This window comes from Equus asinus, chromosome 15 (assembly GCF_041296235.1).
Source record: "Equus asinus isolate D_3611 breed Donkey chromosome 15, EquAss-T2T_v2, whole genome shotgun sequence".
NCBI lineage: Eukaryota > Metazoa > Chordata > Mammalia > Perissodactyla > Equidae > Equus > Equus asinus.
The window spans coordinates 21,369,944-21,514,122 of record NC_091804.1 but is presented as its reverse complement, the minus strand read 5'-3'; the positions used below and the strand labels follow the sequence as shown (position 1 = coordinate 21,514,122).

The following is a 144,179-nucleotide window of genomic DNA, read 5'->3' as shown; positions in this document are numbered from 1 at the left end:
GCAGGTGCCTGCATGGACTGATGTCACAAAGGCATCTTAGACACCACTGGGGATGGAGAGGGTGGGGGAGGGGGGATGACACTGATTTGATTGAGGAGATCCTGAATTGACCAAGATTAAGTCCATGGAAAGGGTGCTTAAAATAGAACTTATGTTAAATTATGGAAAAAATTTAAAATGTAATGTTTTTTTCACACCTGGGATGGTGGCTTTAGAGTTGCGGTTTTAAAATCTTGATCATGACACCTATTTCTCCAAAATACAGCTTCCCCATGTGTAAACTAGGGTTGAGGAGGATGGGTTGGACTAGGTGGTATCAAGAGCTTTTCCAGCTCAGATTGATCATGATGCTAAAGTCTTGGAGTCTCCGATGTTTCACTGCCCACCTGTGAAAGTTTTCCCCATAAGACACTCTCTTTGCAGTCCTTTCCCCAGTCTCCAGTCTCCTGAAAATCTCCAGGATAGCTCAAGGTGACAGGGACAAGGGGGATGTTCCCAGCTCCCGCAGAGATCATATGAAAATGCAAGAGAATAATATATGTACAATCATGCCATCAGGGCAAATGGAAACATTTTGGCTTTCTGCTTCTCCTTCCAGTCCATGCTTACATAAGTACCACTTCTGTACCAGATCCTGGAGACCGCATTGTATCCAAGGGCTTTTGAGAGGCGAGAAGGATGGAAAAGGAACAATGGCTATTTTAGTTCTGATTGGCTGCCCTGGCAACCGGCTTTACAGACTCAGTGAGTCTAAAATATCTTTGCAGCTCTGACCCCTCTCCTGAACTCCAGATGTGTATGTCCATCTACCTACTCAACATCTGCACTTAGATGACCAAGAAACATTCTATTTAACGTTTTTGAAACTGAGACCTTAGTTCCCACCAGAAAACCTATTCTTCCACCTGTTTTCCGCATCTCATCCATTGCTCAGCCTAGCCAGTAGCCAGGAAGCCATACCCAATTCCACCCCATTCATTACTTTCACATTCAGTCCCCAAACACGTCCCCTCATTTCAACCCATAAATACACCTCCCCATTAGTCATTTTCTCTCCCTCTCCACTGGTACCATCATAGCTCAAGGCACCTTCATGACCCCTGGTTTGCTGCAGTAGCGTAGCTTCACATCTGAATTTTCTGATTACTTGCTTTCCTCTAATCTACTTACCCCACAGGAATCATGATGATTTCAAAGAATGTAAATCAGATCTTTTCATTTACGCTGTGGATTAAAACTCTCCAATGTCTTTCCATTTTTCTCTAAATAACATCCCAACTCCCTCCTTGGCTGATAGCCCTGTCTGATTTGTCTCCTCTCCATCTCTTCACCTTTGTTCCATGTCCCATCACTCTCAAATTCCATCCCCACTGGCCCTCTTCCTCTTCCTTGAACATCCCAAACCCCTTCATACCTTAGGGTTTGGGCCAGTAGGTTCCCTGTGACAAGAGTGTGTTTCCCCAGGCTCTTGTGACTTTCAGATATGAGCTCAAATATTCTGTTTTCAGAAATGCTTTCTCTACTATTCTTTCTAGATAGCAGCCACTTAATTCCTAATGCTTGTGGAGATCTCTGTCATTACAATCTACATTATTTTCTGCACCTTTTTATTTTCTTCAGGATACTCATCACGTTCTCTTTCTTTCTTCCTATCTCTCTCCCTCCCGCTCTGTCTCCATCGTTTCTTTTCTGTTTGTATTCATCAGACTGTAAACTCCACAATGGTAGGGACTGTTTATACCAATGTTCAAAATATTTTCTCTGTGTCTAACATAGTGCCTGTTACATAGTTTAAAGCTCAGTAATATTTGTGGAATAAATAAAGACAAAACCTCCTCTTCAATGAGCAATTATTTGTGTGGAAGCTCTGAACTGGGCTTGCTTGGGACATGAGCTATTACCTTAAAGGGGTGAGGAATCTTCATGTCCAAGCTGGGACTCTGCTGTTTGATTCATCATTTTTTTTTCTGGTTTCAAGGTATGGGACACCTGGGACATTCCCTATCACTTTCTTGAGGTATAATTTAGGGAATGAATAACTATCTAAAGTTTTTGAGGAAAATTAAATAAAAATTATTCTCACGTGTGTTTAGTGTATGGATTTGGAGACTCCAGAGGGAGACTTGTGAGGAGGAAGTTGGAACGATCTAGGTAAGTGCCAGTGAGGGTTGGAGAAACCATGAAGATAAATGGGAGGGAACAGAATTCGTGGGACTTGGAGACCAAGGGCATCTAGGACTCAAAATGTGAGGTGTTGAGGTTGTACAAGTGCTGACGCTGTCCTTGTAAACCCTAATAAAGAATCTTTTTAAATTTTGCTTCCTGAAGACTTTGCTTGCCTCATTCTTGTCCTGGTCCTGCTTCCAGGACAGAGGTGAGGGAGAAGGAGGCCAGCACATCCCCAAGGCTCCCCGTATTGGAGGCCAAGTTTGGAGATGTTAAGGCTGAAGCTGCTCTGCTTTGAATAGAAAATGTTGAAGAGGAGATTCATGTCTGAGGGGTGATGGAGGTGGGCTCAGTGCCTCCATCTCTGTGACTACAGAGGTTCAAGGCCACAGTGAATCAAATACAGTAAGATGCCTATTTCCCTGGGCTTATCTGTCCTGTTATAGAGACCCTTTCTCCAGAACTAGGACTACACTGCTTCCCCCACATCTTCACCAGGGCCATGCTGGGGCTCAGGACCAATCCTAAATCTACTCCAGGACCACCTGGCGAACCTGGAAGTATAAGCGTTCGTTCCTTCTCCCCACCCGGAGACATGGAGTGGGCTTGAGTGCAGAACAGCAGGCCTGAGAGGTCAGGAAGCTGTAGGATGAGGATGCGTCAGGATCTCCCCATCTGGCCCTAGAACCATAGACAGCGAGGCTCCTTGGAAAACACTGAGCAGAGTTGGGTTTGAACCCGGGTTTCTTTTTCCACTCCTTGTTATTTGAGTAACACTGAGAAAATTGGGGAAGAGTGTCCACCTTGTGGGATTGATATGAGGATGAAATAAGATAAAGCGTGTGAAGTTCCAGACCCATGGTGCACCTATTAACCGTGTTTTCCTCTTTATGTAGAATTGCCAATTGTCATAATTAGAAGGAAACTTGGGGCTTTCTAGGTAACACCCTTCCATTTATTCTTTTCCTTTGGATCTTAAGTACATAGAACTGTACATATCATAAATCTTGTTTCATAAAACACTCATCATTGATACTTGCATGATCCTCTTTTATTAATCCACTTAGCTACTCATCCATCCGTTTATCCAACTATCCATCCATCCATTCTTGCTGTCTCCTTTTTTCTCTCCCTTTCTTTCTCCATTTCTCCCTTCCAATATTCCATCCATCTCTCTATCTACCTCCTTACATACCTATTTATCAATGTTATATTGTCGTTCTGTCTATTTTTTTCTTTATAGTGATATAAACATTCATGAAGCCTCCACCCAGTATGGAAGCTAGAATCTTGATATTAACTTCCGTCTACCTAGATGTACCCACCCTTTTCATCCCTCTCCCTCCCCAACCTAAGACAACTACTATTTTAAATCTTGGGTTCATTGTTCCTTTTTTGAAGAAAATATGGCTGTATCGTATTTATGTGTATTCCCAAAGGTCACTTGTTAGATGTTTTTAGCTTTATAAAAGAATATCACGCTGCATGAAATCTTTTGGGGCTTACTCAGCCCTAATATTTTTTTGCCCAGATTTATCCATATTATTGTGTGTAGCTGTAGTTCATTCATTTTTACTGCTGTACAACATTCCATACTGTGATTGTACTCAATTATTTGCCCATTGTCCTCTAAATGGATATTTGGGCTGCTCTCAGGTTTTCCTAATTTTAAGCCATGCTACCATGTATGTACTTGTGCGTATCTCCTGTGCACGTGTGCGAGAGTTTCTCTTGGGTGTAACCCAAGAGTGGAAGTGCCTGGTTATGGGGCATGTGAATGTTCAACTTACAACTTTCCGGACTGTTTTCTGAAGCAGCTGTGCCACTTTACACACCCATCAGCAAGGTAAGAGAGAGCCGGGTGCTTCTTCACTTTTGCTGTTTGAATAGGGACAAAATGGCATCTCAGTGTGGTTTGGCTTTGGCTTTTCATGACTGGTGATGAGATTGGATACCTCTTCACATGTTTATTGGCCACAAGTGTTTCCTTTAACCCCATTGGAACGACGGGGCCATAAACTTTATGTGGCAGATCTTGGGTGCCTACAGTGTGCTTTCCTTGAGGAGCCAGGCAGGGGCTTTCAGAACAGCAAGTGTGTGTCTCCCCCTGGGCAGGAGCCTGTCCTGCCTCTGCTGGTTTCTTGCTCAGTGTCATGGACTTCATGCCCCGAATCTTGAGAGAAACTTCTTTCCTGCATAGGATGTGAGAGCCCACCTCTCACTACTGACCTTCCTGGTCCAAGGCTGTCACCTGCTCTGGGGGCTGCAGGAGACAGGGAGGGGAAGCCAGTGATGGACAGGTCTCAGAAGGCTGATGAAGCAGGAGAAGCTGGCATAGCAGTACTGGCGTCATAGCAAATATCCCTCCTGGGTCAGTCCTCCTGAAAAGGCTGGGAGGGAGCTCTGGGTCCTATGTTGCTGAGGAGGGGATTGCAGTGCCTTAACCTGCAGAGGAATCAGGGAGCTGGGTGAACTCTTGTTCTTCTCAGACCTCTGCTCAGAGGCCACCTCAAGAGTGCTCCCTTCATACTGGCTCCAATCTGTCTCCCTCCTTAAATGCCCCCCCCCCCCACCTGCACCAGGGAGCCTGCATGTTTGTTTATCCTCATACTGGAGCTGTGAGAGGCAGAGGGGAAGGTTGAAGATTTGGGGCTGCAACTCTCAGGAACCCTCTGGATTCAACATGCGTTCAGGTGGAGATGAAATTGGAGTGCCTTAAGCCTTCTCCTCACAATGCCCCCTACTCGCCTGGAGTCCCACCTCTGGGAGTCCAACTCCTACCTGGGGTCCCCCTTACCTGGAAAGGAGGCTCCTCCTGAGGACATAGATGATGGAAAGTGCAGTCAGGGCAAACAACTTCCAGCCAAGCAGGAGGAGGGTCCCAAAGAGGGAGCTGCATTCTCTAGCACCTGTGACTGAAGATATCAGGATGAGCTTGCTTCCTGCTTCCATTGATCAACCCCCAGGCAGGCTCAGCCCCACCCCAGATTCAGGTACCAAGACTGTACCTTGGTCTTGGAGAGAGTCACCTCACCTTTCAGAACCTCATTTTCCTAACCTTTAAAAGGGGAATTATAACATGTACTTTATAATATTTTTGTATCAAATGGGAGCACCCAAGGAAAGTATCTAATAGATGCTCAGTAACTGAATATGAACGGCTTTGGGGAGGATGGGTGGGAATTGGGGAAAGATGTTTCATATTATCTTAGTTATTCACAGCAATATCTGACAGAATGGGTGCATGTTCAGGATGCAGCTGTGTGATGAGAGCAGCACTCACTGTTATTGGTACCTAAGGCATCACTCTCTGAAGAGGTTGCTATAATTGTCGTCCCATTTTCTAGATGAAGAAACTGAGTTTCAGAAAGGTGAAGTGACTTTCCCAAGGTCACACATGAGGAACACACAGAGCCAGCATTTGAACCCGGCCTGTCTCTCTGCAGGTCCAAACCTTGAACTGCTTGGTTTTTCCAGCCCTACTCACCCAAACTTGCTTGAATTTCTCTAAATTCTCTAAGCTGCACGCTGGCCTGGACCAGTGTCTGAGCCTCAAGTTCCACTTGGCAGGTGAACAGGCTTTGGTCTTCTGAGGCATTCAGCAGGATATGACAGTCTTGGCTGAGTGTGCCATCTGGGTTCTTGGTGGGGGCGAAGGACTCACAGGTTCTGGAGCATCTGTTCCTCGGCAGCCAGGTGATTTGTATGCCATCGGGGTAAAACCTTTGCACGTGGCAGATGAGGATGACCGCCTGGAGACTTGGGACATGGTGTGTCGATATGTTCACTGTGGGTACAACTGAAATAATAGCCCTTCCTTTGTTACTTTCTTCCTTCACACGAAAGATGCTCAAGGAGCATCTCACATTTCTAGGCATTACACTCGTTTCTTGGGATACAGCAGTGAACAAAACAGACACAGGCCCTGCGTCATGGAGCTCCTGCTCTGGGGGGAATAACGTTGAGGAAAAAAGCAGTTGCACAACCCCATAAGGGGTCTGAGAGCCTACACAGGGGCACCTGACCTGGTCTGGAGGTGGGGCAGGTTAGGGGGAGTGTCTGGAAAAAGTGAACTTTGAGCAGAAATATGAAGGATGAAGAGGAATTAACTACATGTGGCAGATTGTATTTTCCAAAAATGGCCACAGCGAGCCCCGCAATGTCTTCCAGACCTTGCCACTCCCTAGCAGAGGCGACACTCTGTGACTTCTGAGGCTGGGTCAGATATGTTGATGTGGCTTCCACCTCGGATTCTTGGGACACTCACCTTTGGAACCAGCCACCAAGCTACGAGGAAGCCCAACCTAGCCCACATGGAAAGATGATAAGGAGAGACCCATGTCAAGAAGAACTGACGTCCCAAACTGAGAGCCAGCACCGATGGCCAGACGTGTTAGTGAAGGAGCCTTCAGATGATTCCAGCCTGTGAATCATCCAGCTGAGGTCCCAGAGTCATGGAGCAGAAGGAAGCCATCCCCGCTAGGCCCTATCCAAATTCCTGACCTATAGAATATGTGGTTATGATAATTTTGGAGATTTGGAGTAAGCTTAGAATATTGGAATAAGTTTGGGGATAATTTGTTATGCAGTCCTGGTAACTGGAGCTTTAGGCAAAGGGGCTGGGGGAGTGTCAGTGGCCAGAGGGCACTGGAAAAGGTGGACTGTGGGGAAGTGCATCTCAGGCAGAGGGAAGGGCCTGGGCAGAGGCCCTGAGGTGAAGCCTAGGATGTTCCAAGGGCAGAAAGATGACCAAAGTGAGTGAGGGGAAGCGTGGGCGAGATGAAGCCACACTCATAGCCAGTTTGAAGTCTGTCTGCACTTACTGGTGCTCACATACCCCTGGGGGGACACAAGGACATCCTAAGGAGACATACCTTGATGGTTTAATACAACTAATTTCCAGATGCCGAACCCTCATATGACTCTTTCCTGAAGTTGATCTGCTTGAGAATGAACACTGAGGTTGGTTCCTTCTCCTGCTTGCTGTTACTCAAGTCTCCTTCTCCCATGTTACAAAAGAAAGGCCTTCCTGCACAGATCCCGAATCTAGCTGTGGTACATTGTCCTTGGTGTAAAGACTTTGGGACACAAAATAAAAGGGCAGTTCAAAATACCACTTGCCAGAAAGCCAGCTTTAATCAAAGCATCATAAGCTTCCCCATCTATCTCACTGAATTCCTGTCAACATTTTAATGATTATTTTAATAATGATTTATCAAAATTTATCATATATTTAGATTTTTTGATCCATTGTGTAATTCAATCCAAAAGAATCTTTTTTAACACTTAGATCCTTATGGTTATAAGAAAAAACTTTAAGAAATTCACTTTGTATATTTTTTTGTGCTAGTTACCTGTGTTCTCATAGCCCTCTATGATTGGATGATGTTGTGGTCGATAAAAGACTTTCAAATATAAAATATGCTACACTGGGATAAAGTTCTCCCTGGAGTTAGAATGCAAATACAAATTTAGGATGAAAATGGAATGATATAAAATTTCTGATTTATAAAGAAGAGCTAGTTTACATGCGTTGAAATGAATTATGGTGGAAATCAAATCTGTATGGTGATATTTTTCCATTGAGTATTTTCAGAATGACGTAACATTTGTAATACCCCAGGAGTTATGTGCTCTGCAACTATTTAAGCATACGATGAACAATTTAGATGATAACTTTAAAATATATGATGAGCCACATAGTTCTTCACAATTTTTTAAGGGGTAAATGAACAAAAATGGGTGAAGATCACTGTTGAACATTCTGGTAAGGATTTTGTTTCTTTCTTGTAAGAGCAGTGGTGAAACACTGAAAGGTTTTAAACAAAGGAGGGACACAACCTGACTTCCTTGATAAAATGCCCTCGGCTGCTATGGGGTTGGGGGATGGACTGTGGAGGGTCATGGTGGATATGAGTGTGGGGCTGTTGGATACAGGTAAGAGGTGATGTTGGCTTGACCTTGGGTATTAACCTGGGTAGTGGTAGTAGATAGCAAGTAGATAGTAGGTTGAGAGGAGATTTTGGAAGGAAATCTGATAGAACTTGGAGATGAATTGGCTAAGAACTGGTATCTGGCTTGGCTGACTGGGTTGATGGAGAGTCTCTTCATTGACATGGGGAAACAGGAGGAGCCAAGGGTTTAGAGAAAGTGGAGAGAGCAGCACAATGCCCATCTCTGGGCTGATCATGACTGAACCACCCCTCTTGGGGAAGGGGACCCTGCCCTTCTCTGGGATCTCTGCCTGGGGAGTTCTTACAGGAGGGAGGTCAGAGATGGTCTTCTGAAGAGGTGTGTTACTGGATTCGAATTAAAGCTCACTAGTAAAGAGCCATATGACCTTGGACAAGTCCCTTCTCTTGTCTAGGCCTTGATTCGTCATCTGCATGAAGCAGGGACACACAGTCTCTTTGGGATGTTCGAGGTGGAGGCTAGAACTCCATTTCCAGGCTGCAGCTCTCACGTGGTGTCTTTAGGTTAAGCAAAGCCAAACTCCTACTTTGGACTGGAGGAATTTGGTTAAGAAGGAGTTAAAGTCTTCTTTACAATCATACCACATACTGTCTGCAATGAGGAGGGGGTGTTGTGTTATGATATTATTAATGGGTGCTCTTTGGTTGTCTCTGCTGGAGCTGGAGAGAAGGAGAGTTGGGTCTCTGGACCCCTGGAAGGAATTCATCATCTGCAGGAGATAAGTGGGACTCTGCCATGCTGAGGTTATTGAGGGGAGGTGCTGTGGCTAAGAGTACAGACCCCTTAGGAAATTCCTTGTGAAGGCCTGGGCAGATGGACTTACCCAGGAGTGAGGTTCATTCCCTTTGCCTGTTGTTTCATATTTCTGCAAAGTCTTATTCAACACAACAGTAAAGGGCTTTGGCTTTATGGGGTCAGAGTAAGAAGGGTGGAGGCTTAGTCTTGTCTGCATTGTTCCCTCCCCTGATGCCAAGGTGGGTTTAAGAAGCTTGTTTCAAAGGCAGTGACTGACAGCAAAGCAGTGGTGGTGTGGTGGTTTGGACAATCGTGTTAAGAGTCCATATGAAGAGTCCAAGTGGCAGAAACGTCCTTGCTGTGACCTGGAAGCCCTGTATGATCTGGTCCCTACTCGTTTCTCTCTAGCCTCTTCCCTTCCATGCACCTTCTTCACACTAACCCACTTGAGCTTTATCCCTGAGCTTCAAACATGACTTGCTCTCCACCACTCCCCATCCTCTGCCTGCAACATTCTACTTTTCTCTTGGCTGACTCCTTTTTGTCTTTCATGTCTTGGCTCAAACATCACTTCTTCAAAGAGGCATTTCCTGAGTTAATTAGATTTCTCCTGTTTTTATCTATTGATTCAGTACTCTGTTCTTTGCCCTCTCAACAAATGTTAGAAGTCATAACCATATAGTTGTTTGCATCTTGGTTGATGGGGTTTACAGGACTGTGGACTTAGTGAGGCAGAACCATGTGTATTCTGTTTATCATGGATTCCTCAACACCTAGAATAAAGCTGCCAGACAGCAGATGCTCAAGAAAGACTTGTTGAATGAATGATTTAACTTCCACTTCTCAAATACGCTAGAGGGAGGGGAGCTCTGAAAAAGAAGGACCTGATCAAGGCATTGTGTGAGCAGAGGATGGTCATATAAGATGGAGAACCTCATACCACCTCATGTAGGGCTTATTGAAGAGTGAAGAGTGAATAGGGAGACGCAGGGGAAGTGCTTCAAGCAGGGACATGGGGTGGTCACCTAGGGTTGGCCTTCTGGGTGGGTGGGAGATCCTTACCTTGGAGGAATTTGGAGATGTTCACATGGCTACTGAGGGGGCTCTGCAATTCACTATGAGCCACTTGACAGGTGACCTGGGAGTGGAGTGAGGAGAAGGCAAGAGTCACCAGGGTGGTGCTGACGATGGTGTAAGAGAAAGCGTCTCCGGGTGGGAAGATGTCAGTCTGAAGGGCTGGAAGCTCCACTCCATTTTCAAACCATTTCAGATATATGTTTTTGGGAAAGAAGCCAGTTGACGTGCAGGTTAGATTCACTTCTTGGCCTGGGCTGGCCCTGTTGGAAGGGCCAGAGACCTCGGGAAGAGAGGGCTTAGCTTTGATCAAGGCAAGGAGGAGAGAAGAGAGAAACGAAGACGGTAAGTTACTCTCTAGTACAATTCCTGCCCTTATCATTCAGCCAGCTGGACTTACCCCAATCTCTCATGTCTTCTTTCTTTTCTTCATAACTTTTTAATGACTCTTCTTATCATAACAGCTTGCCAACTGGCCTCACTGACTTTGCTTCTCAACCTTCCCGCCCACACTCAGAAACCAGACCATGGTGATCGTGCTGAAATGAAGATCTGACCTTGTCATTCTCCTCCCCTTCCTTCCCAAAATACATTGTATAAAAGTCATATAAGGTATATAATGAAGAACATCAGACTTCTATCTTCCTCTCCTTGCAAAAATGACAGATCAACCACTTTTAACTATTTTGCCTGATTCTTGGGACATTTCTCTCTGTGTTTCTAAATAACTTGCTTATACCGGTGTTTCTCTGTTTTTCAGTTTTATGTGTTACTGATAGAACTACTACTAGGGAAGATGATTTTTAGCTCTCTTCCATCTCCCTCCACCTGCCAATCACACTTCCCTCTTCAGAGCCTCCTATCACAGACACAGCAAAATCTTTTATTTTGTCAGAATTCAACATTTATATTATTATGACCAAAGGACCATCGTTCATAACTGGGCCATGCAATACATCATGATTACATTTCCTTTCTGTTAACAGCTTTTTGTTTTCTCAGGAGAATTTTTAGTGGTCTCATGTTTATATTTCTTCTAATGGAAAATTAGTATATAACATTATATAAGTTTCATGCATACATCATTATAATTTGATGTTCGTATACTCTACAAATTGATCACCACCATAAGTATAGTTACCATCCATCACCATACAATTCAGCCCCTTCACTCATTCCATCCACCCTCCAACCTCCTTTCCCTCTCGTATCAACTAATCTGTTCTTTGTATCTATGAGTTTGTTTTGTTTTGTTTGCTCATTTGTTTTGTTTTTTAGATTCTACATATACGTGAAATCATATAGTATTTTTCTTTCTCCCTCTGACTTATTTTGCTTAGCATAATACCCTCAGGATCCATCCATGTTGTCACAAATGGCAAGATTTCATTCTTTTTTCATGGCTGAGTAGTATTCCATTGTGTGTGTGTGTGTGTGTGTGTGTGTGTGTATACACCACATCTTCTTTATCCATGCATTCATCAATGGGCACTTGGGTTGTTTCCAAGTCTTGGTATTATAAATAATGCTGCAATGAGCATAGGGGTGCATATATCTTTTCAAATTAATGTTTTCATATTCTTTGTAAATTTTGGATATTAACCCCTTATCAGATATCTGATTTGGAAATATCTTCTCCCATTCAGTAGGTTGACTTTTCTCTTTGTTGATGATTTCTTTCGCTGTGCAGGAGCTTTTTAGCTTGAAGTAGACCCATTTGTTTATTTTTGCTTTTGTTTCCCTTTCCTTTAGAGTCAGATCCAAAAGGTATTGCTAAAATATCTCTCCCTGATGTCCAGGAGCTTATCACCTATTTTTCTTCTAGGAATTTTATGGTTTCAGGACTTACATTCAAGTCTTTAACCCATTTTGAGTTAATTTTTGTGTATGATATAAGCTAGTGATCTAGTTTTATTCTTTTGCGTGTTGCCGCCCAGTTTTCACAGCACCACTTATTGAAGAGACTGTCCTTTCCCCTTGTATGTTTTTGGCTCCTTTATAGTAAATTAATTGTCCATATATATGTATATGAGAGCTTATTTCAGGGCTCTTTTTCCTATTCCATTGATTTATGTGTCTGTTTTTATGCCAATACCATATTGTTTTGATTGCTATAGCTTTGTAGTTTAGTTTGAAATCAGGGAGTAGATACCTCCAGCTTTGTCTTCTTTGTCAAGATTGCTTTGGCTATGTGGGATCTTTTGTGGTTCCATACATATTTTAGAATTATTTGTTCTAGTTCTGTGAAAAATGCCATTGATATTTTGATGTGGATTGCACTGAATCTGTAGATTGCTTTGTTAAATAGGCATTTTAACATTATTAATTCTTCCAGTCCATGAACACGGAGTATCTTTCCATTTATTTGTGTTTTCTTCTATTTCTTTCATCAGTGTCTTACAGTTTTTGATGTACAGGTATTTCACCTCCTTTGTTAAATTTGTTCCTAGGTATTTAATTCTTTTTGATGCAATTGTAAATGAAACTGTTTTCTTAATTTCTTTTTATGATGGCTTATTAGTATATAGAAAGGCCACAGATTTCTGTATTTTGATTTTGTATCCTACAACTTTACTGAATTCATCTGTTAGTTCTAACAGTTTTTTGGTGGAGTGTTTAGGGTTTTCTATATATAGTACATGTCATCTGCAAATAGTGACAGTGTTATGCCTTCCTTTTTGATTTGGATGCCTTTTATTACTTTTTCTTGCCTGATTGCTCTGGCAGGACTTCCAATACTATGTTGAATACAAGTGGCGAGAGGGGGCATCCTTGTCTTGTTCCTGATCTTAAAGGAAGAGATTTCAGCTTTTCACTGTGATGTATGATCTTGGCTGTGGGTTTATCATATATGGCCTTTATTATTTTGAGTTATGTTCCCTTTATACCCACACTGTTGAGAGTTTTTATCATAAGTGGGTGTTGTTATTTTCAAATGCTTTTACTGCATCTATTGTGATGATCATATGATTTTTATCCTTCATTTTGTTAATGTGGTGTATCATGTTACATGATTTGTGGGTGTTGAACCATGCTTGCATCCCTGGAATAAATCCCACTTGGTCATGGGGTATGATACTTTTAATGTATTGTTGAATTCTGTTTGCTAATATTTTGTTGAGGATTTTTGCGTCTATGTTCATCATGAATATTAGCACATAATTGTATTTTTTATGGTATCCTTGTCCTGTTTTGGTATCAGGGTAATGCTGGCTTCTTAAAATGAATTTTGAAATGTTTTCTCTTCTTCAATTTTTGGAAGAGTTTGAGAAGGATAGGTATTGCAGCTTCTTTGAATGTTTAGTAGAATTCACCAGTGAAGTCGTCTGGTCCTGCTCTTTTGTTTGTTGGGAAGTTTTTTTTTGTTACTAATTCAATCACCTTACTAGCAATCGGTATATTCAGATTTTCTATTTCTTCATGATTCAGTCTCGGAAGATAGTATATTTCTAGAAATGTATCCATTTATTCTAGATTGTCCAACTTTTGGCATATAATTGTTCATAATAGTGTCTTATGATATTTTGTATTTCCTTGTATTTCCTTGTATCAGGTGGAACTTCTCTTTCATTTCTGATTTTATTCATTTGAGCCCTCTTTCTTTTTTTCTTGGTGAGTCTAGACAAAGATTTGTCAATTTAGTTTATCTTTTCAAAGAACCAACTCTTAGTTTCATTGGTCTTTTCTGTTGTTTTTTCAGTCACTATTTCATTTATTTCCACTCTGATCTTTATTATTTCCTTACTTCTACTAACTTTTGGTTTTGTTTTTCCTTTTCTAGTTCTTTTGGGTGTATGGTCTTGTTTTTTCCATTTGCTTGGTTTCCTAGGAATCTATGATAAATTCATCCCTAAACTTTCTGCCAGATATGTATAACTCCTCCCAGTATGTATGAAACTGCTAAGTATTGTAGTGGACTTCAGTTTAGGGTATCTGTGTACCTGGGACTGCATAAAGACTTCTTGGGAAGGTATACAGGCTTGGAATAAAATAGAAAACCTTTTATTCTGGTAATTTGTAAATGCATAAAAATAGAAAGTACTCATCATGGGACTTTAACAGTCATCAACAAATGGCCAATCTTGTTTCATCTATACTTCTCCTACCATCACTGGTTTATTCTAAAGTAAATACAGACACTCTATCATTTCATTCACAACTACCTCCACATGTATACCTAAGAGTTAAGAATTTTTAAAAACATAATCCAAATGCCATTTTCACACTTAAAAATTTAATAATAATTAATAATAATTCCTAATTGCTTATTATTATATGTATTGCCTGTAGTTGGATCTGGAGGATCTAGTTGATTAAACCAGGTTCATAATTTTGGCAAGACTACTTCATAGGCGGTGCTGACAACTTTTTATTGCATTATATTAAGAGATGTAATATCTGGCCGTCTCTCTTTTTATGGTGTTCAGATTGATTAATGGCTTTGGGTGCTGTGAGGTTGATCCACCTGTTATAAAGTTCCCCATTCAACATTTAGCCCAATGTCTTTAACAACTATAGATAATTATTGTCTAGCTCCATCCTTTCATTGGGGGTTTCACAGTGGTGATAGCCTAATATTACTATTCCTCTGTCTTCATTAGTTGCAATTATTCTTTCCCTCATCAACTATTTTTGGTTACTCTGACATACAGTTCATTGGGGAAAGGCAGGAAAATGCCTTTGTTTACCATCTTTTGAGTTTCAGAACAATGTGTTGGTGCCTTAGCACCTCCAAAGTTGACCAATGAAGTTTCTTCTATTTTTGTATTATTATGAAATCATGGATTTTAACATATTTGGTGAATTTCAATCTATTGTAATCTTTATCCTTTTTAATGCTCAAATTTAACCATCTTGGTGGGATTCTCCTATATGTTACTTCCTGAGTCTTTTTGAAATGACTTTGGTAGACATTGGTAACTTACTTGCTTTCTGGTACAACAAAATATTCCAGACTCATTTTTCACATTTCTTCTTCAAGATCTGAAACCAGTCATTTCCCTAAGGAGCCCTGATTCTTTTTAGAGACCTGCTACTTGGAGACCAGACTCTGTGTACGAGTAGTGCTCATTACTATTGGGTTGTTATTGCTTCCAGGTCTTTTTGGTGAACAGGGTATGAAGTAAGGATTTTTTAGTAGAAAGACAATTAAATGGGTTAATACTGGTAGTTCTAATTCAAATTTAATGCAGCTGTTTAACCTAACTTCTTTGATTCTGTTCTGTTATGTCTCTTATACTGAAAATTCCAGTTCCCAAGGACATCAACACAATCACTTATTTGCTTTGTATTACAATATACATATAATACTTATAACCACCAAGAGCAATATTATTTCCAAACAGTATAAATATTGAACAGAGTTTGAGATTTCTTTGTGTTTATTGTTGTCCTTAGTTTTGTTTCACTGGAGATACAGATGCACATTATTATGTGTAGCATACAATCTCCAAGGTCCACCCCAATTCCTTGCCTTTCACAACTCCAGTGCACTCAGGTCTACTTGCAAATGTCACTATTTGCATGTTTTTACTTGAAAACTTTTTTGGAAGTTTGTTTTTATGGAAGATTGCCTGTGCACATGGCACATTAGAAGTACTGGGCATCTAAGACCCTCTGGGAGCAGCTCTCAATCAGTGAGTGAGAAGGAGTTGGTATATAATTGCCCCAAATTCCTTTTCTCTCGAGAGGAATAAATCGGAGACTGATGTTCTGTATCTGTATCATCCCCAGCATTTCCCAACTGCATTACGCTCCAGTCGCTCACGGTGGTGGTGGGCATGAGGACACCCTTTAGTGACTGTCTGACTTCACCACTTTCCTATTGTTGGTCCTTCACTCAAATACTTGTCTTGGGGTCTGCTACTTGGTGAATCCAAGGTAAAATTCTATGTTTTAAAGTCTCTTGAAATGATTTGTCTTTGTCTGATGAAGCCGTCAATTTATAGGTAGCTAAATGAGTTTCATTGTTGATTTAATAACTTAGATATTTAGGAGTACTTTTTTCATTTTGAATTTTGTTTATTAAGTATTTAAAATGTTCATATGTTTAAAAAGTCAAAACCTAAATCAAGGACAGTCAGAAAATCTCTGTTTCATTCCTATCCCATGTATCCTTTTCCTTTCCTCCCCATAGGTAAATTTTTAAAATTAGATTTTGGTTTATTCTTTTTAAAAAAAAAATATCAACCAATATGTATCTGCTTGTCATTCCTATTCTCCTTAAATAACAGGTGCTGTGCTCCACACACCATTCTACATGTTGCTCTCTTGTTTGATGGTATCCATGGGTCCCTCTAAAGCCGTGTGCTAAGTTCTTCCTTTAAAGCTTTCTTTTAAAGTTGCAAAGTGCCCCATTATGTGGCTGTGCCACAATTTATTTAGCAGCTCATCTTTTGTTCTTAAAAATAGTGTTGTAATGAAAAGCCTAAGCATAAGTCATTCTGCACTTATGTTAGTACATCTTTGGGATAAATTTCTACAGGTGGGATTGTTGGGTATTGGGTAACGTGTAATTTTAACATGTGGTATGCGTAATGTGTTATTTTTTTAGTATGCATATGTAATATGCAATTTTGCTAGATATTGCCAAATTCACCACCTTATGAATTATATGAATTTGCATTTCTGCCCACAAAATAGGAAGTATCTGTTTCCCCATAGCATCCCCAAAACAATATGCTGTTAAACTTTTGGATTTTTGCCAATGCAGATAGGTGAGAAATGGTGTCTCAGTGTAGTTTTAATATATATTTCTTTTTATACAAAGGTGGTTGAACACATTTTTATACGTTTGAGACACTCGTATTTCATTTGCTATGAATTGTCTTTTTCCATTTATTGCCCATAATTCTATAAAGTTGTTTGTCTTTTTCTTTTAAAAATTTAGAAGCTCTCTCTATATTAGGGGTGATTCTTTGTCTACATGTTATTTTGCAAAATATTATACACACACCTCCATACACAAGTTTCTTTTTGACAATATGGTCAAATTTATCATTTTTTTCTCTTTTTGTTTCTGCATTTTGAATTATAGTTGGGGATGTTGTACCCGCTTCCAAATTATAAAAAAAGTCACACACAGTTTCTTCTAATACTTGCACAGTGTCACTCTTTACATTTAAATCTCTGATCCATGTGGAATTTACTTTTGTGTATGGTGAGAGGAACTATATACAGTTCTGGATTTTTTACTCTTTTCCATTGGTCTGCCTTCTAATGCTCCAGCTCATCTGGCACCCTTGTTGAAGAGACTCCCTTTATCCACTAAATTATCTTTATGCTTTTTAAAAAAAATTCGATTCACCACTGTATGGGTTTGTTTCTGGAATCTCTGTTCTGTTCCATCGATCTACTTGTCTGCCTTGATGCCAATACTACACTGTATGGTTATTGCAGCTTTGTAATAATTCCATGTCCATGAGGGATATTGCTCTGCAGTTTTCTTCACCTGCTTTGATATCACAGTAATGGTGGCCTAACAGATTGATTGAGGAGTTTCACTTCTTCAGTTTTCTGGAAGAATTTCTGAGGAATTGTTAGTATGTCTTCCTTATATGTTTGGTAGAATTGCCCAGTGAAGTCATCTGGGCCTGGACTACCATTTGTGGTAGGCTTTTTAAACTCAAATTCCATTTCTCTAATAAATGTGGAGATAATCAGGCCATTTATTTCCTCTTGAGTGAGCTTTGGTAGTCTGCGTCTTCAAAGAGTTTGTCTACTTCATCTAGGTTGTGGAGTTTATTGGTGTAAAGCTTTTCATGAAGTTCCCTGATAATCTTTTTAATATCAGTGGAGTCTGCAGTGATGTCACCTCTTTCCTTCTGATATTGGTAGTTTGTGTCCTCTCTCTCTTTTTTTCCTAATTGACTGTGTGGCTAGGAGTTTATCGATTTTATTGATTTTCTCAAAGAAACAGCTTTGATTTCGTTGATTTTTCTCTGTAGTTTTCCATTTCTTATTTCTGATTTCTGCTTTGTTATTTCCTTTCTTCTACTTGCCTAGGGTTTCACTCATTCTTCTTTTTCTAATTTTTAAGATGACTGAGTCAAACTTTTCTTCTGTTCTAATGAAGGCATTTAGTGCTATAAATTCCTGCTGAGTGCTGTCTTGGCTGCATCCCACACATTTTGTATGTTGTGCTTTCATGTTCATTCAGTTTAAAATACTCACTAATTTTCCTTTTATTTCTTCTTTTATAACACGTTATTCAGAAGTGTGTCATTTCATTTCCAAGTGTTTTGGGATTTTCCATAAATCTTTTTGTTATTAATCTAATTACAGTGGTCAGAGAACACAGGTTGTATGACTTGACATTTTAAACTTACTGAGACTTAATTTATGTCCCATAACACTGTGCATCTTGGTAAATGTTCCCTTTGCACTTGGGAAGTACGTATATTCTGCTGTTTGGGGTGGAGTGTTCTAGAAATGTCAGCTCAAATATGTTTATAGTGCTGATCAAGTCTTCGAGATCCTTTTTGATTTTCTGTCTGCTTGTTTTGCCAGTTATTGAAAGAGGAGTGTTGAAATCTCAGACTACAATTTTAGATGTGTCTGTTTATCCTTGCATTTCTATGAGTTTTTCTGTCATGTGTTTTGAAGCTCTTTTATTAGGTGCATAAATATTTAGGACCGTTATATATTTTTTCAGTGCTTTAAAAGTGTTTCTCCACTGTCTTCCGTCTTGCATCATTTTTGATGAGAAATCTGCTGTCATATTTATCTTAGTTCCTTTGTAGCTAATATTTCGTCTTTCCTCTGGCTGTTTTTATGATCTTTTCTTTATTACTGATTTTATACAATTTGATTATCATGCATCTTGGTGTAGTTTTCTTCATATTTCTTGTGCTGGGGGTTCATTGAGCTTTTTGGATCCGTGGTTCGTAGTTCATAGTTTGGTTCATAGTTTTCATCACACCTGGAAATGTACAACCGTTAGTTCTTCAAATAGTCTTTCTGTCCTCTTCTTCCTTTGGAGCCTGCAATACATACTTATTAGGTCACTCGCAGTTTCCCCACTGCTCATTGATGCTCTGTTTACCTTTTCTCAGTCTTTTATCTCTCTGTGTGTAATTTTGGATAGTTTCTGTTGCTGTGTCTTTAAGTTCACTAGCTTCTTTTCTTCAATTTCTTATCTGCCGTAGATCCCATCCAGTCTATTTTTATCATAGATGTGTCAGTTTCACCTCTAAAAGTTCAATATGGACGTTTAAAAAATATTTTCCCTGCCTCTACTTCACATACTCTATCTTTCCTGTAGCCTCTTGAACATACAGGGTGTACTTATAATAGCTTAAATGTCCTTGTGCTTTAACTCTATCATCTGTCTTTTCTAGTTGGGTTTCAGATGATTGATTTTTCTCATTATAAATTGTATTTTTCTGCTTCTTACATGCTTGGTCATTTTTTATTGCATGCCAGATGTTGTGAATTTCATTTTGTTGGGTGTTGGATATTTTGTTTTTCTATAAATATGCTTGAGCTCATTTTGGGACATGGCTAAATTACCTGGAAACAGTTTGCTGTCTTCATATGTTGTATTTAAGCTTTGTGAGGCAGGACCACAGCATCATTTGGTCTAGGGCTAATTCTTTCAAGTCTACTGATGCAGAAGCCTCTGCGTACTTTCCCTGATGTTCCATGAATTATGAAGCTTTTCACTCAGCTTGGTGGGATAAGGCTGCATTCTTGGCCTTCGGTACACTCCAGGGATTTTTTTTTCCCTGAGGCCATGTACCTACTCTCATGTATATGTATGTCCTCATGTACATACACTCTTCAGTACTCAACTGAATACTCAAGATCTTTGGAGTTCTCTCCGTGTGAAGCTCTGTCCTCTTTATTTCTCTACTCAGAAGATTTTAGCCACCTTGCCCTCCTTGGACATCCAGCTCCTTCTTATCAACTCAGGGAGATCTCCAGGCTCCGCCTCAGTTCTCTCTTCCTGCATGGAGGCCTGGAATCTTTCTCAGAGAGTAAGCTAGAGGCAATCTTGGGTCTCACCTCACTTGTTTCTCATCTCTCAGAGATCGCTGTCATTTGTTGCCTGATATCCAATGTCTTGTCAAACATTGTTCCATATAGTTTGCCCAGACTTTTAGTGCACATTAAATCCAATCCTTATCACTGTTTTGGTAGAAATTGTCCTAAGTGTTTAATTTCATTTAAATTTTCTATTGTCTATGTGGTCATCCTTTCCCTTATATCTTTTAACTAGTTTTTATTTGTATATATGAAAGTTATTGATTTCTGTTTGCTGATTTTATAACATGCTACATACTAAATTATCTTATTGTTTGTAAAGCTTAATGTTGATTCTATTAAGTTTTGCAGATACCATATCATCTACAAAGAGAAATAGTTTTCCCATTTCCTTTATAATTCTTATGCTTTGCATTGCTTTCTCCTTTCTAATAGCATTGGCTAATACTTAAATGCAATGTTAAATAGTGTTAGAAATGGTGGGCATGAGTTTGAAGACTATTTAATATTCTAGCAATTCTATCTTTTTGAGATGTCCCTGTGAAAGTGCTCAGTCCTCCCATTTTGGAATGGCCCAGTGACTATTCCTATGCCTCTTGCATGGCTGTTATCTTGGGGTCTCCAATTCCCTATTTCTGGTTCCAAGTCTTACTTTTTCTTTGTTAACCCCTATTTTGGTAAAGCAAAAAGTGTGCATGAAAGGTAGTTCTTAGTGATCTTGCAAACTTGGCAAACAGGGTATAGAATTTTAGATTGGAAATAATTTTCCCTAAGAATTTTGAAGGCACTACTCCTTGTCTTCTAGCATCCAATGTCGTCCTTAGAGATCTCATGCTGATTACATTCAAATGGTTCATGTACAACTTGCCTTTTATTTTCAGTTCTTGAAAATCATATGACCTTCTCTTTGTCCCCAAAGGCTGCCTATCATTCTCTTTGTTTCTCCATTGCCCTGACATGCTAAAATTTTACAGATTCAGAAATTATGTTGATGTATGTTTCTATGATTCTGTTAGAGTAAGTTATCATGCTCATCTTTTACAGAAAAAACATTACAATAATTACTTCATCAATACAAACAGGCCTGAGCTAACTGCTCTGCTTCCCAGGCTTCCCTTTGTGGATGCTCTTTAGAGTCTTGGAGGCTTTGTCTTCAGTATTACTCTATCAGCCAGGACCACATCCAAGAATACACAGGACTAGTAGAAATAAGGACAAAATTTAGGAAATGTAAGGATTACATATTGCACATTAAAAGTGTGATTTTTATAATTTTCTGCCTCAATAATTCTATCATTCTTTGTTTCTTTGAATCTATGGTTCCAAGTTTTTTAAATTATGTTTTTAAGTCAGATTGTTTCTGATACCTGAATGCTAACAATATTCACTAATATAATAATTGTAATGTTACAGGCACTCTTCTAAATGTTTTACATTTGTAAATTTATTTAGATTTTAATTCTCACAACAAATGTACTAGGTGAGTAATATTATTATCCCTATCTTACAGATAAGGAAACTGAGGCAAGAGAGTTTTAGAATCTCACACAGGTCACATAACTTGCAAATGGCAGAGTTTGAAGTTGAACCCAGGCCATTTGGCCCTGGAGTCTGTGCGTTCATCTGCTCTGCTGTCCAGCCCATTTTGTGGCCTTTGAAAATTGTGAAGTTCGAAAGGGTTAGGATTCTATTTATATATGGCCCTGGGCTTACATTTCTCTCTGCTCCTTCACTATGATTTCTTGCTATCCTTGTCTTCTGTACTCAGTCTTTTTTTGTTGTTGGGAAAGATTTGCCCTGAGCTAATGCCTGTTCCCAATCTTCCTTTTTTTCCACCCCACCAAAAACGTATATTCTAGTTGTAAGTCCTTCTAGTTCTTTCATGTGAGCTGCTGCCACAGCATGGCTACTGACAGATGAGTGGTGTGGTTCCATACTCAGGAACCAATCCTGGGCCACTGAAGTGGAACATGCTGAACTTTAACCACTTGGCCATCAGAACTGGGTCTTCTATCATCAGTCTTGACACACGTGCTAATGATAGGGGAGCCTTGTGCTGAGGACGTTGGCCTTGTGATTTGTCTTAGAACAGTGGGCTGGATATTCAGGGATCTGGACTTACCACGCACAAATATCCTGGTGCCACCAACAAACAACCTGGTGCCTTGTCCAGACTTAACCTCCGCATCAGGGCTCCCTTTCCGGAACTTCACACAGTAGTAGATATCAGCGTCTGCTAGGGTGATGTTACTGATGTGGATGGAAAAGTCCATGTTGTTTCTCTCTGTGTTGTCTGAAACATTTGTGACTCGGGGGAAGTGGCCTCCTTTGAAACTGTAGATTAACTCCCGGCCTGGCCCTGTGCCCCTGAACCACTGGACGGGCCCCACGAGGTGCAGGGAGGTCAGTGTGCAGCGCAGAGTGGCCGTCTCTCCAGCTGCCACCAATAGTGACTTCTCAGGCTGAATCACCTGCAGCTGCTCACCTGCTGCTCCTGGAAAGAAATACAGGTCAGCTCCAAGTCCCCTGCCTGGCCCAGGGGACTTCTCTTCTGGTTTTGTTGTCAGACTGAAACTGAAAACCTTTGAAAAACATCTAGGACTGTGCCTGAATGACCTTCTTCCCTCTCAGTCCAATGGGAGGTTCCTGGCCTGGGCACCAGGCTGACATGGGCTCGGGCCCAGCTCCAGCGCTGAGAAGCCTGGTGATTCTGGGAAGGCCACTCCCACTCCCCTCCTCTGCTTTCAGTTTCCTCTTCTGTCAAGTGTGGGGGTCATTGCATTTTTCCATGACTGCTGTGAGTTTTAAATGAGGACACGGGCATTGTAGGGGCACAGAGGGAGTGCTGTAATGGCCAGAATCAGCGAGACCATTTTTATATGTTTGTATTTGCATTTACTAAACCCTGGAAGGATATAACAGCCAGACTTTCCATAGAAGCTTCTGTGTAACACAAATCACTCTAAACACTTAAATATATTAATAACTCTATTAAATTTCATGACAACCCTATTTGAAAGCATTGCTATTTATCCCCATTTTAAAGACAAGAAAATGGAGGCACAGAGAAGTTTAGCAACTTGTCCAAAGTCAAACAGGCCATAAGTGACGAAACTTGGATGTCAACCCTGGCAGGTTTGTTTCTAGAAATATCTGTGGTTTTATCCACTTTACTAGATGTCCTCTCAACCGAAATGTTAATACCACTGGGAGGAGGAGGGTGCCTCGCCTCTCTGTCCAGGTCTGCGGTCAGTTCTGGGGAGAAGGGAGAGGACAGGCAGGAGAAACTGCCACATCAAGAATATAATCCTAGGATTCTGAGATTCTGGATACTTAATAGTCTAAACAGAACCAGTTATTTTTTTTTTTTCACTAGTTCCGTATTGCCTATATAGGACTTGTGACTTATCTATCTATCCATCTCCATCTTTACTAAGGCAGCCCTGCCTCCCAGGTCTGTGTCTTCAGCAGGACAGAGGAGTCAGATGCTGCACCTCCATCTCCTCCCTCAGGACGGCCCCCAGTCCTGCAGATCAGGCCCCAGGGGGTCATGGAGCCTCACAGGGTGTCAGGGGTGTGGAAGGCGAGGAGGGGCTGGGAATCCCCTGTCAGTGAGAAATATCTTGGTAGGATAAATGCTGTCTGGACCTGGGTCGGAGAGGAAAGGACCCTCCAAGTAATTAGAATTTGGGGCAGATTTGTTTGAGAGGTCGTTCTTGTAAAAGAAACCATTCAGAGAAAAGTCTTGAGGGGGAGGGGGCAGCAAAGAAAGAGGCCCTGGAACAGAGATCCATCCACCCACTGCCAATGGGGAAACAGCACCGCTGCGGAAGTCAGGTGAGCCTCCCTGCACAGTGGTGCCCGAGGGCGTGGTGCTTACCTGTGAGTCCCAGCAGCAGAGGCAGCAGCAGGGATGGCAGAGGCAGGCAGGGCGGGGAGGCAGGGACGGGCATCGTGATGACCACTGGAGCCTGCTCTGTCTGAATGTTGTTCTGGAGAAACCCAGGATTCTGTGCTCTGGGATGAGAGGGGAAGCCTTAACCCCTTGATATAAGAGGAAGTGTCTATAATGGGGGAAAAGTGCTGTTGTGGGCTTTTGACAGTTCCTGCTTCTAGATTGTGAAATAGAAATCAGACACAAGCTAAGAAGTTACTGATATAAGGGTCCCAGGATGCTTGGAGAGGCCCTGGCAGACCCTCTTACTGCCTAGGCTCTGTCCCCTGGCCCCACTCCATCTCAGAGGTGCTGGGGGCCCTTCCTCACCCCAGAGCCCCAGGAGCATAGTTTGCTGTACTGGAGGGTATGTTCAGTCTTCTGTAACAGTCCAAAAACTGGGCTCTGATGAAGTGTGCTCCTGTTCAGGGGGAGAACCCCTGGGAGTGGGGCCGCAAGTGAATGGGGTCCTTTTCTCCCCACTCCCAAGATGTCAGTGGTAAATGAGCTGTGTCTTATGAGCACCTCTGACTTTGAGAGCACACTTGTGGGGGAAGTGGCTTAAGGTGAGCAAGGGGTTACGTCTTTGGAGGGGGAGGATGGCTTCTGTTTTAGAAAATGGAGGAGGCCTGTAGAGGGGAGGGGCCTTAGCACACTCATCTTACAGGGACAGCAGCCCACCCAGAATCACAGCCAGGAGGAGGGGTGGGGCCTCTTCTGTGTGCCCCAGTCTGGGTCCAGCTCAGAGCAGAGGGGAGTGGATGAGCAGGAGAAACTCCCATATCAGGAACGCGCCTCCTTTTTTCTTCTGAGCAGTGATAGCCAGCACACAAGATTGTATCCAGAGCCTCTCAGCCATGAGCCCTTTCCTTCCGTGAGATCCATGCCAGATACTGCCTTCTGTGACTCAGTTTCCCTGCTGCTCCCAACCCTAGCCTCCTTCCCAGCTGCTGACTGCATTGGTAATGAGAAGGGGCAGAACCAAAGAGGAAGTGAGAGACAAGATTACATTGTTCTGTCACATGACAAGCTCCTTCTTCCTTTGAGTTTCCACGTGGGGCCCTTGAGGAGGAACTGGCTGGTGCTCCCTTTAGCATCCATCATCCCAACCCGCTCTTTCTTTTCAATGGTGACAGATTGTATTTTCCAGAGCTGACTGCAGAAATATCCCCTTGTGCTCTTTGACACTCCTCCCATGGAGAAGTAGGTAAATGTTCCCTCTTCCCTGAATATAGGCAGGCTTGTGACTACAACAGATGATAGGATGACTTCTGAGGCTAGACCGTAAAAATTCCCTGTACTTCCTCTTTGCTCTCTTGGGATGCTCATTTCCATAATCTTGCCATCATGCTATGAGGAAGCCCAAACCAGCACACACACAGAGACCTCATGGCAAGGACACAAGGAAGAGTTCTAGCTGAAAGCCTGGCTAAGGAGCCAGCTAATAGCATCAATTGTTAGACATATAAATGAAGAAGCTTCTAGATGATTCCAGTGCATAGAAGTTGTCCCCCAAACTGAGTCTTCCCAACAGAGACCCCAGACAACAAACAGCAGAGACAAGCCATTCTTGTGACCTGTCTAAATTTCTGACTCACAGCATCACTGATCATAATGAAATGGTTGTTTATTGCCCCTGAGTTTTGGAGTGCTTTGTTATGTAGCAATAGTAACCAGAACACCACCCTTGATGACTTTGTTCCCAATCCTCGCTTATTAGTATCTTTCTCCTTCTCTGGGCTTGGTTCTCCTTGCTGGCGGGGACCACTGAACATAACCTTAAGAGACAGGCTTTGGGGCCCAGAGGACCTCGGTTGGAAGTCTGGACCCACCTGATACGTGCATGACAGTGGGCAAGTCATCTACTTGTCTAATCCTACAGTCTACTTAGCGTCTACAAACTTTTCTTATCACTCACCTCTGCCATCAGGGTCTTGGTCCTGTGTCCCTATTTCGGTGTCTGACAGCCACATCCACCCAGGTAGTCAAACCAGGAAACCTTGGTGTCATTTTTGACAACTCCCTCACTGCCCCCATCCTTTCATGTCAATACATCTTAATCCTCCTGTGTCTCTCTCTCCTCTATCATCTCTGGCTTGGACAGTCTATCAATTTGCCTTGCTCAATCTCTCCTTATTTCAGTCTCTCCTCCTGCTGTAGCCAGGGTGGTACTTTGAACAGAGAGATCTGATTATGTCACTCCAAGTGGCTCTTCACTACTTTTAAGTTGAAACATTCTTCTCATGTGCCTGACTGATCTGGCCCAAATGCTTTGCCAGCCTCAGCTAGGTAGCCCTTTCACTCACATTTGGGCTCAGCTACAGTGGCTACAGTTACTAAGAGAGCTATTGTGGTAGGCAGCCTTTAAGATGGTCTCCAATGACCGCCACCTTCTGGTCATCACACCATTCTATAATTCCCTCCCCAGGTCTGGTGACTTATTTCTAACGAATAGAAGAGCAGAAATGATGGAAGGCCACCTCTGAGACTAGGTTATAAAGAGATAACCTTTGTCTTCTTGTCCTACTATCTTCCTCACTCTCTCTCTCTTGTTCCTTGAGAAAACCCAGTGCCATGTTGTGAGCTGCCCTAAGGTCACATGGAAGGTAAATGATGTCTTCAGCTAGTATCCAGCAAGGACCTGAGGCCTGACAACAGCCATGGGAGTGAGCTGGGAAGTGAATTCTTTTCTAGTTGAGCCCTTGGATGACTGCGTTCCTGGCTGACTCCTTGACTGCAGCCTTGTGAGAGACCCTAAGCCAAAGCCACCCCACTGAGTGGTGCCTAGATTCCTGACCCACAGATACTGTGAGATAATAACTGTTCGTTGCTTTAAACCACTAAGTTTTGGGGTTATTTGTTATGCAGCATAGATGCTAAGACAGATTTGTCAATATCCTGCTACTATGATTGTGAATTTCTTTATTCTTTCATTCCTGTCATTTTGCCTATTTTGAGGCGATCTTATTACATAGATGTGCATGCAGGGTGGTTACAACTTCCTGGTGAGTTGAACCTTTTATCATTATGAAATGTCACATTTTACAGTAATTTTTTCTCTAAAATCTATGTTGCCTGGTGTGAATATAACAACATGAGCTTTCTTTTGGTTTGTGGGACATACTTTTCTCTGTTATTTTCTGGTCAGTCTTCCTGTGTTGCTATATTATCACATTTCTTGCAAGTAGTTGGATTGTGCATGGCTGGATTGTGTTTTCATTTTATCTAGTCTGACAATCTTCATCATTTAATTAGAACATTCTTCCCACTTACATTTAATATAAATACAAAGATATTTAGGCTTAAATCTGTTATATTTGCATTTGGTTTCTATTTTCACAGTCTATTCTTTGTCCCTCTTTTTCTCCTTTCTTGCCATATAGTTATTTTTAAATTACTTCATTTCTTTCTCTCTCTATTGGCTTATAGTTATACATTTATTTAGTGATTACCTAGTGATCACAAAAGGCACTTTAACTTATCAAAGAATAATTTAAATTAGCATCTATCTCTTCCTAGATAGGACAAGGAGCAAAGGGTACTTTGGCTTCCTCAATTATGTCCTATTATTGTTGTATACTTAAGTTCTATAAACATTTTAATTTCTACAAATGATATGTTATAATATTATTATAGTCACTTTTATAGTAATTATTTATATTTACTCAATATTTACTCTTTTAGTTGTTCTTAATTCCTTTTCACATTTCTCTATTTATGCTTCGGGTTATTTTTCTCTTGTTTGAAGAAGTTTCTTGAGTATTTCTTTTATTGAAAGTCATCAAACCTAAATTATCTGTTTTTTTTCCTGAATGAAAATATTGTAATGTCATCTTTATTTCTGAAAGCTACTTATGTTGTTTATAGAATCATAGGGCATAGTTGTCTCCTTTCTGCACTTGAAAAATATCATTTCATTGTCTTCTGGCTTCCATTTTTCTGTTGAAGAGTCAACCATCAGCGTTTGTTATTGTTATTTTTTAAGTAATGTGTTTATCCTTTAACAGCTTTAAGATTTTCTGTTTGTCTTTGGTTTCCAGAGTTTTGTTCAGTTTTGGACAATTTGACCATTACTTTTGAGATTATTGCTTCTGCTTTCTTCTTTTTCTGCTACTTTTTGAGGAATGAGTTCCATTTTGTTACACTTTTATTTTGTCCTAAATATCTTACACTTTTTTCCTCTAGTATCTATCCTTTTCTCTTTCTGTGCTTCAGTTTAGTATCTTCTGATCTCTCACTCAGTTCATTAATTCTCTCTTTAGCTGTTTCCGATCTGCTTTTAAACATATTGATTAAGTTCTTAATTTTTGTTATTGCTCTTTTTCATCCTAAAAGGCCTTTATCAGATATGTTTGGGGAAGGGGGGAGGGGGGAGGGCAAAAGGGGTGATTAGGGTCACATGTGAGGGGATGCACTATAATTAGTGTTCGGGTGGTGAACATGATGTGACGTATCCAGAATTTGAAATATGATGTACATCCAAAAAAATAAAAATTAAAAAAAAACCAACAAAAAAACCCAACAAATATTTCCTCCTAATCTGTGGCTTGTCGTCTCAGTCTCTTGACATTTTGTTTCACAGGGCAGAACATTTAAAATTTTAAATGTTAAAATTTTAAATCTTTAAGTGTAAAATTTTAAAATTTTAATGAAGTCCAGTTTATCAATTATTTTTTCACAGATCGTCCCTTTGAGATTGTATCTAAAAAGGCATCATCATACCCAAGGACATCTAGGTTTTCTCCTATGTGTTATCTTCTAGGAGTTTTATAGTTTTGTGTTTTACATTTAAGTTTATAATCCATTTTTAATTAATTTTGTGAGGGTCTGTGTATAGATTCATTTTTTTTTGAATGTGCATGTGTTCCAGCACTATTTGTTGAAGAGATTCTCTTTGCTCCATTGTGTTGCCTTTGCTCCCTTGTCAAAGATCAGTTGACTATACTCATGGGGGTCTATTTCTGAGCTCTCTATTCTGCTCCATTGATCTATTTGTTTACTGTTTTGCCAATACTACACTGTATTGATTATTGTGCTTTATAAAAAGGCTTGAAGTTAGATAGTATCAGTCCTCCAACTTTGTTTTTTGTCAGTTACGCCAACCACAGGATACTAATACATAGCTCAGTATCTTTAAAAAAAAGTATGTATTTTTAAATTTGTTATATAGAAATGGCATTGAATTCTCTCACAATATTCCTACTCTAAACAACTTTCATAAACTCCCACACTTCCACTCTAACTAGAATGTCATTAGGAAGGAGGCAAAGCCAAAAACCCAAAGGATTCTGGGAATAGGTGAGGTGGGTCTAGTGTTCATGGCCTGTGTAACTTTAGGCAAGTCCAATCTCTGGTTCTCAACTTCCTCATGCTAAGTGAAGGGATTGGAATTTGTAGTGGATATATATTGTTTTCAGTCTGCTTAGCATTTGTTTCCTTGGGTTGGTGGGTTCCTTACCACAGCACCTCCTCTGTAGCAACAATGATTAAATGACATGTTGGGAAAATGACACAGGGAAGGCTAATTTGAATAGTTCCCTGGAACTCATCTATGGAGGCTTGGAAGAAGAAGCTCTCTTTCCGTCCTGGTTGCAAAGCTGGGGGAATGAATGCTAACATTTTCTTCATTTATCTTCCCCATAAAATGGAGAAGATCCATGTGCATCAGGTGAGAATGAAACCAGGCAGAGATGAAAAAAGATGAGAGAATTTTAGAGAATAAGAATCTTGGAGTCACTGAGCCCTAAGTCCAGAGCTTTAGTCCTTGATTCCTAAAGCTCTGCCTAGGGTGCTGTGAGGAAGCTAGAATTCTCCTCAGCTACAGGAACACTCAACTCCTATTTTTGGCTTAAATTAATGTGTTGAGTTCTTATCCCTTGTAAGAAAAGGTTCTTCACTAACATAGAGCCTACTGGACAGAGCCCAGAATAACCTCACCTCTTTGTCCTACTGTCTGTACTCCTGAATCTCCTTGAGTCTTAGTTTCCCCATCTGTACAATGAGGACAAACATTCCTGTACTCACTTTGCTATGTGAGTAAATACAATAATGTAGGAAAAGTGTGTAGGATATAGTAGATGCTCAATAAACAGTGTTAGAGTATCATGAATTTAATCATTTCCTAGGTTGGTATTGCTCAGAGTTCAGAGGTCATTACAAGTAGCAAAACTAAGAAAAATTAATGCTTTGGGAGCAAAAAAAATTTGCAATTGTGTTTCAACACTTTTTGAATGTGGGATCTTTATCACCTGGCATCTCTTAAGACAGTGCTGACATTACACAAACTGGCTTAACAAAAAATGTTTTCTCTCTCTTAATTGGGAGTCTGGAGGTGGAGTTGAAACCAGGACAATATGGCCATGCCGTGTCGTCAACCCACATTCTCTACATCTCTGCTTTCATCTAGAGCAGATTTTTCAACTGATTCCTTTCATGATGAGATGATGTCTGTCTGGGGCATATGAGCAACACAATTGCTTGTTCCATCCAATAGGAAAGAGGATCGATCAGTTTCCAAGATTTCTCTGCAGGGTTGTCCTTTTCTCTTCTAGAACCAAATTGGCTTAAGCCAGTCCCATATTTGAGTCAACTAATTGTAAGGGACATGAAGTTATCTTAATTATTTTAGTCTAGCTGTTGGGAGTAGGTTGAATGTTAAGAAATTGATAAAAATATTCTTCATCACTCCATTAACTTTTCTGAGTCTGTTTCCCTTCCTGTAAAATACTCAACTGACAAGCTGCTGAGAGAACTAAACGAGATCAAATATACATAGTAGTCTCAATAATATTCGGCATATTGCAATTATTCAATGAATGGAGAACATTATTACTGAGATGATATCACACACCAAGGGGTAGAGGAGACATCCTCACCAATAACAGGCACCTGAGTGTCCCAAGCGGACTACTACTCCCTATCAGATTTCCCTTGAGCTTCACGCAGAAGTAGGTGCTGGCATCTGCAAGAGAGATCTCATTGATATAGATAGAAAAGTCTGTGTTGTCAGATTTGGTGTTGTTTCCAATTTCTTTTATTCTGGGAGAAAGACCTCCTTCGAAATTGTAGATTAATTCCTGGTTTGGCCCAGTCCCCTTGAACCGCAAGACAGGTCCATTTGGGAGTGAATCTGGTACACTGCAACTCAAGGTGATTGTCTCCCCAGTTGATGCAGTCTGTGACATCTTATTGCACCTGGAATATGTCATCTATGGTTCCAGGAAAGAAACTCAAAATCAATTCCCATTTCCCATGCTCTGGCCTAGGCAGGACTGAGGAACATGGATCTAGATCATGCTCGAGCCTCATTCATTAGTTCTTTTAATGACATATATGAGCAGCCACACACAGAGTTTTGAGAGGCCTCTGCAAGTGGAGGCAGCTCTTACTCTGAGTGCTCTCAGAGGGGAGTCAGTCCAGAGGATGCTTCGCCTCCCTAGTTACATTTCTCAGCCTCTAACTAAGGAAAGAGGAGGATATGGAGTGAGAGGGCTGGAATTATGAATGGGCATTGTTCATAGAGAGAGACTAGTTCTTCCTCCATCTAACTGCCAAAAATCACTGAACACATTTGGAGATGTATTGAGTGACTACTACATCAAAACTCTCTGCCCATCGCACACCCCCAGGGAGTTTGGGATTGGCCTTCATCTCTCCTCTGAAGCTACTGAATTTGTGGAAAAATTAGTGCTGAGAGATGTGGAGAAAGGGGAAATCAGGATATGGGAAACCTAAAGAATCAGGTGTGCATATGGGACTACTATGTCCATGAAGGTAGAGTATGGTTCCTCTGCTTATCTCCTCAAGAGGGAAGAGAGGGACAGTTTATTCTCTAAATAAAAAGAGAGTAGAACTTCAAGGAACTGATCCATTTTGGAAGGTCCACCACTTGTCCCCAACCCCCACTACCACCAACATCATTACCCCAAACTGTGTCAGGTCCTGGTAATAATCTCTCCTTTCAGGTTGGCAAATCATCAGAATCACACATGGTTTAAGATGCAGATTAGGAAGACAATGGAACTCTTGGCTGATGAGGCCAGGAGAGAATGGCAGGTAAGCCACCTACGCTCACATTTTTCAGTTTGAGAGAAATGTGTAAATTTTCCACAGCCACTTGGACACAGTAGAATGTGGCTGGACTTGAGGAAAACGTTACTGAGATAGACCAGTTTTTCTGGCAGAACAGAGGGACTCCCTAATCTCACTGTGTTTTGTGAAATTAATTCAGGGAGGGGTAAGGAGGAGGAGACACTGCTTGTCCTCAGAGAATAAGAGACAGCAGAGCTGGGAGTAGAACTCTCAGGGCAGACCAGGGGAAGCTCAAGTTTCAGGAGAGTGACTCATCCCCGCCAAGAGGGCTTTTCCAAACAAGACTTGGGAGTTAGGGACTCACAGGGCCCCTCCTTCTGGTCTCACCATTTCCCAGAAGAGAATCCTGGCCATCATGGGAGAGCAGACACACTCATTGACTTCCTGTGTGGTGAACGAGGTTCCTGGCTGGATTGTGGAGACCTCTCAGATACCTGCCACCAGGATGTGGCCACATTCTAGTTGGAAACGGGTGAGTGGAATCATGCAGACTAGTAGAGATTCTGCCTGCCTGAGGATCCCTTTGTTTTGGATCTGGAGATATTGGGCATTTGGGCGGAAGACTTCATCCATGTTGAGGTTCCATCCTGAATCCAGAAGCTAAGACGTGGCTGTGAGCATCTGTGATTGATGTCCAGGGTCAGGAATCTCGAGCAATCTTCACACCTTCCATCGGACTCTAACCTCTCAGAGTGTAGGAATTTTAGTGCCTTGATGTTCAAGAACACTGACTTTGGAACTAGATGCAATCTAGGTTCAAGTCCTGAATCTATTTCCTTGTATCTGAGTAGCCTTGAGCCCATGATGCAGACCTATATATCCTTTGACCTTGAAATCTTCATTTGTCTACCTCAAATATTCAAAGCTCAGTTCGTAATCTGCACTCAGACATTCTCTTCTCCCACCCCACCCTGTTCAGTATGTGGCACGTCATCTACCCATTAGGTAAAACCAAGAAGGGACCCATGTTCTACACCCTCACTTGTCCGTTTGTATCTATTTCCTACCAGATCCTGTTAGTTTTACCTCTGAAATATATCTTGAATCTGTTTCTCCATCTCCATCATCATCTGTTGCCTGAATGAAAACAACTACCTCTTAACTAGGCTACCCCCATCTTCTTTTGCCTCCCCCCCCGACAATCTCTTTCTCCTACTTCAGCCAGAGGGGTCTTTTACAACACAGATCTGATTACACCCCTCTCGTGCATAAACACTTGTGTGGATTCTCATTGCTCTTGGTATAGTAAGACTACATGGCATATGAAATAAGGTGGCGTAAACAATTCCTCCTTCCATCACTGTGTGACCCCTAGAGTCGAAGGGGTACCCAATTTGTCTGGTACTCAACACAGCCTACTTGTCCCAGGTTTGGTTCCCTGGGAAACAGACTCTGAGATGAGGATTAACAAATAGACTGTTTTTCAGGGATTACATTTAGGATCAATATCTGTGGAAGGGAGGAGAAGGAAGCTGGATTGTATAGAAGGAGAAGCTGACCTGCAATGAACTCCCAGTGAAGACCTCAGCTGGCCTCCCATTGAGCTCTGGTGCTAGGATGCTCCTTAAGAGTTGACCTGAGCTGGAGAGGGCTGGGCCTTTAGGTCACTATGTTGATGAGTCATTGGATGTGGCATGTTACCAGGCATGACCTTGGGCAAGGTGGCTCTTCTCAGCTGAGGCAATTCCAAATTAACTCTCCCAGAGTTAGGTCTTTATGTGACCTCACCATAACCAGGTAACCCAAAGTTCTCTGACCTCATTTAGTCTGACCTGGGCTTTACTAACTGGAGAAGTTCAAGATGAATATCATGGGAGATTGAGAAGCAGCTTCCTTGGGATCTCTGAGTGCCTGGCTCTGGGGTGAGTGCTGGCAGAGGACAGAGAAAGGAAGAGAAGGAACCTCAGACCTGTGAAGTGAGATAAAACTTGCATGTATTAACACAGAATTCTCCCTGCCACACATTTCCTTGTGTTGTTCCCCTGGAGGGAACAAGAAGCAGAGATCCAGCTGAGGACAAGATTTTGAATTTTTAAAATAGATTTATTCTTTTTAATAATTTTAGATTTACAGAAAAATTGGGAAGATAATACAGAGAGTTCCTATACACTGCTGCACGTAGTTTCTCTTGTTATTAACATCTCGTATTAGCATGGTACATTTGTTACAATCGATGAACTGATATTGGTACATTATTATAAACCAAAGTCCATAGTTTATTTAGATTTTGTCTTAGCTGGCGCTGCTGTAACAAAACACCATAGACTGGATGGCTATAAACAACAGAAATTTATTTCTCACAGTTTTGGAGGCTGGAAGTTGAGATCAGAGTTCCAGCAAGGATGGGTGAGGCCCCTCTTCCAGAAAACAGGTTTTTCATTGTATCCTCACATAGTGGTAGGGTTTAGGAATCTCTGTGGGGTCTCTTTTATAGGAGCACTAATCCTCTTCATGAGGGTGGAGCCCTCATAATGTAATCACCTTCCAAAGGTCCCATCTTCTAACACCATCACGTTGGGCATTAGGATTATAATATGTCAGTTTCATGGGGAAAAGAACATTCATACCACAGAGTAATCAAATACTTAATTGATTTTCTTGCTCAAATTGTTCCAGCTTTGGCCTTTGGGAGCTGTTTCAGTTGGTTTGTGCACTCGTTTGACATACTCCAATCAATGGGTGGTTTTTTTTTTTTGGTGGCGGGTTCTTTTTTTTTTTTTTTGGCACTTATTTGTTTTTTGGATGTGTTGAATTTTTGATGGGATTTTTCAAACGCAAAGAGGTGAGACTAGTCTTTAACAAAAGGGCTTTAAAAGACAAGTGTCAGGTGATTGAATGAAGAAACATTTTATTTTGACACCCAACATTTAGTAGAAACTAATGTTCTCAATGAAGTATTCATTCATTTATTTTTTCAAAAATGTGATGATAACACTATGTGGCAGTCACCGTTGTGGCAACTGAGGATACAAGTAGTCCCTTCTCTGTTAGAACTGACATCCTATTTGAAGAAGAGACATGCACACAAGCAGATCTCACTTTGCATGGTGCTGATATGCATGAATTTCAGCTACTACAGTTTAGTTAAATAGCATCAGTACCCCACACATGGTTCAAATTCCAGTTACCACAGTAAATTTACCATGAGCAGTTGCACAAGTAGAAACTTCCCTGCTAGTTGTTCTCCAGTCCACAAATCACTATGTAACGAACAGGTGCTCATCATGGTCAGTGACACATCACATGACTTCTTTCAAAGTCTGTAGTAATTGGTCACTGTGATTCTGTAACTCAGTTAATGTACAGACAGCAAAGCACGTAGTTGTGTGTCTCCCAGTGATGAACCCAATGAGATTCTGCATAAATCAATTATTGCCAAAGAGAATGGGAAACAGAGATGAAAATGCAGTGGAGGAATGAAAAGTTATAATACTGGAAGTGAAATTCAAATAAAATGTACATGGAGTTATAGAAGAAACGGCTGCCTGTGGGGATGTTGACACTGATGCTGTTAGAAAGATTCCAAATGTGCAGCCAAAGGAACTCAGTGAAGGCACACTTACCACATAAATGAGGAAAGTGATGGTGAGGAAAAGGGTGAAAATGTCCCAGAGGCAGTAACACCAGCGAATACTTCAAATTAAAGGAAGTTTTGTAAAGATTTCAGGACATTGAAAGCACAAGGGACAAAATGTTGGAAGCTGATGCAAACTTAGAAAGGAGTGTGATGATTCACCAAGGCGCAGAAAAGATGCTCGCTCTATATCATAAATTACACAACACGAAGAAGGCAAACACTGTTCAAACTGCTCTGGATAAGTTTTTACAAAGAAATAAAACACTTTAATTCTCAACGTTTCTCATGTTTCAAATGACAGTATATAAATAAATACTAGTTTTTCTATTTTTTCATTTCCCTCTACATTTAAAACTGACAGTAAGAGAATTTCTAATGTTTTGGAAAAACCGTTAAAGGTCACAGCACAATCATTATTAATCCCACCGTTTATGGAGATCACTTCTCATGGTTTCAGTTTGCGTGGTCATTTTTATGGTCCTGCACTACCGTGCAAAGTCTACTGCGTATCTTTAGTATGTCAGATGGTAATAAGTGCTAAGGAAACAAATTAACCAGGTTAGGAGGAATTGGAATCCCAGGTGAGAGAGAGGAATTGATATTTCACATACGGTGGCTTATAGAAAGTTTATAGAGTGACATTTGAGCAGAGACTTGAAAGAAGGGAATGAGTGAACCATGCAGACATATTGGGAGAAGCAGCAGAGGAGTGACATGATTTGATTTATATTTCAAATATATTTATATTTCAAGTGATTCTTGGGACTTGGCCATGAACTACACACTCATGGCCATGTTTCTCACCTTCTGGGGAGATGTCTTGAGTCAGTCCCCAGAGCTAGTTCCCATGGCTCTTGTTCAGGACCGTATTTGAATACCCAGCACTGGTTGAAACAAAAGCCAGTTAGAGACATAGCGATGGTGCAGGAAGAGATGATGGTGGCTGGGACCAGGGAGTAGTGGTAGGTGAGAAGTGTGCAGATTATGGATATAACCCAGTGGTGTGCAGGGGAAGGCTTGGACAGCCTCATGCAAGCCGATTGTTACATTTTCAGGAATTTTGCAAGCTGATTGTTAAACTGTTGGTAGCTTGAAATACCACGGAAATTGGCAAGCACTACAAATCAGTTTTTTAAAAAATTTCTTTCGGAGAATCAATTTTTAAACATTTGCCATCTCACCACTGGACATAAGCATGTTGAAGGCAGAATTGAATATTGGGTAGAAGAGAAAGAGAAATCAAAGATGACTCCAAGGCTTTTAGACTGACAGCATGTGTACGATGAGCAACAGGGTTGGGGAGGATGCAAGATGATAGAAGAATCACTGTTTTCATCACAGAGAGAGGAGGGAAATGTTCTTTCTGGGTTTGAGGAGTAGGACATTTAGGCAAAGGGGAAGGAGAATAATTTTTTTTTTTAAAACTAGGATGAGGGTTCCTTTGACCTCAGGAGGCGATAGAAAACCTCAACAAGGCTGGGGAGTTGGGGCCACACAGGAATCCAGAAGACAGAAGAACTCTTGAGAGCATGGCCATGAGTGTGTATTTCACGGCCAAGTCCCAAGATGATGGATGAGAGCCATCCTGATATGTGTAGATTTGACTTGTTTCTCACCTTCTGGGGAGATGTCTTGAGTCAGTCCCCAGAGCTAGTTCCCATGGCTCCTGTTCAGGACCGTATTTGAAGACCCAGCTCTGGGGACATCAAGGACTGAGAGAAGGAACAGCAGGAGTGTGTGAACAGGCAGGTCTTTGCGGATGGGGGGCATTAGGAGCAGAGTCGTGAAAACTTCCTGTAGGCTCCTTCTCTTAAGCTAGACCCCTCAGGGAAGGAAGGAGGCAACAGAGACTGAGGGTGGTATGTAGCAGGAGAGGAAAGAAGGAGCTGTGGGAAACATGTCCATATTTCATTATCTGCTCATCATTACAGAAGTCTTCCCTGAGTGCCTCCTATGTCTCTGGTGCTGTTCTCCTGCTGGGAAACTTGTAGTGAGAAGACAGGCAGCCACTGAGAAGGACTCTGCCACCTCAGCCTTCCTCCCCACACCCTGGTCCCCCTTCCCCATCCCTTCTACTATGTCACTCAGAGGGTCAGAGTGGGAAAAACTGTCAGAGCTGCAGATCTGAGACTTCTCAACACTAACGTAAAGTGTGGATTCCTCTTGCCTCTTGGAGCCCCAGCATTAGAATAATCTAGAGATGGTCTCCAAGGGAACCATCCCATTAGCTGCTCCTCATTCAGCCCGCTTCTGCCCACTTCCTGCATAGAACCCCCAGAACTCTTTGGATGCCCTCTAAAAACCCGTTTCCAGCCCGCCTCCTGCAGGACTCCACACGGTTCCTGGCATTGAGAACCTCTTAGAGGATCCACGATACTCCTGAGGGTATTGAGAGAGATGTATGACCTTCTCCTTACTCCACATGGGTCCTGACCCTGTGTGACCTGTGGGCTGGCCCCTCTTGCTGATTTGCCCTTTCTGGGACAGACCTTATCCTGCTGTCCCGGCCCCGCACTTACAGTCAGGCCCTCCACTTCCTGTGGACATAGATGGCAAACACGCCGATGGCCAGCAGCACCTTTGGGCCTAGGAAGAGGACAACCAGAAGTGGAGAAGACAGCTCTTGGCCTAGAAATCAAGGAACATGAGGAGCCATTAGAGGGGCCACACAAGAGTTGTTCCTAGGGCTACACTGAGTCCATCTGAGGCTACCTGGGCCATCAACATTCTGAAGATTTTGAACCTGCGTCCTGCCCTGCACTCAGGCTTGAGGCAGAAATCAGGGTTCAGAGGTTCCTCATTCTCACTCACCCCCTTCTCAGGCTGCCAGGGCTGTCCTCCTGAGGGAAGTGTGGAGAGAATGTGTCCTCAGTGACTCATAAGTGTGGCACCTGGTTTACTTACTTGATCCTCCCACCTCTACGGAGCAGGTACCATTATCCTCATTCTGATGAGGAAACTGAGGCTCAGAGAGTCACAAGATTAGTGAGAGTCAAACCTAGGGAAATCCATCATTGTTGTCCTGTAGAATGACCCAGAGACCTCGCCTTTTGGACCAAGACAAGTCCAGCGTCTCAGGGTCATAGGAATGAATGTCCACACAGCATGCAAGTGGAGAGAGGACAGGTTTCACGGTGGGTGAGAGAGTTGCAAGGCTGCCTCCTTTCAGACTGGGGTGAGGCTGGATGACCCCATGTTCTCAGGAGCCGAGGGAGCCCTCAGGGTGGGCTGATCTCCTGAGACCAGGCAGGAGAACACTCTGGTGAGTCTAGGAAGAGATCTCATGCTTGGGAGGGGCTTCAGACACCGTCCGGCCCACCAGGACCCCAGTGCCCATGTCAGCTGAAATCCTTCTGTTTGACCTGGAAAGTAGTCATCTGAGGAAGCACTGTTTGGGTTCTTTGCATTTTTACAATAATCAGTTTTTGCTTTTAAAATTAAATAAATAAAGGTATTAAAATAATTTTTTGTAAGTAAAATAATCCTTAAGGACGGAGAGGACACCTCACCCTTTTGTATTCCTGGGGGTGTTGCAGGATGACAGTTCTCACTGAGCACCTCTTTGAGACTTTCTCTCAGATGAAGGCAGCGGTGTTGCCCAAGTTTTCACCTCCTTTTGGAGGGCAGCTTGCATCCAAGGGCTGGCTGAACTGGAGTCAACAGGCTCAGCCCGCTCCCCTCCATTGAGGGCAGCTCAGAAAGACCCCCTGGCTGTACAGCTCTGTGAGAGGGGTCGAGTCTTTGTTGTGCCTGCTCTCTGGTCAACAGCTCCCTTTCCCAGTCCCGCTCCTTCACACAGACGTGTTGATCCGGGCAGCACGCCACAGTAAGCTGCCGCATTCTCATCTCCATTTCAGAGTCTGCTTCCCAGTGTAACCGACCTATGAGAGTTCGTTTGGAAGTGGTCTGGAAAGCAAACTCTAAATGCAAATATGGAACTGGATCACTGGACTGGCTGACCAAGAGGACCCCAGCACTGGTGGGAAGTGGAGCAGAGGTAGGCCTGGCCTCCCCTCATGGTGCAAGTGTTCAGACTTCACCAGTGGTGAACTGGGAGGGTGTAACCAGAGGAAGGGAATACCTTGGCATCAGGCATTTGAAATTGAGCTGAAAAATTGTAATTATAAGCACTATGGAATTGGATGGCTGTTGCTGGGGCATCAACCCTTCGGAGAAAGATAATGAAAAGTAAGAGCGATTAATCACAAGTTGAAGGTCAAGTCTGAGGGCCAGAGGACTACCTGGCAGCACTGCAGAGTCTTATCTCCTAGACCCAGAGGGCGGAAGAAGTGAGGATGGGCCCAGGGCACAATTACATTAGCAGAGCTGCAGAGGAGGTTGAATTCTCAGCTTCAGTGGCCTGCTCTGCCAGAATTGGGCCCTGATGGGGAAGGATGGACCCTGAGATGTGGGACAGTGTCATATGGGACAAAGCACTCAGGAATCTTCAGTGACTTCTGGGTGCTGAGAACAATGGCAGCAGCACAACTCCTTATCTCCAAAAACGGCCTCTCAAACCACAAGAAAACACAAAGAGGGGAAAGTAAATTCTACTCAAAGTGGCTCTCAGTATTAGTTGAAGAGAAAAATGCTAAGACTTCAAAATAACTGAGTCAATAAAAAAATCACCGAACCATAGTGCAGAATCTGTCACTAGGCTGCCATCCCAGCCTCACCCAGCCGCCAGGAAAAGTGACAGGGCAGCTAGCAAAGGAGCCTGAGAGTTATTTGGAAATCCCACCACCAATAGTAAATCCACCATAAATTTGAAAATGTTGGAAAAGTGTCCTGCACATGAGAACATGGACCATAGGAAGGAGTTTCAAATTGTGTCCAGTTGAAAAGGGTTGTCACAGAATCCTCAGAATCTGTGAATCTGCTACTTACATGGTAAAAGGCACTGGCCTTGGTGATTAACTTAAAGATCTCGAGATGGGGACACCATCTTGGGTTATCTGAGTGGAGCCAGTGTGATCACAAAGATCCTTATAAGTGAAAGAGGGGGGCAGGAGAGTCGGAGAAGGAGATGTGAAAACAGAATCAGAGGTCAGAATGAGGGGGGCCCTTACTGAGGAATGGGGGCAGCCTCTAGGAGCTGGAAAAGGCAAGGACAGGGAGTCTCCCCTGGAGCCTCCAGGAGGAGCACAGCCCTGGCCCATTGTAGACTCCTGACCTCTAGAACTGTAAGGTCATAAATTTGTGCTCTTTAAAGCCACTAAAACTGTGGTGATTTGTTACAGCAGGAATAGGAACCTAATACAAGGAGGCTGGGACATTTTAAAGGACAGATGTGACTAAAGGGACAGGCTCATTTTAAAGTGCGTAACTTCTGGGGCAAAAAGGCTAAAAATAAGGAAGAAGTAGTGTTTGGCAATTTCACGGTGAAGAGAAAAAGGAAATCAAGGGGAGGGTTATGTAAGGTCTAAAAAGACAAAGAGAACCAAAAAACTCAGAGGTCTCAGAACCTTTCTCCCACTGTCAAAACCAACCAACACAAACTCCATTAACATACCTGGATTGTGCTGTACTGAGAGAAGAGAGGAACGTTCAACTAGAAATATGGTAAAACATCCCAATACCATAAAAACAAACATAAAGATGTGCATCCTCATGCTAAAACCGTTGCACCCAATACTGCAGTGGCTGGAACCATCAGATGCCCAGGGCAGGCTGGGCATCCCGCCGCAGCAAGATCTCAAATGCATCTTGCACTTTGCTCCTGCCTGCCAACCAGGACAACCCAAAAACCATGCTCGGCCTCATTACGTTAGTGAGCGTTTTCGGTCAGGCACACTGAGAGCACCCAGAAGTAACAGCCATGTTCCGAGCCCCACAGGAGATAGAGATTAAGGAGCAAAACCAGGCTGGTTCAGACAGGACGGCATAGACCCAACTCTCTTTGCTCTCTCTGTTCAGTACAACTCTGACCCTTAGAAACAACATGAGGTACAAGCACAGGAGGACTCTGGAAGGGGGATGAAGAAGCAGACTGGCTGGCGCCTGAGGACTGGAGGGAGAACCCAGCAGCTGGGGGTCTAGATTCCACTCTCCCAACTGCCCAGCACAGGAGGAGACCAGACAAAGGAGAAGTGTAACGTCAGCCATCTCAGTTCCCGCCTCAAGAAATGAGAAAAGGAGGAGCAAAGTAAACACAGAAGAAGGAAGGACACAGTAAAGAAAAGAGGAGAAAAATCAATGAAATTGAAAACAGAGAAGCAATAGAGAAAATCTCTGAGGCAAAAAACAGGTTCTTTGAAAAGATCAATAACATTGAAAACTTGTAGCAAGATTGATGACGAAGAAAGGAGAAATGACACATTCCAGTATCAGGAATGAAAGAGGGGACATCACCGCAGACCCTGCAGACATCACAAAGATAATATGGGGAGATTGTGAACAACCCTACAGGCAGATTTGACAACCATAGAAAATGGACCAAATTCCTCAAAAAGCACAGCCTACCACAATTCACTCAATATGAAATGTATAATTTGAATAGACCTAAACTATTGAGAGAATTGAATTGGTAATTTAAAAATTCATGAAAAAAAACTCTCAAGACCCTGATGGTTTCACAGGAATATTCTACCAAGCACTTATAGATGAATTAATACAAATTTTGGTTCAAATAGACAGCTATAAAAGATATTTCGGAAAATGTGAGCATATACTGCATTTTAGATGATATTGTTAATTTTATTAAGTGTGTGATGGTATTGGTTTTGTAGAAAAGCCAACGTCGTTAATCACATGACCACACAGTAGTGGACTCCACTTGCATCTGGATGTGCACACATGACAAGTTATTAGTGGACACAATTGTGTAACTTCTGTATGTCTCCTTTTTTGAGGGGAATTAGACAATTTCCTATCTTTATTATTCCAGCAGGCAGGGTCATGGACATTCGGTATCCCAGGGCTGACCCAACAGATCAGGACACCACCATCAGGCATGTGGGAAGGGACATGGCCCTTTGAAGGGTTTTCTGGAGTAAAGACTCCTGGAAACCTGACTCGATTCTCTTCTGATGTTACCTGAGAGAGAAATAAGACATATTTTGTTCATAGAAACGAGGACTCTGTAGGTCCTTGGACAATGCCCAGCTGAGGGGTAAGGTGTCTCTGATTAGCACATATTTCCTGTACAGGCTGGTGGTCCCTGTCCTCGGGGACTCAGATTTACCTGACTAGTGTAGCCCAATCACCTGGTCTAATGGCAAGATGTCTTCAACAACATCCCCCCTCACCCATTGCTCCCTGAGTATCTTCTGTAAAACTCCAAACTCACAGGTGGTTGAAGCAGGAAAGGAGATCACAGATGAACTGGAATTTGCGCGTAGTAAATGTGCAGTGAGAGGTTCTTATTATTGTTGGTGCATTGTCAGAAATCAGGGAACAAAGGAGGCCTGAGCTGTGGCCACTCAGGGTTGACTAGGTGCCTGGTCCAGACTCAAACCCCACACCTCAGGGGTCCCCTTCCAGAATTCCACAGAGTACTAGGTGCAGGCATCTGCTGGGGTGACATTACTGATGTGAATGGAAAAGTCCAGGGTAGAATAGGGACTAGGCAGAGGTTAGAATGAGCAAGGGGGAAGGAGGTCGGCTGATGTGGATGGTGACGTAATCATGGCCAGGTGAAGAAAGCAGGAGGCAGGATGCTCTGAACAAGATGATTTCCATCCTTCCCTTCTTTCTTTAATGTGTATTTAGGTCAAAAGATCTATAAAGATATGTCTGAAACTCTTACCAGTGGTGACTCTTGGAGTGTGGGATTTGGCAGAGGGGAGATCACTTCCAAGTTCTACTTTATATTTATAGTCTTCTAGATTATTCTGTAACAAGTTTAACTGCTCCTTTTTTTTTTTTTTTTTTAAGGAAGATTAGCCCTGAACTAACTGCTGCCAATCCTCCTCTTTTTGCTGAGGAAGACTGGCCCTGAGCTAACATCCGTGCCCATCTTCCTCTACTTTTTTATATGTGGGACACCTACCACAGCATGGCGTGCCAAGTGGTGCCATGTCCACACCTGGGATCCAAACCGGTGAACCCCAGGCTGCCGAAGCGGAACATGTGAACTTAACCACTGCGCCACCGGGCCGGCCCCATAACTGCTACTTTTAGCATTTAAAAAAAGGATAAAATTTAAAAAGAGCCACATGAGTTGGAGTGGAGGGCTCACCAGGGGTTCCACCTGTGTCCTGCTCCTTCTGGTGGGCACAAGCCTCCAAGGTATGGTGTTTGGTGACCACTGGCTGCCCGTCATGCTCCACCTGGCAGGTGAGCAGCGCATCCTCCCTGTGGGCAGATGAGTTCACCACGAGCCAGCTCGTCCAGTTAAAGGTCCCATCCTTGTTCTCTATGAGGATTGAGGCTGTTTCTGTTTGAGTCACATTTCCGTTCTCCAACCAGGTCAGCTTTAGGTGCCGGGGGTAGAACTTGTGCTCCTGGGAGGTGATGTTCACCAGGTTCCCTGCCAGGGGATGTTGGGAAACCTCCAAGGTAGGTGGAACTGAAACAGCACAGGGCAGAAGCTCTGACCTTATGGAACAGACAGGTCACAGAGGAGGGCTCCATAACTGACCTGCCACTACAGATGGGAATCACCCGGGACAGTGCCAGGCATGCAGCAGGGGCTCAAACAGCGAAGGTACTCTCTGCATATGAATGAATCACTAAGCACAGTGCCAGGCACACAGTAGGTGCTCAGGGACTGGTAGCTCCTATTAGGGTCACAATGAGTGAAATCAACCAGCACAGCCTCTGGCACCCAGTGGGAAGATAATAACTGTAGTGAAATAAACGAAATCACCAAGCACAGAGGGGCTGGGCTTAGAGTAGGTGCTCAGTAATTGGAGCGGCTACTGGTAAGCAGATGACACTACCTAGCACAGAGCTTGGCATGTGATGGGTGTTCACCTCACAGCTACCACTGAAACTGGAGTGAGTGACCAGCACATCCAGGAGCCTGGTGTTTGGGAAGGACTGTCAGGAATTGGGTTCCAGGAAATTCAAGGCCTGGAGGAAACAGCAGGGGGAGAAGCTGGCTTGGGAGCTTGGGTGCAGGTGCGGGCTTGGGCTGGGAGTGAGAGGCGTCTACCTCGGATGGTCTCAGACAAGTTGGCCGTCCCACGAAGAGGAGGGACCCCCTTCAGGGTGACGTGGGCCACCTCGCAGATGACCTGGGAGCGAACATCCCCCGGGGCCAGCAGCACCTGGGCTGTGCTGGAGACGCTGTAGGACACACTGTCTCCCTCTGGGTCCACGTTGGTCTGGGAGGCTGAGAGCTCATTGCCATTTGTGAACCATTTCAGGGTGATGTTTCTGGGGGAGAAGCCGTGGGACTCACAGGTGAAGCTCACTGTCTGCTTGGGCGGGGCCCTCGCCATGGGGCCCGATATCACGGGGGCAGAGGGTTTGGCTACAAAAGGAGCATTTATGAACAATAAACATGACTGTGACTATATCACTGATCATAAGCATGTGACACTAAGAGCCTTCACATACATTATTTTTTAATCCTTCTATTAGTGCTGGGAGGGCGGGTCATCACTCTCATCCTACAGAGGAGGACAACAGGCTCCAGAGGTGAACTCTGAGTAGGGGGCAGGGTTCTGGGGAGACTCTGTTGCTACCACATCTAGGAAGGAAATTAGGTAAAAATCCAACAAATTAGAATACACACACCCACTGACCTAGCAGTGCCACTTCCAGTGGGCATCTCCCACTTGAGTAGAGTGGTGAGTGCTGGTTCTTTTTTTTGGGGGGGGGGGGGCGGTGGGGAAGATTAGCCCTGAGCTAACTACTGCCAGTCCTCCTCTTTTTGCTGAGGAAGCCTGGCCCTGAGCTAACATCCGTGCCCATTTTCCTCTACTTTATATGTGGGACGCCTACCACAGCATGGCGTGCCAAGCAGTGCCATGTCCGTACCAGGGATCCAAACTGGCGAACCCCGGGCCGCCGAGAAGTGGAACGTGCGCACTTAACTGCTGCGCCACTGGGCTGGCCCCACTGCAGTGCTGTTTTAATATCTCAAGGTTGGGAACAACTTTGCATCCATCAATAGATGACTGTAAAATGAGGGATTCTGTCTCCATACGATGGAGTGTTAGGCAGCTGTGGAAACAATGGCAGCTCTCAGGGTTGATATGGAATGCTTGATTGGGGATGATGTGCTTGAAAATTGGGAGAAGTTCCCAGTCACCTTGGGCCTTAGGGGCTGAATGTGATGGGCATTCTGAACCTTTGGGAAACTGATGAAAAGGAAATACGCTGGCTCCCTGTTCAATGGTTTGGTTTAACAAGTTTTCATTCAGTGCTTCCTATGGGCCAAGCTCTTCCATGGAAAGAGTGTCCAATGCCAGGGCAAGGAGTCTTCCCAGAATGAGATCAGGTTCCGGAACAATCCCCTCACTCACTGGCCATGTGACTGAGGGCCAGTCCCCCAACACCTCTTGGCCTCAGTCTCCCCATCTGTACACAGTGGCTTGGACTAGGTGGGTTTAAATGTCCATTGTGAAGTTTTAGGATTCAGGATTCTGGGCCTCTGGCAGGAAACCCCGAATGAGCAATGTTGTTGCCTCAATGGAGAAGCCCTAAATCACCCACATAGGGAGCTTCTTCCCTGGGTGAGGGACATTCTGAGATCGCCCAGCTCTGCCCAGAGCCTTCAGTGACTATGTGAGTTGGTTCCTGAATCACACGAGGGTTTTCTGGACAGACACAGAGCAAACACCCAACCTCTGTGCATCTCCTCAGAGTAAACAGTGATTCTGTGCCTTAAGAGGGTTTTCCTCTCAATGTGATGTTTCTGAAGGTGAAGTGTTGAAACACACGTTCTCCTCTCCTTGCCCTGCATGGATTACTTTTCTCACAGGAAGGCAAGAGAACGTGAGCTTCCTGGGAGAAGAGCCTTGGCCTACTGTGTACACTGCTGCTTCCCCAGAACCCAGAGCACAGCCTGGCACATAGTAGGTGCTTAGTAACTGCTGAGTAAAGGAAGCCTCCTTCATATTGAGGGGCACTCTCTGGAGGCAGGGGCAAGGTTTGGCCTTGTGACTCTGTGAGTCACTCAGACTTTCAGTTCGCTCATCCCTGGAACCAAAATGATGGACTGGATTGGAAAAGGCAAGGGCTGTGGATCCAGGCAGACGGGGGTTCAGACTTTTCCCTCCCTTTACCAACTGTGGGGCCTTAAGCAACTAGGACGACTTCTCCAGGCCTCAGCTTCCCTGATCTGTGGAAGGGGGTGACATCAGATCATGAATAAGCACCCACGGCTACATCTGATTCTTGTTGTTACTCAAAGAATGGAAGGCGTTATTATTGATTTGTTGTCACACACGAGGGGACAAAGGAGGCCCACTCTGTACTCACCACTCACGGTGAGCTGGGTGCCTGGTCCAGGCTTAAACTCCACGTCAGGGCTCCCTTTCTGGAACTTCACACAGTAGTAAGACACCAGTGTCTGCTGGGGTGATACTACTGATGCGGTTGGAAAAATCCACGTTGTTTCTCTTTGTGTTGTCTGAAACATGTGTTACCCGGGAGAAGTGTCCTCCTTTGAAACGGCAGATTAACTCTCTGCCTGTCCCTGTCCCTCTGAACCACTCGACGGGCCCCACGGGGATCAAGGAGGTCAGGGTGCAACGCAGAGTGGCCGTCTCTCCAGCTGCGATAGACACTGACTTCTCAGGCTGAATCACCTGCAGCTCTTCCTCACCTGCCGCTGCTGGAGCAAAACAGACTGATTATTCATCCTTATGTGATCCTGTAGGTTTTCTCCAGTGTTTATCAACAATAGCTCTCATTGACTGAGTACACATCATGAGTGGGCCTTGAGCTGAGTACGTTGCATGTATCATTGCACATAATCTTCACAATGAGCCTGTAATGTGAGACCCGATTACAAATGAGGAAACTGATGTGCAGAGAGGTTAACTGATGTGACAGAGAGCCACACTGAGTGTCTCTCTGGGAATTTTATGATTCATCAAATATTTCTGGCTGTTCACTCTCTGGCCTCCTGGTGTGTTCCTGGACCTTTGCATTGGGTGGGACCATGAGACTTCTTTAGACCATTGACTTATGGGCAGAAGTGATGGAAGTACTTTTGGGATTTGCATTTAACTTCAAGAACCTCTGCACATCAATTTCCCAATTCCAATTCCCTCTTCCACATGCTCATGATGGGATCTGCTCCATCAGCCTGGATACTTGAGTGAGAGTGATGGGCAGAGCTTCCAATGCACAAGGAGCATATAGTTTAAATAAGAAGTCAAACATTGTTTCCAGTTCCTGGGGTTTGTGTCCATAGCATAATCATGTTATATTAGTTTCCTAATCCTGCTGTAACAGATTACCAGAAATCTAGTAGCTTAAAACAACAGAAATTTATTATCTTATAGTTCTGGAGGTCTGAAGCCCCAAAATGGTGTTTCTGGGCTAAAATAAAGGTGGCAGCCAAGCTGCATTTCTTCTGGAGGCGCTCTTCGTTGTCTTTCCAAATTCTAGAGGCTGCCCACATGCCTTTTCTCAGAGTTCCCATCTTCCTATCCCTCCAACCTCTTGCTTCCATTGTCACTTATTCTTCTCTACCTTTGATGTTTCTGCCTCCTTCTTATAAGGACCCATGTGATTACATTGGGCCCACCTTGGTAATCTAGGATAATCTCCCCATGTTAAGAGTCTTAACTTAATCACTTCTGCAAAATCTCTTTTGCCATATAAAGTAAAATTCACAGATTCTGAGTATTAGGACATGGACCTCTTTGAGGGGCCATTTTTCTGTCTACCACACACGTCTCTCACTGTTACAGAAACCAATTGCTTATCAAAAACCTATGTATATGGCACTGTCACACAGATTGAATGACAGAGCAACTTATCGGAATCTGAAAGAAGCACTATTCAAGCAGTGCACTGGTGAAACAGTTTGTAAGATAAAACTAGAAATCAATAATAGAAGGAGAAATGGAATGTTCATAAATACAAAGAAGTCAAATAACACACTCTTAAAAAAATCACTAGGTCAGAAAAGAAATCACAAGAGAAATTAGAGAATACCTTGGGACAAATGGAAACAAAAACACAATATACCAAACTTATGAGATGCAGCAAAAGCAGGGCAAATAGGAAATTTATAGCTGTAAATGCATACATTTAAAAAGAGAAAGGTCATAAATCAATAACTTTACTATATACCTCTTCACAAATTAGAAAAAGAGAAAGATAAACCCAAAACCCAAAGTGAGCAGAAGGAAGGGAATAATGAGGATTAGTTCAGAGATAAATAAAACTCGAATGGAAAAACAACAGAGAAAATCAACAAAACCTAGAGAGACTCTTCAAAAAGATCAACAGAATTGACAAAGCTTTAGTTAGACTGACTGAGAAAAACAGAGGGAAGACTCAAATAACTAAAACCAGAATTGAAAGGACACTACTAAAATTTTACAGAGATTAAAAGAATCACAAAAGAGTGCTATGAGCTATTGTACACCAATAAATTGGATATCCTAGATAAAATGGACGAATTCCTAGAAACATGCAGCTTACCAAGACTACATCATGAAGAAATAGGAAATCTGGATAGACCTATAACTAGGAAGGAGATTTGAAACAATAATCAAAAATCTCCCAACATAGAAAGGCTCAGGAGCACTAGAATACACTGGTGAATTCTACCAAATGTTTAAAGAACTAACACTAATTTTCCTCAAACTCTTTAAAAAACTTAAAGAGGAGAGCCAGCCCTGATGGCCTAGTGGTTAAAATTTGGCATGCTCTGCTTTGGCAGCCCGGATTCCATTCCCAGGTGCGGAACCACACCACTCATCTGTCAGCAGCCGTACTGTGGTGGCAGCTCACCTAGAAGAACTAGAAGGACAACTAGAATATACAACTATGTACTGGGGCTTTGGGGAGGGGGAAATTGAAGAGGAAGGAAGTCTTCCTATCTCATTCAGAGTCATTCTGAGACTCATTTGTAGGCCAGCATTATCCCAATACCAAAGCCAGACAAATGCACTATAGGAAAATTACAGACCAATGCCTCTTATGAAAATTGATGCAACAACCCACAACAAAATATTAGCAAACCAAATTCAACAGAACATTAAAAGAATTTTACCCCATGACCAACTGGTATTTATTCCTGGAATGCAGGAATGGTTCAACATATAAAAATCAAACAATGTAATAAACCACATTAATAGAATGAAAAGAAAAATAAACAGATGATCATCTCATTGAGGCAGAAAAAACATTTGATAAAAGTCAACATTTTTCATGACAAAACAACCAATAAATTGGGAATAGATGGAAATTTCCTAAAAATGGTAAGGTCATATGAAAAACCCACAGCTAACATCATACTCAAGAGAGAAAGTCTGAAAGGTTTTTCCCCTAGGATTGGGAACATGACAAAGATGCCCACTTGCTCTAATTCTATTCAACACAACACTGTAAGTTCCAGAAAAAGCAATTAGGCAAGAAAAATAAATAAAAGACATTCAAACTGGAAAGGAAGAAGTAAAACTATTCCTGTTTTCAATGACATGATTTTATATGTAGCCATTCTAGAGGTTACACACACACACACACACACAAACACAGAGTTAATAAATAAATTCACTAAATTTTCAGGAAAAAAAATCAACAGACAAAAATCAGTTGCATTTCTATACACTAGTGATGAACAATCCAAAAAGGAAATTAAGCAAACAATTCCATTTATGATAGCATCAAAAAGTATAAATACTTAGGTGTAAATTTAACCATAGAGATGAAAGACTTGTACACTGAAAGGTACAAAACATTGCTGAAAGAAATTAAGGAAGACACAAGTAATGGAAAAACATCCCATGTTCATGGATTGGAAGACTTCCTATTGTTAAGATGAGTATTGAATACTACCTAAAGCAACCTACAGATTCAATACAATTCCTCTCAAAATCCCAATGATGTTCTTTGCAGACATAGAAAAGCCTATTTGAAAATTCATATGAAATCTCAAGGGACCCCAAATAACCAAACGATCTTGAAAAAGAACACAGTTGGAGGACTCACACGTCCTAATTTAAAAACTTGCTACAAAGCCACAGTAATCAAAATGTGGCACTGGCATCAGAACAGATATAGAGACCAATGGAATAAAGAGCCTAGAAATAAACCCTCACACATGTGGTCAAGTGATTTTTAACAAGGATGGCAAGACCATTCGATGGGGAAAGGATGATCTTTTCAAATGATGGTGGGGAAACTGGATATCCACACACAAAAGAATGAATTTGGGTCTTTACCTTATACTATGGACAAAAATGAATTCAAAATGGATCAAAGACCTAAATATGAGAGCTAAAACTATAAAATTCTTAAGAAAAACCATAGGAAAAACTCTCCATGACATTGGATTTGGCAATGATTTTTTTCAATATGACACTAAAAGCACAGACAGCAAAAGAAAAATATGTAAATTAGACTTCATAAAAATTAAAACCTTTTGTGTATCAGAGGACACTATCAAGACAGTGAAAAGGCAACTCACAGAATGGAAGAAAATATTTGCAAGCGTATATCTCATGAGGGATTAATATCCAGAATATATAAAGAACTCTTATAATTCAATGATAAAATAACAAATAACCCAATTAAAAGATAGATAAAGGATTTAAATAAATATTTCTCCAAAGAAGATATACAAATGGTCAGTAAGCACATGAAAAGATGCTCAACACTACTAGTCATTAGAAAAATGCAAATCAAAACCCCTATGAGATAAGTCCTTCATATCCTTTTGGATGGCTATTATCAAAAACAAAATAAAAACAGAAAATAAGTATTTGCCAAGAGGTAGAGATATTGAAACCCTTGTGTGCTGTTGGTAGGAATATAAAATAGTGCAGCTGTGGTGGAAAACAGTGGTGGTTTCTTAAAAAGTTAAATATAGAATTTGCCATATGATCACAACAATTCTACTCCTAGGTATATACTCCAAAATGATAAAAGCTGGGACTCAGACAGACACTTGTACATCAGTGTTTCAGTGTTCATAGCATCATTTTTCATAATAGCCAACAAGTAGTAGAAAGAATCCAAATTTCCATCAAGAGATGTATGGATAAACAAAATGTGGTCATATACATACAATGGAATGTTATTCAGCCCTCAAAAACAATGCTATTCTGATATATCTTATAAGATGGATGAACCTTGAAAATATTATGCTAAGTCAAAGAATCCACATTCAAAAGGACAAATAACTGATTCCACTGATTCCACTTATATGACATACCTAGAATAGGCACATTCATAGTAACAAAAAAGCAGAGGTTACTAGGAGCTGAGGAGAAGGAAGAATGGGAAGTTACTGTTTAATGGGAACAGAGTTTCTACTTAGGATGTTGAAAATGTTCTGGAAATGTATACTAGTGATGCTTTCACAACATTGTGAATATACTTGATGCCACTGAATTGTATCCTTAAAAATGGCTAAAACGGTAAGTTTTATGTTATGTATATTTTACCACAATTAAAAATATGTACTAAGACAAGCTGATCGCCCCATGTAGAGTCTTTGAATTGGACTAAATGGCTCAAGGAAAAAGATAAAATGTGTGGTTCTAAAGGCTGATAGATTTCAGAAACGTGCACTTGGATGGAGAGATAAGACCATGGGAGGAAGCAAGGAAACCACAGACTTCAAAATTGTGTTTTGAAGAGAATTGTGGGTGGTTGACTGTGCTTGGAGAATGAGTTATTATCTGAAGGGACGCAAGTCCCCTTTGGGCCAATCACTGAAGAGCAGGTGCAAGACTCTCCAGTTCCACGTCACCGCCTCAGTGACTAGCCAGTATCTGGACTCAGAGAGAGATACAAAAAGATTCCTCCTTATTTGAAGTGTTCTCAAAAACAGGTGGATTCTGGTGGCAGGAATATAAATCAGAAGCTCAGGGTGTTGTGGGACCACAAATGAATTCTGTGTTCTTTTCTGTTTCTTAGCGACTCCTCAGGAGAAAATTTGTGTTCACCTTTGGAGTTTGTGAGCTGGTGAAACGCACCCACTTAGCACTGTTTGTACCCAAACCTGCCTCCTAAAGAGGGCACGCGCTACTACAGGGCAGGTTGTGGTGTGCCCAGAACATCGGGTGGTTTGGGTTTTTAAGTCTGGAGAAGATTGGAAGCTAAGACAAAAATGGGGAGAAACATGGATGAATCCTGGAGGAGAAATGGAGGGAATAGAGGATGGAGGAGAGAAGAGGGACCAGAGGGTCGAGACCCGTCTGCCAGCTGTGTGTCTATAATTCTCATATTTACATCTCTGGTCCAAGCTTTTCCCCTGAACTCTGGACTTGTATGTCAACTGCACACTGACCTTGTTCCTTGGATGGAAATAAACATCTACAGTTAACGTGTCCCAAACCAAACTCCCGAATTTCCCCACAGCCCTCTGTGTCCAGCTGAGGCACCTTTATTCTTCCAGATGCTCAGGTCACAAAGGCTTGGACTCTTTCTCTCCCACCCCCAATCCTCTGCATCAGGAAATCCTGTTGGCTCCACTCCAGCAGGCATCCAAAATCGGCCTCTTTCCGCATCTCTACTAGCTACTGCCCTGGTACAAGCCACTTTTTCTTGTTTGCGTGAAGGCAATGACCTCTTACTTGCTCTAGTTGCTTCTATCTATGTCCTGTTTAGTCTCTTCTCAATCAAATGCTGGAATAATTTAAAGCTCATGGCAGATCACATCTATTCTCTCTTCAAATCCTTGCAGTGGCCCCTAAGTCGCTCAGAGCAAAAGCCCAAATCCTTGAACACAGCATGAAGATCCTACTCACAGGGCCTTTGCACGTGCTGTTCATAGTCAGGAAGGCTCTTCCTCATACCACTACAAGGCTCACTTCTGCACCTTCTTTTTCTCTTTACTCAGATTTCCTCTTTTTTAGTGATGCCCATGCAGACTATCATACTAAGCATATCCCACCCTGTAGTGTCTCCCAGTTCTGTTTCTACCTCTTATGGGGGAGGAAGACAATTCCTCCACCCATTCTAGGTCTTTCTGGCTGGTCTACGAATTAAAATTGACATGAAACAGAATAACAGGAGAAAATCAAACAAAGCTTTATAACATATATACATGGGAGAAACCCAGGAAAACTGAGTAACTCTCCAGAATGGCCAAAGCTGTCACGTTAGGTAGCATCTTCAGCTAAAGACAAAGGAGAATGTTGAGGGTAGTGGTTTGGGACTTCAAAGGGAAGGAAGGAAATTTACGTGGAGATGGAAAATCCAAATGTTTGATAGACAGAACTTTGTTAAGAATGGGCTTAGCAAGGACCCTCACAGTCTGTCTACAGATACCCAGAGTTATCCATGGTGACGGCCCGTCCTGGGGACAGGTCTTCTATCTTAAATTATTTTAGGCAGTTATGGGGAAGATCAAAGTTTCTTTCAGAGTCTTTTGTTCTTAAAAATAATCAAGGCAAGAGACACATTTTGGGGTGGCCTAGTCTGATCCCCCACACTATAATTTAATTTTCTCCTTAGCACATCATTTTCTGATACACTATATTATTTACTTATTTGCTATGTCTATTGTAACTGTCATTTCCCCACTAGGATATAAGCTCTATGAGGGCAACTACTTTGTCTCTTTTATAGATCAATGCACCCTAAGTTCCTATATCAGCTCCTGGCACATAGTTGGTATCTAAAAAATGTTTGGATGATGTGTGAATTGCCCCATGTGACTCCTCTCTGAGACCCTGAAGTCAATTTTAAGTGGGTAATCTCTGTGGAAGTTATGTCAAAACCTGAGTTTCCCATATAGATGACTTTGTGAAAAACCAAAGCAAATTGCACATATGCAGGAAGCAGAAAAGCCCAGGAGAAGAAAACCACAAACCCTCTTCCCCACACCCCACCCTTCCCCATAGCCAGTGGCAGCAGCTGCAGAAATCTCATGTTATGGAGGTGGGGTAATGGTTAAACCCATGAGTTCTAGAATCAGACTGCTTGAGTTCAAATCATAGCTCTACCGTTTACCTCTGAGTGACCCTGAAGCTCTCTGTGCTCCCGTTTTCTTATCTGTAATGTAGAGGTGACAAGAGTAGCTACCTTGGATGTGATGAATTTATGAGATAGCAGCTGTAGGTATTTCCAACAGTGTCTGGACATGGTGAGTGTTCAAGAAATTAAAGTTATTACTCATTAGCTTCTTGAGGTATGGAGGCTTCAGCTGACATTAGATGACGTAGATACAGATATGGATATGGATATAATTATAGACACAGATCATACAGGCAGGAGTCTCTGTATCTTTATCCTCTTCTCTTCCCCTCACTTCTATCCAGTATGGAAGAGGGACTCCATGACAGTACTGCACAAACAGAGAAGTTTGCTTCTCTGAAGAGTTTGGGGGAGTGTAAAGGGGGTAAATTTAGAGAAGTAGGAAGGATGCTGGATGAGAGAAAGGGAAAGTTAAGCATCTGTTCAATGTGTATTTCATGTAGACTGAAAATCATTTGGAGAGAGCAATAAGGAAAGTCTTTTCAAAAATCCTGTGCGTGTGTGGATAATTCCTCACACCCCCTCACACACATATACACACACAAATACATGCATTCACAAATAGATATAAAAGTGTGGCCTGGCATGCTAGTATACAAGGTTGTTTTGATGGTTAAATGAAGATATAATACATATTAAAAGCTCAGTAAAAATATGTTGCATAGGAACTGCCCAACGCATCACTAACACAGGTCTGCGAGCGCACACAGCAGAACTGAACTCTGCTGACCTCTCGGCGCCATGATGCTGACGACTATTCTTGTTTGCTTTTCTGTACTTTCTAGTTTTTCTGCAATTAGCCTCCTCTGAGAAGCTGAGCAACATAACGTGGTTAAAGGGATGAACTCTGGAGCTGGTCGCCCAGGGTTTGAATCTGGGCTACTCCACTGTCTTATGCAAGTGATATTGGGCAAGTTATGCTCTCTGCCTCAGTTTCCCCAGCTGAAAATCAGTGATAAAGTCGCAGCTATCACACAGAGTTGTTGTGAGGATTAGATGTGTTAACACGCACAAAGTTCTCCTTGTTGCTGTTTGAAGCATCATCTGTTTCTATGCCCCTGGTAACCAGCTGAAGGTGATGGATCCACAGAGAAAACGCTCAGATCCCTGATTTCATGCTGTCAGATAGTGCCCAGTCCTGTGCGTTCTGTGATAGCACTGGGTGGTGTACCTGTGTTTGCCTGGAGGCCCTAAAAGTCCAGGGTCAGGGAGAAGGAATTCTACCCCAAGGAATGCTCACCTGTGAGTCCCAGCAGCAGAGTCAGCAGCAGGCAAGGAGGAGGGGGGTGGGGCCTGGAGGCAGGGACAGGCATCCTGGAAGCCTGAGGAGCTGCTCTGTCCAAGTGTGTGTGCTGGGGAGAACCCTGACGCCCCTGCTCTGTGAAGGGGAGAGAAGGCCTGCCTTCTGTGACATAAGACGAAGTGCCTATGATGGGGTGATGTGGCTGTGACAGCAACCTACTTGTAGATTCTAGACAGTTCCTGCTTCTAGACTGTGAAATAGGAATCAGGCATAGGTGGCTACACTTGAGGAGTTACTCATCTTACGTTTTCAGAAAGTCGTGGACAGGCCTAGCAGAAATAAGGCTTCCTCCCTGTCAACAAAAGAAATCATTTCCTGACTTCTTTCAGGAGAGGAAGTGGGTTATATGACCCCGCAATTACACTCCCAGGCGTTTATCTCAGAGAAATGAAAACTGATGTCCACACAAAAACCCATGCATGAATGTTTATAGTAGCTTTCTTTCTAATAGCAAAACACAAGAAATATCCAAAATGTTCATAATAAGTGAACAGTTAAACAACTTTGGTGCATCCACACAAGGAAATTGTACTCAGCAATAAGAAGGAATGAATTATTTATGTGTGCAACAACTTGTAAGTTTCTCCAAGTCAGTTTGTTGACTGAACAGAATCAATCTCAAAATGTCACATAGTGTATGATTCTGCTTATATAACATTCTAGAAATTGCAGAGATAGAGAACAGATAGGCATTTATCAGAGATCTGGTATGGTGGGGATGGGTGTCACTCAAAAGGGCCTGTACAAGGAGGACCTTTGCGGTCATGCAATTGCTCTGCCTTGTGATAATGGTGGTGGTTACACAAACACACACATAAGAGCACCAATATTTGCAAAAGCTGGGAATGTTACAAGATTCAGCTATAAATAACACTCTCATAGTCACTATAACATAGACGCTGACTAGAAGTTAGACAAAATTGTAGTATAATTATATCAAGGTGATGGAAAATAGAAAGTATGCTTGTGTGGCATGAGGTCGGGAGTAACAGAACATTTTATCTCCATCTTCCATAGTGGGAAGTCAATAAAAAATGCTGAAGAGGGGCCAGGCCAGTGGTGTAGTGGTTAAGTCCAGCATGCTCCACTTCAGCGGCCTGTTTCGTGGGTTTGGATCCCTAGTGCAGATCTACACCACTCATCAAGCCATGGTGTGGCAGCAACCCACATGCAAAGTGACAGAAGATTGGCACATATGTTAGCTCAGGGCTAATCTTCCTCACACATGCACACACAAAAAGACTAAGAGTAAGAAATCAAGAAATAGGAATATAAGCATGGTGTATGCAATATGGCAGTATAATCTAAAATAATCAGTCAAAAGAGTTGAAAATGGTTGCCTCTGGGAGGTGGAAAATGATGAGAGTTTAGGGAGACTCTAGTTTTCATATATAGAACTATTTGACTCTTAAACCATGTGTGTATGTAGCTTTGATAAAATTGAAGCTAATTTTAGGTAATTTAATTAATGTTATCAGAGTTACACATGAAAATAATGTCCACACTATTAACACTAGTAAGAGAGTTTTATAAGCTTGCTGGATATAAGAGTGATGTTTAAAGCTCAGTTACAATCCCGTATGATAGTCAAAACCCAGTGAAAACAGTAAGAATAATTTTTAAAGATTGCATAAACTAGAAAGTATTAAAGATAGCTCTAACTAGGGACACGTAAGACCATTAATCGGAAAAACAACTCCCTGTGCAACTGTGAATTGAAAGTCATAAAAGAAAACCTATATAAATAGAGGTATAGCACGTCCGTGAATGGGAAAACTCAGTATTGGAAAGACGTCAGTTTGCCTGAATAAATATATGCATTCAATGCAATCAAGTTATAATTTTAAAAGTGTTTTTCATGAAACTTGACAAAGTGGTTCAAAAATGCATTTGGGCTAAGAACAGTCGCAACAGTTTTGAACAACCAGAAGAGGTGGGAAGATTTGCCCAAAAAGAGGTATCGAAACTTATCATGAGGCCATTTTAATTAAGAGTGTAGTTTTGACAGAGAGAGAGACAAGAAGCTCAATGGAACAAAGACCTCATAAAGACAACCACGAATTTATGGAAACTTGCTACATGGCGAGGGTGGCAGGCAGGTCAGTAAGTGCTGGATAATTTATCATATGCAGGAAAAAAACAAGACCCTTGCCAGCTCTAATATACAGACACACACTCACACTCACACACACACACAGCAGAAAAGTCTAGCTAGATGAAAGGCATAAACGGAAAAGGCAGAAGTTGATCAAAACTTAAAAACTTTTTATTCTGTGACAAAAACTCCCAAATGATAACAACACTTCTGCTTTGGGGTCCACACTAGAGCAACAAGAGGGACTCTCTCATATGTGCCCAAGGAAACAAAGATAAGAAAGTTTATTGCAAAGTTGTACAAATGAAACATTAGATGAAGCTTCAATATCCATCATGATACAAATTGATAAATTGTGGCATAATCTCACAATAGAAAACTATAGAGCAGTGGAAAATCAATAAAATGGAACTACATATACCAACCTGAATAAATCCCACAAACTGTGTTAAGTATAAAAATTAAAACAATGTTCCAGAATGCTGCATACGGTGTAACAGCAATTATATAAAATTTAACACTTGCAAAGCAATATTAAATATTGCTTAATGATTTATATCTGTGTTGTAAAAGTTAAAATCACGCTTGAGAATGATAAACACCAAATTCAGGACAGTGTTTTTCAAAGGAACAGAAGAACATAATGGCAAAATGTTAATATTTTTCAAAGATAGGAGGGCAAGTCCATGGATATTTTTTATATTATTTTTTATATACTTCGGAATAGAAAAATGCTCGTTCAACTCAGTGATTTCAAAATACATATGTGTTCAAATGAAATTATGCTTCAAACTCTGGATAAAAGTAAAAACTGCTCTGAAAATTTAAAGGTTGTTTATCATCAGGGGCAGGATGGAAACCCCTTTTCTTGATCTGCTTGATTCTCCTTTGGGTGAAGGAATAGCCGGTTTGAAGCTCGACGCATCGCAGTCCAGATCTCCCCGAGCCCTTCCTTGGTTCAGCTGCAAACATCAGAGAGAAGGAACACCAGGAGGGTGTGTGGAAGGGCGCATGTCCATGGTGGAGGTGGGGGTGGCAGAGTGAAGGGCAGGGGTCTTGGGTACATACAGGTCCCTGCAGCTTCTTCTCTCCACTTGAGCCCCTTGGAGAGGACAGAAGGCAATGTGTCACAGGGCACGCAGGAGCTGTAGGGAAAAACAGGCATTCATTCATTCATGTATTCATTCCACAAATATTTGTTGAGCAGCTACTATGTGGCAGGCACTCTACTTGGCCTGGGCTTGCGGTGCAGATCAGAAATGAAGACCCTACTCACTACACCCCAACACCTCTCTCTGAGCTCTCTCCCATACCCACATTCATCTTTGCCGCTAGTCAGCACCTCCAAATCACTCAGGTTCTAGTAGTTGATTTTAGTAATAGTTTCTTTATTCAATCCAAAGATATATCATATGAAAACAATTTATGAGGGGATTCTTTGAAGTGTGGGTCTCAAATCTTTGACCTTCATCCAACCTCCACTCCTTGGATCTCACCTCCAGCGTCCCAAAGAACTTCACTTGAAAACCTTCAAACTTCATGGCACTACACAATGCATAAGAGTTGGAAGGCTCTGAGAATTTCAAGAAACATTTGGAGAAAAATGAGTGTTCACAACCTTTTCTTGAGGCTGGGCCACCTTTGTTGGCACCAAGTGACTTTGTGGGCTCACTCTGGACTCCTCTTGCCAGCCCATGATGGTGACCCTGACCTCCCTCACTAAGGAATAAGACCTGCTCCCAACTTACCTGTTATAGGTTCTGCCACCTGCAGAAGTAGGTGACTGAAACTCATCACCAGCAGCACCTTAAGGCCCAGGAGGAAGAGACAATATAAAGGCAGGCATCTTTGGACCTACATACCAATGGGCAGAAGGACACACCAAATGGGGCTCTGTGAGTTTAAATAGCTCACTCTACTCTGGAGACAGAGGTGAACCAGCTGCTCACAGGAGTAGAGGTGAGCTTTCCTGGGCTCCCAGTGGGCTTGTATGTGGTGTAGGACAGTATAAGATTGGCCCAGATGGGTATCTGTGCCTCATGCTGCACCTTCCAGGTGAGTACCCACTCAGACACCTGCACTGATGCATTCACCAACTGCAAGCTTTCCAGGGCACAGGTCCTATCGCTATTCTGCTTGAATGTGTATTGCTCAGCTCCCTTGAACTTATGGCAGTTCGCCATCCAGGTGAGATGCACACTCTCTGGATAGAATCTCTGTATGTAGTGGGTAATAGCCACCGTGGCCGAGAAGGGTGAAGACTGGGACACTGTCACTGAAGGGGGCACTGACACAGCCCAGAGATAGCAGACAATTAGTGTGGGAAGTCCACTGTGGGAGCCTGGGAGCTCCTTGAGGATATGGTCATCTGCCCAGGGCCTGCCACAGAAGAGGATTTAGGTATCAGTTAACAGTTGCGTAAGTAAGTGTATGATTGAATGAGAGTGTGAATGCATGCTTGGATGGACGGATGGGTGGATGGATGGACAGACGGATGGATGGATGGACGGACGGATGGATGGATGGGCTGAAGACAGATGGATGGTTGGATAGGTGGGATTGATGAAGGCCATATTAATCTTTACTTTTGTTTTCTACTTTGACCATTAAAGATGAAAAGGTGCACTTTGAATTCCATATAAGAACATATGAATCAGTCAACTCACTCTAAGAAATGATGAAGATTCATAGACTCTAATCTTTATGATTCCAAAACACTGATATTTTTACATGGAAGGAACTTGGATTTAGAGAGGTTAGGTAGTTTGCTCATGGTCACAAGTAGCAAAGCTGGGATTACGCTAGAGATTGTATGGTTTACCAATATGCTATTCTGACACCCAAAACAAAGGCTATAAGTATTTATGATTCCAGGTGTCTGAAATCATGGTCTAATGTCTTCTACAATTTTTTCAACCAGACTTTCAGCCATGCAATAGAATGTATTCATAAGGAGGAAAATTGGGAGACGTTTCAATACTTTAAAACATTAAATATTTCAACAGAATTCATATGAACACACCGTGGTGCCATACTAACACTAAACCAAGGGCTGGGAGATCCAGATTCTGGTCCCTGCACTGACGCCAGAACCAACTGTGAGAGCTTGTCAAACTCAGTTTCCCTCTGTTTCCAAGACTCTTAAATTATGAGATTGTCTAAGGTCGGATCAGCTCTCACAGTCTACTTAAGACAGACTTCAGCTCTTGGTCTACTAAAGAGAAACTAACTCCTTATATAGTGCAATTTAAAGGACCTAAGGAATCTGACCCCAAAATCCTTTCTCCATACTCAACCCACCAAAACCTATAAAATTCTATTGATTCTGCTGCTAATGGGTGGGACAACCAGGGCAAAACATTGTCCCCAGAAGGTCACTCTCTGCACTCAGTCTTTCCCCCTCAGCACTCAGGCAGGTATTCATACCAAGCAAAGAGCAGGACCCTGAGAAGGAAGTACCCCAGATGATGAAGGCCTGGTAACTAGGGTGGTTCCCATGGAGAACAGGCCTGGGTCAGGTACCGTCAAGCAGGTGTGGTGGGCTCTAGAGGGCAGCAAGGACCAATAGAAGGATGGAGAGGCTTAGATTGCCCATCCCAAGCACCAGTGAGCTCTCCTGGCTGTATGGTGTCCAGGGCAGTGTCTCCAGGGCAGTGTCATGGTGTCGGGAAGAGGGAGACCCAGGCACAGCTGATGATAACTGCTTCCATGCCCTGAATGCGGTGTTTGAGACAACGTGTATGTGTTATCTCATTTAATCCTCACAAAACCAAATGAAGTAAACACAGACAGCAACTCTATCAGAAAACAGCAACAAGAAAAAGCCACTTCGAGGGAACCTAACAAGATCAGGTGCCAATTTCAATAAAATTGTCAGAAATAAATTTCTTGAAACTCCATCTTGAAAAACCTTTCAATAATAAAAATAATTTTATTTAATTTATGTTTTAAGTAAATATGGAATATAATCACAAAATACACCAACTCTCAGAAGGAACAAATGTTGGGAGTATACAGAAGTTGCTGTAATTTTTCCCATAAACTTATACTATGGTACCAACAATTCCTTATTTTCAAAGTTCACATTCTCAGCACAACTATTACAAGATAATTTTGAAAAATTATTTGAAATAATTTGACTCTTCCCACAATTTTCACAGGGGCTTCCTTAAATCAAATTGTTTGCTTTTGAAGTACTCAAGTATCATTAGAATCACAGATTGTTTTCTTCCTCTTCCATCTTTAACCACTCAGAGGCTCCACCTGTGATCCCAGCAAGTCCCAGCATCATTTGCATCAATTCTTGAAATACAACTTTTCCCAGATCTCTGAGTCCACTTTGCAGGGGTGTGGATTCCATTTGCACCGTGTGGTCTGACGTTGCCACACTTCCATCAAGGCAAGACCCGCCTCCTAGAGCAGAGGTCTCTGGGCTCCACACCACCTGCCCCAGGTGTGTGATCTCAGGGGGATGGTGCTGGGCGGTGCCACATGTCACCTCAAATTCCCAAACACTTCCTTGATGCTCTGCCTTGGGATTTCTCCATAACCTTAAAATGTCACCAGCCCATGTGGGCACATCCCAGCCTCCCTCCTTCATGGGACAATCCTGAGGAATTGTCTATGTGGTTCCTCAGAAAGTCCCCTGTGACGTTGAGCTCAGTCGTCCACAGGGGCACCCAGTTCAATAACTCATTGTTTCTTGGGTGTTCCGCCTTCCGTGTCTCACCCTCCCCATCCCTTTTCCCAGCCTCTCTAGATCATCTCCCAACCACCCGCACCCAAGTCCTAGGTTCAGGCTCTGGTTTCAGAGGAACCCAAATACAGATGCCCACAAAGACGTTTCTGTGACTGGAGACACAACTGAGATGCCTGCAGTGTAGACCAGGGAGGGGTTCGGAGTGGGGGCTAATTTTATAAGAAATCAGTTTTTGTGTGAATGTTTCTATTTTCTACGATTTTTGCTTCTCTACACAATTGTCCTAACTCCAAGGGAATTACATAAAAAATACTGAGATAAAAGGGATCCCCTGAATTATCATTTTCCTATTTCACGGTCAAAGGTACAAAGGCTGAGAGAACTTAAGTAACCAGCAGGACCCCCCACAGCTGGTAAATGGCAGAGTCAGAAGCCTGAATTCACGTCAAAGTCTCTCAGTCGCCAGCTTTACAACCTCGGGCAGCCCTCCATCATGGAACCCCAGGTTCCTTCTGTAAACCACGAATGGGGGAAACAGCAGAGGGCAGCGGTGCACAGTAACTGAGTCAACCCACACGACCGTGCTTCACTGACCGTGTGCTGGGCTCAGTAGAGACATTAACATGAGACATTAGCATATAGTTATTGATGTAAAATAATGTGTTTACTTCCATGATATAGGTACAAAAGTGAAGAAGAAATTTTTCACACTTTGAAGTCCTATATACATTTAAGGAATTAATTTTACGCCTGTGTAAGCTTGGATGACTCACTTGCCTTCTTTGAGCTTTTTAGTTGTCATAAACAATGGGACGATCACTAAGATTCCTTTTGGGAATGATAGATCCTAACCTCACTGAATTTACAGGCCTGCCAAGCATCGGTCCAGGCAAGAAAAATCAACAACAGCAAAAAAAGAGATGAGAAATTAGGCCCTGACCCAGGTATGAGTAAGGATCAAAAGACATCATAGTCCCTAAAATTTGTGTTTCAAAGACTTTAACATCCTCTTCATAATGAAATAATAATAATAAAATTAAATTCTGGAAAGACATTTCGTCGCCATTTTAAAGTTGAGATAACTGAGTTCTGAGAGGTGATGTGAATAGAAATGATAATAAATAACAACAACAGTTGCCACTTCTGAGTGGTTAGCGTGAGAAGTCATGTGTTCAGTCCTTTACAGGAATCATTGCATTGAATCTTTGCCACAACCAAGTGAGAGATGTGCCATTTTTCAGATGAGGAAACTGAGGCTCAGAGATGTCCACAGCCAACTATGCACTAACCGTGTTGAGCAAAGAGAAAGTCCTTTCCATGGAGTTACTGGTCCAGGTTGATGGTTTTCTGGAAAACCAGGGTCGACCTGTGCTCCACATGGCAGAGGAGGAACAGCACGTAGTCAGCCTGCAGTGGTACAAGCACACTGCTGGTCACATTGCGGGGTCTCCACTAGGGTGGGAGCTGGTCTGGGGCTTTGACAGCTTGTGGTTGTTTCTAAGCCAGGTCACAGGAGCCTGACGTGTGGGGCATCTGGAGAAGTTGTCCCTCAGTTGGTTGCTTGCACCCGGCTCGGATCACTGAAGGGGCCTTGCAAGGTGTAAGAGTGGCCACTCCTGCCTGCAAGGAGAGACCCCTCCTGTGAGAGGGCGAGGAACTGCCTCAATCCCCGTGAACAAATCCTCGGTGTCTCTGTCGAGAAGCCCCAGTGCCTCATCTTCCACAGGGTTTAAAGGTTACGTCTGATAGGAGTTTGATTCTGAAGCTGATATCAGAGGCCAGACAGTGAACTACAGGGACACAGCAGTTTGTAAGGGGCTGGCTCCCACCCTCACCTCACGGCAAACACCCATATCCCAGGACGCTGCTGTGGGCTCTGCCTGACTCACTGAGTTCTCACAGCAGCCCTAGGAGGGGGAGCTATTACCATCTCATTTCACAGATGAGGAAACTGAGGCCCAGATAAGCTCGGTAAATTGTCCAAGGTCCACACTAGTCAGTGGCAGAGCTGGTTTTTAGCCCGACAGTCTGGCCCCAGGGTCTGTGCTCATGACCACTGCTCAGCTCTGCCCTCAGTTCCTGGAAAGAGACGAGCCCCTCACTGCAGACAGCCTGGGTCACATGAAAGCTGGGGGCACAGAGAAGAGGTCAGGAGCTCAGGCTTTGGGGGTCACACTCAGCCTGTTTTCATCCCCAGCCCCTCCACTGGGCGAGCCTGAGCAACTCAAATCTCTACGCCTCAGTTTCCTCCTCTGTAAAATGGGGAAAATTCTTAATTCTCAGAGTTAATGCGTAAGTTAGTAAAGTAACTAGTGCAGAATATGAGGCACAGAGTGATGACTCTATTAATGGTAACTGTCAGCATCATATACTCACAATAACCATCTGAGGAATTGTTATTAATCATATTTCTAATGTTAACAGAGAAAGAACAGAACTAGAAAGGGTTAGTGACTCACCCAAGGGCCTCACAGTGAACAGAACCCACATTCCAACCCAGCACTTCTGATCCAAGTCAAGGCTCTTTCTGTTCCATCACAGCTGTCTTGACTTCTCCACAGTTGGCCCCATAATAACCAGTGAAATTCAGCATTTTCCTACTCTGAGCCCAACCCAGGCTGGGCACCACGTAGACTACATCTGTCATCACAGAGCACCAACTGTGTGCCCATTGTCCAGATGTCAAGCGGGCATCAAGGAGGATTCTCAGCAGGTCCCCATGAGGTGGGCATAGCAGTTTTCATTGCACAGATGAGGACACTGGGCTCAGAAAGGGAAGTGTTTGCCTGAGGTCACAGATGGCCTATTGCAGCTCTGCCATGTGACACTGATCTGTTTGACTCCAAAGTTTGGCCACCTCCAGACATAAGAGCCAGTGTCTGCTTCGAGGGTGTGAGGGTCTCCTCATGGAGGAGACGCAGAAACAGGATGAAACCCCTAGTCGAGGGCTTGCAGAAAGTCCCATAAGTTAAGTGGCAATTGTGAGAACTGAAAGATGTGAACAGATATGACCGTTCAGGAAGAAATAAACATCAGAAATGGAGTATTTAAGGGTGAAATTTGAAAGGAGACTTGAGATAACACTGAGGTGTGTATTCTCAGGCAGGATGGAAGAGAATAGCACAAAATAGCACATTGAATTTGTGAACACACAGCACTGCCTTCTAATCCCAGCTCTGAGACCTCTGAGACCTTGGTTCCTCTTTTGCCTTTCCTGGCTGTCGTATGTCAGATAACACAGGTGAGGATGCCTGGGACACAGGATGGTTTACAGGTGTCAGCGAAACATGAGCAGAGGCACAGAGGTGGAAGCACATGAGGAAAGGGGTCTGAAGGAGGGTTTAATGGGCCAGATTGGGACATGGAGCTGCAAAGGTAGGTTAACACCAAACAGAAGGGGGCCTGAAGGTCAGGCAGGGAAGTTGCCCTTCCCAGGTGCAGAGCACAGGGTGCCTGGAAGAGCTGCATAGGAGAGGTGGAATCAAAGTGATGTGCTCACAGGGTTATCTTTGCAGCAGTGGGACAGATATTCTGTATGCAGGCGAAGAGAAAAATGAGACAGAGAGGAGAAAACTCAGGGAGTCAATGTAGCTTGCTTCTCATGAGAAAGGACCAGTTTGGATGTTTTCTCACAGATTTGCATATCCCGCTGGATGAAGGTTTTTCTTATTTCTGCAGGTTAACAAAAAAAGGGTTCAGAGAAATTCAATGGTGAGTGGTGTCGACGAAAATAATCCATATCCAATCTATAAATGAAAATTTGGGTGAGTTTATTCTGAGCTTAAATCTGAGGATTATAACCCGGGAGAGTCTTTCCGCAAAGGAACAGAGCACTCCAAAGAAGTGGGGGTATAAGGGTGGTTATATACCCTCAAAGAGGATGTTTCACATAGGATTGAAATGTCCCTCCCACAATAGTCGTGAGACTGCTCTGTCGGCACAGCGATTGATGGAAATAGCAGGTAGGTCTTCTGTCTCTGTGAACACAGCAGGGTGGCAGTCTGTTGTCTCCAGCTGGGTGGTCACAGGTGAGCTGGGAGGTGAGTGCAGCAATCAGTTCCTAGCCTAAGGAAAAATGCTTATCCCTAAGGAAATGCTAATGTGGGGGAAAGTTGCACCTTTATCTCAAGGGCCTTTGTTCTGGCCATAGGAAATGTCTAAGTAGATATGCAATGCGTGCTCAATAGCCACAGTCAGGCCCTTTTGAAAAAAAAAAAAAAAGTCAGGCCGAATTAGGTTTATACCAAATGGCTTCCTCATATACTCCAATATATCCTATTGCTTGCCATTTTTATTTGTCAGTGGGATCATCCCCTGGGAATTCTTACAGCAGGCAGGCAAAGGCCAGTTCTGTCAGAGAAGACAGAATGCAGGTCACAGCCCTGTTGTGAAGGCGTGTTGTTTTGAGAGCTGGATTCCATGCTCATCTGGGTCTGAACTGCTAGAAAGCACCACCTCCTAGTGGAGAAAGTCATCTGAGGACACAAAGGGTGAGACAGAGGGAGGAGAAGAAAGAGGATTAGATGGGCAGAAGAGGGAAGGAGGAGAAAGAGGAGGAGGAGGAGAAAGAAAAAGGCAGAGAAAGGAGAGAGAGAGAGGTAGAGAACATGAAAACCCTGCACCTGCACCCAGCCTGTTTCCAGCTCAGTCAAGAATTCTTCTTTCTCAGGGCTGGCCCCATGGCTGAGTGGCTAAGTTCACGTGCTCCGCTTTGGCAGCCCAGGTTTCACTGGTCCAGATCCTGGGCACGGACTTGGCACTGCTCATCAGGTCATGTTGAGGTGTCATCCCATAGAGCACTGCACAACCAGAGGCACTCACAACTAGAATATACAACTATGTACCGGGGTGGGGGGAGGAGGGGCACTTTGGGGAGGAGGAGGAGGAGAAGGAGAAGAAGAAGAAGATTTGCAACAGATGTTAGTGCTGGTGCCAATCGTTTAAAAAAAGGTTTAAAGAAAAAGAAAAAAGAATCCTGTGCTTTCTTTAAAATAGACATCCAGAAACTTCCAGCTGAACCAGTCTTAAATAATAGCCTTCCTAGGAGGGACTTTGGCTCCCAGCAGTCCCTAATCTCTGCCATTTCCTGCAGTCAAGTGTTAAGGCTGAGATATTTCAGCCTGAAGATTGTATGGAATTGGGGAAGGGAAGTACCACCCCTTCTTCTTGGTGGAGCTGTAGAGGAGTGAAGGAGGAATAGAATCTAGGGGTGAATGCCTGGGAGCTTTATTGCTAGCACTCTCTGCAGGCAGGAGATAAGGTCTGTCCTTGTGACTGGATGAGTCACTCAGACATTCAGTTCCCTCATCCCTGGACCCAAAGGGCTGGATAGGATTAGAAAAGGCAAGGGCTGTGGAGCCAGGCAACTGGGGTTCCAGACTTTTTGCACACAAGAAAGCTGCTAGAGTCCTAGTCCTGATCCCTGCATATATCTAAAAATGAAAGCTGCTGGATTTGCAGCCTTGATTCCAAAAGGAATCTGAAAGTCAAAGAATACCTCCTGAGTGACATCAGCGTAATTATGGAATGAGTTGTACCCTTAGTCTTTCCCCTATAAGCTACAACCAGGAAGACATTAGCTGACCAACAAAGGACTCCATGCACAGCATATGAGGACACCTGACAGATCTATCTATCTATACATCTGAAGGTGGGTGGACTGGACTCCAGGAAGCAGTGGAACAAGGGGAGCAGCCCCCTTCCATTCCCCTGGCTCTGGTAATACAAAACATGGATACCTCTGTCAGTGGCAGTGGTACTCTGACCTGACCTGAGATTTCAAAAAGTGCTCAGGTGCCAAAGACCAGAGGCTGGAGGAGCATTTACAGTACTCGTGGATTAGCACCTGCCCCTCCTGGAGCAGCAGGGGGGGCACGAACACCTGATGCTTCAGGAAAAACAGCAGTGCTGGTGACCTAAACCCTGACCTCTCCCCTACCAGTGGGGAATCTGAATATTAAGGGAAGCCAGAGAGGAGAAAATAACTTACAAAGGAACCCCAGCCAGAATATCAGCAGATTTCTCAGCAGAAACTCTACAGGCTAGGAGAGAATGGGATGAAATATTCAAAGTATTGAATGATGAAAACTATCAGCCAAGAATACTCTATCCAGCAAAGTTATCATTCAGATATGAAGGAGAAATAAAAGCTTTGATTGACACTAGACCTGCCCTACCAGAAATGTGGATAGGAACCCTCCTAAATGGAACAAAAAGGCAAAGGTTTACAAAGCTTTGAGCACAATGAGAAATAGACAGACACAATCAGAATATTGCAATTCTATATCAGTATAGGTTAGTAAACACTTAGTTATAACATAAAGGCTAAAAGGAAAGAAAGAATCAAAAATAACAATAACCACTTCAATATGGTAACAAACTCACAATACAAAAATGGATAATTTGTGACAACAAAAACAGGAGGGGAAGAAGAAAAGTATAGAACCTGCATGGGCTAATGGAGATAAGATGCTACCAAAGGAAAAAGGCCTGTCTCATCTATGAGATCTTTACCACAAGCCTCACGGTAACCACAAAACAAAAAGTCAGTGCAGAGTCAAAAAATATTAAAAAAGAGGAAACTGAGAAACACATCACAGAAAACCACCAAATTGAAATGGCAGACAGAAATACAAAGAAATTGAAACAATGATAATATAGAGCAACCAGAAAAAAAGAAGAAATGCTATATTAAGCCCCCACAGATGAACAATCACTCTAAATGTAAATGGATTGACCTTATCATTCAAAAGACACAGTGTCTGGATGGATTAAAAAACAAGACCCAAGAATATGCTGCCTCCAGGAGACCCATCATAGCTCTAAGGACAAACACAGGCACAGAGTGAAGGAATGGAAGGTGATACTCCAAGTAAATGGAAACCAAAAGAAAGTGGGTGTAGCCATACTTATATCAGACAAAATAGACTTCAAGCCAAAAAAAGATAACAAGAGACAAAGATGGACATTATATAATGATAAAAGAGACATTCCACTAAGAAGATATAATACTTAATAATATAAATGCACCTAACATAGGCGCACCAAAATATATGTAAAGCAAGTATTAAGAGGCCTAAAGGGAGAAATGGACAGCAGCACAACGATAGTAGGGGAATTTAACACCCCACTTACATCAATGGATAGATCATCCAGATAGAAATCAACAAGGACACATTGGTCTTAAATGAAGCACTAGACCAGATGGACTTAATACATATGTAGAGAACATTCCATCCCAAAGCAGCAGAACACACATCTTTCTCAAGTGCACATGGACATTCTCAAAGAGAGACCATACACTGGGAAACAAAAAACCTCAACAAATTTAAGAAGATTGAAATCATATCAAGCATCTTGTCCAACCACAATGGTATGAAACTAGAAATCAACTACAGGAAAAAAGCTAGAAAAGTCATAAATATGTGGAGATTAAACAACATGTTACTGAACAACTACTGGATCAATGGAGGAATCAAAGGAGAAATAAAAAAATACCTGGACACAAAATGAAAACACAACACACCAAACCCTTCTGGGATGCAGCAAAACTGGTACTAAGAGAGAAGTATATAGCAATGCAGGCTTACCTCCAAAAAGAAGAAATATCTCAAGTAAACAATCCAACACTATACCTAAAAGAACTAGAAAAAGAAGACAAGTGAAGCCCAAAGTCAGTAGAAGGAAGAAAATAATAAAAATCAGAGCAGAAATAAATGAAATAGAGACTAAAATGACAAAAGAGAGGACAGCCTGATGGCGCAGCAGTTAAGTTCATACATTCCACTTCAGCAGCCCAGCGTTCATCAGTTTTGATCCTGGGTGTGGATCTACACACCTCTTGTCAAGCCATGCTGTAGTAGGCATCCCGTATATAAAGTAGAGGAAGATGGGCATGGATGTTAGCTCAGGATCAGTCTTTCTTAGCAAAAAGAGGAGGATTGGCAGCAGCTGTTAGCTCAGGGCTAATATTCCTCAAAAAAGAAAAAGACAAAAGAAAGGATAAATGAAAGTAGGAGCTCGTTCTTTGAAAAGACAAAAAAAATTGACAAATCCTTAGCTAGACTCACTAAAAGAAAAAGAGAGAAGGCTCAAATAAATAAAAGCAGAATGGAAAGAGGAGAAATTACAATGGATACCACAGAAATAAAAAGGATTATAAGAGAGGACTATGAAAAGCTACACACCAACAAGTTGGATAAGCTAGGAGAAACGGATAAATTATTAGAATCACACAACCTCCTAAGACTGAGTCAAGAAGAAATAAGACCAATCTGAATAGACCAATTAAAAGTAAAAAGATTGAAACAATATCAAAAACTTCCCAAGAAACAAAGTCCAGGCCCAGAAGTCTTCTCTGGGGAATTCTACCAAATATTCAAAGAAGATTTGATACCTATCCTTCTCAAACGCTCCCAAAAAATCGAAGAGGACAGGATGCTTCCTACCTCATATTACAAGGCCAATGTTACCCTGACACCAAAACGAGGCAAGGACAACACAAAAGAGAAAAATTACAGGCCAATGTTGCTGATGAACATAGAAATAAAAATCCTCAACAAACTATAAGCAAATTGAATACAACAAAACACTGAAAGAATCATACACTATGATCAATTGGGACTTATTTCAGGGATGCAGGGATGGTTCAACATCTGCAAATCTCTCAATGTGATGCACCACCTTAACAAAATGGGGAATAGAAATCACAGGATCATCTCAGTGGACACAGAGAAAGCATTTGATGAGATTCAACATCCATTTATGTAAAAACCTCTCAATAAAATGGGTATAGAAGGAAATTACCTTAACAAATTAAGGCCATGTATGACAATCCCACAGCCAACATCATACTCAATAGTGAAAAACTGGAAGTTATTCCTCTAAGAACAGAAACAAGACAATGATGTCCGCTTTCACTACTCGTATTCAACATAATATTGGAAGTCCTAGCCAGAGAAATTAGGCAAGAAAAACAAATAAAAGGGATTCAAATTGGAAAGCAAAAAGTAAAACTGTCAATATTGGTGAGTGATATGATTGTATACACAGAAAACCCTGAAGAATCCACAAAAAACTATTAGAAATAATTAATGACTACAGTAAAGTTGTGGGGTACAGAATCAACATAAAAAATCAGTCACATTTCTGTATACTAACAATGAACTAGCAGAAAGAGAAATCAAGACTACAATCCCATTCACAATCACAACTGAAAGAATAAAATACCTAGGAATAAATTTAACCAAGGAGCTGAAAGACTATACACTGAAAACTGTAAGACATTATTGAAAGAAATTGAAGAAGACATAAAGAAATAGAAATACATTCCATGCTCATGGGTTGGAGGAATAAATATAGTTAAAATATCGATATTACTTAAAGCAATCTACAGATCCAATGTAATCCCAATCATAATCCTAATGACATTTTTCACAGAAATAGGATAAAGAATCCTAAAATTTATACGGAACAAGAAAAGCCCATGAATAGCCAAAGAAATCCCGAGAGAAAAGAAGAAAGCTGGAGGTATCACACTCCCTGATTTCAAAATGTACTGCAAAGCTATATTAATCAAAACAGCATGATACTGGCAGAAAAACAGACACACAGATCAATGGAACAGAATTGAGAGCCCAGAAATAAATCCACACATCTATGGAGAGTTAAAATTTGACAGAGGAGCCAGAACATTGATGGTGTTCCTCTTCAATCAATGGTGTTGTGTAAACTGGACAGCCATGTGCAAAAAATGAAAGTAGTCCATTATCTTATACCTAATATGCAAACAATTAACTCAAAATGGATTAAAGACTTGAACGTAAGACTTGAAATAACAAAATTCCTAGAAGAAAGCATAGGTAGCATGCTCTTTGATCTGGATCTTAGCAGCATGTTTTTGAATATCACTTATCCTCAAGCAAGGGAAACAAAAGAAAAAATAAACAAATGAGACTACATCAAACTAAAAAGCTTCAATAGCAACAAAATGAAAAGAAAACCCACCAAGTGGGAAAAAATATTTGCAAATCATATATCCAATGAGGGATTAATATCCAAAATATATAAAGAACTCATACAGCTCAACAACAAAAATATGAACTACCTGATCAAAAGATGGACAGAGAATATGAACAAACATTTGTCCAAAGAAGATATACAGATGGCCAAAAGGCACATGAAAAGATGCTCAACATCACTAATTATTAGGGAAATGCAAATCAAAACTACAGTGAGATACCACTTCACACCTGTCAGAATGGATATTATTAAAAAGATGAGAAATAGCAAGTATTGGAGAGGATGTGGGAAAAAAGGAACGTTCATACACTGTTGGTTGGAATGTAAATTGGTGCAGACACTGTGGAACACAGTATGGAGATTTCTCAAAAGATTAAAAATAGAAATACCATACGACCCAGCTGTCCCACCCCTGGGTATTTATCCAGAGAACTTGAATTCAATGATCCAAAGAGATTTATGCACCCCTATGTTCATTGCACCATTATTCATAACAGCCAAGATGTGGAAGCAACCCAAGTGCCTTCTACGGATGGATGGATAAAGAAGATGTGGTGTATATACATACAATGAATACTACTCAGCCATAAAAAAGACAGAATTGTCCCAATTTCAGCAACATGGATGGACCTTGAGGGTATGATATTAAGCAAAATAAGCCAGACAGAGAAAGACAAATACTGCATGATTTCACTCATATGTGGAAGATAACAAATACAGGATAAAGAGAACAGATTAGTGATTACCAGAGGGGAAGGGGGTTGGAAGGTGAGTGAAAGGGATAAAGGGGCACATATTTATGGTTATGGATAAAAATTAGACTTCTGGGGGTGAGCACAATGTGTATTCAGAAATTCAGTGTATTCAGAAATTGATAAATAATAATGTACACCTGAAATTACACAATGTTATAAACCATTATGACCTCAAAAAAATTACTTACAGAAAGAAAAGCCTAAAAAATCAGTGATCTTAGGTATTATATCAAGAATTTAGAAAAAGAACAGCAAATTAATCTAAATTAAGGTAGAAGGAGGGAAATAATAATGACTAGCTACTAATGAGGACAACAAAAAAATAAAGATCAATAAAGCCAAAATAGTTCATTCTTGAAAACATTAGTCAAACTTATAAAACCTAGTCAAAGTGAGCAAGAAAAAAAGAGAGAAGGCACAAATTTCAAGTACAAGGAATTAAATTGCAGACAGCACTACAAATCCTATAGACTTTAAAAAAGATAGTAAGAGAACATTAAAAACAATTTGATGCTAGTATATCAGAAATGTAGATAAAATGGACATCTTCAAATGCACAAATTACTAAACATACATAAGAATAAATAAAAAATATGTATCATCTTATGTATACATTACATACATTGACTCTGTAAGTTTTTCGTTGACTGGGCTGTTGCTGGGTGGAGAGAGAAATCCTCCTTCAGTAGTAAAGTAGTTTTACTTTCTGTGTAAGATGCAAGGGTAAGTCTTTTCCTGTTTGGAGTAATTAACGATGTCTGATAGGACCTGAGAGCTCCCGGTGCAGGCCTTCACTGCTCCAGTTTAGCTGAGGTTTGTTGTATCAATTTCCACGCTTTTCTTCCTTCCTCCTTCCTTCCCTCCCCTCCTTCATTCCTTCTTCCCTTCCTTCATTCTTTCACAATTAAGTATAATGATAGTTGTAGGTTCTTCTGTAGATGTTCTTTATCAAGTTGAGGAAGTTCCCTACTCTTTCTACTTTGCTGAGAGTTTTAATTATGAATGGGCGTTAGATTTTGTCAAATGCCTTTTCTGCATCAGTTGCTATGTCACGCAATTTTTCTTCTTTAACCTGTGGATGTGATAGATTACAATGATTGATTTTCAGAAACAGTTTTGTATGCCTGGGATAAATCTGACTTGGTCATAGTGTATAACTTTACACATTGTTAAATTCTATTTGCCAATATTTTGTTGAGGATTTTGGCATCTAAGTTCATGAAAGATATTGGTCTCTAGTTTTTTGTTTGTTTGTTTGTTTTGTTTTTTTGATACAGTCTTCATTTGGTTTTGCTATCAAAGGAATAATGGCCTTATAAAATGAATACGGAAGTGTTCTCTCCCAGTCTATGTACTGGAAGAGATTGTATAAAATTGGTGTTAATTCTTTTTTAAGTGTTTGCTAAAATTCTCCAGTGGGCCTGGATGTCTCAGATTTTTTATTTTCTCCTCGAACATCCACACCTTCCTTCTCCGTCCTCAAGCTCAGACAACGGTCCTCCTTCCTCTGTCATCTGGCCTGAACCCCTCAAACCATCTGGTCCAACATGGACCAATGGCCTTGGGGAGTGGACTCCACATACCTGTTCAGCTTTTTCGGCAAGTAGAGGCAGAATTGTGCAATTCTGTCGGGGACCCTACGGGTCTCAGCTTCCATCACTGACTCAAAGAGACCTCTAGTGACCACTGCTGGCCAGTGTTCCATGAGCACTCAAACCTCTGCAAAATGTTAACAGTGATTCTCTCTGGAGGGAGGCATTGTGCATTCTTTTCTTTCTTTATAATTTCATGTTTCCAACATGTCTTTCTCCACTGAGCAGGGAGAATTTGTGTGGTGGTAATAAATTTGAAAGACAGAATCTTGGTTCCCAGGGGTTTGGGGATGAGATCTGTGATGTGTGTGCTTGCTCAGCCCTGTGACCATGGAGGTGAGTCCATTCTCTGCACAGAGGGTGTGGGACAGACATGGCCACTGGGAGATTTTGTGAGCTGGAGGCCATCCAGGTCTAGTTCTCCAACTTCTGCCTGTTCTGGGATGGGAGGGAAAACCCTCCCAAAAGAAATTCTAGAGGAACAGGTGGGGAGAACGCAGTAAACAGGCAGAGGGAGTCCACCAAGCACACCTGAGGTCCCACTCACCTCGCGTCCCACCAGCAGAGGCAGCAGCAGGGAGTGCAGAGATGGGTGGAGTACGAATTCAGGGACAGGCATCCTTGTGGCGCTTGGAGCCTGCTCTGTCGGAACGTGGTCCTAGAGATGCCCTGGATTCTGCTCTGAGGAGAGAGGACAGTTCCCACCAGCATGATGTCAGAGGAAGGGGATTGTGATGAGAGGAAAGGCCATGGGACTCTGACAGTTTTTCTCTACAATCATAAATTGCACAGAGAAGGTTGCTACAAGCTGAGAATTTGCTGCTGGAAATGTGTGGGGTTTCCAGAGTGGAGGAGCGCAACTCCTGCAGGCTTTTGCTTCTTCTCCAGCCTTGTTCCATCTAAGGTTCTCCCCAACCCCATAGTCCTTGCCTATCTAGGAGCCCCAGAGACATGGTCTGGGCCAGGGGCTTCTGGGACCTCCTAATGGGCAGATGCGGTCTAGCTTCTGCATGAGCCCGATGTCTGGGCCTCACTGAGCTGCACAGCTGCAGGGAAGACGCTGGATTTCTGCGGCCTCAGTCTCTGGCAGTAGAGTTGAACTTTACAGGAGACCCCTTCCCCCGACTCCAGAGCTGTCAGAGGCAAAAATCATCCCTAATGCGATGTCTGCTGTGGGCTCCTGGCTTTGCTATGGATCCCTGCATACAATACTGGAAGCTGCCTCCTTCTCCTTCCTGCAGAGGAATTATGTTTGTGGAAGAGGTTAGAGCTTTGGAAATGATGATGATTTGTGCTTTAGAGGATGGAGGATTCCTACAGGGAAGGTGAGACTGGGAGAACATTCTCTGAGAGGGAAAGCAACACACCTAGAAGTATACCTGGGAAGGTGATGGCTGCCTCTCCTGTCTCTGCTGGGTCTGGGGCCAGCTTTGGAGGAAGGGAGAGAAGGGAAGGAGAAACACTCTCAGAAAGAGAGAGGAACCAGAATGTTGGCCTCCTTCTTTTTCATCTCCTTCTGTTCACCTCTGAAAGGGACTCTACCCAAGCACTCAGCTGGAGACCCTTTAATGTCCAAGCCTCCACAGCCAGGCACAGGCTGCTACGGCTGTTTCTCCATTGCTTCCTTGCGACCCCTGCCTCTTCCTCAGACGCTGACCAGATGTCAAGATACAAACTGCGTTCAAAATCTGAATCTACTCCCTAGTATCTGAATAACCTTGAGCCCATCATCCAGACCTATATATCCTTTGACCTTGAAATCATTTGTATACCTCAAATATTCAAAACTGAGTTCAAAATCTGCATTCAGTGATTCTCTTCTCCCACCCCACCCTGTTCAGTCTGTGGCACATCATCTAACCGTTGGGTAAAACCAAGAAAGGATCAAAGTTCTACACCCTCGCTCATCCACTTGTGTCTATCTCCTCCCAGACCCTGTTCATTTTACCTCCTAAATCTATTTCTCCATCTCCATCACCATTTATTGCCTGAATGAAAACAATTACCTCTTAACTAAGCTACCTCCATATTCTCCCCCCGCCCCCATAATCTCTTCCTCCTGCTTCAGCCAGAGTGACCTTTTACAACACAGATCTAATTACACCCGTCTCTTGCATAAACACTTATGTGGATTCTGATTGCTCTGGGTAGAGTAAGAATATATGGTCTATGGTGTGTGGTAGTATAAACAAACCCTCCTTCCATCACAGTCTGGCCACTAGAGACAAAGCGATAACCACAACTTCCAGAACTCAGCCTCTTTGTCCCTCGTCCGGTTCCCTGGGAAACAGACTCTGAGTTGAAGATTAACAAGCAGATCATTTTTGGGGAGTATATTTAGGATCAACATCCATGAAAGGGAGGAGAAGGAAGCGGGATTGGATAGAAGGAGTTGAGCTGCAATGAAGTCCCAGTGAAGACCTCAGCTGACCCCCATGGAGCTCTGGTGCTAGGATGCTCCTTCAGAGTGTCCTGAGCCGGAGTGAGAGGGCGGGGCCTTTACATCACCATGTGGATGAGTCATTGGATGTGGCGTGTTACCAGGCATGACCTTGGGCAAGGTGGTTCTCCTCAGCTGAGCCAATTCCAAAGAGGGCTGACAGCTGAGAGCCATCTTTTCCAGCCTCCTGTGTCACAACATCCATCAGGCTCTTCAGAAAATCTTCCATCTGGGAATCATTGGCATCAGGACAGGTAGTAATTCACCCACAGTTAGGTCCTCAAAGCTACCTCACCTTACCCAGGTAACCCAAACAAAGTTCTCTGACCCCACTTGGTCTGACCTGGGCTTTACTAATTGGAGAAATTTAGGCTGAGTATCATGGGTGACTGAGAAGCAGCTTCCTCTGGGATCTCTGAGTGCCTGGGTCTGGGTCTAGCAGAGGACGGAGGAAGGAGGAGAAGGAAGCTCAGACCTGTGGAGTGAGATAAAACTTGGATATATTAACACGGAAGTCTCCCCAACACACATTCCTTGTGTTGCTGCCCAAGAGGGTGCAAGAAGCAGAGATCCAGTTGAGCAAAAGATGCTGAGTTTTTAAAGTAGATTTATTCTTTTTAACAATTTTAGATTTACAGAAAAACTGAGAGGATAATACAGAGTTCCATGCACTGCTGTGCACAGTTTCCCCTATTATTAACATCTTATATCAGTGTGGTACATTTATTTTAACTAATGAACTTATATTAACACATTATTATTAACCAAAGTCCACAGTTTATTTAGATTTTGTCTTAGCTGGGGCTGCAATAACAAAATACCATAGTCTGGATTGCTATAAACAACAGAAATTTATTTCTCACAGTTCGAGGGGCTGGAAGTCTGAGAGCAGGGTGCCAGCATGGTTGGGTGGGGCCCTCTTCCCGTCACAGATTTCTCATTGTATGCTCTCATGGTGGAAAGAGTTAGGAATCTCTTGGGGGCAGGGCTAGGGGGCGTCTCTTTTATAAGAGCAATAATTCCATTGATGAGGATGGAGCTCTCATGGTCTAATCACCTTCCAAAAGCCTCATCTTCTAACATCATCACATTGGGCCTTAGGGTTCTAACACATGAATTTCAGGGGGATACAAACATTCAGACAATACAAGAATGCAATTTTATTTTCTTGCTCAAATTATTCCAGCTTTGGCCTCTGGGAGCTTTTTCAGTTGGTTCTGCACCCTTTTGACATACTCCAATCAATGAAGTTTTTTTTTTTTTTGGCACATCCTTATTTTCTAGATGATGTTGATTTTTTGGTTTTTTTTTAAAGACTGGTCCTGGGCTAACATCTGTTGCCAATCTTCTTTTCTTCTTCATCTTCTCCCCAAAGTCCTCCAGGACATAGTTGTGTATTCCAGTTGTAGGTCCTTCTAGTTCTGCTATGTGGGATGCTTCCTCAGCATGGCTTGATGAGCGGTGCTAGGTCCACATCCAGGATCTGAACAGGTGAAACCCCAGGCTGCTGAAGTGGAGTGCGCGAACTTAGCTGCTAAGCCACGGGGCTGGCCTCAGTGTTGAATGTTTGATGGCACTTTATAAACACAAAGAAGAGTAGTCTTTAACAAAAGGACTTCAGAAGACAAGAACCAGGTGGTTGAATGAAGACAAATTTTATTTTGAAACCCAACATCTAGTAGAAACTAGTGTCCTCAGTGAAGTAGTCATTAATTTATCTAAAAAAAAAATGTGAGGATCTGCTGTATGACAGTCAACACTGTGGCTACTGAGGATACAGGTAGTCCCTTTTCTGTTAGGACTGACATCCTATTGGGGAAGAGACACACACCCAGGCAGATCTCACTTTGCATGGTGCTGATAAGCATGAATTTCAGTTACCATAACCTCAGTTAAACAATGAGTCCCCAACACACAGTTCAAATTCCATTTACCACAATATATTTATGGTGAGCAGTTGCATAAGTACAAACTTGCTGATAGCTGTTCTTCAGGCCACAAATCACTGTGTACCAACAGATGCTTATCAGGATCAGTAACCAATCACATGACTTCCTCCCATTCTAGTAATTCATTATTACGACTGTTACTCAGTTTATGTACAGGCTGCAAAGCAAGTAGTTGTGTTACCTCCTTGTCACCAAGTGATGACTCCAAATGACGTTTTACAAAAATGAATTATTGTAAAAGAAAGTGGGCAAGAGAGATGAAAATGCAATGGAGACATGAAAAGTGATAATGCTGGAAGTGAAATTCAAATAGAAGGTAAGTGGAGTTATAGAAGAAACAGCTGGCCGTGGGGATGTTGACACTGATGCTGTTAGAAAGATTCTAGGTGTGCAGCCAGAGGAACTCAGTGAAGGCAAACTTACCACATAAATGAGGAAAGTGGTGGTGAGAAAAAGGGTGAAAATGTCCTAGAGGCACTGAAACCAGCAAATACTTCAAATTAAAGGAATTTTATAAAGATTTCACAACAGTGAGGGCACAAGGGATGAAATATTGGAAGCTGATGGAAACTTAGAAAGGAGTGTGATTATGTCACCAAGGCGCAGAAAAGATGCTCGCTCTGTATCGTAAATTACACAACAACAAGAAGGCAAACACTGTTCAAACTGCTCTTGAAAAGTTTAAACAAATTAACAAAACCCTTTAATTCTCAATATTTCTCATGTTTCAAATGACAGTATATAAACAAATATTAGTTTTTCTATTTTTTAATTTCCCTCTATATTTAAAACTGACAGTAAGAGAGTTTCTAATATTTGGAAGAAACGTTAAAGGTCATAGAACAATCATTATTCATTCCATTGAGTATTGAGGTCACTTTCCATGGTTTCAGTTTGCAGGTCATTCTTACGGTCCTGCAGTACCGTGCAAAGTGAGCACTGCCCGTGTTTAGTATGTCAGATGGTAGTAAGTGCTAAGGAACCAGAACAATCAGGTCAAGAGGAATTGGAATGCCAGATGAGAGAGAGGAATTGATATTCTATATAGGGTGGTTTACGGAAGGTGCCTTTAATGGAGTGACATTTGAGCCGAGTCTTCAAAGAAGGGAAAGAGTGAACCATGCAGGTATGTTGGGGGAGAAGCAGAGGAGTGACAGGATCTGACTTACGTTTCCAAAGACTCTCTGTGGTTGAAACATGAAAGCCAGTTAGAGACATAGCGATGGCGCAGGAAGAGATGATGGGACCAGGGAGTACTGGTGGGTGAGAAGTGTGCAGATTATGGATATAACTCAGTGGCTTGCAGGGGAAGGCTTGGACAGGCTCAAAAGAGCCGATAGTTATATTTTCAGGAATTTTGCAAACTGGTTGGTAAACTGTTGGTAGATTGAAATTGGCCATCCTGGGAGGGTTTACATCACAGAAATGATCAAACGCTACAAATCAGGCTTTTCTTTCTCTTTTGGAGACTCAGTGGTTAAACATTTGACATTTCATCACTAGATATAAACATGTCAAAGGTAGAATTGAGTATGAGATATAAAAGAAAGAGAAATTAAAGATGTCTCCAAGCTGTTTGGACTGACAGCATGTGTACCATGAGCAACAGGGCTGGGAAGGATGCAAGACGATAGCATTAATGTTTTCACCACAGAGAGAGGGGGAACTTCTTCCTGGGTTTGAGGAGCAGGATATTTGGGCAAAGAGGAAAGAGAATACATTTTCCTCTTAAAATCAGGATGGGGGTTCATTTGTACTCAGGAGGCAATAGAGAACCTCAACAAGGCTGGGGAGTCGAAGGTAGGCAGGAATGCAGAAGACAGAATAACTCTTGAGAGCATGGACATGAGTGTGTAATTCATGGCCAAGACTCAAGGCAATGCATGAGAGACATCTTGATATGTGTGGGTTTGACTTGTTTCTTATATTCTAGGGAGATAGAGTCCCCAGAGCTAGTACCCATGGCTCTGGCTCAGGACCATGGGTCTCAGGACCCAGCTCTGGAGACATGAAGGACTATAAGAAGGAGCAGGAGGAGCATGTGAGCAGGCAGGTCTCCAGGGAGGGGAGGCATTTGGAGCAGAGTCGTGGAAGGTTCTAGTCAGTCCCTTCTCATAGGCTGGGCACTTCAGGAAGGAAGGGAAGCTGCAGAGACTGAGGCCGGCAGGTAGCAGGAAAGGAAGGTTGGAGCTGTGGGAAACATGTGCTCATTGAATTATCTGCTCAGTATTCAAAAAATGTTCCCTGCGTGCCTCCTTTGTCCCTGGTGTCTCCTGGGACACCTGTTATGAGAAGACAGACAGCCCCTGAGATAGGATCCTGCCGCCTCAGCCTTCCTTCCCAAGACCTGGTCCCCTTCCCCAGCCCTGCCACTCTGTCACTCAGAGGGTCAGAGTGGGAACAGCCCTCAGAGCAGCAGATCCGAGACTTCTCAGCCTTGTTCTAAAATGTGGAGTCCTTTTGCCCCATGGAGCCGCAGTGTTCTAATAATCTAGAGATGGTCTCCAAGGGAGCCACCCACGCAGGTGCCCCTCATTTGGCCCCCTTCTGCCCACTTCCTCCACAGAACCCCCTAGGACTCTGGGGACACCCTTTGAAAACTCTTGATCCAGCCGACCCCCTGCAGGACCCCACATGGTTCCTGGGATTGAGAACCTCTTAGAGGGACCCATGATACTCCTGAGTGTTGAGGGAGGAGTATCACCGTCTCTTAACTCCATGTGGGCCCTGACCGTGTGTGACCTGTGGGCTGAGCCGTTTATTTACCTTGCCCTTTATGGAACAGACCTTGTCCTGCCCTCCCTGCCCCACAACTTACAGTCAGGCCCTCCACTTCCTCTGGACATAGATGGTAGAGACCCCGATGGCCAGCAGCACCTTCGTGCCTAGGAGGAGGACAACCAGAGGTGCAGTGGACAGCTCTCGGCCTGGAAAGCAAGGGACAGGAGGAGCCATTAGAGGGGCCACACAGGAGTCATTCCCAGGTCTCCACTGACTCCATCTGAGGCTACGTGGGTCATCAGCATTCTGAAGATTTTGAACCTGCGTCCTGCCCTGCGCTCAGGCTCGAGGCAGAAATCAGGGTTCAGAGGTTCCTCATTCTCACTCACCCCCTTCTCAGGCTGCCAGGAAGCCTTGAGGGAAGGGCGGAGAATGTGTCCTCAGTGACCTGTAAGTGTGGCAAATGGTTTACTTACTGGATGCTCGTACCTCTATGGAGCAGGTACTATTATCCTCATTCTGATGAGGAAACTGAGGCTCAGAGAGTGTAGGGAGGGTCACGATATTAGAGGGATTCAAACCCAGAGAAATTCATCATTGTTGTCCTGTAGAATGACCCAGAGACTTTGCCATTTGGACCAAGACAAGTCCAGTCTCTTACGGCCATAGGAATGAATGTCCACACAGCATGCAAGTGGAGTGAGGACAGGTTTCACGGTGGGTGAGAGAGCTATAAGGCTGCCCTTGTTTGTACCAGGGGTGAGGCTGGGTGGTCCCAAGTTCTCAGGAGCTGAGGGAGCCCTCAGGGTGAGCTGACCTCATGAGACCTGGCTGGAGAACACCCAGGTGAGTCTAGAAAATGGGGTCTCACACTGGGGAGGGTCTTCCAATACCATCCAGCCCTCTTTGATCCCAGCAAAGATGGCAGGTGAAATCTTTCTGTTGGACCCAGAAAATTGTATCTGGGGAAGCACACTTTTGGGTTCTTTGTATTTACTATGAGCAGCTTTGCTTTTGAAATTAAATAAATAAATATATTAAAATAAATTTTTATAAATAAAATTCTCCTAAAGGAAGGAGAGGAGACTTCACCCTTTTTGCTCCTTTGGCTGTTGCAGGATGACAGTTCCCATTGACCGGCTCTCTGGGACTTTCTCTCAGGTGAAGGGAGCTGCATTGCCCAGGTTTGCACCTCCTTCTGGAGGGCAGCTCCCATCAAAGGACTGGCTGAACTGGAGTATAGAGGCTCAGCCCTCTCCCCTCTTTTGAGAACAACGCTGAAAGGCCACCTGACTCTACAGCTCTGTGATAGCAGCCCAGCCTTTGTTGTGCCTGCTTTGAAGGTGAACAGCTCCCTTTCTCAGTCTTGCTCCTTCACTCACACACGCATGTTGATCCTGGCAGCACTCCACAATAAGCTTCTACATTCTTATATCTATTTCAGAGTCTGCTTCCCAGAGTACTGACCTAAGGGAGTTCCTCTGGGAGCGCTCTGGAAAGCAAACTCTAAATGCAAATATGGAACTGGATAACTCATCATCTGGCTGGCCAAGAGGACCCCAGCACTGGTGGGAAGTGGAGACAGGTTAGGCCCTGGCCTCCCCTTGTGGTGCAAATGTTCATCCTTCACCAGTGTTGAACTGGGAAGGTGTAACCAGAGGAAGCGAATACCTTGGCATCAGGCATTTGAAATTGAGCTGAAAAATTGTAATTATAAGCACTATAGAATTGGATGGCTGTTGTTGGGGCATCAATCCTTCGGAGAAAGATAATGAAAAGTAAGAGCGATTAATCACAAGTTGAAGGTCAAGCCTGAGGGCCAGAGGACTACCTGGCAGCACTGCAGAGTCTTATCTCCTAGAGCCAGAGGGCAGAAGAAGTGAGGATGGGCCTAGGACATCATTACATTAGCAGAGCTGCAGAGGAGGTTGAATTCTCAGCTTCAGTGGCCTGCTCTGCCAGAATTGGGCCCTAATGGGGAAGGATGGACCCTGAGATGTGGGACAGTGTCATATGGGACAAAGCACTCAGGAATCTTCAGTTGAGCTCTGGGCACTGAGGACAAAGAGCAGCACAGCTCCTTGTTTCCAAAAACGGCGTCTCCAAACCAGAAGAAAGAACAAAAAGGGGAAGTTAAATTCTACACAAAACTGGCTCTCAGTATTAGTTGAAGAGAAAATGCTAAACTTCAAAATAACTGTGAGTCAAAAGAGAAGAATCACCAACCCCCCGTGCACAATTGGTCACTAGGCTGTCATCTCAGCCTCACCCAGCCACCAGGAAAAACGACAGGGCTGCTAGAAAAGGAGCCTGAGAGTTATTTGGAAATCCCACCACCAAGAGTAAATCCACCCTAAATTTGAAAAGGTTGGAAAAGTGTCCTGCAGAGCAGAGCACAGATCACAGGAAGGAGTTTCAAGTCCACCCGATTGAAAAACGTTGGCACAGACTCCTCAGAATCTGTGAATCTGTTACTTACATGGTAAAAGGCATAGTCTTGGTGATTAAGGATCTCGAGATGGGGACACCATCTTGGGTTATCTGAGTGGAGCAAGTGTGATTGCAAAGATTGTCATAAGAGAAAGAGGGAGGCAGGAGAGTCGGAGAAGGAGATGTGAAGACAGAGTCAGAGGTCAGAGTGAGGGGGGCCCTTACCGAGGATGGTGGGCAGCCTCTAGGAGCTGGAAAAGGCAAGGACACGGATTTTCCCCTGGAGCCTCCAGAAGGAGCACAGCCCTGAGCCCTTTGTAGACCCCTGACCTCTAGAACCGTAAGGTCATAAATTTGTGTTGTTTTAAATAACTAAAAGTGTGGCAATTCTTTATGGTGGCAATAAGAACCTAACCAAGGAGGCTGTGGTATTTTAAAAGAACAAATAGATGTTGCTGAAAGAATAGGCTCAATTTTTTTCCCTGCTTTTTTCTCCCCAAGTCCCCCCAGTACATAGTTGTATATTTTTAGTTGTGGGTCCTTCTAGTTGTGGCATGTGGGACACTGCCTCAACATGGCCTAATGAGAGGTGCTATGTCCGCACCCGGGATCCCAACCCTGGGCTGTCAAAGTGGAGTGCACAAACTTAACCACTCAGTACGGGGCGGCCCTGAATAGGGTCAATTTAAAGTGCATAACTTCTTGGTTGAAAAGCCATAAGAGAAGGAAGAAGTGTTGTTTGGCAATTGAGTAGTGATGGGAAAAAGGAAAAAGAGAAGAGGGAAATTTAAGGTTCTGAAAGAAAAAGAGAACTGAAGAGCTTAGAGTTCTCAGAACCCTTCTCCCATTGTCAAAACCAACTCACCCAAACTCCATGAACATATCTGGGTTATGCTATACGTAGAGAAGAGAGGTCTATTAAGCTAGAAATATTGTAAAACACCCCAACACCATGGAAATGAACACAAAAATATGCATCCTAACACCAGACCCATTGGACCCAGGACTGCAGTGGCTGAAGCCCTCAGACGCCAGGGCAGGCTGGGCATCCCGCTGCAGCAGGGTCACATATGCATCTGGCACTTTGCTCCAGCCTGACAATCATGACAACCCAAACCCTTTCTGGCCTTGGTAAACTAGTGTACATGCTTAGTCACGCACACTGAGAGCACCCAGAACTAACAACCCTGGTCAGAGCCTCAGTGGGAGATGGAGACAAAGGAGCAAACCCAGGCTGGTCCAGACAGGATGGCATAGACCTGTCTCTCCCTGCTCTCCTCATTTAGTACAACTCCGACCCCTAGAAACGTGAGGTACAAGCACAGAGGGCCTCTGAAAGAGCACGAGGAAGCAGATTGGCTGGCACTTGAGGACTGGAGGGGAAACACAGTGGCTGGGGGTCTAGATTCCACACTCTGGACTGCCCGCCAGAGGAGGAGACCAGGATGGCACTAGACAAAGGAGAAGTGTAAAATCAGTCATCACATTCCTGCCTCAAGAAATGAGAAAAGGAGGAGTAAAATATACACACAGCAGAAGGAAGGAAATAGTAAAGAAAAAAGGAGAAAAATCAATGAAACTGAAAACAGAGAAGTAATAGAGAAAATCCCATTTGTTTGAAAAGGTCAATAAAAAAGCAGATTCCTTGAAAAGAGCAATAAAATTGAAGAAACTTCTAGCAAGACTAATGATGAAAAAAGGAGAAATGACACATTTCAGATATCCAGAATGGATAAGGGGACATCACTACGGACCCTGCAGACATCAGAAGGATAATACGGGGAGATTGTGAACAACCCTACAGGCATCCTTGACAACCTAGAGAAAATGGACCAAATTCCTCAAAAAACACAACCAACCACAATTCACCCAATATGACATGAATAATTTGAATAGCCCTAATCTATTAAGGAAACTGAGTTCATAATTTAAAACAAATGAAAAAGAATTCTTGAGACCCTGATGGTTTCACAGGAATATTGTACCAAACATTTACAGATGAGTTAAAAGCAATTTTGGTGCAAAAAAAACAGCTATAAAAGAAATTTGGGAAAATGTGAACATATACTCCATTTTAGGCCATATGAAGGAATTATCGTTATTTTTATTATGTGTGTAATAGTATTGGCTTTGTAGAAAAACCAATGTGTGGTCAAATGACCACAAAATAGTGGACTCCACTTGCATTTGGATGCACATACATGACTAGGATATTAGTGGACACAATTATGCAACTTCGGTAGTCTTTTGTTTTGAGGAAGATTGTCTTCATTTTCCTATATTTCCTCTTCCAGCAGGCAGGGACATGGACAGTTGGTCTCCCAGGGTTGTCCCATCAGATGAGGCAACACAATCGGCAGATGGAAGGAACGTTGGCCTTTGAAAGGACTTCTGGAGTAAAGATTCTTAGAAACCTGACTCAACTCCCTCTGATGTTACATGAGAGAGAAACAACACATATTTTGTTCATAGAAAAGGGGACTCTGTAGGTCCTTGAGACAATGTCCAGCTGAGGGGGAAGGTATCTTTAGTTAGCACATATTCCTTGTACATGCTTGTGGTCCCTGTCCTTGGGGACTCAGATTTGCCTGACTAGTTTAGCCCAATCACCTGGTCTAATGGCAAGATGTCTTCAACAACATCCCGCCATTGCTCCCCGAGTCTCATCTGTAAAACTCCAGACTCACAGGGTGGTTGAAGCAGGAAAGGAGATCACAGGTGAACTGGAATTGCATATAGTAAATGTGCCGTGAACGGTTGTGATTATTGCTGGTCCATTGTCAGAAGTCAGGGGACAAAGGAGGCCTGTGTGTGATCCTTCAGGATCACCTGCATGTCTGGTCCAGACTCAAACCCCTTGTACTCAGGGCTCCGTTTCCAGAATTTCACAGAGTAGTAGGTGTAGGCATCTGCTGGGGTGACATTACTGATGTGGATGGAAAAGTCTAGGATGGAATAGAGACTGGCGGAGGTTAGAAAGAGCAAGGAGGTGGGAGGTGGGCTGACATGGATGGTGATGTAATCATAGTCAGGTGAAGAAAGTAAGAGGCAGGATGCTGTGAACAAGTGAGCTCCCTCCCTCCCTTCTTCTTCTTTTAATGTGCATTTATGTCCAAACATCTGTAAAGATATGCACCACTCTTACTAGTGCTGACTCTTGGAGGGTGGGATTTGGTGGAGGAGAGCTCACTTCTAAATTCTACTTTATATTTATAGACTTCTACATTATCCTATAATAAGCATTAATTGCTACTTTTAACATTTAAAAAAAGGTAAAATTTAGAAAGCACCAGGTCAGTTGGAGTGGAGGCCTTACCACCTTCTGGTGGGCAGAGGCCTCCAGGGTAAGGTGTTTGGTGACCGCCGGCTGCCCATCATGCTCCACCTGGCAGGTGAGCACCACATCCTCCTTGTGGTCAGATGAGTTCACCAGGAGCCAGCTCATCTGAATAAAGGTCCCATCCTTGTTCTCTATGAGGGTTGAGGCTGTTTCTTGTCGGGACATGTTTCTGTTCTCCAACCAGGTCAGCTTTAGGTGCCGGGGGTAGAACTTGTTCGCCTGGCAGGTGACCATGTTCACCAGGTTCCCTGCCATGGGGTGCTAGGAAACCTCCAAGGTGGGCGGAACTGAAACAGCACAGGGCAGAAGCTCTGACCTTATGGAACAGACAGATCACAGAGGAGGGCTCCATAACTTAGCTCCCACCACCACAGATGGGACTCACCCAGGACAGTGCCAGGCATGCAGCAGGTGCTCAAACACTGAGGCTATCTTTGCATATGAATGAAATCATGAGCACAGGGCCAGGCACACAGTAGGTGCTCAGGGACTGGTAGCTCCTATTAGGGTCATAATAAGTGAAATCAACAAGCACAGCCCTTGGCATACACTGGGAGCATAATAATTGTAGCAAAGTAAATGAAATCACCAAGCAGACAGGGACTAGGCTTAGAGTAGGTGCTCAGTGACTGGAGCTCCTATTGCTAAGTAGATGACACTACCTAGCACAGAGCTTGGCACATAGTAGGTGTTCACTTGGCAGCCACCACTAAAACAGGAGTGAATGACCAGCACATCCAGGAGCCTGGTGATTGGGAAGGACTGTCAGGAATTGGGTTCCAGGCAATTCAGGCCTGGAGGAAACAGCAGGGGGAGGAGCTGGCTTGGGGGCTTGGGGGCAGGTGCGGGCTTGGGCTGGGGGTGAGAGGCGTCTACCTCGGATGGTCTCAGACAAGTTGGCCGTCCCACGAAGAGGAGGGACCCCCTTCAGGGTGACGTGGGCCACCTCGCAGATGACCTGGGAGCGAACATCCCCCGGGGCCAGCAGCACCTGGGCTGTGCTGGAGACGCTGTAGGACACGCTGTCTCCCTCTGGGTCCATGTTGGTCTGGGAGGCTGGGAGCTCATTGCCATTTTTGAACCATTTCAGGGTGATGTTTCTGGGGGAGAAGCCGTGGGACTCGCAGGTGAAGCTCACTGTCTGCTCGGGCAGGGCCCTCGCCGTGGGGCCTGATACCACGGGGGGAGAGGGTTTGGCTACAAAAGGAGCATTTATAAACAATAAACATGATGTGATTACATCACTGATCATAAGTGTGTGACACTGTTAAGAAATTTCACATATATTAGTTTTACTCCTTCTAATGGTGCTGGGAGGGTGGGTCATTATCCTTGTCTTATGGAAGAGGATGCACAGGTTCCAGAGGTGAACTCTGAGTAAGGGGCAGTGCTGTGGGGAAACTCAGTTGCTACCGCGTCTAGGTGAGAAATTTGGCAACATCCACACAAATTGAAATACACACACCCAGTGACCTAGCAGTGCCACTTCCAGTGGGCATCTCCTTCTTCAGTAGAGTGGTGCAGCACTGGTTTAATATCCCAAAGTTGGGAACAGCTTATATCCATGGACAGAAGATTGTAAAATGAAGGATGCTGTCTCCATACGATGGATTTTATGCAGCTGTGGAAACAATGCCAGCTCTAGGTGCTGATATGGAATGCCTGCTTGGGGATGATGTGCCTGACGATGAGGCAAGGTTTCTCAATCACCTGGGGCCTCAGGGTCTGAATGAGGGGCATTCTGAACCTTTAGGAAACCGCCAAAAAGGAGAAATGCTGGCTCCCTGTTCAGGGGTTTGCTGTAACAAGTTTTTGTTCAGCAATTGCTGTGGGCCAGGCTCTTCTAGGAAAGAATGTCCAATGCCAGGGTAGGAAGGAGCCTGCCTGGAATCAGATCTGGGTTCTGGAAAGATCCCCTCACTGCCTGGCCATGTGACTGTGGGCAAGGCACCTGCCATCTCCTGGCCTCAGGCTCCACGTGTACACATGGAAGTTGGGCATGGGTGGGTCTAAATGTCCATTGTGCACTGACATTTCAGGATTCAGAATCCTGGGCCTCTGGCAGAAAACCCTAAATGAGCATCTTTGCTGCCTCAACGGGGAAACCCTAAGTCATTCACGTGAGGAACCTCTTCCCTGGGTGAGGGACATTCTGAGATGACCCGGCTCAGCCCTGAGCCTTCGGTGGCTGTGTGATTCCGTCCCTGAATCACCTAAGGGTTTTCTGGACAGACACAAAGCAAACACCCAACCTGTGCATCTCCTCCAGCCGGGCTGTCAGAGTAAACAGAGAGTCTGTGTCTCTCATGGATTCCTCTCAGTTTGATGTTTTGAAGATGAAATGAAGAAACACACGTTCTCCCCTCCCTTTCCTGCCCTGCGTGGATTTCCCTCACAGGGAGGGAAGAGAATGTGAGCTTCCAGGGAGAAGATCCTTTGCCTGTTGTGTCCACTGTGGCTTCCACAGCACCCAGAGCAGAGCCTGGCACACAGTAGGTGCTCAGTAAATGCTGAGTAAAGGGAGACTCAGCCAAATTGAGGGGCACTCTCTGCAGGCAGAGTGAAGTCTGGCCTCGTGAGCAGGCAAGTCACTCAGACTTTCAGTTCCCTCGTCCCTGACTCCAAAGGGCTGGATGGGATTGGAAGAGGCAGGGGCTGTGGAGCCAGGCAGATGGTGGTTCCAGACTTCCCCTCATTTAACAGCCGTGGGGCCTTGAGAAACAAGCATGACCTCTGTAGGCCTCAACTTCCCTGATCTATAGAAGGGGGTGAAATTAGATCATGAGTATAAGCACTCACTGCCACATATGATTCTTGTTGTTGCTCAAAGAATGGAGGGTATTATCATTGACTTGCCGTCACACACCAGGGGACAAAGGAGGCCCACACTGTACTCACTACTCACGGTGAGCTGGGTGCCTGGTCCAGACTTAACCTCCACATTAGAGCTCCCATTCCGGAACTTCACACAGTAGTAGGTACCAGTGTCTGCTGGGGTGATGCTACTGATACGGATGGAAAAGTCCATGTTGTTTCTCTCTGTGTTGTCTGAAACATTTGTCACTCGGGGGAAGTGGCCTCCTTTGAAATTGTAGATTAACTCCCGGTCTAGCCCTGTCCCCCTGAACCACAGGACGGGCCCCACGGGGTACAGGGAGGTCAGTGTGCAGCGCAGAGTGGCCGTCTCTCCAGCTGCGACGGACACTGACTTCTCAGGCTGAATCACCTGAAGCTCCTCACCTGCTGCTCCTGGAGGGAAACAAATCCATTATTTATCCATCCTTATGTGATCCTGTAGGTTTTCTCAATTATTTGTCAATAACAGCTTTCACTGACTGAGTGCACGTCACGGGCTGGCCTAGAGCTCAGCACACTGCATGCATCATTTCATGCAACCCTCACAACAAGCCTGTAATGTGAGATCCTAGTACAGGTGAGGAAACTGAGGCACAGTGAGGATAAATGATGTGGCAGAGAACTGCTTTGCGTGCCTGAGCCCTCTCTGGGGGTTTCATGCTTCACCAGATATTTCTGGCTGTCCACATTCTGGCCAGACAATGTGTTGCATTTCCTGACCTTTGCATTGAGTGGGACCATGAGACTTTTTTAGACCAGTGAGTTGCATGTAGAAGTGAGGAAGGAATTTTGTGGGATATGCATTTATCTGCAAGATCCTCTGTGCATCAATTCCCTCGTATGCAGAGATCCGCATGTTCATGATGGGCTCTGCTCCATCAGCCTGGATACTTGAGAGACAGTGATGAGCAGAGCTCACAAAACATAATAAACTTGTAGTTTAAATAAGATTTAAAACATTGTTTCAAGTTCCTGGGATTTTTTTTATCCATAGCATAATTTTGTTATATTATTTTCCTAATCTTGCTGTAACAAATTACCAAAAACTTAGTGGTTTAAAACAACAGAAATTTATTATATAATTCTGGAGGTCAGAAGTCCACAACTGGTGTTTCTGGGCTAACATTAAGGCGTCAGCTGAGCTGCATTTCTTCTGGAAGCTCTCTTCCTGGCCTTCCCAAATTCTAGAGGCTGCCCACACTCCTTTCCTCATGGTTCCCATCTTCTTATCATTCCAAGCTCTTCCTTCTGTTGTCACTTGTTTTCCTCTACCTTTAACTTTCCTGCCTCCTTCTTATAAGGACCCTTGTGATCAAATTGGGCCTACATTGACAATCTAGGAATAATCTCACCATATCAAGAGTCTTAATCTCCTTTGTGATATAAAGCAAAATATTCACATTTTCTAGGTATTAGGAAATTGACCATTTTGAGGGGCCATTATTGTGTCTACCACATAGATCTCTTCTGACCGTTTCAGAAACCAGTTTCCACAACAAAAACCTATGTATATGGCCTTGACACAGATTGAACGACAAGGCAACGTATTGGAATCTAAAAAAAGGGCTATTCAAGCAGTTCCCTGGTGAAACAGTTAGTAAAATAAAACTAGAAATCACTAAGAGAAGGAGGGATGGAATACTCACAAACACAAGGTAATCAAACAACACACTCTTAAGAAATCCATAGCCAAAGAAGAAATCACAAAGGACATTAGAGAATACCCCAGGAAATATGAAAACAAAAACACGACATGCCCAAACTTATGAGATGCATTGAAAGCAGTGCTAGAGGGAAATTGATAGCTGTAAATGCATACGTTTAAGGAGAGAAAGATCGTAAATCAATAACTTAACTATATAACTTAAGAAATTAGAAAAAGGAGAGCAAAATAAACTCAGAGCTAGTAAAAGGAAGGAAATAATAATGATTAGTGCAGAGATGAATAAAATATGAATAAAAACAAGAGAAAATTAATAAAACCAAGAGTGGTTCCTCCAAAAGATCACGACAGCTGACAAAACTTTATCTAGACTGATTAAGAAAAAAAGAGAGAAGATCCAAATAACTAAAATGAGAAACAAAAGAAGGATATTACTAATGATCTTACAGAAATGAAAGCAATCATAAAAGAATACTGTGAACAATGGTACACCAATAAATTAGACAATCTAGATAAAATGAACAAATTCCTAGAAAAACACAACTTACCAAGACCAAATCATGAAGAAATAGGAAATCTGAATAGATCCACAACTAGGAAGGAAATCGAATCAATCATCAAACATCCCAACAAAGAAAGGCCCAGGACCACGTGGCTTCTACCAACACTTAGAGAAGAACTAACACTAATCTTCCTCAGACTCTTTCAAAAAAAATTTAAAGAGGAAGGAAGAATTCCTAACTTATTTAGAGTTATTCTGAGACTCGTTCTCAGGCGAACATTATCCTGAGACCAAAGCCAGACAAAGGCACTACGGTAAAACTACATACACATATCTCTTACAAATACTGATGCAACAAATCCACAACAAAATATTTGCAAAAAAAATTCAACAACATATGAAAATAATTATGTACCATGACCAAGTGGGATTTATTCCTGGAATGTAAGAATGGTTCAATATAGGAAAATCAAAGAATGTAATGTACTACATTATTAGAAAGATGAGAAAAACAGACACATGATCATCTAATTTGATAAAATAAAAGCATTTGACAAAAGTCAGCATTTTTCATGATAAAAACAATCAGTAAATTAGGGATAGATGGAAATTTCCTCACAATGATAAAATCATGTCTAAGAAACACACAGCTAACATCATATTCAGTGGAGAAAGTCTGAAAGTTTTCCCCCCAAGATCAAGAATAAGACATGGATTCCCACTTTCACCACTTCTATTCAACACAATACTGGAAGTTACAGCAAAAGCAATTAGACTTTTGTTCATATTATTTATGTTCAATTGTTAGAGTTCTTTTTAAAATATATTCTAGATATTAATCCCTTATGAGATATACGCTTTCCAAAAATCTTCTCCACTCTGAGTTGTCTTTTCACTCTCTTGATAGTATCCTCTGGTGCACAAAAGTTTTTAATTTTGAGGAAGTCCAATTTACATATGTTTTCTGTTGTTGCCTATACTTTTGGTGTCATATCCAAAAAATCATTGCTAATTCTGAAGTCATGAAGAGTTTCACCTATGGTTTTTTCTCAGAATTTTATTGTTTTAGCTCTTACATGTAGGCCTCTAGCCATTTTGAGTTCATTTGTCTATATGGTGTAAAGTAAAGGTCCAACTTCATTCTTTTGAATATGGATATCCAGGTTTCCCAGCGTCCTTTGTTGAAAAGATTATCCTTTCCCCATGGAATGATCTTGGCATCCTTGTTGAAAATCACTTGACCATATATATGAGGATATATTTCAAATCTCTCTTATTCTAGTCCATTGGTGTCTATAAATATATTTGTTCTAATGTCATACCAAACTATTTTGGTTATTGTAGCCTTGTAGGAAGTTTTCAAATCAGGAAGTGTGAGTCCCTTAACTGTGTTCTTCTTTTTCAAGATTGATTATTTGGGGTCTCTTGAAATTTCACATGAATTTTAGAAAGTGTCTTTCTATTTCCTCAAAAAATATTTCTGCCATTGGAATTTTGACAGGGATTGTATTGAATCTGTAGATTGCTTTAAGTAGTATTCAACACTCATCTTAACAGTATGAAGGCTTCCAACCCATGAACTTGAGAAGTTTTTCCGTTTATTTATGACTTCTTCAATTTCTTTCAATGTCTTATACTTTTCAATGTCCAAGTCTTTCATTTCCATGGTTAAATTTACTCTTAAGCATTTTATACTTTTTGATGCTATTGTAAATGGAATTGTTTGCCTGATTTCTATATTAGGCTGTTTATCACTAGTATATAGAAATACCACTGAGTTTTGTGTGTTGATTTTGTATCCTGCAAATTTGCTGAATTCATTTGTTAGCTTTAATAATGTGTGTGTTTCTGTGTCTAATCTTTAGAGCTGCTACGTATAACATCATGTCATGTGCAAACAGAGATAGTTTTACTTCTTCCTTTCCATTTTGAATGCCTTTTATTTATTTATGTTATTTAGAATATAGAATATAGAACTCTATATTAAATCTAAATATCTAGAATATATTAAAAAAGATATATATATCTCAGAGGATACTATCAAGAGAGTGAAAAGACAAACTCACAGAGTGGAGAAGATATTTGGAAAGCATATATCTCATAAGGGATTAATATCTAGAATATATTAAAAAAAAGAACTCTAACAATTGAACAGCAAAATAACCAACCAATAACAGCCCAATTAAAAAATGGACAAAGGACTTGAAAAGACATTTCTCCAGGAAAGATATCCAAATGGTCAGTAAGCACCAGAAAAGATGCTCAACATCACTAGTCATTAGAAAGATGCAAATCAAAACCATTATAAGATACTCCCTCACGTCTCTTAGGATGGCTATTATCAAAAACAAAATAAAAAACAGAAAATAAATGTTGGCAAAAATATGGAGAAATTGCAACTCTTGTGCATTGTTGGTAGGAGTATAAAATGGTGTGGTCGCTGAGGAAAACAGCAGCAGTTTCTTAAAATGTTAAACATAGAATTTACCATAGGATCACAAGAATTCCACTCTTCGTATATACCCCCAAAATATTAAAAGCTGGGACTCAGACACATGTTCAAGCAGCATTATTCACAATAGCCAAAACGTAGTAGAAACAACCAAAATTTCCAGCAAGAGATGAAGATAACCAAAATGCAGTATACACACACACACACACACACACACACACACACACACACACATATGCAATAGAATGCTATTCAGCCCTAAAAAGCAATGATATTTTGATACATCCTATAACATGGATGGACCTTGAAAATATTATGCTAAGTGAAATAAACCACATACAAAAGAACAAATACATGATTCCATTCATGTGAAGTACCAGGCATAGGCATATGCATAGATACAAAAAGTAGAACAGAAGTTACCAGGGGCTGGAGGGAAGGAGGAAAAGGGATTTACTGTTTAATGGAAATAGTTTCTGCTCAAGATGCTGACAGAGCTCTGGAAATGTCTGGTGGTGATTGTTTCACAACATCGTGAATGTACTTGATATGGAATAGTATCCTTAAAAATGGTAAATTTTGTGTTATGTGTATTTTATCACAATCAAACATATGTACTAACACAAATTGGTGATTCATGTAGAGCCTCTGAATTGAACTAAATGGCTCGAGGAAAAAGACAAAATGTTGGTTCCAAAGACTGATGGATTTGAGAAACCGGCGCTTGAATGGGAAGATAGAACCATGGGAGCAAGCAAGGAAACAGCAGACTTCAAACTTGTGCTTTGAAAAGAATTGTGGGTGGTTGACTGTGTTTGGACAATGAGTTGCGAGTTGAAGAGACACAAGTCACCTTTGGGCCAATCACTGAACTGCAGGTGCAAGAATTCCCACCTCGATTTCACTGCCTCGGTGACTAATCAGTTCATGGACACATAGAGAAATACAAAAACATTCCTTCTTATTTGAAGTGTCTTAAAAATCAGGAATGGGTTCTCATGGCAGGGACATAAATCAGAGGCGTAGGCTTTTGTGGCACCACAAATGAATCCTGTGTTCTTTTCTACTTCTTAGCTTCTCCTCAGAAGAAATTTATGCTTCACCTTTGCAGAGTGTGAGCTGGTGAAACCCACCCACTTAGCACTGTTTGTACCCAAACCTGCCTCCTCAGGAGGGCACGCGCTACTAGAGACAGGTCCTTTGGTGTGCCCAGAACATCAGGTGGTTTGGGTTTTTAAGTTTAGAGAAGAAGATTGGAAGCTAAGGCAAAAATGGGAAGAAATACGGATGAATCCTGGAGGGAGAAATGGAGGGAATGGAGGGGATGAGACAGAATAGGGATGAGGTCAAGATCCATCTGTCATCTGTGTATCTATAATTCTCATATTTACATCTTTGGCCCAGGGCTTTTCTCTGAACTCTGGACTTGTATGTCAACCGCCTACTGGATATATTCCTTGGATAGAAGTAAACATCTACAGTTAACATGTCCCAAACTGAACTCCTGAATTTCCCCACAGCCCTGTGTGTCCCAGCTGAGGCACCTTTATTCTTCCAGATGCTCAGGGCCCAAACCCTTGGAGTCTTTCTCTTCCACCCCCAATCCTGCACATCAGGAAATTGTATTGCCTCGACTCCAGCATACATCCAAAATCTGGCCTCTTTCCCCTATCCCGACTAGCTACTGTCCTATTGAAAGCCACTTTTTCTTGTTTGCATGAAGGCAATGACCTCTTAAATGTTCTAGTTGCTTTATGTCCTGTTTAGTCTATTTTCAAACAAATGCTAGAGTAATTTAAAACTCATGTCAGATCATGTCACTTCTCTCTTCAAAACTTTGCAGTTACAGCCACGTCACTCAGAGCAAAAGCCCAAATCCTTGAACACAACAGGAAGATCTTACTCTCAGGGCCTTTGCACATGCTGTTCCCTGTCAGGAAGGCTCGTTCCCCAGATCACCACATGGCTCACTTCTGTCCCTTACTTTTTTCTTTGCTTAAATTCCTCTTCTTGGTGATGCCCACCAAGACTACTCCATTTAAAATACACCCCAACCTACAGATTCTCCCAATTCTTTATCTAGTAATAATTTAATTCTTTCCTTAACACATCACTTTCTAATACACTATATTCTTTACTTATTTATTATGTCTATTCTTTGTTAGCATTTCCCCACTAGGATATAAGCTCCATGAGGGCAATTACCTTGTTTCTTTCTTTCTCCACTACACCCCAAGTTCCTATAGCAGCTCCTGGCACATAGTAGGTATACAATAAATGTTTGTATGATGTGTGAATTACCCAGTATGACACCTCCCTGAGACCCTGAAGGTGATTTTAAATGGGTGACCTCTATGGAAATTCTGTCAGAAATTGAGTTTCCCGTGTAGACGACTTTATGAGAAACAAGAGCAAATTGTGCATATGCAGGAAGCAGTGGAGCCAGGAGAAGAAAACCCCAAACCCACTTCCCCACACCATCCTTCCCCACAGCCAGTGGCAGCAGCTGCAGAAATCTCAAGGGATGGAGGTGGGGTAATGGTTAAACCCATGAGCTCTAGACTCAACTGCCTGAGTTCAAATCATGGCTCCTCCATTGACCATTGAGTGGCCGTGAAACTCTCTGTGCTCCCGTTTTCTCACCTGTAAGGTAGAGGGGACAAGAGAATCTACCTTGGATATGATGATCATGTGAGATAACAGCTGGTGGTATTTCCAACAGTGTGTGGACACGGGGAATGTTCAAGAAATTAAAGTTATTACTCATTAGATCCTGAGGTATGGGGGCTTCAGCTGACATTAGATGATATAGATATGGACACAGATATGGATATAATTATAGATACAGATCATATAGGCAGGAGTCTCTGTATGTTTTATCCCCTTCTCTCCACTTCACCTTTGTCCAACATGGAAGAGGGACTCCAAGATAGTAATGCATGAAAGAGAGAAGTTTGCTTCTCTTAAGAGTTTGAGGAGGGTAGGGGGTAAATTTAGAGAAGAAGGAGGGATGTCAGCTGAGAGACAAAAACATTTAAACATCTGTTCAGTGTGCATTTCAGGTATATTGAAAATGATTTGAAGAAAATCATTTAAAAATGATTTCAAAAATCTCATGTGAGTCTGTGTGTGCACACTTCCTCACACCTACCTGTACACACACACACACACAATACATGCATTCACAAATAGATGTAAAAGTATGGCCTAGTGCTAGTATACAAGGTTGTTTTCAGAATTAAATTAAATTATAATACATATTAAGAAATCAGTAATAAATTTGGCACACTGGAACCACCCCAGGCATCACTAACACAGGTCTGCGAGCGCACACAGCAGAACTGGACTCTGCTGACTGCTCAGTGCCGGGATGCTGATGGCTATTCTTCTGTTTGCTTCTCTGTGCTTTCTGGTTTTTCTACAATTATGCTCCTCTGAGAAGCTGAGCAGTATAACGTGGTTAAAGGAATGAAGTCTGGAGCTGGTCGGCCTGGAATCAAATCCCGGCTGCTTCACGGCCTCATGCAAGTGATATTGGGCAAGTTACTCTCTCTGCCTCAGTTTCCCCACCTACAAATCAGTGATAAAGTCTCAGCTATCACACAGCGTTTTTGTGAGGATTAGGCAAGTTAATATGCACAAAGTTCTCCTTGCTGCTGTTTGAAGCATCATCTGTTTTGACGCCTCTGGTAACCAGCTGCAGGTGATGGATCCACAGAGAAAACACGCTCAGACCCCTGATTTCCTGCTCTCAGACTATGCCCAGTCCTGGGCCTTCCGTGGTAGCTCTGGGTGGTGTACCCGTGTTTACCTGGAGGCCCTAAAAGCCCAGGGGCAGAGGGAGGGGATTCTACCCCAAGGAATGCTCACCTGTGAGTCCCAGCAGCAGAGTCAGCAGCAGGCAAGGAGGAGCCGGGTGGGGCCGGGAGGCAGGGACGGGCATCCTGGAGGCCTGAGGAGCTGCTCTAAGTGGGTGTGCTGGGGAGAACCCCGACTTCCGCGCTCTGTGGAGGGGAGGAAAGGCCCGCCTCCTGTGACATAAGAGGAAGCACCTATGATGGGGTGACACAGCTGTGACAGCAACCAGCTTCTAGACCTCAGACAGTTCCTGCTTCTAGATTGTGAAATAGGAATCAGGCAGAGAAGGTGCCTACAAGTGAGGAGTCACTCATCTTCCGTTTTCAGAGAGACTTGGACAGGCCTAGCAGAAATAATGCTTCCTCCCCGTCAACAAAAGGAATCATTTCCTGACTTCTTTCAGGCGAGGAAGTGGGTTATATGACCCAGAAATTACACTCCCAGGCATTTATCTCAGAGAATTGAAAACTTATATCTACACAAAACCCATGCATGAATGTTTATAGCAGCTTTCTTAGTAATGTCAAAAAACTAGAAAGAGCCAAATTGTTCAGTAATGAGGGAATGGTTAAACAAACTATGCTGCATCCGTTACAAGTAAGTACCACTCAACAATAAGAAGGAATGAATTATTTATATGTGCAACAATTTGTAGGTTTCTTGAAGACATTATGTTGAGTGAATAGAATCAATCTCAAAATGTCTCATACTGTATGATTCTGCTTGTAGAACGTTCTTTAAATTATAGAGCAGAGAACAGATTGGCATTTATCAGAGATCTGCTATGGTGGGGATGGGTGTCATTCTAAATGGCTAGCACGACGGAGACCTTGTGGTCACAGAATTGTGCATCCTGATTAGGGTGGTGGTTACACAGACACACACATGAGAGGACCACTGTAACTAAAAGGTGGGAATGTTACAATATTCAGGTATAAATAACTCTCTCCTAGTCATTATAACATAGATGCTGACTATTAAGTTATCCAAAACTATGCTATAATTATATTAGGGTGTTGGGAAATAGAAAGTGTGCATGTGTGGGGTGAGGTCAGGAGTAACAGAACGTTATATCCGCACCTTACATGGTGGGAAGTCAGTAAGTAATGCCTAAGACTGAGTAATCAAGAAGAAGCAATATAAGCATGCTGTGTGCAATATGGCAGTAAAATCTAAAATAATCAGTTAAAGGAGTTGAAAATGGTTGCCTCTGGGAGGTGGAAAATGATGAGAATTTAGGGAGACTCTAGTTTTCATATATAGAACTATTTGACTCTTAAACCATGTGTGTATGTAGCTTTGATAAAACTGAAGCTAATTTTAGGTAATTTAATTAATGTTATCAGAGTTACACATGAAAATAATGTCCATACTATTAGTTTTAGTAAGAGGGTTTTATAAGCTTGCTGGATATAAGATTGATGTTCAAAATGCAACTACAATCCTATACAGTAGTCACAAACTACTGAAAACAATAATAATTTTGAAAGATTCTATAAACTAGAAAGTATTCAAGATAGCTCTAACTAGGGATGCATATGACCATTATAGGGAGGGAAAGCCTGTAAAATTGTGAATCAAATCCCATGTGTGTGTCTGAAAGTCAAAAAAGAAAACTTAAATAAATAGAGGTATATCATGTCCATGAATGAGAAAACTCAATATTGGAAAGACGTCAATTTGCCAGAATTAATATATAAATTCGATGCAATAAAAAATTGGGTCTTTCATGAAACTTGACAAAGCAATTCAAAAATGCATTTGGGCAAAGAATAGCCACAACATGTTGAATAACCAGAAGAGATTTGTCCAAAAGAGATATCAAAACTTATCATAAGGCTATGGTAATTGAGAGTACAGTTTTGACAGGGAGATAGACAAGAAGCTCAATGGAAGAGAAACCTCATAAAGAGGAGCACAAATTTATGGGAACTTGATGTATGGCAAAAGTGGCAGTGCAGATCAGTGATGCTGGATAATTTATCATTGTGGAAGAAAAGAAATAAGACTATTACCATCTATAATACACAGGCACACACACAGCAGAAAAATATAGCTAGATCAAAGGCATAATTGGAAACAACAAAACTTGATTAAAAAATTGAAAACTTCTCTTCTGTAACAAAAACTCCCAAATGATACCAATATTGCTGCTTTTGGGGACCACTTTAGAGGAACAAGAGGGACTCTCCCCTGTGTGCCCAAGGAAACAAAGATAAGAATGTTTGCTGCACAGTTGTTCTAGCAAAACATCAGATAAAGCCTCAATATCCATCATGAGAAGAACTGATAAATTGTGGGATATTCTCACAAAAGAAACCTATAGGGTGGTGGAAAATTAATAAAATGGAGCTACATATATCAACCTGAATAAATCTCACAAACTGTGTTAGGCAAAAAAAATAAAGGTCCAGAATGCTGAATACAGTAGAACTGCAATTATATAAAATTCAAAACATGCAAAGTAATATTAAATATTCATTAAGGATTCCTACACATGTTGTAAAAGTATAAAATCATACTTGAGAATGATAAACAGCTAATTGAAGACAGTGTTTTTCAAAGGACAAGAAGAACAAAGTGGAAAAATGTTAGTATTTTGCAAAGATAGATTGGTAGGTCCGTGGATATTTTTTATATTATTCTTTATATATTTCAGAATAGAAAATTGCTTATTCGACTTAGTGATTTCAAAATACGTATGTGTTCAAATGAAATTATGCTTCAAAAGCTCTGGACAAAAGTAAAAACTGCTCTGAAACTTAAGGGTTCCTCATGGTCGGGGGCAGGATGGAAACCTATTTTCTTCATCTACTTGCCTATCTTTTGGGTGGAGGTAGGGTCAGTTTGAAAGCTCAATGCATCAGGGTCTAGACATCCCAGAGTCTCCATGACCAAAGTCCATCCTTGACTCATCTCTGAATATCAGAGAGAAGGAACATGAGGAGGGTGTGTGGAAGGGAGCACGTCCATGGTGGAGGTGGGGGTGGCAGAGTGAAGGTCAGGGGTTTTGTTTACCTACAGGTCCCTGCAGCTTCTTCTCGCTTGAACCCCTTGGAGAGGGCAGGAAGCAATGGATCACAGGGCATGCAGGAGTTGTAGGGAAAAATAGGCACTCATTCATTCATTTATGCAAAGAATAATTCCACAAACATTTATTGAGTACCTACTATGTGGCAGGCATTTTTGTTTGTCTTAGGTTAATGGCATGGATCAGAAATGAAGACCCTGCTCATTACACCCCAACACGTCTGTCTCACTTCTGAACTCTCTCCCATACTCACATTCATCTTTGCTGCTAGACAGCACCTCCACGTTCCTTAGATTAGTTCTAGTAGTTGATGTTAGTAATAGTTTCTTTATTCATTCCAAAGACATATCATATAAAAACTGAAATACATAACAGTTTATGGGTGTACTACGGAGTGTGGCTCTCAAAGCTTTGACTTTCATCCCACCTCTACACTTTGGACCCCCAGGTTCAGGGTCCCAAGGAACTTCATTTGAAAACCTTCAAATTTCAGGGAACTACCAATGCATGAGAGTTGGAAGGCTCTGAGAATTCTAACAGACATTTGGAGAAAATAAGAATGTTTACAACTTTTTCTTGAGGCTGGATCGCCTTTGTAGATACCATGTGACTCTGTGGGCTCCCTCTTTACTCCTCTTGCCAGCCCATGATGGGATGACCTCCCTCTCTAAGGAATAAGGCTTGCCCCAACGCACCTGTTACAGCATCAGCCCCTAGTGGATGTAGGTGACTAAAAACTCATCACCAGAAGCACCTTGAAGCCCTGGAGGAAAGCCACAAAAATAAGGGCAGGCATCTTTGGACCTAAAAACCAATGGGCAGAAGGAGACAGCAAATGGTGCTCTGTGAGTTTAAATACTTGACTCTACTCAGGGGACAGAGGTGAACCAACTGCTCATGAGAATAGAGGTGCGCTTGCCTGAGCTCCCAGTGGGCTTGTATGTGTGTAGGCTGCTGCGGACACTATGAAATTGGCCCAGATTAGTGTCTGTGCCTCATGCTGTACTTTACACATGAGCACTCACTCAGACCCCTGCACCAACCCACTGAGCAACTGCAAACTTTCCAGGGTGTAGGTCACATCACTATTCTGCTTGTGTGTGGCTTGCTCAGCTCTGTTGAACATATGACGGTTCTCCAGTCAGGTGAGATGCACACTCTGTGGATAGAACCTCTGCACGCAGCAGGTTATAGCCACCAAATCTGAGGAGAGTGAAAACTGGGACACTCTCACTGCAGGGCGCACTGACACAACCCAGAGAAAGCAATTACTGTGGGACATCCACTATGGGACGTTTACATTCACAGTATAATTATTACAAGGTAATTTTGAAAAATGGTTTGAAAAAATTTGAGTGTTTCCACAATTTTCACAGGGGTTTCCTTTAATCCAAGTGTTCCCTTTTGAAGTGCCCACAGAATCATTAGGCTCAGAGATCGTTTTCTTCTTCTTCCATCTTCAACCACTCGGAGTCTCCACCTGTGATTCCAGCAATTCCCCAACATCATTTGCATTGATTCTCTAAAAGCAACTTTTGCCAGATCTCTGATTTTGCTTTGCAGGGGGTGTGGGTTCCATTTGCACTGTGTGGCCTGATGTTGCCACACTTCAATCAAAGCAAGACCCACTCCTAGAGCAGAGGGTTTCTGGGCTCCACACCACCTGCCCCAGGTGCCTGATCTCAGGGGGTGGTGCTGGGCGGTGCCACATCTCACCTCAAATTCCCAAACACTTGCCCGATGCTCTGCTTCAGGATTTCCCCATAACCTTAAAATGTCACCAGCCCATGCAGGAACATCCGAGCCTTCCTCCAGCCTGGGACAAGCCTGAGGAATTGTCTATGTAGTTCCTCAGAGGGTCCCCCAGAGTGTTGAGCCTCAGTCATCCACAGGGGCATCTAGTTCAATAACTCACCGATTCTTGGGTGTCCCACCTTCCCTGTCTCATCCTCCCCATCCCTTCTCCCAGCCTCTCTGGATCATCTCCCAACAACCCGCACCCAAGTCCTAGGTTCAGACTCTGGTTTCAGAGGAATCCAAATACAGATGCCCACAAAGACGTTTCTGTGACTGGAGACACAACTGAGATGCCTGCAGTGTAGACCAGGGAGGGGTTCGGAGTGGGGGCTAATTTTATAAGAAATCAGTTCTTGTGTGAATGTTTCTATTTTGTACGATTTTTGCTTCTCTACACAATTGTCCTAACTCCAAGGGAATTACATAATAAATACTGAGATAAAATGGATCCCCTGAATTATCATTTTCCTATTTTATGGTCAAAGGTACAAAGGCTGAGAGAACTTCAGCAACTAGCAGGAGATCCCACAGCTGGTAAATGGCAGAGTCAGAAGCCTGAATTCACGTCAAAGTCTCTCAGTCGCCAGCTTTACAACCTCGGGCAGCCCTCCATCATGGAACCCCAGGTTCCTTCTGTAAACCACGAATGGGGGAAACAGCAGAGGGCAGCGGTGCACAGTAACTGAGTCAACCCACACGACCGTGCTTCACTGACCGTGTGCTGGGCTCGGTAGAGACATTAACATGAGACATTAGCATATAGTTATTGATGTAAAATAATGTGTTTACTTCCATGATATTCACACAGCAAATTACGAGGAAAACATTTTGTACACTTTAAAGTCCCATATACACTTCAGGAACTAATTTTACTGCTGTCTAACCTTGGGCCACTCACTTGCCTTCTCTGACTTCAGAGTTGTCATAAACAATGGGACGATCACTAGGATTCCTTTGGACATGATACGTCATGACCTCACTGAGTTGACAGACCTGCTACTCATTGGTCCAGGCCAGGAAAATCAACAACAAAAAAAGAGATGAGAAATTAGGCTCTGACCCAGGTATGAGTAAGGATCAAAAGACATCTTATTCTCTAAAATTTATGTTTCAAAGATCTTTACAACCTCTTTGTATAAAATAATAATAATGATGATGATGATGATGATGATGATGATAAAATTAAATCCCAGGTAGATATTTTGTCATCATTTTAAAGTTGAGATAACTGAGTTCTGAGAGGTGATGTTAATAGCAATAATAATGAATAGTAACAACAACAGTTGCCACTTCTGAGCGGTTAGCGTGAGCAAGTCATGTGTTCAGTCCCTTACAGGAATCATTGCATTGAATCTTTGCCACAAAAGGGATGGCTATGACATTTTTCAGACGAGGAAACTGAGGCTCAGAGATGTCCACAGCCAACTGTGCACTAACCGTGTTGAGCAAAGAGAAAGTCCTTTCCCTGGAGGCACTGGTCCAGGCCGATGCTTTTCTGGAAAATCTGTGTTGACCTGTGCTCGACCTGGCAGAGGAGGAGACAGAGCACGTAGCCAGCCTGCAGCAGGACGAGCATGATGCTGGTCACATCACAGGTGTCTCCACTAGGGTGACGCTGGTCTGGGGCTTTGTCAGCTTGTGGTTGTTTCTAAGCCAGGTCACAGGAGCCTGAGGTGTGGGGCGTCTTGAAGATGTGTCCCTCAGTTGGATGCTTGTGCCCGGCTCAGATCACTGAAGGGGACTTGCAAGGTGTAAGAGTGGCCATTCCTGCCTGCAAGGAGCTACCCCTCCTGTGAGAGGGCAAGGAACTGCCCCAATCCCTGTGAACAAATTCTCAGTGTCTCTGTCGAGAAGCCCCAGTGCCTCCTCTTCCACAGGGTTTAAGGGTTACGTCTGATAGGAGTTTGATTCTGAAGCTGATATCAGAGTCCAGACAGTGAGCTACAGGGACACAGCAGTTTGTAAGGGGCTGACTCCCACCCTCTGCTCACGGCAAACACCCATATCCCAGGACACTGCTGTGGGCTCTGCCTGACTCACCAAGTTCTCACAGCAGCCATAGGAGGGGGAGCCATTACCATCCCGTTTCACAGAGGAGGAAACTGAGGCCCAAGCAGGATTGGTAAATGGTCGAAGGTCCACACTAGTCAGTGGCAGAACTGGGGTTCTTAGCCAGACAGTCTGGCCCCAGGGTTTGTGCCTGTGACCACTGCTCAGCTCTGCCCTCAGTCCCTGAAAAGGGACAAGCCCCTCACTGCTGGCAGCCCGGGTCACGTGAAAGCAGATGGCACAGAGAAGAGGTCAGGAGCTTAGCCTTGGGGTCACACTCAGCCCAAGTTTGCATCCCTAGCAGCAGTGGGCCAGGTATGCTGTATAGAGGCCAGGAGAAAAATGAGACAGAGAGGAAAAAATCAGAGTGAGTCAGTGAAGAAATAATGTTATTTGTTTACCATCAGAAGGACCAGTCTGGAGTTTTTCACTCAGATCCGCATATCCACCAGAGTGAATGTTTTTCATATTTCTGTTGGACAACAAAAAAGGGGCACAGATAAATTGAATAGGGAGTGGGATCATTCCCTGAGAATTCTTACAGCAGGCAGGTGAAGGCCAGTTCTGTGAGGGAGAGACAGAATGCAGGTCACGGCGCTGTTGTGAAGATGTGTTATTTCGCCAGTCTGGCATCCCACCCACCCTTTCACTGGTAGTGGCATGGGCTATGAAACACACAGGCAGGCACAGAGGCTCACATTCCCGTGGGAGGTTGTCCTTGCTTACTTCACGTGGTTCTGGAGAGCTGTAAGCCCACACCCTGCTTACCCCTGGCTCACCCAGGGCTGGCCAATCCTAATCCTCACTTCTCCCCTCCCTGCCCCTAATCTCCTTGCAGCCAGTCATTCATTTTCCAAAGTTGATCCAGCTGGACCAAGAAAAGCAACACTCTCCGCTGGGTCTGAACTGTTAGAGAGCAGCTCCCAATAGTGGAGAAAGTCATCTGAGGAAACAAAGGGTGAGATGGAGGGAGGAGAAGAAAGAGGATTAGGATGAGGGGAAGGGAAAGAGGCAAAAGAAGAGGAGGATGAAAAGGAGACAGAAAAAAACAGGCAGAGAAAGGAGAGAGAGAGAGAGAGAGAGAGAGAGAGAGAGAGGGAGAGAGAGAGAGAGAGAGAGAATTGAGTAGTAGAGAGAACAAGAATCTTGCAGCTGGATCCAACCTGTTCCCAGCTCAGCCAATAGTTCTGGTCTCTCTTTAAAATTGACTTCTGGAAACTTCAGCTGAAGCTATCTTGATTAATAGCCTTCCTAGATGGGACTTTGGATCCCAGCAGACCTTAATCTCTGCCATTTCCTGCAGTCAAGTGTTAAGGCAGAGATCTTTCAACCTGAAGATTGTATGGAATTTTGGAAGGGAAGTCCCACTCCTTCTTCTAGGGGAGTGGAGGAGGGAGGAGGAGTGGAATTTGAGGGTGAATGCCTGAGAGTTTTATCACCAACAATCTCTGGAGGCTGTAGTCAGGTCTGTCCTTGTGACTGGGTGAGTCACTCAGACTTTCAGTTCCCTCATTCCTGGAACCAAAGGTATGATTGGGATTGGAAAAGGCAATGGCTGTGGTATCAGGCCAACTGGGTCTCCAGACCTTTCCTACCCAAGAAAGTTTCCAGTCCTAGTTATGATCCAGACAGGTTCTAAAAACAAAAGAAAGTTGCTGGATTCCCAGCTCTGATTTCAAAAAGTATCTCAAAGCCAAAGAAAAACTGGCTGACATCAGCATCATGGTGGAGTGACTTGTCACCTTTGTCTTTCTCCTCTGAGCTACAACCAGAGGGGCATCCATTGACCAACAAAGGACTCCATTCATGGCAACCAGAATGCCTGAAAGACCCATACATTTACACATCTGAAGGTGGCTGGACTGTACCTCTGGGAAGCAGTGGAACCAGGGAAGCAACCCTCTCCCAGTCCCTGAACAGTGGTGATCCAGAAGACAGGTACCATGAGCACTGGCAGTGGTGCCCTGATCTGGGGTTTCAAAAGGTGCACAGGTGCCAAAGACTAGAAGCTATAGGAGCAATAATGGCACTCGTGCCATAGCATACCCCTCATTCAACAGTGGTGGGTGGTGATTACACCTGATGCTTCAAGAAACACAGCATTGGTGGTGACCCAGCCCCTGCCCCCTCCCCTGGCAGTGGTGACTCTGAATATTAAGGGTGGCCAGAGAGAATAAAAGAACTTACAAAGGAACCCCCACAGGCTATCATTGGATTTCTCAGCAGAAACTCTATGGGCCAGGAGAAAGTGGAATGATATATGCAAAATATTAAACACAAAAACTATCAGCCAAGAATAGTCTGTCCAACAAAGTTTTCCTTCAGATATGACAGGGAAATAAAAGCTTTCCCAGACAAACAAAACTGAAGGAGTTCATTGGCATGAGACCTACCTTATAAGAAACATTGAAAGGAGCCCTCCTACGTGAAGCAAAAAGGCAAAGGTATACAAACCTTTGAGCATGGTGATAAATAGACAGACAGAATCAGAAAATTGCAATTTTACATCATAATAGGTTAGTAAACAATTATAACATACAGTCTAAAGGGAAGAAAGCATCAAAAATAACTATACCCACTTCAACAATGTAACAAACTCAAAATACAGAAAAGGATAATTTGTGACAACAAAAGCATAAAAAGGGAAGATGAAAAGGACAGAAGCTGTATAGGTAATGGAGATAAGATGCTACCAACAGAAAAAAGACTAATCTCATCTGTGAGATCTTTTATAGAAACCTCATGGTAACCACAAAACAAAAAATCAGTGCAGAGTCAAAAATATATAAAAAGAGGAAACTGAGAAACACATCACAGAAAACCACCAACGTGAAATGGAAGTCAGACATATGAGGAAAAAGTAACAATGTTAATATAGAACAACCAGAAAACAAAAGAAAAAATTGCAGTATCAAGCCCTCATATATCAATAATCACTCTAAATGTAAATGGATCGAATTCACCATTCAAAAGACACAGAATAGCTGAATGGATTGAAAAAACAAGACCCAACAACATGCGGTCTCCATGAGACCCATCTCAGTTCTAAAGACAAACATAGGCCCAGAGTGAAGGGATGAAAGGTGATACTCCAGGCAAATGACAACCAAAAGAAAGCAGCTGTTGCCCTACTTTTATTGGACAAAATAGACTTCGAGCCAAAGAACATAACAAAAAGATGGACATTATATAATCATAAAATGGACATTTCATCAATAAGACATAAGACTTATTAATATGTATACACCTAACATAGGAGCACTAAAGTATATAAAGCAACTATTGACAGACCTAAAGTGAGGAATACACAGAAACACAGTAATAGTAGGGGACTTTAACCCCCCTTACATCAATGGAGAGATCATCCAACAGAAAGTCAAGATGGACACATTGACCTTAAATGAAACACTAGACTAGATACACTTAACAGAAATATAGAGAACATTCCATCCAAAAGCAGCAGAATACACATCTTTCTCAAGTGCACATGGAACATTCTCAAAGACAGACCATACATTGGGAAACAAAAAAAAGTCTCAATAAATTTAAGAACATTGAAATGGTATTAAACCTCTTTTCCAACCACAATGGCACAAAACTAGAGATCAACTACAAGAAGAAAACAGGAAAAGTCACAACTACATGGAGGCTAAACAACATGCTAGTGAACAACCACTGGATCAATGATGAAATAAAAAGAGAAATAAAAAAATATCTGAAGAAAAAGGAAAATGATAATACAAGATACCAAAACTTATGGGATGCAGCAAAAGTGGTACTAAGAGGGAAGTGCAGAGCAATGCAGGCCCACCTGAAAAAACAAGAAATATCTCAAACAAACAATATAACGCTATACCTAAAAAGACCAGAAAAAGAAGAACTAATCAAGCCCAAAGTCAGAAGAAGGAAGGAAATAATAAAAATCAGAGCATAAATAAATGGAATAGAGTTGTAAAAGGCCATAGGAAGGATAAATGAAGTTAAGAGCTGGTTCTTTGAGAAGATAAACAAAGTTGACAAACAATTAGCTAGACTCACTAATAAAAAGAGAGATAAGGATCAAATAAATAAATCAGAATGGAAAGAGGAGAAATTATAAAGGATACCACAAAAATACAAAGGATTATGAGACAAAACTATGAAAAGCTATATGCCAACAAGTTGGATAACCTTGAAAATTGGATAAATTCTTAGAATCATGCAACCCATAAAAACTGAATCAAGAAGAAATAGAGAACCTGAATAGACCAGTTGTAAGTAGAGAGATGGAAACAGTAATCAAAAACCAAAAATGGAGGCCCGGATGGTTTCTCTGGTGAATTCTATAAAGCATTCAAAGAAGATATAATTCCTATGATTTTCAAACTCTTACAAAAAATTAAAGAGGACAGGTAGCATCCTAACTCATTTTACAAGGCCAAAATTACCCTGATACCAAAACCATACAAGGACACCACAAAAAAGAAAAATTACAGGCCAACATCATGAAAGAACATAGGAAAAAAAATCCTCAAATGCATCTATACTTTAAAAGAACCATACATCACAATCAAGTGGGATTTATTCCAGGGATGCAGGGATGGTTCAACATCTGCAAATCAATCAATGTGATGCACTAACAGAAGAAAAAAATGACACAATTATCTCAATAGATACAGAGAAAGCATTCAACAAGATTCAACATCCATTTATGATAAAAACTCTCAATAAAATGGGTATAGAAGGAAAGTACCTTAACATAATAAAGGCCATATATGACAAACCCACAGCCAATATCATACTCAATGATGAAAAAGGCATTCCTCTATGAAGAGGAGTAAGAAAAGGATCCCCACTCTCACCACACTTATTCAACATAGTATTGGAAATCCTCGCCAAGACAATTAGACAAGAAAAAGAAATGAAATGTATCCAAATTGCAATGCAAGAAGTAAAACTGTCACTATTTGCTGATGACATGATTCTATATAGAGAAAACCATAAAGAATTCATCAAAAAGCTATTAGAAATAACTTATGACGAGTCAAGTTGCAGGGTGCAAAATAAACATACAAAAATCAGTTGCATTTCTATACACTAAAAATGAACTAACAGAAAGAGAAATCAGGAATACAATCTCATTTACAACCACAAGCAAAATACTTACATGTCTAGGAATAAATTTAACCAAGGAGATGAAAAACTATACACAGAAAACTATAAGACAGTATTGAAAGAAATTAAAGAAGACACAAAGAAATGGAAAGATATTCTGGGCTCATGGATTGGAATGATAAACATAGTTAAAAAGTCCTTAAAAGCTGAAATAATCTACAGATTCAATGCAATCCAAATCAGAAACCGAATGACGTTTTTCACAGAAATAGAACAAAGAATCCTAAAATTCCTATGGAACAACAAAGGACCCTGAACAGCCAAAGCAATCTTGATAAAAAAGAATGAAGATGGAGTTATCACACTCCCTGACTTCAAAATATACTACAAAGCTACAGTAATCAAAACAGCATGGTACTGGCATAAAAACAGACATATAGATCAATGGAACAGAATTGAAAGCCCAGAAATAAACCCAAACATCTATGAACAACTAATTTTTGACAAAAGAGCCAAGAACATTCAACGGAGAAAGGAAAGTCTCTTCAATAAGTGGTTTTGGGAAAAGTGGACAACCACATGCAAAAGAATGAAAATAGACCAATATCTTACACCATACACAAAAATTAACTCAAAATAGATTAAAGACTTGAAGGTAAGTCCTGAAACCACAAAAGTGCCAGAAGAAAACATAGACAGTATGCTCTTTGACGTTGTCTTAGAAGTATCTTTTCAAATACTATGTCTCCTCAGACAAAGGAAACAAAAGAAAAAATAAACAAACGGGATTACATCAGACAAAAAAGCTTCTTTATGGCAAAGGAAACCATCAGCGAAATGAAAAGACAACCCACCAACTGGGAGAAAATATTTGCAAATCATATGTCTGACAAAGGGTTAATATCTATAATATATAAAGAACTCATAGAACTCAAAACAAAAAATGAGTAACTCTATTAAAAAAATGGTCAGAGGATATGAACAGACATTTTTCCACAAAAGATATACAGATGGCCAACAGGCATGTGAAAAGATGTTCAACATCACTAGTTATTAGGGAAATGCAAATCAAAACTACAATAAAATATCATCTCACAACCATTATAATGGCTATTATTTAAAAAATGAGAAATAGCAAGTGTTGGAGAGGATGTGGAGAAAAAGGAACCCTCATACACAAGGACTGGAATGTAAACTGATGTGGTCACTATGGAAAACAGTATGGAGAGTTCTTTAAAAATTATATATATACACACACACACACAATGGAATACTATTTAGTCATAAAAAAGATGAAATCATGACATTCCTGACAACATGAATGGACCTTTAGGATATTATGCTAGTGAAGTAAGCCAGATGGAGAAAGACAATTACTGTGTGCCTTCATATGTGGGAGATATACAAACAAATGCATAGATAATGGAGAACAGATTGGTTGTTACTACAGGGAAAAGAGGTGGAGTGAGGGTAAAAGGGGTAAGGGGCACATATGTATGGTGATGGATGGAAACTAGACTCTTGGTGGTGGATAGGATACAGTCTATACAGAAGTCAAAATATAATAATGTACACATGAAATTTATATAGTGTTATAAACCAATGTAACCTCAATAAAATAAATTTTTTTTAAAAAAGAGAAACTCCTGGAGTTTTAGCAAGGCAGAGCCCCAAAAGGACTGTGCCACCTTCAGAAAATAACAGAGTACTCACTAAGGATGATGCCCTGAACCCAAGAACATAACCTTGAACTGGGAGAACAAAGTCTCTCCAGATCCCGAATAAAGCCTGAGAGTTCAAAATGTGAGGAGTGAGGAGCTCAGAATCCCCTAGGAGACTCACCAAACTGAAAAGAGGCAGCAAGTCACAGAAGGGATGAGCACAAGGGACTCGGTGTGGGTACCTTGCTCTATTCTGAGGATTTCCCTCTCTCCAGGATTGCCTTCTTTGGATCTCACTTTTCTGACACTATATTTGTCAACTGAAAAACAAATTCACCTGTTATTTTACCCTCAAAATGAGTTTATTTGGGAATAGCCAAAAGAAATGCAACTTTGGATGTGCATGCTATGGCAAATCATGGGCAAATCCAGAAAACAAGGAAGGGAACTTGCTTTTATAGGAAAAAAGGGGGAGTAGGAAGGCGACTGTTTAAATGAAAGTCCATTGGAGGAAAGTAACAGCTCAGAGCGGCAACGGCTTGTCATTGACTCTCATCAGGTGGGATGTTGCCGACTGGGGAGATAAATCTTCCTTCAGTAGTAAAGTAGTTTTAGGGTGAGTGTCTTCCAATTAAAGCAATTGACTATGTGTGATAGGATGTGAGAGCTCTCCCCATAATCCTTCTTGACTCCAATTTAGTTAAGGTGTCTTTTATTAATTTCCACTCTTTCCTTCCTTCCTCCATCCTTCTCTTTCTCCCTTCTTTCCACCTTTCCATTCTTCCTTCCTTCCTTTCTTCCATTTTTCTTCCTTCCTTCCTTCCCTCCGTCTCTCTCTTCCTCTCTCTCTCCCATGACTTCAGTACCATGTTGAATAAGAGCTGAGGATGGACATCCTTACCTTGTTGCTATATTAGGGAGAAAAGGTTCAGTCTTTCACCATTAAGTATGAAGACAGCTGTAGGTTTTTCTGTAGACATTCTTTATCAAATTTAGGAAGTTCCCCACTATTTCTAGCTTGCTGAGAGTTTTCAGTATGAACGAGTATTGGATTTTGTCAAATGCTTTTTCTGCATCAATTGACATATCATGCCATTTTTCTTCTTTAACCTGTGGATGTGATAGATTGCAATGATTGATTTTCAGATGTTGAAACAGCTTTGCATGCCTGGAGTAAATCTGAATAAGTCATGGTAAATAATATAGACATTGTTAAATTCTATCTGCCAATATTTTTGTAGATGATTTTTGCATTTAACTTCATGAAAGATATTAGACTGTAGTTTTGGGGTTTTTTTTGGTACAGTCTTTACCTAATTTTGGTATCAAGGTAACAATGGCCTCATAAAATGAGTAGGGAAGTGTTCCTCTTCTATTTTCTGGAAGAGATTGTATAAAATTGGTTTTGATTTCTCTTTAAATGTTTGCTAAAATTCTCCAGTGGGCCTACGTATCTCATATACTTTATTCTCTCCTTCAACATCCACTCCTTCACTCCTTCCTCCTTCAACCTGCTCAGATAAAGGTCCCCCTTTCTCTTTCATCTGGTCTGAGTCCTGTAAACCACCTGCAATTGGGACTCAAACCGTCTGGTCCAACATGGACCAATGGCCTTGGGGAGTGGACTGCACATGCCACCTCAGCTTTTTCAGCAAGTAGAGGCAGAATTCTACAGTTCTGTTGGCGAGCCTGCAAGGCTCAGCTTCCATCACTGACCCAAGGAGACCTCTGGTGACCACTTCTGACCAATGTTCTGTGAGCAAACCTCTGCAAAATTTTAGCAGTGATTATCTCTGGATGGAGGCATTGTGGATTCTTTTCTCACTTTATAATTTCGTGTTTTCTGACATGCTTTTCTCCATTGAGCAGATAGCATTTGTGTGGTGTAATAAGTTTAAAAGACAGATCCTCGGTTCACAGGGGCGGGGGGATGAGAGCTGTGATGTGTGACCGTGGAGGTGAGTCCATTACCTGCACAGAAGGTATGGAACAGACACAGCCCCTGGGAGATTTTGTGAGCTGGGGGCCATCCCAGTCTAGTGCTCTAAATTCTGCCTGTTCTGGGATGGGACAAAGAAAACCCTCCCAAAAGAAATTCTAGAGGAACAGGTGAGGAGAACACAGTAAAGAGGCAGAGGGAGTCCGCATCACACACACCTGAGGTCCCACTCACCTGGGAGTCAGAGCAGTAGGGAGTGCAGAAGTGGGTGGGGTGGGGATGCAGAGACAGGCATCGTCGGGGCGCTTGGAGCTTGTTCTGTCTGAATGTGGTCCTGGAGATGCACTGGACTCTGCTCTGAGGAGAGAGGACAGTTCCTGCCTCTATGATGTCAGAGGAAGGGGATTGTGATGATAGGAAAGGCCGTGAGACTCTGATAGTTTTTCTCTGCAATAATTAATTGGTTGGATAGGTTGCTACATGCTGACAAGCTGCTTCTGGAAATGTGTAGGGTTTCCAGAGTGAAGGGACGCACCTCCTGCAGGCTTGTGCTCTTTCCTGAGCCTCATACCATCTTAGGTTCTCCCCCAACTCCATAGTTCTTGCCTTTATAGGAGCCTCTGGTACATGATCTGGGCCAGGGGCTTCTGGAAACTCATGATGGGCAGGTGTGGTCCACCTTCTGCGTGAGCCCAAGATCTGGGCCTCCCCGAGCTGCACAGCTGTAGGGAGGAGGCTGGATGTTAAAGGGAAATGGAGGTACTACGGACAATCAGACTGGAGCACCTTCTGGGCAGATGTGACAGCATGCCTACTGCAGGCAGTGCATGGGCCAACCATGTATGTAAACACCTTATGTAACCTGCATAATGTAAACATTGTATGTCATCTACTGGCTGTGTGCCACCTTTGTCTAGTAGTCATATAAAAGCAGCCACAAGGGGAGCTGCTGCACTCCCACCATCTGCTGGCCAGAGTGAATAAAGAGCGTCTGCCTTGCAGTCGGCTGCTTGCGCCTTTTTTCAATTCCGTGAGCCCTGTGGTCCAGTCCTCGGCTGTTTGTCTCCTGCATACACTTGGCGTAGTCGGCGGGATTCCGAGGTGAGTGGACCTACGGCTCCTGAGGTTGATGGGACAGACATGTGGCCACCCACTAGTATGTGGTTCCCAGTGGGGAAGGTCCTATGGAATTGGGCCCCTGCGGAAGGATCGGAGTCTGTGGATGGTACCCTGGTCAGCATTGAGAAGGCTCTGCCTAAGTAGCCTAGGGGAGCAGGTGCCAGAGAAGGCTTGAACCACCATGGGTGGGCGGGCTGGCTGTTTTTGACAGCCTTATGCCATAACACAGATTCTGCCCTGCAGGATGCAGCCCGCATATTGGAACTCCAAGCCCTGGAGGCGTGGGTGTGGCAGTTGTAACAGGAGCTGCACATGGTGCCTTGCAGCAAGACAGTGGATGATGCTGAGGGCTGGGACATGGAGGAAGCATGCCCTCTTCATGCTTGGCCAGTAATCCAGCAAAAGGTAAAGCATGAGCATCCGTTGTGTCCAGGAGATGTCACCCAAAGAGCCCGGATCATGAGAGAGTTCACGGCGTATACCGCCTATATGCCAATGGAACTGTGGGACCTGTGTAAGCAGCGCAGGCTGGGTGAGCCCATACCAGCCTGGCTCCTGTGGCTGTGGGATGAGGGGGCGGATAGTATAATCTATGCCTCTGATGAGATGGATAAGCTAGCCTCCATCACGTTGCACCCCTCCCTTTGGCAGCTGCTCCAGAACAGCTGCCGGCTATGCCAAGGGCAGGGAAATTACTCCATGATGGAGTGGGTGACGGCTGCTACCCAGACTGCGTGGGATAATGCCAGGGAGCTCCCGGAGACTGTGAGCTGATGGCAGACTTATGCGGAACTGGTTCCAGTTATCCGCGAATTGGGAATGCGGCAAGCCATTTTTAACCTTCATACCCGGGGGCCCAATGATGAGTGCTTTATGTCCAGGATGAAGGATCTGGTCCTTAACTTGGCCTGTCTAATGCTTTTGGGTCCTTGGTGGTGATTCTGGCACCCTATGTGGGGCACCGGATCCATGAGGTAACCACTGCAATGGCCACTTTGGGCGACGTCAAAGGCTGACAGAAGGAGAAAACTATGCATGTTGCACGGTTGGTGGTGCTCAAGCTGAGAGTAGGCTCTGTGGAGAAAGGGCCCAAGCGAATTACCCATATGCAAATGTGGATAGACCTGCTAGCTGCAGGCCTTGATCAGACGAAAATAGTCCGGCAACCGAATGCTGTCTTGATGGCGCTGTGGCACCAGTTAAAGCCTGAGCAGCAGTTCCAAAAGACTGTGGAAACGAGAAAGAATCCCAGCAAGAGTAGGCAAGTGAGCCTCCAGGACTTCATGCAGCTCTCAGGAGGAGAGCCCTCGTACCTCTTTGACTAGGGGGAAGGCCGAGGTGCCCGGCTTGGGGGATCCCCGGACCACCGGAGGCCACATGTGGAACTTGCGATTTACTGGTCCCCCACCAATGCACAGCGTGTGCTGGCGTTGGTGATACTGGAGCTGATTGCAGTCTGATTTACGGCAACCCGGATACGTTTCCAGGGAAGCCGGCATATGTTGACGGCTATGGAGGCCGTACCGTGAAATTGAAGCCATTGTCTCTGTCCCTTGGCATTGGTCATTTGCCACCCTGAGTGTACACAGTGTGTGTGTCTCCTATCCCTGAGTGTGTTCCAGGGGTGGACTTCTTGCAAGGACTGCGCCTGCAGATGACCATGGGCAAATTCCGCCTATGGGTGTGTGTGGTTAAGACTGTTGTCTGGGGGCATACACGCCATCTGCCACAAGTGTTACTGGTGCCACGACATGTGGTAACCACCTGACAGTATTGCCTCCTGGATGGACATGAGGAGATCACACAGACTTTTGTAAAGTTGAAAGAGATTGGGATCGTGCGATCCACCCACAGCCCTTATACTTCCCCGGTTTGGCCCATGAGGAAGACTGATGGCACGTGGCGTATGACTGTGGACTACTGGGAATTAAATAAAGTGAGCCCTCCATTGCTTGCCGCTGTGCCCTCAGTGCATGACATAATGGATCAACTGACAGTCCGATTGGGACAGTACTATGTTGTGGACCTTGCTAATGCCTTCTTTTCCATTGATATTGCGGCTGAGAGTCGAGATCAGTTTGCCTTCGCCTGGGATGGCAGACAATGGACTTTTTGTGTGTTGCCACGAGGATACCTGCATAGCCCCACTATTTGTTATGGGCTCATAGCTCAGGGTTTAGCTGCTTGGGCTCACAGTGATACAGTGCTTGTATTTCACTATATTGATGATGTTATGTTAACCTCTGACTCTCTTGCAGATCTAGAGCAGGCTGTTGATTCCCTGAAGAAGTATCTGGCAACATGTGGTTGGGCGGCCAATGACGCCAAAATCCAGGGACTGGTTTATCTGTCAGATTCTTGGGGGTTGTCTGATTAAGTAAGACAAGGGTGATACCTGAGGCAATCATTGACAAAACACAGGCATATGCCCTGCCAACAACTGTAGCCCAATTGCAAACCTTTCCAGGCCTGTTGGGGTACTGGCAAGTGTTTATCCCTCATTTAGCCCACGTGGTGAGGCCCCTATATGCTTTGGTAAAGAAGGGAGTCCTATGGAACTGGACAGATGCTGCAGACCAAGTGTTGAAGGCAACCAAACGTGCTGTGCAGCAGGCACAGGCGTTACAGCTGGCTGATCCAGGACAGCCGTATGAATTGTTTCTTGTTATCTTTTTGTCCTGAATTCTCCTTTGTCTGATATAACTATGGCTACATGTGCTTTCTTTTGTTTGCCATTTGCCTGGACTATCATCTTCCATCCCTTCACTCTGAGCATATGTTTGTCTTTAAAGCTGAGATGTGTTTTCTGGAGGCAGCATATTGTTGGGTCTTGTTTTTCAATCCATCCAGCCATTCTCTTTCTTTTGATTGGTGAATTCAATCCATTTACACTTAGGGTGGTTACTGACATCTAAGGGCTTAGTACTGCTGTTTTGTCTTTTGTTTTCTGGTTGTTCTATATTCTCGTTGTTTCTTTTTCCTTGTATTTATGATTGCCATTTCAGTTTCTTGGTTTTCTGTGATGTTTTTATCAGTTTTTTCTTTATGATTTGTGATGCTCTGATTCTTTGTTTCATGGTTATCATGAAGTTTGTATAAAAGATTTCATAGATGGGATATTCCTTTTTCCAATAGCGTCTAAGCTCCATTATCCTATGCAAGTTCTGTCCTTTTCCTCTTCCCCTTCTGTTTTTTTGTTTTCACAAACTATTCTTTTTTGTATTGTGAGTTTGTGACCAAGTTAACAGTTACTGTTATTTTTTATGGCTTCTTTCCGTTTATCTTGTATGCTATAATTAAGTATTTACTAACCCATTCTGATACAAAGCTCCTATTTTCTGATTCTGGCTGTCTATTTATCTCCTTGCTGTTAGATTTGTAAACCTTCCCTTTTTTGTTTCAGGTAGGAGAGCTCCCTTCATCACTTCTTGTAAGGCAGGTCAAGTGGTGATGAACTCCCTCACCATTGTTTATCTGGGAAAGCCCTTTATTTCTCTGTCATATCTGAAAGATAATTTTGCTAGATAGAGTATTCTTGACTGATCATTTTTGTCTTTCACTATTTTGAATATATCATTTCACTCTCTCCTGACCTGTAGGGTTTTGCTGAGAAACCTGCTGAAAGCCTGACAGGGGTTCCTTTTTAGGTCATTTTATTCTGAGTGCCCTTAATAGTCTTTCTTTGTGATTGACATTTGATAGTTTTTATATTATATGCTTTGAAGAAGGTCTTTTTGCACTGATGAAATTAGGAGTTCTGTTATCTTCATGTACTTGTATGTCCAGTTTCTTTGCCAGTTTGGGAAGTTTGCAGCTGTTATCTCTTTAAATAACAATTCCTTTCTCTCTCTCTTCTCCTTCTTGGCTGCCTATAATCCTTATGTTACTTTTCCTACCTGAGTAGGATATTTCTTGAAGAATTTCTTCATTTTAAAAAACATCTTAATTCTCTCACCTCCTCCACCTCAGTCATTTGTAGATTTCTTCTTTCAAAGTCTCTGATTCTCTCTGCCTTATGGTTTTCTCTATTTTTAATGCTTTCTGCTTTATTTTTCAGCTCTTTGTGTTCTTCATCTCCAGTATTTGTATTTGATTTCTTTTTAGAGGTTCAATCTCTTTGGTGAGGTCCTCCTGTTCATTAATTTTATTCCTGAGCTCATCGTACTGTCTTTCTAAGTTTTCTTGTAACTCGTTGAGTTTCTTCACGACAGCTATTTTGAATTCTGTGTTAGTTATACTGTAGTCATCTGTGACTTCAAGTTTGGTTTCTGGAGTGTTATCATTCTCTTTCTGTTCTGCAGTCTGTGGTGCTTCATGCTACTTGATGATTTTATCCTCTACGGGCACATTTATGGTAGTAACCACCTTTCTCATTTGGGAAAGGATTTTGTTCCTTTGTTTCTGAGCTGCTTCTGGTTCTATTTGAGAGCCTGCCCTTTCCACTCTCCACTGCCTCTGCTAGAGGTGTCGTTAGTGCCTTCCTTGGGCCACCTGTGCCTCTGAGTTTGCTGATGCCTTGCTTCTTGGGATGTCACTGCAGTCTCAGTGTCAACACCAGGTTCAGCAGGCTGCAAGCACTTCTGCTGCTGTCAGGGTGACCTGAGTCTTGTGTTCCCCTGCTGGCTCCTCATGGGCCCTGCACAGGCTTCAGTGCTGCATCCCCATGCGCTGCCCGTGCTGCTGCTCCTGGGTTATCTGGGAATGCTGGCAGCATTGCTGCTAAGGGTGCTGGGTTCACAGGTGTTGCTGTCATTACTAGAGACCTGGAATCTTGTATGCAGCCCCTGCTCCAGGTAGAGCTGGTGTTGGAGGTACCACCCCTGGCAGCTGCATCATGAGTTCTGCTGTGGTTCCTGAAGCCTCAGGTAGCAGATGCCACTGGGCACTGCTGGGGGAGGGGCAAGGGCTGAGCCAGAGGTGTTGTTGTTGGTCCTGCATCTTCTGGTCACTGGCACATGCCAATATCCTTTTTGAGAGCTTGGGTCAGGGCACCCTGCTCCTACCAGGGAGGTCTGCATTTTGGTTGCTGTCCCCCTGTTGGAATGACTGGTGCCACTGCCAGGGGAGCATGAGGGGGCTATGATGCTAGCACTGCTCTGTGTCCTGAAGCCTCAGGATGTGTGTGCCACCCAACACGACTGCTGCAGGGAGCAGAAGTCATGACCTCTTGTTGCCAGCACTGGAGTGTGCTGGTGTGCTCTGAAACCACAGGTCACAGCAGCCTGTCCCCATTGCAGAAATTCATTTTTGGATGCTGTCCCCACTGCTGGAAAGATCAGTGCTCTTGCTGGGGGAGGGAGCTGGGTCTCTGGTTCTACTCTGTTTCCTGAAGCCTCAAGACATGTGTGTCACTCACTACCACTGGAAAGGACAGAGGGCAAGCCAAGAGTGAGTGTTGCCACTGGTTGTGGAGCCTTTGGTCACTAGCGCTTGGCAGACTGCTTTGAAAACTCCAGTCAGGGCATCCAGCCACCACCAGGGAAATACATGCCTTGGAGGTTGTCCACACTATGGAAAGACGTGTGCCACTGTGTGAAGAAGGAGAGGGAACTGGGTCACTATCTGTGTTCCATGTCCTGAACCCTCAGGATGTGTCCAGGAACCCCCACTGCTGGGGTTGGGAGGACAGGGTACAAGCTGCAAATGCTAAGTTTAACCTTACAGCCTGTGGTCACTGGAGTGGTTGCTGCTGTGAGGATCCACGTTATGGATTGCCACCACTAGGGAAGGGGGAGGGGGCTGCTTCCATAGTTCCACTGCCTCCCAGAGGTCCAGTCCAACTATCTTCAATTGTGTAGATGCCTGGATCACTTAGGCATTCTGGTGTGCTGTGCAGGGAGTCCTCTGTTGGTCAATGGATGCCTGATGGGTTGCACCTTAGAGGGGAAAGACAAAGGGGAACAATTCATGCTGTCATGATGTTGACATCACTCCTCCTGCCTCCCTCTTGTAAGAACCCTTATGAATATATTGGGGCCACTTTGCTAATCTAGGATAATCTTCCCATATCAAGAATCTTAACTTAATCACTTCTGCAAAATCTCTTTTGCTAGATGAAGTAAAATATTCTCAGGTTCTGGATATTAGGACATAGACCTCTTTGAGGGCGCCATTGTTCTGTCTGACACACACATCTCTCTTGACTTTCAGAAACCAGGTCCCATAACAGAAACCTATGTATGTAGCATTGTCACACAGGTTGAATGACAAGAAAGCTTACTGAATTCTGGAAGAAGTGCTATTCAAGCAGTGCACTGGTGAAAGAGTTTGAAAAATAAAGCTAGAATAACAAAAGGAGAAATGCAATATACACAAATACATAGAAATCAAACAACACACTCTTTAAAAATCAATAGGTCAAAGAAAAAGTCACAAGGGAAATTAGAGAATACCTTGAGGCAAATGAAAACAAAAACACAGTGTACCAGAACTTACGAGATACAGTGAAAGCAGTGCTACAGGGAAATCTATAGCTTACATTTAAAAAGCGGAAAGATCATAAGTCAATAACTTAACTATACACCTTTAGAAATTAGAAAAAGGACAACAAAATTAAACCAAAACTCAAAGCTAGCAGAGGGAAGGAAATAATAAAGATTAGTACAGAGATAAATAAAATTTAAATAGAGAAACAACAGAGAAAATCAACAAAACCAAGAGTGGTTCTTCAAAAATGTCAGCATAATTGACAAAACGTTAGATATATTGGTTAAAAAAAAACAGAGAGAAGACCCAAATACTGAAATAAAGAAAAAAGAACACTACTAAAATTTTGTAGAGATAAAAAGAATTATAAAAGAGTACTATGAAGAATTGTACACCAATAAATTGGACAACTTAGATAAAATGAACAAATTTCTAGAATCACACACCTTACCAAGGCTACATCATGAAGAAATAGGAAATCTGAATAGACCTATAACTAGCAAGGAGATTGAATCAATAATAACAATCTCCCAACTAAAAAAAGCCCCAGACCACTAGAATACACTGGTGAGTTCTACCAAACATTTAAAGAAGAACTAACAGTAATCTTCTTCAAACACTTCTGAAAACTTGAAGAGTAAGGAAGTCTTCCCAACTTATTCAGAGTCATTCTGAGACTCATTGCAGGCCAGCCTTATTCTAATACCAAATCCAGATAATGTACTGTAAGAAAACTACAGAAAAATCTCTCTTAAGAAAACTGGTGCAACAATCCTCAAGAAAATGTTAGCAAACTAAATTAAACAGCATATTAAAAGAGTTTTACACCATGACCAAGTGAGATTTATTCCTGGAATGCAAGGATGATTCAACATATGAAAATCAAACAACATAATATACTACATTAATAGAATGAAGAGAAAGAAAATGCCACATGATAATCTTATTTGGTGCAGAAAAAGCATTTGATGAAAGTCAACATTTTTTGTGATAAAAACAATCAATAAACTAGGAATACATGGAAATTATATTTCCCCTAAGATCAGGAAGAAGACAATGATGGCCACTTTCTTAACTTCTATTTGACACAATCCTGGAAGTTCCAGCAAAACAATTAGCCAAGAAAAACAAATAAAAAACATTCAAATTGGAAAGAAAGAAGTAAAACTACCTCCGTTTGTACACAACATGATTTTATATGTAGAAAATCTAAGGATTACATACACACACCCACACACATACACACTAATAGAGCTAATAAATGAATTCAGTAAATTTTCAAGATACATAATCAACAGGAAAAAATCAGTTGCATTTCTATACACTAGTGATGAAAAATCCAAAAGGGAAATCAAGCAAACAATTCCATTTACAATAGTATCAAAAAGTATAAAATACTTAGGAGTAAATTTAACCATGGAGATGAAAGACTTAAATACTGAAAGGTACAAAACATTGCTGAAAGAAATTAAAGAAGACATAAATAAGTGGAAAAACATCCCATGTTCATGGATTGGAAGACTCATATTGTTAAGATGAATATTGAATACTACCTAAAGCAATCTACAGATTCACTACAACCCCTGTCAAAATCATGGTTGCAGAAATGTTTTTTTTTTTTTGCAGAAATAGAAAACACATTATAAAATTCATATGAAAACTCAAAGGACCCCCAAATAACCAATCTTTAAAAGGAAGAATATAGTTGGAGGACTCACACTTCCTGATTTAAAATCTTACTTTAAAGCTCCAATAAGGAATGTAGTGTGGTACTGGCATTAGAATAGATTTAGAGACCAATGCAATAGAATAGAGAGCCTAGAAATAAACCCTCACATATGTGGTCAAATGATTTTCAATGAGGATTCCAAGACCATTCAATGGGGAAAGGACAGTGTTTTCAAAATATGATGCTGGGAAAACTGGATATCCACATGCAAAAGAATGAAGTTGGACATCTACCTTACACCATATACACAAAGGAACTCAAATACCTAAATCTAAGAGCTAAAAGTATAAAATTATGAGAAAAAAGCCAGAGATGAAAATCTTCATGATATTGGGTTTGATATAATATAATATATATTTATACAAGTATAATATAATTAAATATAGTTAGATAAATTATAAATAATTAGGATAAATATAATATCATTACGTTTAGGACATGACACCAAAAGTACAGGCAACAACAGGAAAAATATATAAATTGGACTTCATCAAAATTAAAAACTTTTGTGCATTGGAGGATACTTATCAAGAGGACAAAAAGATAACTCACAGACTGGGAGAAAATATTTCCAAATTATAAGGGATTAACATCCAGAATATAAAAAGAACTCCTACAATTTAACAACAAAATAACAGACAAACCAATTAAGGTTTAAAAGGGCTTGAATAAGCTTTAAAAGGACTTCTTCCCCAAAGAAGATATAGAAATTGTCACTAAGCATATGAAAAGATGCTCCACATCACTAGTCATTAGAAAAATGCAGATCAAAACTGCTATGAGATAATTCCTTCACATCCCTAAGGATGGTTATTATCAAAAACAAAACAAAGCAAAGCAAAATAAAAAAAAATAATTGATGGTAGAAATGTGGAGAAATTGAAACCCTTGTGCACTGCTGATAGGAATATAAAATGGTGCAGCCACTGTGGAAAACAGTGGTGGTTTCTTAAAAAGTTAAGCATAGAATTTACAACAATTCAACTCTTAGGTATGTACTGCAAAATATGAAAAGCTGTTACTCAAATAGACACATGTACATCAATGTTCATAGCAGCATTATTCACAATAACCAAAAGGGAGTAGAAACAACCCAAATTTCATTCAAGAGATGAAGATAAAAGGTGGTACATATATAAAATGGAATGTAATTCTGCCTTGATAAGCAATGACATTCAGAGATGTCCTATAATGTGGATGAAAATTGAAAATATTATGCTATGTGAAATAAGCCAGATACAAAAGGATAAGTATTTGATTCCATTCATGTGAAGTACCTAGAACAGGGAAATGAATAGCTACAAAAGGAGAGCAGAGGTTACCGGGGCTGGGGGTGGAAAGAGGCACGGGGACTTACTGTTTAATGGGAACAGTTTCTGCTTAGCATGTTGAAGACGTTCTGGAAATGTATGGTGGTGATTGTTCACGACACTGTGAATGTACCTAATGCCATTAATCGTGTCCTTAAAAATGGTTAAAAAGGTAAATTTTATGTTACGTATATTTTACCACAATCAAAAACATGTACTAATACAAGGTGATCTCCCCCGTAGAGTTTTTTTTTTAATTTAATTTTTATTGAGATTATGATAGTTTACAACCTTGTGAAATTTCAGTTGTACATTATTGTTTGTCATTCGTGTTGTAGGTGCACCCCTTCACCCTTTGTGCCCACCCCCAAACCCCCTTTCCCCTGGTAGCCACTAATCTGTTCTCTTTGTCTACATTTTTAAATTCCTCATACGAGTGGAGTCATACAGAGATTGTCCTTCTCTACCTGGCTTATTTCACTTAACATAATTCCCTCAAGCTCCATCCATGTTGTTGCAAATGGGATGATTTTGTTCTTTTTTATGGCTGAGTAGTATTCCATTGCGTATATATACCCCATCTTCTTTATCCATTCATCTGTTGATGGGCACTTAGGTTGCTTCCACGTCTTGACTATTGTAAACAATGCTGCAATGAACATTGGGATGCATGGGACTTTTGGAATTGCTGACTTTAAGCTCTTTGGATAGATACCCAGTAGTGGGATAGCTGGATCGTATGGTAGTTCTATTTTTCATTTTTTGAGGAATCTCCATACTGTTTTCCATAGTGGCTGCACCAGTTTGCATTCCCACCAGCAGTGTATGAGGGTTCCTTTTTCTCCCCAACCTCTCCAACATTTGTTACTATTTGTTTGGTTATTTTTGTCATTCTAATGGGTGTAAGGTGATATCTTAGTGTAGTTTTGATTTGCATTTCCCTGATGATCAGCAATGATGAACATCTTTTCATGTGCCTATTGGCCATCCGTATATCTTTTTTGGAGAAATGTCTGTTCATGTCTCCTGCCCATTTTTTGATCAGGTTGTTTTATTTTTTGTTGTTGAGTTGTGTGAGTTCTTTATATATTATGGAGATTAACCCTTTGTCGGATGTAGACTTGCAAATATTTTCTTCCCAGTTGGTGGGTTTTTTTTTTTTGTTTCAATCCTGTCTTCCTTTGCCTTGAAGAAGCTCTTCAGTCTGAAGTCCCATTTGTTTGTTCTATTGTTTCCCTTCTCTGAGAAAACATGGTGTCCAAAAAGTTCCTTTTAATACTGATGTCAAAGAGTGTACTGCCTACATTTTCTTCTAGAAGCCTTATGGTTTCAGGTCTCACCTTTAGGTCTTTGATCCATTTTGAGTTTATTTTGGTGAATAGTGAAAAAGAATGGTCAATTTTCATTCTTTTACATGTGGCTTTCCAGTTTTCCCAGCACCATTTGTTGAAGAGACTTTCTTTTCTCCATTGTAGGCCCTCAGCTCCTTTGTCAAAGATTAGCTGTCCATAGATGTGTGGTTTTATTTCTGGGCTTTCAGTTCTGTTCCATTGATCTGTGCACCTGTTTTTGTACAAGTACCCTGCTGTTTTGATTACTGTAGCTTTGTAGTACGTTTTGAAGTCGGGAATTGTGATGCCTCCAGCTTTGTTTTCTCAGGATTGCTTTAGCAATTCGGGGTCTTTTGTTGCCCCATATGAATTTTAGGATTCTTTGTTCTATTTCTGTAAAGAATGTCATTGGGATTCTGATTGGGATTGCATTGAATCTGTAGATTGCTTTAGGTAGTATGGACATTTTAACTATGTTTATTCTTCCAATCCATGTACATGGAATGTCTTTCCAACTCTTCATGTCATCATCCCTTTCTTTCTGAAAAGCCTTGTAGTTTTCGTTGTATAGGTCTTTCACTTCCTTAGTTAAATTCACCCCGAGGTATTTTATTCTTTTTGTTACAATTGTGAATGGTATTGTGTTCTAGAGTTCTTTTTCTGTTCATTTGTTACTAGAGTATATAAATGCTACTGATTTTTGTAAATTGATTTTATACCCTGCAACTTTGATGTAGTTGTTGATTACTTCTAAAAGTTTTCCAGTGAATTCTTTGGGGTTTTCTATATATAAGATCATGTCGTCTACAAACAGTGAGAGTTTCACTTCTTCCCTCCCTATTTGGATTCCTTTTATTCCTTTTTCTTGCCTAATTGCTCTGGCCAAAACCTCCAGTACTATGTTAAATAAAAGTGGTGATAGAGGGCATCTTTTTCTCATTCCTGTTTTCAGAGGGATGGCGCTCAGTTTTTGCCCATTGAGTATGATGTTGGCTGTGGGTTTGTCATATATGGCCTTTATTATGTTGAGGTAGTTCCCTTCTATCTCCATTTTGTTCAGAGTTTTTATCATAAATGGCTGTTGGATCTTGTCAAATGCTTTCTCTGCATCTATTGAGATGATCATGTGGTTTTTATTCCTCAATTTGTTGATGTGGTGTATCATGTTGATTGATTTTCAGATGTTGAACCATCCCTGTGTCCCTGGTATGAATCCCACTTGATCATGATGTATGATCCTTTTGATGAATTGCTGAATTCGGGTTGCCAAAATTTTGTTGAGAATTTTTGCATCTATGTTCATCTGCAATATTGGCCTGTAGTTCTCCTTTCTCATGGCGTCCTTGTCAGGCTTTGGTATCAGTATGATGTTGACCTCGTAGAATGTGTTAGGAAGTTTTCCATCCTCCCTAATTTTTTGAAATAGCTTGAAAAGGATAGGTACTAAATCCTCTCTGAAAGTTTGGTAGAATTCCCCAGGAAAGCCATCTGGTCCTGGGGTTTTATTCTTTGGGATGTTTTTGATTGCTGTTTCAATCTCTTTCCTTGTGATTGGCCTGTTCAAATTTTCTTCTTCTTCTTGAGTGAGCTTTGGGAGATTGTAGGAGTCCAAGAATTTATCCATTTCCTCTAGGTTATCCATTTTGTTGGCATATAGTTTTTTGTAGTATTCTCTTATAATCCATTGTATTTCTGCGGAGCCTGTTGTTATTTCTCCTCTTTCATTTCTGATTTTGTTTATTTGAGCTTTCTCTCTGTTTTTCTTTGTAAGTCTGGCTAGGAGTTTGTCAGTTTTATTTATCTTCTAAGGAACCAGCTCTTGGTTTCATTGATCCTTTCTACTGCCTTTTTTGTTTCAATAGCATTTATTTCTGCTCTGATTTTTTATTATTTCTCTCCTTCTGCTGACTTTGGGCTTTGTTTGTTCTTCTTTCTCTAATTCAGTTAGGTGTAGTTTAAGATTGTTTATTTGGGATTTTTCTTGTTTGTTAAGATGTGCCTGTATTGTGATGAATTTTCCTCTTAATACAGCTTTTGCTGCATCCCATATGAGTTGGTATGGCATGTTATCATTTTCATTTGTCTCCAGGTATTTTTTGATTTCTCCTTTAATTTCTTCAATGATCCATTGCTTGTTCAATAGCATATTGTTTAGTCTCCACATCTTTGTGCCTTTCTCAGCTTTTTTCTTGTAATTAATTTCTAGCTTTATAGCATTATGATTGGAGAAGATGCTTGTTATTATTTCAATTTTTTAAAATTTATAGAGGCTTTCCTTGTTTCCCAACATAAGGTCTATCCTTGAGAATGTTCCATGAGCGCTTGAGAAGAATGTGTATTCTGCTCTTTTGGGATGAAGTGTGCTATATACGTCTATTAAGTCCAACTGTTTTAGCTTTTTGTTTAGCTCCACTGTTTCCTTGTTGATTTTCTGTCTGGATGATCTGTCCATTGATGTGAATGGGGTGTTGAGGTCCCCTAGTACTATTGTGTTATTTTTGATATCTTCTTTTAAGTTTGTTAATAGTTGCTTTATGAACTTCGGTGCTCCTGTGTTGGGTGCATAGATATTTATAAGCATTATTTCTTCTTGATTAAGTGTCCCTTTGATCATTATGTATTGGCCATCTATGTCTCTCTTTACCTGCCTTATCCTGAAATCTGTTTTGTCTGATATAAGTATTGTGACACCTGCTTTCTTTTCTTTGCTATTAGCTTGGAGTATTGTCTTCCACCCCTTCACTCTGAGCCTGTGTTTGTCATTGGAGCTGAGATGTGTTTTCTGGAGGCAACAAATTGTTGGATCTTGTTCTTTAATCCATCTTGCCACTCTGTGTCTTTTTATTGGAGAGTTCAATCCGTTTACATTGAGGGTGATCATTGATGCATGAGGGCTTAATGCTGTCATTCTGTTGCTCATTTTCCAGTTTGCCTGTGTTTCCTTTGTTTCTCCCCATGTAGAGTTTTTTAACTGGACTAAATGGCTCAAGGAAAAAGGTAAAATGTGTGTTCCCAAAGGCTGATAGATTAGAGAAACCTGCACTTGAATGGGGAGATAAGACCATGGGAGCAAGCAAGGAAACAGCAGGCTTCAAACTTGTGTTTGAAAAGAATTGTGAGTGGTTGACTGTCTTTGAACAATGAGTTATTGTTTGGAGGAACGAGTCACCTTTCGGCCAATTTTTGAACTGCAGGTGCAAGACTTTCCAGGTCCATTTCACTGGCTCAGTGACTAGCTAGTTTCTAGACACATAGAGAAATACAGAAACTTTCCTTCTTATTTGAGGTTTCCTAAAAAACTGGCATGGGATCTGGTGGCAGGGATATAAGTCAGAGGAACAGGCTGATCTGGCACCACAAATAAATCCTGTTCTTTTCTATTTCTTAGTTACTCCTTAATAGAAAATTTGTGTTCACCTTTGCAGGGTGTGAGCTGGTGAAACCCACCCACTTAGCACCGTTTGTACCCAAAGCTGCCTCTAAGGAGGGCACATGGCACTACAGGATGTCCTTTGCTGTGTCCAGAATAGCAGCTGGTTTGGATTTTTAAGTCTGGAGAAGAAGATTTTGAAGTCTCTGCCACCAGAGAAGATGAACTGCTAAGACAAAAATGGGGAGAAATATGGATGAATCTGGGAGGAGAAATGGAAGGAACAGAGGAGGGAGGACAGAAGAGGGATCAGAGGGTCGAGATCCATCTGCCAGGTGTGTATCTATAATTCGCACATTTACATCTCTGGTCCAGGCCTTTCCCCTGAACTCTGAACTTGTATGTCAACCTCCCACTGGACTTGTTCCTTGGATGGAAATAAACATCTACGGTTAACATGTCCCAAACTGAACTCCTGAATTTCCCCACAGCCCTCTGTGTCTCAGCTGAGACATCTTTATTCTTCCAGGTGCTCAGGTCCCAAACCTTGGATCCTTCTCTCTCATGCCAGTCCTATGAGTCAGGAAATCCTGTTGGCTCCACTCCAACAGGCATCTGAAATCTGGCCTCTTTCCCCTGTCTTTACTAGCTACTGTCCTGGTGCAAGCCACTTCTTGTTTGCATAAAGACAGTGATCTTTAAATGTTCTAGTTCCTTCTATCTAATCCCTGTTGTATTCTATTATCAACTAAATGCTAGAATAATTTCAAACTCATGTCAGATCATGTCACTTCTCTCTTCAAAACCTTGAAGTGACAGCATGTCACTCAGAGCAAAAGCCCAAATCCTTAAATACAGCAGGAATACCCTACTCTCAGGGCCTTTGCAAATACTGTTCCCTGTCAGAAGGGCTATCCCCACAGATCTCTACGTGGCTCACTTCTGCAACTTCTTTTTCCCTTTGCTTAAATTTCCTCTTCTCAGTGGTCCACACCCAGGCTACCCTGTTTAAATACTTCCCACATACAGAGTCTCCCAATGCTATTATCCAGTAGTACTCAATTTCTCCCTTAACACTTATCACTTTCTAATACTCTCTGTTCTTTACTCACTTATCGTGTTTACTTTTACTATCATTTCCCCCACTAGGATATACGCTTTATGAGGGCAACTTCTTTGTCTCTTTTATTCACCAATGCACCCCAAGACCCTATATCAGCTCCTGGCACATAGTAGTTATCCAATTAATATTTGTACCATGTGTGAATTGCCCAGCGTGACACCTTTCTGAAAACCTGAAGCCTATTTTAAGTGGTTAATCTCCATGGATATTATGTCAGATTCTGAGTTCCCCATGAAGATGACTTGGTGAAAAACAAAAGCAAATTGCATATACTCAGGAAGCAGAAGAGCCCAGGAGAAGAAAAACACAAACCCTCTTACCCATACCACTCTTCCCAACATCCATTGGCAGAAGCTGCAGAAATCTCATGGAATGGAGGTGGGATAATGGTTAAACCCATGAGCTCTAGAATCAACTGCCTGAGTTCAAATCATGGCTCTCCTATTGACCATTGAAGGCCCTTGAACCTTTCTGTGATTCCATTTTCTTATCTGTAAGGTAGATGTGACAAGGGAATCTATCTTGGATATAATGATTACATGAGGTAACAGCCATAGGCATTTCCAACAGTGTCTGGCATGTGGGGAGTGTTTAAGAAATTGAAAAGTTATTACTCATTAGATTTCCTGAGGGAGGGAAACTTCAGCTGAATTACATGTTATGGATACAGATATGGATATGGATATAGATATAATTATAGATACAAATCATATAGGCAGGAGTCTCGGCATCTTTTATCCTCTTCACCTCTATCCAGCATGGAAGATGGACTCTAAGATAGTAATGCACAAAGAGAAAAGTTTCCTTCTTCTAAGAGTTCGGGGAGGGTAAGGGGTAAATTTGGAGAAGTAGGAGGGATGTTGGCTGAGAGACGGGGAAAGTTAAACATCTCTCCAATGTGCATTTCATGTAGACTGGAAATAACTTGAAGAAAACAATACGAAAATCCTTTCCAAAAATTCCTTATGTGTATGTGTACACTTCCTCACACCCGCTCATACACACACACACAAATTGATGTACAAGTGTGGCATAGCATGGTAATATACAAGCTTGTTTTGAAGATTAAATGAAAACATAATACATATTAAAATCTCAGTAAAAAATTAGCACATAGGAACCACCCAACATATCACTAACACAGGTCTGCGAGTGCACACAGCAGAACTGGACTCTGCTGACCTCTCAGCGCCATGATGCTGATGACTATTCAGTTTCTTCTATTTGCTTCTCTGTGCTTTCAGGTTTTTCTGCAATTAGCCTCCACTGAGAAGCCAAGCAGCATAATGTGGTTAAAGGAATGAACTCTGGAGCTGGTCCACCTGGACTTGAATCCTGGCTGCTCCACTGCATTAGGTAGGTGACATTGAGCAAGTTACTCTCTCTGCCTCAGTTTCCCCATCTGTAATAATAGTCAGGGATAATAGTCATAGCTATCACACACATTTGTTGTGAAGTCAACCAAGTTAACACACACAAAGTTCTTCCTGTTTGCTGGTTGAAGCATCATCTGTTTCGATGCCTCTGGTAACCAACTGAAGGTGATGGATCCACAGAGAAAACGCTCAGATCCATGACTTCATGCTCTCAGATAATGCCAAGTCCTGGGCCTTCTGTTGTAGCTCTGGGTGGTGTACCCATGTTTATCTGGAGGCCCTAAAACTCCGTGGGCAAAGGGAGGGGATTCTACCCCAAGGAATGCTCACCTGTGAGTCCCAGCAGTAGAATCAGCAGCAGGCAAGGAGGAGGTGGGTGGGGCTGAGAGGCAGAGATGGACATCATGGAGGCCTGAGGAGCTGCTCTGTCCAAGTGGGTGTGCTTGGGAGAACCCTGACCTCTGTGCTCTGTGGAGGGGAAGGAAGCCCCACCTCCCATGACATAAGATGAAGTGCCTATTGTGGGGTGACATGGCTGTGATAGCAGTCTGCTTCTAGATTCCAGACAGTTCCTGCTTCTAGGTTGTAAAATAGGAGTCAGGCAGAGAAGGTGGTTACAACTGAGGAGTTACTCATCTTAAGTTTACTGAGAGATGTGGACAGGCCTAGCAGAAATAATGCTTCCTCCATACCTGGAGCTCTGCTCTCTCCACTGGGCCCCTCAACCTTTCTTGAGGTCTTCATGGTGATTACCTATCTGAGAGCTCTAGGCCAAGAATGATCTGTGGTTGTGGGCTGTGTCCCAAACTCCCAAGCCCAGGATCCTAGGATGTGGCCGGTTGTGGCCTCACTCTGCACCAGCCTCGACCAAGAGCTACTCAGCTGGAGGAAGGAGGAGGGTTTGCCAGGGCCTGCTCTACTTTGGGATGAAATCTGTTCTGTTCCTGAAATGACTCCCTGTTCCAACCCTTTATTGATGTAACTGGTGAAACTTAGCCCAAATGCACTGTTCAATGTGGACCTCAGAACTTGTATGTGCCTGCATCCAACAAAGGGAGTCCTTTCCTGAATTCTTTCAGGAGAGGAAGTGGATTATATGACCCAGCAATTAATCTTTTAGGCATTTATCTTAGAGAAATGAAAACTCATTGTCCACACAAAAACCCATGCCTGAATGTTTAAAGTAGCTTTCTCTGTAATAGAAAAGAAACAAGGAAAATGTTAAATAATACATGAAAAGTTAAACTAACTGTGTTGCCTCCATTACAAGGAAATACTACTCAACAATAAAAGGGAGTAATTATGAATATGTGCAACAACTTGCAAGTTTCTTGAAGGCGTTATGTTGAGTCAACAAAGTCAATCTCAAAAGGTGTGTTGCTGTCTATTTCTCCTTTTGTGTCTGTAAATAATTGCTGTATATGTTTAGGTGCTCCTATGTTGGGTGCATAGATATTTAGAAGTGTTATATCCTTTTGTTGGATTGTTCCATTTATCATTATGTAATGGCCTTCTTTGTCTCTTGTTGCAGATTTATTTTAAAGTCTATTTTGTCTGATGTAAGTATTGCTACCTCAGCTGTCTTTTCATTGCCCTTAGCATGGAGTATCTTTTCCCATCCCTTCACTTTCAGTTTGTGAGTGTCTTTAGGTCTTAAGTGTGTCTCTTGTATGCAGCATATATATGGGTCTTGTTTTTTTTATCCAGTCAGCCACCCTATGCTTTTAATTGGAGCATTTATTCCATTGACATTTAAAGTAGCTATTAATAACAGTATACTTATTCCCACTTTGTTACGTTTTTTCTGGGTGTTTTAGTAGTTCTTCTCTGTTCTTTTCTTCTTCTCTTGCTGTCTTCCCTTGTGGCTTAACGACTTTTTTTAGTTTTATGTTTGGGTTCCTTTCTCTTAATTTTTTTGTGCATTTATTATAGATTTCTGGTTTTTGATTACCTTGAGGTTCGTATATAATAACCTACCTAAATAGCAATCTATTTTAAGTTGATAGTCTCTTTAGTTTGAGCTCTTGCTAAAAGCTCTACTCTTTTACTCCCCTCCTCCCATTTTATGTTTTTCATGTCATATCTAACCTCTTTGTGTGTGTGTGTATGTGTATCTGTTACTCTCTTATCATGGAAACGGATAATTTTAGTACTTTTGTCTTTTGACCTTGATATTAGCTTCATAGGTGGTTGATCTGCTACCTTTATTGTATATATGCCTTACATGTGATTTCACAGCTTTTTAAAATAATTTTCTTCTTCCTATTTGCGGTCTTCTCTTTTCCACTTAAATAAGTCCCTTTAGCATTTCCCGTAAAGCTGGTTCCTTGTTGATAAACTCCTTTAGTTTTTGCCTGTCTGGGAAACTCTTTATCTTGCTTTCCATTCTGAATGATAACCTTGCTGGGTAGAGTATTCCTGGCTGTAGGTTTTTTCCTTTCAGCACTTTAGTATATCATTCCACTCCCTTATAGCTGGTAAGGTTCTTGCTGAGAAATCAGCTGACAGCCTTATTGGGTTTCCTTTGTATGTAACTTGTTGCTTTTCTCTTGCGGCATTCAGGAATCTCTCTTTATCTTTAATTCTTGACATGTTAATTATAATATGTCTTGGTGTGGGCCTTTTTGGGTTTATCTTATTTGGTGTTCTCTGCTTCCTGTATCTGGAAGTCTGTTTCCTTCCTTAGGTTAGGACATTTTTCAGCTATTATTTCATCAGATAGATTCTCTGCCCGTTTGTCTCTCTCGTCTCCTTCTGGGATACGTATAATATGAATGTTAGTGCACTTGATGTTGTCCTAGGCATCCCTTAGACTGTCCTCATTGTTTTGAAATCTTTTTTCTTATATCTGTTCAGCTTGGGTGATTTTCTCTTGTCTTTCATCCAGCTCACTGATCCATTCTTCTGTATCATTTACTCTTCTCTTGAGACCATCTAGTAAATTTTTCATTTCCATTATTGTCTTCTTCATTTCTGGTTGGTTCTTTTTTATATTTTCCAATTCTTTGCTGAAGTTCTCACTGAATCTATCCATTCTTCACCCGTGATCATTAAGTATCCTTATGACTGTTTGAACTCCTTGGTAAGTAGATCGTTTATGCTCATTTCGTTTTTTTCTGCTTTTTTGTCCCGTTCCCTTACTTGGAACCTACTCCTTTGTCTCCTCATTTTTCCTCTTTATCTGTGCTTATATCTATGTATTAGGTTGGTCAGCTACGTCTCTCGATCTTGGAGAGGTGGCCTTATGTAAGTGATGTCTTATGAGGCCCAGCAGTGTGCTTCCCTCTCTTTAGCACTTCCAAATGTTCCAGGAGTGTCCCCTGTGTGGGCTGTGTGCATCCTTCTGTTGCGGCAGGGTTGCTCTTCCTGCAGGTGCCTGGGGAAGCTAGGCTGTCCCCCTGGATTTCTGGTTGTAATGCTCAGCTGTGTGGCTGCAGTGGTCCTCTCAGTCACTTTCTCAGGTGTGAGGAGCCCTAGCACATTTGGCTTCAAGGTCGAATAACACATTCCTGTTGCATTTTTCTGTTAAGTGAGTAGGCTCCCAGTGTGGCTGGTTTCTAGGCTCAAGGGCTTACAATTGCTGCAGGCCTCTGGCTTGTAAGGCAGTTGCCAACTCTCTCAAGGTTGCAGCTGAGTGGGGCCGGCACCAGGCATGGGACCACTCAATTGTTTCAGGATTTGAAAATTGTTTCAGGAGGCCATACTCCTATGTTGCTGCTGCTCACAGGCCCCACCACCCACAGGGAAACATAGGCCTGATCAACAAAGTCCTGCCCTGTATGCACACCTAGACCCACTGAACAAGACTCAGTTGCCCCACTGCCAAGGCCCCACATACTTCACCAAGACAGGCATACCCCTTGCACACTCCATGCCTCACAGAGGCAGAAGTGCTTACCCAGTTACTGAGGCTCCAGGCACTCAACTTATGCAGGCTCACAAGTTCCTTGAGGGCTTGCAGTTGGGTGGGGTGAGTCCTTAGGGTGTGCTGCCTGCCCTGGCTGAACTGGATTACATCAATGCTCTAGTGAGTTTGGCAGACCCCTGAGCTAACAGGCCAGGTGAATAACTCCATTGGTGTCTACCAGTGTCTCTGTCAGCACACATGTACTAGGTGACAGTAATGGCTGCAGCCAATGTCTCAGTCCCTGGAGAGGTCTTCACCTCTCATCAAGATGCACCCAGAGCCTATCAGGTGAGTCTCTCTTCACCAAAGGACTGTGCACCTTTCTTCCTGGTGATTTTAGCTTGTTTCTGAAACAGGTGAATTTTTGCCTAGGTTCTTTAAGAGCAGGCTTTCTTTTTTCCCCTTATGTCTCATAGCTTTTCTGGTGTATTCCCCATTTGTAGTTAATAGCCAGCAAAGTCAGATATTATGACACTCATCTCAGTTGTGCTGAGTCCAAAGATGCTTATCGTGGTAATGCTCCCCAGCTCAGATCCCCCACTCCTCCTGGGAAGGCTTCATACCTTAATGTTTCCCCCAGCCAGCCATGAAGTGTCATGGGTAGAAGATGGCTTTTTTTCTCTCCAGAAACGAATTTCTGCCTCTTCCACCTCAATCAGTACCATCCCTTGTTGTGAGGGTTCATTTATCTGGTTCTCAGTTCCCTCTTAGGGGTAATTGTTCCAAGAGTAGTTATAAATTCATTGTGTTCATGTGATGAGGTGAGTTCAGAGTCTGCCTATGCCACCATCTTGACAACATCTCTAAGAACATATTATTTGAGAAGACCCAGGGTCCATCGGAAATTCTCAAAGTTACTTTCAGGTCAAAAGAAAGCCTTTATTTAGAATTTGAACTTTTGGAGAAGTTTTTCAAAAATATGAAAAAGTTTCAAAGCACTTGTCAAATAGGAAACAATGTTCTCTGTGAAACAATGGTTAGTTATCCATTTAACCAAAGTGACAACAGATGTTAAAGGCAACCATACTGAGTTGAAAAGTTAACTAAAACCTTAATAGAGACCTCAGCTTTTTGAACATAGGAAATTATTTTGACAAAACATAGATTTTGTTTTTTAAATAGTCTTACCCAAAAATAACAAAAAATCTTTTATAATCTCTTTATCAATAGCAGACTAAAAGTTCAAGAATATTATACTATTAAAAGAGAGAAAAAATTCTAATTCCACCAACTTATTTCTGATATTTACTTAATTACATTTATTTTATCTTAGCCAACTTGACCATGCACAAAATTCTTTTATCAGGGTTCCTCTTCCACAAACCTTTATAACTTTCCTTTTTACATTCAGAATTTGTCCCATGCCTTCTTTCCTTCCTTGTAATTTATCATAGTACAAATTTATCTTTCTTAACAAAACAAAACAAAAATTATCTCCATTCCTTAAATCTTCTCTACTGAAAATATACATCTTGTTTTCCTTAATTTTTGTATTGGAATCCTGTGGATTGGCAGATCCACAAATACTGTCTAGAAATGTGTGCTTTCTCATAGAAAAATTCTTAGCATGGTACAAAACGTTTATCAATAAATCCAAGTATTTCTCCAGTTTCTATGTAATATGAAGCCAAAGGTAGATAAATCTATGGTTAATAATTGGTGTCCAATATTATATATTTTGTGGAAATGACCTAGATGCTCAACTTCTATCATTTAACTTAATTTAGCAGAACTGTAAGGTTGTAAGTTACCAAAACCATTTTGAAGTTAAGTACATATGCCATGACACATAATTATGAATTTTCCCCAACACTTTTATCTTTTTATATCTATTTAGTTTACCTGTTCCAAACAATTATTTAGATTGCTTATAAGAGATAATATTCAAAAGAGAGGTCCCAGCTGGAGAAATAAATTTATGAGTCATTGGGCTATCAATGTTATTAAGTCACTGGACTGGACAAGAGCATCAAAGGAGATTCTGTGGTGGTCAAGTGCAAGAGAGCTTGAAGCAGACTGCCTGGGTTCAAGTCCCAACCACCCACTTACCGGGTGAATGACCCCAGCCAAGTTACTGAACCTTTCTGTGCCTCAGTTTCCTCCTTTACAAAATGAAGATAATTAAATGTTATACCTCATCTGGTTGTCGTGTGTTCATACATGTAAATTACACAGAACAGAGTCTGGTACACAGTAAGCTGTTAGTACGTGTCAGCTGGTTATTCTTTTTGCAACAGAAATAAATTCATCCATGACACCAGAATCTAACAAACTTTTTAAAAAATTGGGAGTAATTTCAATCTTAAAGAAAATGTGCAAGTATAGGGAAAAGAAATTTTTTTCCAGAAACATCTGTGAATAAATTGCTGACACATTGCCTTATCAGTCCCAAATATTCGTGTGTATTTCCTACAAAAAAATAACATTCTCCTACATGGCCACAATATTATCCAAATGAGGAAATTAACATTGAAACATTGCTATCAAATTATCTTCTGACCCTCTACAAGTTTTCCCAGTTGTCCCCAAAATGTCTTTTATAGAAAAGGGATCCAGTTTTATTTAGTTGTCATGTCTCTTTAGTTTCCTCTAATATGGAACAATTCCTCTTTCTTTCCTTTATGACCCTGACACTTTTGAAAGGCATAGGTGAGTTTTTTGTAGAATGTCTCTCATTTCGGATTTTTCTAACATTTCCTCATGATTAGAGTCAGATTCTGTATCTTTTCCAGAAGTGAAGCTGTGTTCTCACTGCATACAATCAGGAAGCATACAATTTCAATTTGTCTTATTACTGATGATATTCATTTTGACATTTGGTAAAGATGTCTGCCAAGCATTTCCACTGTAAAGTTATTTTTTTCCTTTGTAATTAATAAAAATCATATTTTTTTTTCTAACTCCAGTTAAATCCAGTCTGAGCACTTGTCCCTACCAAGGATGGAGAAAGTGAATAGTAGCTATTTTCCATGGCTCTCCACCCCACCCTTGGGCTGTAGTATAATGGCTGTGGTTCTCGGAGTCAAATCTCTGACATGCACTAGACACCCTGCCCCCAGGTCCCGACACCTCTGGAGTGTTGCATCCTCTTAGGATACAGCTTTCCACAATTCACTGGATTCACCATCCACTCTGTAGAAGACGCCCTTCTTTGAGCCTTTCCACAGCCATATCCCCTACTGCCTTTCTAGTGGAACCCCCAAATTCTATCCAGTAATGAGTTTCAGCAGAGCCTAGGCCCTCCCCCAGCCCCAGGAGATGGATCTTCATTGGACCACAGCGTATATGAGCAGCCCCACCCTCTGGGCAGTGATTGGCTAATGCTGGGACACACATTGAGATTCTGACCAATCAGATGTGAAGGGAAGTCAGCTGGAGGCTTCTGGAACAAAAATTGCAGTAGTTGAGTGCCTCTATGCACAGAGAGTGGATTTAGTAAGAAACCTTCTTCTATACGGAGGAGTCTAATACTTTTACTACCGCATCTTAGAAACTATCAGCAAGAGATTGACAGCTTTAGGTTCTGAGAATCAGGTAATATATCCTGCTGTCTGAACTTTCCCTCTACGAAGATGTTGCTTCTTCACACCAAGCTTGAGGTCAGTTCATCAGGAAATTTGGGAAAAATGAGGGTCCCAAATAGTTTTCATAAGATTCATTCTTTTCTCCCTTCCTGAATTTTAATAATGAAAGAATCTTAAAAACTTTTGGGGATAAAGTACATAGAGAGTTGCTATTTTGTATGGTTGGATGCGTTAGATTTTTTTCCCTCAAAGTCAAATAGGTGTTTATTTTTTTTTAAAAGAAACTAAATAACTTTATACAAGATCTTCATGTTGTAACTTCATCTTTTTTCTTTTGTAGCTTTATTGAGATATAATTCACCTATCATGAAATTCACCTATATAAATGTACACTTCAGTGGTTTTGAGTACAGAGATCTAGTCAAGATGACGGCAGACTCTGAACTCATCTCCTCCCATGAACACAACCAGGTTACACTATTTTTGGAAAAATTACCCTGGATAGAAACTGAAAACTGGATAAAAAGAAACCCCACAACAAGGGACAGTCCTGACTAAGGCAGAAGAGGCAGAAATTTCTTCTGGAGAGAAAAAAGCCACCTTCAGGAGCAGCGGAGTTTCTAACCCAGCCAGGCAGGAGTCGCCCTAAGGTATGCAGCCCTCCCTGGACTAGTGAGGTCCTGAGTTGGGCCCCGATCTGCTATAAGCATCCTCAGACTCAGCACAACTGAGATGAGGGTCTTACTATCTGACTTTGCTGGCTATTAACTGCAGTGGGGAATACCCCCAGAAAAGCTATCAGATGAAAGCCAAAAAGACCCGGGTCTTAAAGGGCCCATGCACAAACTCACCTGTCTCAGCAACCTAAAATCACCAAAAAGAAGGCTGACAGTCCTTTGGTGAAAAGAGACTTACCTGGTAGGCTCTGGGTACATCTCGGTGAGAGGAGAGACCTCTCTGGAGACTGAGACATTGGTGGTGGCCATTATTGTCACCTAGTCCAGGCATGCTGACACAGACAGGCAGCCGCCATTGAAGTTCTTCCCCTGGCCTGTTAGCCCAGGGGTCTGCCACATCCACTAGAGTGCAGATTTAATCTAGTTCAGCCAGGGCAGGCACCCACCCTAGGGACAAGCCATGCCCAACAGCAAGCCCTCAGGTTACTTGTCAGCCTGCATTGACTGGGTGCCTTGATCTTCTACATGCAGGTGAGTGTGTCTGCCTCTGTTGGGGGCAGGGCCTGTGTGAGGACCAGGTGAACTGTGGGGGCATTGGTGGAGATGTGGGGGCCTCTGCAATGGGGCATCAGGGTATGTTCCAGGGAGCTGGGAAGTGTACACAAGCCAGGACTGTGTTGACGGTGTGTGTGGTCCTGTAGGGGGTGAGGCTTATCAGAAGCCTTGAGTTTCACAAATAGCCATAAAAAGGATCAGCCCCACATTCCAAAGCCTGAAACAATTGAGCACTCCCTGCCCAGGGTCAGCCCCACTCAGCTGCACTCCTAAAAGAACTGACAACAGCCTTGTAGGCCTGAGGCCTATAGCAACTGCAAGCCCCTGAGCCTAGCAACCAGCTACACTGGGTACCAACCCAATTAACAGGAAAACTTAACAGGAGTGTGCTGTTAGACCTTGTACCCAACAGTGCTGAGGCTCCCCAAACCAGATTTACAAACAGCTGGCCAGGGAAGGAAAGAATAGACTCCCTGGGTACCTGCATTAAGAGCAACTCTGCCACAGCAGAAGGACACAACTAGCCCACAAAGGGGTCAGTCCTGGATATCTGGACCGGTGATGGGAGGGAAGCACACTGCTGGGCCTCAAAAGGCATCTCATACATAAGGCCACTTTTCCAAGATCAGGAGACATAGCTGACTCACCTAATACATAGATATAAGCACAGAGAAAGAGGCATAATGAGGAGACAAAGGAATACATTCTGAACAAGGGAATAGGACAAAACCCCAGAAAAAGGACAAAATGAAACAGAAATAAGCAACTTACCCAACAAAGAGTGTAAACAAAATCTCATAATGATGCTCACAGATATTGGGAGAAGACTGGATGAACACAGTGAGCTCATCAACAAAGAACTGGAAAATATAAAAAAGAACCAATCAGAAATGAAGAATACAGTGCTGGAAATGAAAAATTCCCTAGAGGAACTCAATAGCAGAGTAGATGATACAGAAGCATGAATCAGCAAGCTAGATGAAAGACTAGGGGAAATCACCCAAGCTGAACAGAAAAAAGAATTAGACAGAATGAGAACAGTCTAAGGGAACTCTGGGACGATATCAAGCACGCTAACATTTGTATTATAGGTGTCCCAGAAGGAAAAGAGAGAGACAAGGGGGCAGAAAATCTATTTGAAGAAAGAATAGCTGAAAATTTTCCTAACCTAAGGAAGTAAACAGACATCCAAGTACAGGAAGCACAGAGAGCTCCAAACAAGATAACCCCAAAGAGGCCCACACCAAGACACATTATAATTAAAATGTCCAAAATTAAGATAAAGGGAGAATCCTAAAAGCAGCAGGAGAAAGGCAACAAGTGACATACAAAGGAAAGCCCATGAGGCTATCAGCAGACTTCTCAGCTGAAACCCTACAGGCAAGAAGAGAATAGCATGACATATTTAAAGTACTAAAAGGAAAAAACCTATGGCCAAGAATATTCTATCCATCAAAGTTGTCATTCAGAATGGAAGGAGAGATAAAGAGCTCCCCAGATAAGCAAAAATTAAAGGAGTTTATCACCAAGAAACCAGTTTTACAAGAAATGCTAAAGGGACTTATTTAAGTGGGAAAGCGATGACCACAAATAGGGATTAAAAAATTATCAAGAACCCCCCCCCCCAAAACCAGGCAATAAAATCACTGGTAAAGGTAAAAATATAGTAAAGGTAGCAGGTCAGCCACCTGTGAAGATAATATGAAGGTTGAAAGACAAAAGTACCAAAATTATCTATTTCAATGATAAGAGGGTAATTGATAGACACACACAAAACAAGAGATTAGATATGATTTCAAAAACATAAAATGTGGGAGGAGGGGAGTGAAAAAGTAGAGCTTTTAGAAAGAGGTCAAGCTAAAGAGTCTATCAACTCAATATAGACTGTTATATACATAGAATATTATATAGAATCCTCATGGTAATCACAAATCAGAAACCTATAATAAGTAAGTAAATCAGTAAGACAAAAGAAATCAAACATATTACTAAATAAAGCCATCAAACCACAAGGGAAGAGAGCAAGAGAAAAAGAACGGAACAGAGAAGAACTAGTAAAACACGCAGGAAAAAAAAAGGAATAAAATGGCAATAAATTCATTTTTATCAATAGCTACTTTAAATGTCAATGGACTAAATGCTCCAATTAAAAGGCATAGGGTGGCCAACTGGATTAAAAAAACAAGACCCGTATATGTGCTGCATACAAGAGACACACTTCAGGCCTAAAGACACTCACAAACTGAAAGTGAAGGGATGGAAAAAGATATTCCATGCAAACGGCAAAGAAAAGAAAGCAGGGGTAGCAATACTTATATCAGACAAAATAGACTTTGAAACAAAAACTGTAACAAGAGATAAAGAGGGACACTACATAATGATAAAGGGAAGAATCCAACAAAAAGATATAACACCTGCAAATATCTATGCACCCAATGTAGGAGCACCTAAATATATAAAGCAATGGTTTTGAGTATATCCACAGAGTAGGGATGCACCAGATTTTACAGTGTATAGGCTTCTGATAAGTAATTACAAAACATGCCTGTTGGCGTCACTGCAGAGCTCTGTGGTCCAGTTTTCACTGATGACTTCCCCTCAGTGTTGTGTTTTATTGTGACCCAATTAGGGAGCATATAAATGTAATGCATCTGTCTCAAGGCAGACTGTCATTGCAGAAATAGGGGATAAATGCAACTTTGAGTTTCAGAAGCTGAGATCCAGATGAAAGATGCAAAAGTTTGGGAAAACACAGGTGTAGAGGCATCCCCTCCCTATCCACCTCCCTCCCCCCGGCCCCACATCCAGTTACCTTTTGAGAGTAGACAACACTTTGGGATATGTGGGAGAGAGAGGGGAACTGGAGGGAATGAACACTGGTGGGGTCCTG

The 144,179-nt window shown here is 42.2% G+C and overlaps 3 protein-coding genes across 12 annotated transcripts; all 3 read right to left on the bottom strand.

Moving 5' to 3' along the window:
* Positions 1 to 2,365: 2,365 nt before the first annotated feature.
* Positions 2,366 to 23,996, bottom strand: LOC106833683 (signal-regulatory protein beta-1-like). The gene is made up of 6 exons (XM_014844991.3): positions 23,813 to 23,996; positions 22,055 to 22,426; positions 9,937 to 10,251; positions 5,654 to 5,965; positions 4,964 to 5,081; positions 2,366 to 4,611 (listed from the first exon to the last, which is right to left on the bottom strand). Exons 1-6 carry the CDS (start codon positions 23,883 to 23,885, stop codon positions 4,539 to 4,541), a joined length of 1,263 nt encoding a protein of 420 aa, XP_014700477.1. The 5' UTR covers positions 23,886 to 23,996; the 3' UTR covers positions 2,366 to 4,538.
* Positions 23,997 to 38,055: 14,059 nt separating this feature from the next.
* Positions 38,056 to 55,909, bottom strand: LOC106833686 (signal-regulatory protein beta-1). Its single transcript, XM_044748506.2, is given in 6 exon segments — positions 38,056 to 38,162; positions 43,714 to 44,043; positions 44,632 to 44,952; positions 46,908 to 46,989; positions 46,991 to 47,262; positions 55,837 to 55,909. Coding segments are annotated over 6 exon segments (1,185 nt in total).
* A 2,236-nt stretch (positions 55,910 to 58,145) lies between these two features.
* On the bottom strand, positions 58,146 to 99,419 carry LOC106833749 (signal-regulatory protein gamma-like). 10 transcript variants are annotated; one of them, XM_070485680.1, is made up of 6 exons: positions 99,284 to 99,416; positions 90,839 to 91,189; positions 88,817 to 89,137; positions 87,986 to 88,227; positions 82,268 to 82,376; positions 78,076 to 79,076 (listed from the first exon to the last, which is right to left on the bottom strand). In XM_070485680.1, the coding sequence occupies exons 1-4, from the start codon at positions 99,354 to 99,356 to the stop codon at positions 88,202 to 88,204; spliced, it is 771 nt and encodes a 256-aa protein (XP_070341781.1). In that variant the 5' UTR covers positions 99,357 to 99,416; the 3' UTR covers positions 78,076 to 79,076; positions 82,268 to 82,376; positions 87,986 to 88,201. The 10 variants fall into 10 exon arrangements, with proteins under 10 accessions (XP_044604443.1, XP_070341786.1, XP_070341783.1 ...); XM_070485686.1 differs by lacking the exon at positions 88,817 to 89,137 and having other exon boundaries at positions 78,077 to 79,076; XM_044748508.2 differs by lacking the exons at positions 78,076 to 79,076; positions 87,986 to 88,227; positions 88,817 to 89,137 and adding an exon at positions 58,146 to 59,139 and having other exon boundaries at positions 99,284 to 99,419.
* Between the last annotated feature and the right edge of the window lie 44,760 nt (positions 99,420 to 144,179).

Excerpts from the sequence above, each read along its gene's own strand:
- LOC106833749 (XM_070485679.1), bottom strand. The coding sequence starts at position 99,356 with ATGCCCGTCCCTGCCTCCCGGCCCCACCCGGCTCCTCCTTGCCTGCTG. Across the intron at positions 91,190-99,283 it reads TCTGCTGCTGGGACTCACAG|GAGCAGCAGGTGAGGAGCTT; the intron begins GTGAGCATTCCT and ends GTTTCCCTCCAG. Across the intron at positions 89,138-90,838 it reads CACCCAGCTCACCGTGAGTA|CCAAACCCTCTCCCCCCGTG; the intron begins GTGAGTACAGTG and ends CTCCTTTTGTAG.
- LOC106833683 (XM_014844991.3), bottom strand. The coding sequence starts at position 23,885 with ATGCCCGTCCCTGCCTCCCCGCCCTGCCTGCCTCTGCCATCCCTGCTG. Across the intron at positions 5,082-5,653 it reads AGAAATTCAAGCAAGTTTGG|TCACAGGTGCTAGAGAATGC; the intron begins GTGAGTAGGGCT and ends TGATATCTTCAG. Across the intron at positions 4,612-4,963 it reads AGGAGGAGCCTCCTTTCCAG|GTTAAGGCACTGCAATCCCC; the intron begins GTAAGGGGGACC and ends ATTCCTCTGCAG.